The following is a 144,179-nucleotide window of genomic DNA, read 5'->3' on the forward strand; positions in this document are numbered from 1 at the left end:
TCAGATCGTGTATTGAATAGAAAAATTACAGAAAATAAACGATGTGGGCCAAGTTTTAAGAATTTTTCGAGAAATTCTTCTGCAGTGACTTCAACGTCATGATGCGTGTGCACCAACGCCAGACCGATCAAGCTATCTTGAAGCAAGTTTGTCCTCAGCCACGTTTTCATGCAACGAAGTGTCGAAAGAGACCGTTCAGAGCTCGCATTCGTCATAGAAAGTGTGAAGAATATGTGAAGAAAACTATGAATTATGGGATATAGGTCTACATCACAGTATCTCAATGTTACCAATGCAGTAGTCGGTAACTTGTTGTTTTCTGACTTTTGCTTCTACCCCCAATGGCACTGCCAGTGATCAAGTTCACCTTTGAGCTACAATTGTCGCATGACGTTGTCATTATCAAAAAGCCTTTGCATTTATCTATCAAGCAGTCATTTTCCATTTCTTTGGTTTTCAAAGTACATTTTGCTTTGAGTGGAAGCAGCAAACTCAGTTGAAATCTATCCAATTTTTCTCTAGAAAAGCGCGCTTTCAAACCTTCGCCGATTGCATCCAACAGAGGAATTTACACTGAAACCTGTACTATTTTACGCAAGTTCTCACGCAAAAATTTTCGCGTTTTATCTGTGGGCCACAGATTCTTGGTTTTTCATCGCGATCTTTCAGTTCTGCCTTCTTGGAATAAAGGAATCGAAAATGTTCCTCAGTTTTTGCCTTCGACTTCGGAATGTTACAAGTAGCGTATCTACCATATTTGAAGCCTTTGCCAGATCGACCGATTCATTCTACAGAATCACGCTGAGTGAATGACTTAGAGATTTAGAGGTTTTGCACTGCGATCTATGCCATATAGTGCCCTCTCCTATATCACATGTGGTCACAGAGATTGTGTACTCTGAAAAAATCCAAAAGTAAGCTATATAATGTTGCTTACTTTAAATCTGGATAAAAATTTGAAGTATTTGGTCAAAATTTCTATATTTTCAATTCATTGTGTCTTCCAAACGTAGCTTAAGCTGGAAATGTGTTCTCAAATTTCCAAAAAAAATACTCATAATGTTTACATTAAGAATAAGCTTGATAGCTGACGCTTCTGCTACTTAACCGTAAATAAAATATATTGGAAGTGCTCGCCCTTTTCTGCACACTGATTGGAAAGGGTAGCGAAAATATTCTAAGTGTTAGTCAGTATTCCACTCCAGGCAAATTTCAAAGGCGGGAACTTTTTTGGGTAATTCAAAGAAATGGTTTGAGCCATATGTAAACATTCTTTTTGCATTTTAATATGTAACTGTAGTAAGATAATTTGGAACTTTCAACGGCAGCCTTAATTGTGTTGGAAAGGTGATCCATTTCAAGATTCCCTACTTTTTTAAAGAAAAAACACAGAAACTTTAAATTTAAGAAGGAATTCGAAAGAACATTTTTTGGCATTTATTTTTGAAGATTATCTCTTTCAAATGCGGCTACGTCTCAGGTGATCCATCCGTTGAGTCCAACTTAGCTGATCACAAATGTGTCATTTTATTGATCACAGTATTGCATAATTTTGACATTGATAGCAATACGCACATCTGCTGAATTTGGATTAAGAAAAAGTAAAATTAAAAATGTTTTGCGGTATAAATCTCCTGTGATCCGCTTCACCACGTTACTTGATGCCAAACAAATACCAGAAGATTTTTCCTGATAGCTGAAATTCATAACTACAGCATAGTTCTTCGAAGAAATATTGTGTGAGTTTATTTTTCCCGCCAAGCCAACATGTTATTCTTAGATAATAGGAAAAAATGTGTAATTTTTCTGATCTAAGGTGTAATTTGTGTCATAAAGGATTTCTTTCTTGTCATTAGCAAGAGTCGGTTCAAGTTCGGAGCTTTAAAGCACTACACTCAGTACTTCAATATCTCTCCTTTATCCTTTGTTTTAGGATGATCTAATACACTTTTTCCTAATTTATGTAATGAGTCCCAGGCTAAAAAGGCTTCTGGGTAACGAAACAACTGCTGAGATTGCCGAAGCACTAAAGGAGAAATGCAAGTCGCTAACAACGTTACGCAATGAAATTTCCGAAAGGGCTGAAAGTCGGGTTAGGGTGAGTTGGCGTGCCTTAAAGGCATGCAGGAACACAAATATGATGTGGTAACACTTCCTCTACTTTCGTCTAGCGTTATCTAGAAGGTCATAGGATGGATGAAGTATCAAAAGTTTCTCTTAAACTTTTGAAAAAGTGTTAAGGCCCTGCATGATGTAAGCTTCAGCTCGTATTAAACTGAACATCCATCTGGCATAACAAGTACCAGTAGGTACATGTAATAGTCAGTCAGTTAACCTAACCTATGTAAAGTCTGTCTGAGTTATTTCGATTTGCTTGTTCAGTTATAATATAAGTCCCACCTGAATCTGGAGTATATAGGAATGAAACGACTTCCTTCGTAGTTCACACTTTTCTGTCTGCATTTTCGTTTTTGAAATATGTAAACCAGTTGCCAAGAGTAAAAATTAATAGAAAATGCTTCCGTTGAACTTCACACACCTACAAACGATTTTGTGTCGGTGAAAGTGAATAAACTGGCTATTTAGAACAACTGGTGTGCTTCTAAGTATGTGTGTGTCTATTATAAGACAATGCTTTCGTAGAAAGATTAACATACGACTCCACACCTCCTAAACATTAAATTAGCTACCTGCACATGCCTCTAACTATTCAATGCAACTGATTTATAAAGAGCAGACACGTGTGTATGTATGTATGTATTGGTGTGCATGCATAACTAGCAGTAAGTAAATAGTTAGGTGTTAACTTTATCAAATCCTTGGCACTCGATAATACATGCTAATACCCTAATTAAAAGCTATGGCACCTACTAAGAGATTACCGTTAAGCGGTGTAAAGTGGATGGGATGTGAAGAAAGTGAGAATTTCCGGCAAGCAATATCTCTATGAGTAATGAATTATTCAATTTAATTAAATGTGAGCACAGTTGTTAAGACCAACAACAGGCTACCTATATATAGGCGAGCGAGCACACATTGACACTACTAAGTCTATATATAGAAGTATGTGTGTCTGTGCATTGCCAGTGATGCACAACTTTAAGTCATAAAGGCGAAAGTTCGTAAAGGATAATAGGCTAATAACTAACCTCACTTTCGCCATACTTATGCGCGCATAACCAAAGAAAGGAATGGGAGTATTTCAAATTCCGTTGCATAGCTACAGGCGCTGAGAACTAAGTAGGCATAGCAAAGCTTTGCTTCGGTTCGTGTGTTTGTTTTTGTTTATGCTTTGTTAGTGGCATATAAGATAATTAGGAATTTAATTATTTACACGCGCTTACATGTATGTGAGTGTATGGGTACGTGTGTGGAGTGAAGCAAATGGGTTATGCCAACGAAGCCTTGCCGGCTTCATTTCATTATGGCTTGTGGTAATGCTACAGAAGGAAATTTCATAACAGCTTTGGCGAAACGGCTAAACTGCGATACACAAGCACATACAATGAATTAAACACACACATACATATACATACATATAAGCTCATACAATATTTTACTTACATATTTGTGTGTGTGTGAGGGCTTATACTCATACAAATGTGGCATGCAAATACTAACAAAAGGATGTCATCATTTGTATTTATTGCTAATGATGAGTACATGCATATACACATATATATATATATATATACATATACATACATACACTCATTTCTTGTACCTTGACATTGTCGAGCTGTGCGCCATAATAATTGCCAGCCAGCTGAGTTAGTCAGTCATTCCGCAAAGCCAATGCTCATAATTCTTCATAAAAGCTGACGACTTGCGGTTATTAAACGCTTCGAGGGTTGCCCAATAAAATGCTTGAGCCACTTTATGCGAGTGCGTGCAATGACAAAGCCTACTTACAGGCGCTTTGATGCGGTTTAGTGGGTGGTGAGCTTTGAAAATGTCGATAACTAGTCGAGCGAATGCTGTGCTGGTTCTTATACATACAGTATATATACATACGTAGTCTTATATATATTTATCTACTCTCTCATATAAGCACAAGATAATAGTGTCAGATTATCAGCTAGTTTATTGCATTGCTTTCCCTGAAGTACTTTTTTGAATAGTGTATTCAATTGTATGACGCTTCTCGGAATCGCTTCCACTGCAGTAAAATAATTTATTGCTTTATTCATTACTTGTATAAGTTGCATATTTATTTTTATGTGAATTGCTTGTATGGACTCAGATGCGGCATTTGTTTGTGGAAAATATCAACAATAGATTTGGAGAGTGTCTACCCTTAAGCTTCTTGCTACAAATATATATGTGTGACGTTGTTTCGTAGAATCTATTTATCTTTTCTCAATTAGAGAACCTTTGAACACAAGTCATCAACCTTTTCTTGGGTCTCACGTTCAAAATTTGTTTATGTTAAAATTAGCAGCATAGGATTTTTACCATGTATAATTTTTCAATATCACTAGACTTTTCAATACAATTTTCTAACAATTCTCCCTCTAGCATAAGCATGCTTTATCTGAGGATTTTAGAGATCATAGTTCAATAAGCTAATAATCATGAATGAAAAAATTTACTGAAAGAAAACTCTTAACTTATTTACCTGTATAATGAAGGTTAGCCCACTTTAATAACTTTTCCACAAGAATAGCAAGAAAAAATATCAAAGTATTTATAATTGGTTAATATGTATACAGTGAGACAAAAAGTAACCGCAAATTGTAAATAAAACTCAAAATTTTTAATTGTTTATCAATATCTATCAATCTATTATCAATGCCAATGTATTTTCCAGTCCTTGAAATGCCTTCAGCTCTTCAGCGAATTGTTTTATCCCTTGGATCGACTGAAAATGCGCTCCACGGATCCACAATTTCAGTTTGGTGTAAAAGAAAAATCACACGGGTCCAAATCTGGTGGTTAATCTGGTGGTTCTTTGCATTTTTGGCTTTAAATTCCGTCAAAACTGTGCCTTGATGCGATGGAGCATTAGCACCGTGTAAAACCCATGAATTGTTCTTCTACAGCCGGAATTGTTTTTGATGAATGTTCTCACGGAAACGAATTAATACGGCTAAACTTCTTATTGTCTCTCCGAAACAAATCCATGAAGCACCAAACTACGAGTATCGAAAAAAGCAATGAGCATCACCTAGAGTTTTGAGTGGTTTTGGTGTGGTTTTTTTTGTTTCGACTCGTTTTTTTACCCTCCATTCCTATGATTGTTGACTTGTTTGCATGTCAAACTCATAAATCTATGTCTCATCGGCAGTTGTATTGCTCTCCATTCATGTGGGATCGGAATTCGTACGATTATGACCATGTCCAAGACCTATTTAGGGTAGCCTTTTTGAAAAACATTCAGCTTTATCGGAACGAGTCAAGTAAGAACGCGTTTCATACCCAAATATTCACCAAAATCATTCGAATGTGCTCGTGAGAGATGTCGAACTCTCTTGCCATCTTCCTAACACTTGCCTGACGAGTTTTCAAGTACCATATCCTTCACTTTTTTCATATTTTTATCACTTGCAGAGTTCGAAAGTCGTCCAGCGTCTTCAACGATCTGCCGACCGTCTTTGAAAGCTTCATGGTTGTGATAAAACTGAATACCTGTAAGCCTTTTCCAATATTCGCAAAGATTCCTTACGCAGAATTAGTTGGAAATATAAAATTTTAGTCAAATTCTTTGTTCGATGTTTTTATTTATTGTAAAACGCTCTACTGAGGTGTACTGATTTAAGCAGCTTAATCTTTATTTTTTTTCAGTGATGGCCGATGAACTTAATTGAAACGTTTTTCGGGGCATAAATACTCTCCAAGGTTTACCGTTGAGGTATAATATACCAAAAATGTAAAAATACAATGACCATGTGATTTGAAAGTATTTAACCAAGTGAGTTGGGTATTGTGCTAGTTTAATATTTGAAAGCCATGATTTGGAGACCTCAAGTTTCCAACAGATCAAATAAGTAGGCTTTACATTGGAAATAATCCCTCAATAACCTAGACGAACCTTCTCGAATCTGTTTCAAACTAGTGAATGTATTAATTATCAGCACTGTCCGTAGTTTTAATGTTTCACTCACTACCAAAAACTAAACAAAACATTAACTCCTGCTACATGGAATCTATAACACCTTTAACAAATAGAAAAATTTCTTATCTGAACTTTGACTGATGAATTTGTATGGCATTTATGTATATATAAGATATGGTATAGTCACGCGATCTGAACAATATCTTCGAAGATTGCATCATTGCCTTGACAAGGCCTCCATCACTTTGTTCCGATGGTTAATTTTGTATAGCAGCTTTATGCTATAGTGGTCCGATATCGGCAGATCCGACAATTGAGCAGCAGGAGAAAAGGACGTCTGCAAAATTCCAGATCGAGATCTTAAAAAAACACATATATTTTTTAGCGTCTCCGACATTTGCTTCTGATGACATTGATTTTAATATGCTGTGGTTTCGACCAGACGAAAGAAATTAAAATCTGCTATAAAAATTACCTGGACGCCTAATGTTAAAACTGCATAGCAGATTTGATTTCTCTATACTGTCTGTGTGAAGTGTTGGAAAAGAAAACTGTCCGTCTTCCTTTTTCGAATATTGACTTCAAGGCAAGCATTCTTTCCGTGACCATCGTTATAAAGCCCATGATGCTGAGAAAAGTTAAGGAAAGTCATTACACCAAAACAGGTGTTGATATGAGATTTTTCAATATAGAAGCGATATTTGAAGACAACTAAAATGCAAATTTGAAGGAAGCAAAAGTTAAGAATTGCTACGCTGTCAGTTTTAGTAGCTGAGAGATGTTACATTTTGCAATTACAATAACAACAATAAATGCACATACACATGTTTTTATTTATTCAACTCCTTCACTTCATTCAATTGCGTCCTTCTTCTAACATTTGACTTTCTGCCGCATGCAAATTAGTTGTTTTGTTGCCCTTGGCAATACATGCAAATTATATCGATATCTTCTTTTGGACTTCAAATAAATATTAAACGCATACGATTACATAACATCTGTCACTTTTCACAGAGCCTGGCTGGGCCAGTTACCTTTAAATGATGGCATTTGGATAAAATGATACCTTTCTATATAGTGTAACCTCTCATTTACTCTTTTATAGTTTATATATGCATTTACATGAATAATTAAAAATAAAATTTGCTCGAATTAGTTCAGACCACATATTGTATTAATTTTTTTATAAACTCATAATTTGAAAAATAGTTAAGAGAGAAGAATATTTAATATAGTATTTACCCATCATCCCTGATCTTTGAACTTTGAATTTTATTCGACATTCAGTAAATTTCCCTTTCGCTTACTTACCTAAGACGCTGGAATAAAACTCATAGAACTCATAGCTCGAAAAAAACTTCACATGGCATTCAAATATAAAATAATGCAGGAGAATTGCAATTGTAACAGTAAAAAAATGTACTGAAAATGATGCAGTAGTGAGTTAAATTTTAAAAAATTACCTCTCTGCTCAAAATATTTATTAAGATAGTGTATGGTAATATTTTAGCTACTCATTACAGTTGCTAATTTTCATCGTTGCTGTAGTTCCACAATATAACTATTTAGCTCACTAAAGTGTGATACGTACCCAGCTAAGTTGATGTACAAAATAAATAATAACTTCCGCTGAGCACTCTGTGCTTCCTACTTTAATGTGCCCGAAGCGGCGCCTAAATGCATGCCTCAAGTGAGTCTTATATATGAAATAGGCAATATTCGCTCTGGCTCTCACTGCTACTGCGGCTTTTGTTGAATTGCCTAGCACTGATGGTTGCTTTACACTTGTTGTTGTTGCTTTTATTACGCTTGTGGCTAAAGTGACTGCGACCCAAAGCTGTTGGCGAACGGGTTATGGTTGGTTGCATGGTTGGCTTGATGGTTTATTGTCGCTGCTGCCGTTGCTGGCAGCACAAACTTTATCTGCACATGCTTATAAATTTGTATGTGTGTTTCACTTGTTGTTCTTGTTGCTGCTGCTACTGGTGTTTGTTGCTGCCACAAGCACTTATTGCTGCTTTTGCTGTTGTTGCTAGCTGTTTTTTCGGCGTTTTTGGAAAATGTGAAAACGAAATTCATGCAAATCTCGCTGGTGTGGCCAGCAGTTTTTTCACTTCACACTGCCACACCGCAAACATTTTTTGCGCTCCCCTGCGCCGCGCCTCCAACAAACTCATTTTTGACAACCCATTTTCGCGTTGCTTTCAATTTCGTTGAGCAAGCGAATGAAGCCGTGGATTTATATATGTTCGTTTGTGTATGTGTGAATGATTGCGCGCGCCAAGTGAAGTTTGCTTTGATGAGTCGGCTGTTGCCTTGACTGCAGTGATTATTATTAATTTCAATTCTTTGCATATGCAAATTTTTCAGCAGCCGAAGCGAAAAGTTGGGCGAAATTTATGCAGAATTCCCATGGCATTTTTTACTTTTACATTTTTATTTAAAGTTGTGAATTGATTTTTGATTAATTAAAAGTTTTTTTCCATTATCAGTATAGAAATACATTTTTGAATGGTTTAAATTCCGAAGCTGTTTTGCGATTTGTGATTTATATTGCCCAAAAAGTCGACTTGGAAATGAGCTGCCTGGTCTCTAAATATTGAGATTGACATCATCTATTATTCAGGTGTAAAATGGCTTGTAAAGTATTTCGTTTTAAACCTAAAATTTTAGGTGAAATATTGAGTAATTAACTGTTCCCAACGGAAGTCTTTTCTTCTCTTAAAATAACATGCTAGCTGGGACTTCGATACAGTATTGTGTTTGGCCAAGAATTGGAGAAAAAACCTTTACTCCATTTTTTTAAACAAAAATCGCCAAGCTCATAAAACACGTGTAACACTAGCGGCTTCTATAAGCAAAGTAAGCGATGAATACAGTTGGAAATGGTGTACTTTAGGGGCATGTAACACATACATAGTGAAATACATGTTTTTTGGCAAAATTCGTTTTTTTTTATTCAAAATTCAACATTTACCCTTTAAGGGCGATACACTGATTATAGCGACCCTCCATTGATGGCACTTTTGTAGTACGATTTGTTTTTAGCTTCAAGATAGGCCTCAGTTTCGGCGGTCACCTCTTTATTCGATGAAAATTTCTTCCCAGCAAGCATTCTCTTCAGATCTGAGAACATAAAATAGTCTAGGGGCCAGATCTGGAGGATACGGTGGAAACGGAAGCCCTTCGAAGCCACATTTATGGATTTTCGCTATAGTTTTTACTGACTTTGGAGACGGTACATCGTCTTGGTGAAACAACACTTTCTTTTTCTTTAAATGCGGCCGTTTTTCGGCAATTTCGTCCTTCAAATGGCCCAATAGCGCCATACAATAGTCACTGTTTTGTCTTTGCTCTTTCAAAGTAATCAATAAAAATTATCTCAAGTGCATCCTAAAATTCTGACACCATAAACTTGCCAGCCGACTAGTTTTTCCATGAATTTAGAGCGGGTTCATCGTTTACTGTCTACTCGCATAACTGTCCATTGCACTTCGGAGTGAAATTATAGAGGCATGTTTCATCCATTCTTAAATATCGACGCAAAAACTCGAGTTTATTATGCTTGAACATCTCCAAACTCAAACAGAGCTTTCTCATACCAAAATATTTCTAAATTATATAATGTACACATTCAGTTGATATCTTTAGAGTGCCTGCTATCGCGAACAATTTCACTTTACGGTCATCGAAAATTATTTAGTAGACTTTTTTGATTTTTTCGTCGGCAACAACCTCGCTACGTTCACCGCCTTCAATGCTCATTTTACCAAATCTAAACTTAGCATACCAATCCTTGATGGTTGATTTTCTTGTGGCAGTGTTCGGAAACTCCTCATCAAGCCGAATTTTTGCTTTAAATGTAAAATATTTTATAAGAAATTCCTTTTTACCATTTTTTTCGCAATAACAAACGTTGCTTCTCTCAAAATGGTGTAATTCACAAGTTTATAATTATTCAGTAAGCAAATTGATACACGCGCCTTTTGAAGCTTATGCAGAGCTAACTAAAAATTATATGAATTTGATTCTAGTAGCGCAATCTATGTATATATCAGTTCGGGGACTTTTCCATTGAACTCTTATGTTCTTACGTTTTCAATAAATTAAACACTTTCTGATTTATTTTTGAGTTTCTGTGGTCGTATTTTAGATATTCAACATCTTTTTTTGAACAACAGGACAGTAGAATTATTTTATTTTTAGTTAGGCGCTTCTCTTTCATTCAATTTGCATGTATTAAACCTTTTGCATAGTTAAACCGAGTGTCCTATGCAAGTATTATAAAAGTTTGTTCTGAGGGTGTGTGTGCGTGTGGATGAGAGGGAGCACATTGTCGTTTCTAAAGCTGAATTTATATTTTTATTGCAGTTGATAACTTTCTCATGTTCGTTAAATAGCATTGTTTCATTAAAAAGACGGAAAAATTTTATTTTTAGAACCTTTAAGAAATACAAAAAATCTTAAGTTTGTTTGCGCACGCTTTCACTATAATATTTGGAAAATCAAAACCTATATAAACTTTGCGGCAATTATTGTTACTTATGAACTATTTCAAGTATCAATGAATTTGCTTGAAGGGATAAGAAGACTTCCAAAAGACTTTCTGTTTTTTATATGTAGATTTTCAATTCTTATTCTTATTATTCTTATTGACATTGCATAGGGATGTATTAGAAGAAATATGAACGTTTGATTCGATCGACCCTCAAACCACTCCAACCCGTCGTTTCATCTGAATGAAGTGTAGGTTGCTTATCATTCTAAATGCGGCAAGTTTGCTTGTTTACATACCCATTGAGACAGAAATGGCGGTCATCGCTGAAAACAATTTGCCCATCGAGCGAAGCCATGTCACTTGGGAAGGTCGAGCGGCTTTAGTTTTTGCACAAGCTGTATTTTGTATACTCTTAATTTAAGATCTCGACGTAAGACGTCAATCCGAGCTGCTGCGAACGGCACCGAATCAACTCTCCACAGTTTTCGAGTACACTCCAGCTACGGCTGCTACATTTTCTTCATTGCTAGCCGAACTTGGTCCATTCGGTCGAATATTAACCAATAATGAATGCTTAACATGGGTGATGGTGTTGCGAATAGAATGCTCAATAGACCAATTATGTTGACCACAAGTTGAGAAAAACGCCCGATACAGATTCTTTATAGAACAAAAATAACATGACAGCTTGACAAGAAGACAAAAAAAAGCTATTGGAAAAAGGATATCTACTTGGATCACCCGTTATATATATATATTACTTTTCGTCAGACTATTATAGAACTGAAAAACTAATCGTGTGATTTTAAGTACCACCCTAATGTGCGCACATCTGTACTATAATTTTTTCTACCGCTAAAAAACGTCTAGCTGATTAAAATTGTTGACACACCAACACGAACACACTAAAAATCACAATAAACTTTTGCAAACAATAAACATCACCGCCTCCAACAACAACAATGCTCTACATTTCCACCTCCACAACAACCAAAGCATTGACAACTGTTAACGACGTTTATTTCTGCTGTTTGAAATGTCAACTTCTGACTGTTACCAGCGGATATGATGCCGAGTTGAAAGCCCAGTATTGGTGGGTGAGGGTGGACTAATGGTGTGCACAAGCTTTAGGGGGATGTCGCTGATTAAGGGTTGCATATATGCGGCGCAAACATTGTAAATGGCAACTGTTACCTGCAAAGGCTTAGAAAAAAATCAGCGATGACAATAATAACAACAATGACGCTGACAATGAAAGCAGCGACGCAGCAGCAGTCACGTGGCAATAAAAAATACCATAAATAACAAAACAAATGACAGCTTCAGCAGAAAAAAAACAAGAGAAGAAAGAAATTCTGAAGAAAAGAAAGGGAATGGTATAAAATTTAAAACGCAGAAATGTAAAAAGTTATAAGAAAAGAAAAGAAATTCGCACAGCAAGAACTTTCTCAAAGAAAACATTGAAGAATGAGAAACAAAAGAAATGCAAAAGTGAAAACTCACAGCGGGTTCTTGATAAATAAAGGCAGCAGAAGAAGCTGAGTAAGGTTTGGCAATATAAGTTACCTCCGGCGCTCATTAAACGCGTGTAAAATTTGCGAGAATCCTTCCAAGTGAGCTTTTTGTTTGACAGCTTTTTTCATTAGCAGCAAAAATGTCCGTTACATTTTTTGAGTGTGGGAGTGTTGGTGGCGGATTTTTAATTAAAAAATCTGGATTTCGTCATAAAATTATAGTCCTTCGCAGTCACAACAATAAAATAAAATTTAAGGTATTGGCGGGATGAAAATTTCATATTATGGTTTCTTTGCTGATTTTTCAGATTTTCAATTAAGCTTAGAATTTTCTTACCATTGATTGTTTGATAATCCAGAAACTGGTATAAAATCTTAACGTTTTTTAATGAAAAAGTTTTACATGCAAGCATTTGATTTTGATCGCTCAGTTTGTATAGCAGCTACATATATGCTATAGTGAATCGATCTGAATAATATCTTCGAAGATTGCACCCGATCCAAAGCCACGGTGCCTAATTCCTTTGAGATATCCCGTTGAAGGAAAAAGCTTTCTATACAAGAACTTTATTCCGATGGTTCAGTTTGTATTACAGTTATATGCCATAGTGGTCTTATATGTTTGGACAAAAAAGGAGTTTCTTGAAGGTGTGAAATTTCAGAGCGATATCTCAAAAACTGTGGGACTAGTTCGCGTATATATAGAAGAACAGACGGAGCCAGGATTTGGCAACATGAGCTACTTTATTTCGGGTGGAGTACCGAAAGCTTCCGTTATATGCCCCCTTCTGTGGAGCATAATGTTTGAATGTGTACTAAGGAGGCACCAACAAAAAGCCGCTAATTAATTGCATACGCAGACGATCTCATTGTGGTAGCATTGTCCAAACACCTAGATGACTTCCGAAGCGAATGCAATGAATGCATAAACGGTCCGCGTCAATGGTACTTCTCAATGAGTTTAGAACTGGCGGAGCAAAAAACAGAGTCTTGCTCATAAGTACTAGAAAAGTGAAGGAAAGCATATCTCACCATAGGAGAGTGTGAGGTTCATTCACAGCTACACCTGAAGGCCCAACCTAAAGGATCACCCTGAATACACTGCAGGTAAAGTGAATAAAGTCTTAAACGCATTAATAAGAATAATGACAAATAAAGGCTGCGTGCGTTCAAGCCAGCGATTTTACTTTCCGAACAAACAATGCTGCAGTAGTGATAGCTAGTATGATGTCCATTGACATCTAGGGTGGCGAATACGTGCGGATATACAAGTGTTACCAGAGTCGTCTATAGGACCCAAAAGAGAAAAGAGAGTCAAAACCTTAACAATTTGGTAGCAAACCTCACGGAAAGAACGGTGAACCCACAGACTAATACCGGATATTCATTCGTGGATAGACAGACGATATGAAGACCTGGAGTTCCACCTAACCCTTGCATCTCGAATTTAATCCGAATTATCCGACGTGTTCAGAGGGCTTTGAAGACTCTGAGCATGTATTCTTTTATTGCCTTTGCTTTCAAAAATGACAAAACTGAGACAAACATATAGAGAAAATTAGATGTCCGTCAGTCCGTGCAATAGAGAAGAATTGAATGTCTTATTATTCCCAAGAAATAATACTTAATCAGGTGGTTTTGTGGGAGAGTCTGGAGTTGGGATTTGGCTAGGTTTAGCGGATTGAAGTTTCGCACTCCGGCTTTTGATGTTTCCCCTTACTTAAAAAATAAAGGTATATGGCTAAATCGCCTCAGCTTTATGCGCTGATTATTTATATACATATATGTCTTCAGGGAATAAAGCAGAGCTGAATAATGTTGTAAAAGCTTATTCAATTTACCATATTCATTATACCATAAATCTCAAACATCTTCTATTACTCTGATGACTGGTTTAAGAGCAGGTTTGACACTTATTTCTCTACGTCATTCTGTATCTCAAAGAAGTTAGTGGAGAAGTGGCGAAACAAACACCATTCGGGAAAATACGAATCAACATTGGAGATGTTGATAATGATGTCAGTATCTTTGCTGTACTAGTCATCTAATTATCTCTAATATTAAGACCACGAGACGTTTCGAATGTTTTATTTAAGTGTTTACTGTCAATGCGCGGAATTGATTTTGAAAATATAAGAAACCGTCGGAGACAATATAATCTTCGTCTTATTCTTCTTTACTGGCGTAACCACCGCTTATGTGGTTATAGCCGAGTTAACGACAGCGCTCCAGTCGTTTCTTCTATTCGCTATCAAGGTGAGTATATTTACTCAAGTCCGTCTGTCTGACCGTAGGTTTGTATATACGCAAATAGTCCCTTAATTTTTGAACTATTGATATACAACTTTTTACACTTTCTTTTCTCTCCAAAAACTGCTCATTTGTCGGAAGTGCCGATATGTATTTCACAAGGTATCGTCACAGACTTCCGGATAAATTATTATCTCAGTCCACGCTACAATATCTGAAGAAATTGCTTAAATCGGACCACAACAGCATATATGTAACTGTCATATAAACTGACCGATTAAAACCATGATAAAATCCTGTATATATATTTATTATAAATTTTTTTAATCCATAAAGGGTATTATAGTTTCTGTGCAGCCTAAGTTAACGGTTTGCTAGTTTAAAAATATTTAAGACCATAAAATCTGTATAAACTTCACATCTGCTTAATCTAAAAACAAAAATATATAAATAAACAGCGAAAAAAATTGTACATACATAAAGTTGATTGTAAAACTGTTAACACCATCAATATAGAACGAACAACAACATCACTAGCAATTCAACACAGTCAATTGCGCCCCTCCAGCGACGCTGCGTGCATCCGCTTCACGTAGCAACGCTTATTGTCTCATCTGAGCAATAAACGGAAGTCGACGGAAGCACGTCGTAACTATATTGAATGCCACGCTGGCTGACTAGCTGCTTACCGCGGACATTAAAAACGTGTGTGTATGCAGTGCAATTCCATGCATAACGGTTATTCCACAAACAGTCTGCAAATTCTGAGCATACCCTGGTGGGCCACGCAATTTATCTGCTGCAAGTGTAATTTCATTTTCCATGTAAATGCAAAATAAAAAGAGAAACGAAAAGAAAACTAAACAATACCTCGTTGCGTTGGCGCATTTCATTTTTAGGAAGTGTAAATTGTTTTAATACAGCCAACGTTTTTTATTTAACGCCTTGTGACGCCATCTTGTGCGCCATATTGTATGCTACAGCACTGCCAGCACACTCAGTCAGTGGCTGTAACGGCAATCCAGCGATGAACTGTTGTGGCGGTGATAATCAACGAGCAACAACAACGTGTTTGACACGTGTTCGAAACGTTAAAATCTCTACTTTTACGAGTTGCACAATTGTTACGAGCACGACTGACACAGGAGGTGAATGCGCCAGGTCACAGTTGTGTGTGGCGGCGGCGAAAATGGTTATGAACGTGAGCAAATACGCTTCTGTAGATGCAGATGATATGTACGAGTCTGTATATTTGAATATTTGGGACGTAAAATAGTTGTTCTGCCTTGTGGTCGCTAGTGTTGCTGAAGTTCTTCCTAGTTTGTAGTTGTCGTATTAGTTAAAGCAAATAATGGGTATTTCAATAAGTGTAGAAGTGCAGACGCTGAACACAATTTTCGACGGGTTTCAAGCATAAATCGGCGGATACTGCTGCAATTTCACGTTTGATATTGGTACGAGGTTCATCAATCGTCGCTGGCTTGTTGGCATAGAACGTATACTTGATGTCCTTGATGTCCTACAAGAAATAGTCTAATGGCGTCAAATCCGACGGAGAGGCGGCCAATTGACTGGGTCATTTCGTGAAACAACACGATCACCAAACTTGGTTTTTAATAAATCAATTGTGACATTCGCTGTGTGGCTTGTGGCGCCCTCCTGTTGGAACCACATATTGTCCATGTCCGATTCGGACCAAAAATATTCGGTTATCATTGAGCAGAGGCGATTACCATTCACAGTAACGTGCCGATCTTCATCATCACGGAAGAAGTACGGCCCAATGACGCCGCCGGCCCATAAATCTTCCCAAACTGTAATGTTTTCGGGATTAAATGGTGACTCATGGAGTACATGCGGATTGCTGCCTGACCAATAACGCATATTTTGCTTATTGGCAAAGCCATTAAGTCGGAATGAGCCTCATCGATGAAGATGACTTTTTGATGAAAGTCCGGATCATTTTCAAGTTTTTGCGCTGCCCATTTCACGAAAAAACGACGATTCTGGTGTTCAAACTGCTTCAGTTCTTGCGTAAATTTGATCTTGTTAGGATATAGGCCAATATCCTTTCGCTTGAGAACGATGTGTGAGAGACTGATTTATGTTTTCCTCAATTGATGCGCCAGCGGCAGCAATATTTTGTACTTTGCCTGCGGATTCCAATTTTTCCACTAGACGCTCAATTGTTGATCTGACAGGATAATTATGATTTTTAATATATAAAAAACGCGGTTGAATAATAATTAACCATTCAAAATAAAATATAAATAAAAATAATACCAGTGCAAAAAAAAAAAAAAATAATACAAAACGATATTAATAAAATATACGTTTGTACCGACATATAAACTCTTATTTATTTAAAAGAGTATACAAATTATTACACTGTATCGCTTCGGTTAGATACTACAAAGTAGTTTACACTAAGAAAAATTAAATTTATTTTGACAAATATAAATATTTTTATAATATAACAAAAATGGTTAATAACGAACAAAATCAAAATTCACCTACAGGAGCTACACGCTCAAAACAGGTTGTTAAATATATTTCACAACGTGACAGTTTATTACGATACTGCACTAGATTTGCCGCTTCACCGATTCACGAAAACTCTGAATCGTTATTAGAAGTAAAAGGCCAAAATCTTACAAATTTTTGGACTCGCTTCCAAACGGCTCATGACGCCATTGTAGATTCTGACGATTCAGATCTACCACAAAATTTTAAAGTATCTGCTACCGCAATATACGAAAAATGCTTGGACCAATACGAAGAAACAAAAGCTATGATCTCCGATCAATTAAAGCTCATTAAAGCAATTGCACCTACTCCCCACAGTAGAGTTGAGCTGCCACAAAAAGACAATCAAGAGGCAAGTTCAGGCATCCAACTCGAGGTGCCTGCATGTGAAACAGAAACCTTTTACGGAGGTTATGAAGAATGGCCGTCCTTCCGGGACATGTTCACAGCCGTTTACATCAACCATCCAGAACTATCAAAAGCACAAAAACTGTATCATCTCCGATACAAGACAGGAGGTCAAGCAGGCGTCATTGTAAAACAGTTCGCTCTTAATGACGATAATTTCAATTTGGCTTGGGAAGCTCTAAAAGCTAGATATGAAAACGAAAGAATACTGGTCGATAAGCAAGTAACGACACTATTAAACTTGCCTAAAATCAAGAAAGAAACAAGTGAAGAATTTGTAACACTACAATCCACTGTTTCTAATTGTTTGTCGATTCTGTCGACACAAAATATTCCCACAGACAGCTGGGACCCCATTCTGGTAAACATTTGCACCGCCACATTACCAGAAAAGTCGTTACTTCTATGGGAGCAATCGCTCTTATTACGGAAAAAGTGTCCAACGTGGCAACAAATGAAAGATTTTCTCACCACCCAATATGAAATTGCGGAAAGGTTAGAAGAAAAAAGAATCAAAACTAACAACACACACGACCAAAATGGAAGCTTAAATAGACCCCTAGCTAGAAGCAAAAACAAATCAAACAGAATCTTTTACAAACCACTAACGTTCACATCCGAACAAAGAATACAAACGTCATGCGAACTATGTAAAAGAGGGCATAAACTTATATCTTGCGAGAAGTTTAAAAGTTAACGAACGAAATAATTTTGTCAGGTCAAAAAGACTTTGCACAAATTGCCTGTCACATGCGCATACATTTACAAACTGCAAAAGCAAATTTAAATGCTTATATTGTCATAAGACACCATACAATGCTTCATTATAGCACATATCCCCTATCACACCAAAAAAGGGGGCATACAAAAAAAACCACGGGTTTAATTGCAAAAGCAAATCCCGAAATCCAAAACTGTGAAATTTGCCAAGAGACACCATGTTGCTCAAAGGCACAAAAAGTTCAAACGCTGCACAGCGAAATACAAAGTGGACTAGTTACAGAACTAGTTACCACCATGCCAACTAAAGTTGAGTATAATAGAAACAGATACCTTAATTCACAATTAAGGAAATTTCGAATGTTAAGGAAACTTCCCCCTATAACAAATAAAACTCCAGAAGGTCAGTATTGTGAAGACTTCTCTAAAGCCACAACTACTCGATCAAATAATGGCCGGTACGTCGTACGACAACCAATAGAGCCACAATTTTCCAATACCCCACATAAAGGTAGAAAAAGCAATGTTCGTAACCTTTCGACCCCGCAGGATGGCTTTCGCCAATAATGATACAAAAATCCTGCTTAAAAAATCATAAGTTATGTGGCGCGCTACTAAACGAAAATTAGTGCATTCGCACTTAAATATAAAATATAACAAAATTGTCTCGAAAAGTCGAAAAATTGACACATTTTATACAATATTGCCCCATAGAGGCTTAAATTTTCAAAAATAAATAAAATATAAAAAGGAAGTTAAAGGATCATCATACTGCCAATGCGATACAGTGACGCACCTACACTTACAAAAGGCAAAGGTCGTTCTTATCGCATCTATCTAAGCGCTCCTCATATGGGTGGGTAACGGGAATCAGCTATACAAAGGCATCAACTTAATTATGAAGAATTCTCTACTTCCCGAATCGAGGCCGTTCTCCATTCACGGCCACTCTCCCGCGAGACCCCTATTATTCTACAGCTCAAACCTCAAAGCTAAGATGCATGCACTCTGGCCATTTCTGAGTCAGACGTGGCTGCGCTATATTTCACAATAATAAAGAAATGCAAACTATTGCCGATAAACGGCAAATATAATAACTAGTAGTTACAAACTCATAAATCCTTAAAAATATATTTTATTACTGTATGCATATAAAAGCAAATATGGTACATACCATACCAAATGCTATGTTTAAAACCAACATTTATAGCGTGTGTTCTGCGCCCTCGGCTACTCTACCAGCAGTACGCCGAAATACGAGTACATGCAATAGCACAAACTCGTAATACTAGGCAAAATATTCGCCTAGGGGGCCCAGGATGTTTAAATGAGTTAAGCATCCACCCACTATACCCGGGAAAAACTGGGCCATCCTAATAAGACAGCATAGTTCACCACAGCTGAGAACACGACAACAAAACTCACCAAGCCTATGCACAAACAAACTTATCAAAAAGGATGGTCAAAAGGGAAAGCGGACACATTCGTCTCATACAATTCGCACGTCAACTTTTTCGCTTATACACTGCGCCGCGATAACACCCCACGCTGCTCTACGCTTATACAATTCAACGATCCTGTGCGCGTTAATTCGAGCCGTCAGCAATCCAGATCGCTACATCGCATCTTCGATACATCAGCAACCACCGGGACACATCCGCATAACGATCGTCTCTCGCTGCTTCATATGGACAGCGTCCCGTTGATTATCTAGTGTTTTTATTCACACATACATATGTATGTATTATAAATTTTTATTATAAATATGTTTAATGGTAAAAGGAGATGTGCAATACTAAATCAATTAAAATCATTTAAAATATAATCTAAAGAAAACTTATTATTTGTTGATTGGAGGTGAGTGATTTAGTGAAAATACATTTAAACAATGATGACCATAATTTCTGTTAAAGTTGAGGCCTCTGACTCCGAAATTCGGTAGTAAATTTTAATAATTTTGACTTGTTCCTGAATCGTATGTCTTTCCTTGATAAAATGGCAAACCTGACTGAAAAGAAATGTGAAGAGAGCGGGAAAATGGCAAATATGGCGTCATTTGCTGTCCCTATCGGTCTACTTTTGTAGGGTGCCTGTTGAAAAACCTGTTACAATTTATCTTTAGCCTCAAGCTAAGCCTCAAAGTTCACGGGATGACTGTCGCTTGTCGCAATAATTCGGTTTTATTAAGAGTGAACAGCTTCAAACACTCCTCAGAACCATCAATTCGTTGTTGCCTTTGATGAATTGCGAGCTTTGCACAGAGCTTTCGCACAATCATATATGCATTCACAATATATTCAATGCATAGTTCGAATAATGTCCGCCGTCAAGCCTCAGCTTCAACAATAATTTATTTTTCTCACCAGGAACAATGCTTTATTAACACACGAAATTCCTTTTAATCTATTTTTTAAACTAACATAAGTTGCTTCACCCAAATTGCTATTTTCATATACTAATAGTTCGACAGCTGTCAATTTTCTATACGTATCTTTTGAAGGTTAGGGATGACTAGAAATTATACGGATTTAATACCAGCATAGATGGCACTATGCGTCAGCATACGAACTTTTCAACCCACGTGTTATTATAATAGAATTATTCTGGACCATCAGGAGAAACTTATTCCAATCCAAATTATTATGACTTCTGGCCAAAGAATGTTTGTTTCCGCAACTATTTTGATAACATTGTTCCTTGAGTTGCATTTTTTTTTAATTACGAACCATGATGATCCAGGTTGTTGTCACTAAGTGATATCAGCTTTAAGGCTAGTTTACTGACAAACGGTACTCAATATTTTAAGTGTAGGAAATTATTAAATCTGTAATCTGGGTGCTGCTCTTTCTTAAAAACGACTAAAGTCTCTAATATCGTATACTGGAATGTTATTTTTCAACATTCCACAGCTTGACGATTGGTTTGACATTTTATTTCTAATTAACCCTTAAATTTTTTATGTACGTGTAAATAGGTGCTGCATCTTTATAAAATTTTTTTAAGAGAAATTTTGCGTGTAATTTTGTTAACAGGCAACTTTCGAGAAGTCTACACATCAACTCTAACTTAACAATGTGTTATTCAACATTTGTCCTTTATTTATAGTCTTCTTCTTATGGCAAAAGCTTAAAGACCCGTGCACACAAAATAAGTTGCAGGTAAATATTCAATTGTTGCCTACGTTTTTGAACTTCAGTAGTCAGCTTTCAATTTAGACATTCTTCTCCCCCTCTTCGTATCCTGCTTTTCTTCGTGAAACTTTGCTCCCAACTCTACATCGCCACTAACTAACTCCTCAGTAATTAAAATATTTCCACTTCTTATTTATTTGTTTGCTGTTTAATTTTGCAGAAGCACAGTTCGTCTAAGCGCACACAGTTCCAGTTTGTTAACTGTATGCTGTAGGAAAGGACTCGCAGTTTGTTTGTTTGCTCGACCGTCGCCAAAGAATTTCACTTTGATTCACTCTGGCTACTAATTAGCTAAATTAATTACTAACGCTCCAGCAGTGTGTCTAAATATTTACTTTAATATACTACATTTCTTCTTACTTATATATAATTCTCTTTACAGCAGTATTTATAGAAGCGAGAGGAAGCTTTTGAAACTAATGCCAACACTGGTGACTACAGCACGTGGGATTTTGAATGTCTGAGAGGTGAGTTTAGAATTAAGGATACTATATTATACTCGTATATTATATCATATGTATATTAATAAAATGAAAGAAAAATGAAGTTTACAAAACAAAATCCTCATTCGTACCAAACCTTCGTCTATGGAGTTCCTAGTCGGCTGGCATGTCTGCCAATTAAACAATGACCTCTTAGCAGTCCTACTAGAGTTCTTAATTAATTAGTTTTGGTATCTCTGGCTATCTGTATCTATATTCCTTGTTCTAAGCACACTCTTTGTCAAAACAAATAGCCTCACCCTACCCATTCTGCTTTGGAAAAGAAAGCAATATTGAGGACCGAGTTTAAGTTCAATTCTATAGAATTTCGAAAATCCGTGGTTTTGGATAGAAACGCGAACTTACTGAGTATCTTAGAATGCCCCTTAATACAGGCAATTAATAGAAGAGCTGACTTCGATTGCAGTTGCTTACAAAACAAGCCTGTGGAAGTAAATGTAAAATGACGTTGGTCGACAAATTTTTAAAGAAGACAGTTATAAATAATGTATAGATTACCGCTTGCTTGGTTCTGCTTAGAGGTATGATTCGAACCGAAGTTCTCCAACCAGTTCTAGGAGTTAAATAATTTATTTGTATTTGTTTTTTCGAACATACGCGCTGACTAATTCGGATTCATCCCTTGAAGCCGGAGTACTTAATTTACAAAAATCGGTTATAATTAAGTCATTATATAACTTTGACGCTTTGAAATGCGAAATATAGGAATCAACCATAGTACTAACTATTTACTAAGACTTTGGTTACCACTTCCTTATTGTCTATATTAAGAACGCCAGCCAATTTCACATTTAAAAATAATTGCCCATGTTTCTTTTGCTGCACTTATTGCGAGTGCTCCACTTTCCACTGGCAAACACGATCACTCTGCGATCGTCTGCAAGCAACGACATTAATCATTGCGCTAAACAACACGAACGATCCTTTAGCCACGTTAATTGTGTCAAATGACCTCGAGCAGTCGCTGAAAAAAGCGACAGCGATTACTTAAAATAGGCGCGTTCAATGAGGAACACGCCAAGAGAGAGAGAGCCAAAGGCCAAAAGTAAGCGGAGGTGTAGCGGCGGCGCAACTTGTTTGCTTGTTGATGACAAACCAGTCAAAAGAGCGTTTGTGAGAGCGGGCCACATTGGCTGAGAGCACGCGTGTGCGCATGCACTCAACTCTCTCTTAAAATTAAATTTAACTAGCTTGTGGTCAGTTAAAAGTTTGGCTACAACAAATATTTATAATATTTCTTATTGATGCTCTTTTATTCACCATTAGTGCCATTAATGGTAGGCGCACCTGTTGAGCGCAATGGCTAGCTGTGGTGAACATGTATTTGTTACACATTTGGTGCAACAAGTGTGGTGTGTTGCGCTGGTGGTACTGATCGTGCGCGCACGAGCGCGTTTTGTTTACAAACCAATTTTCTTCATTTCATGTTGTTAAGTGTTGTTGTAGTTTACACCGATCAAGCTGCTTCAACTACACCTGGGTGCGCGTGCGCTTGCAGGCGTGCTTGTTGCTACTGTTGCTGCTACTCCTCTCCTGTACAACTAACTTTCTTTTGCATTTCACCACTAACAAATTATGCTGCGCGATCGTTTCGTGTTTACCTGCTGACTCCTCGCTTTGGTGGTGGTTTTAATGTTGGTGCTGCTGATGCGCCAGCACAGCTAGGCGTATCACAGTGATTCTACCTCACGTTTAGTTTACAACGAAACTTCGACGCGTTAAGACAAGTGAATCAAGCGACCGGTTTTTTGATTACTTTCTGTAAGTGCTTTATTTCGTGTTTGTGCGCATGCGCCTAGAGCACACTTCTTGTTATTTTTGCATAGTTTGTTGATGGATTACTTATAGTGCAAATACTTAATATAGCGTCGCGATTTCTAAGCGGATTTGTTGCGTGCAAATGCGGAGCACGTAATTAGAACGCGCGATCGCGTCGCTTGCCGTGTATCACAATAATTGGCATTGACAATAATTGCTTGCATGCAGGCGGACGCATGAATAGCAGTCTATTCGGGGCGCGTTGCCGTGTTCGATTTGCAATTTAGTGCGATTAACTGCGCGCGTGCAATTGGGTGAATGTGAGATTACAAGATTTGTGCTGATTTTGTAGAAATTTTACTAAAAATAGGCGTGCCGCATATAAAGCGCTTAACCTGCTGTAATCTTTTAGAAGCTTTGTGCTGCGCAGCCGTAGCACAGCTTCGACGTTAAGTGCATGCAAAAAGTGGGCGGCGTGTTATCGTATTGATCGCCGCTTACTTGCTAGTACTCAAACCAACCACAAAAAAATAGAATATCGTGTACTCTTAAATATATTCCAACCATAAAATCGTGTTTGAGTTTTGTCAACTACCAAAAAATGTCGCATGCGCTGCAGGCGTTCAAGTTGAAAACGGCCGCGCAACCAAATTTGCCGCTACCCAAAGCGTTGGGGCGCCGCACCCATTTGCTTGCAACAAAAAATTGGTGGAAATTATGTTTTGTGTACGGTCATGATCCGTCGAAACTTTACCGTGAAATCACTTACAACACAGAGTCGCCAAAAGCGGCGGACAATAAAACAGATAATATAACAATGAATGCCAGTGAGAATACCGCTACGGCGTGTAATACGGAGGCTGCTGATTCATTGCGCGCCGCGACAATGTCACCAGTGGAAAGCGGCAGCGCATCGCAAAGCTCACAGAATGATGCTGCAAAATTATTTCCACGCAATATGCCGAGCGTAAGGCGCAGCCGCAGGCGCGTAGCTGCCAAAACAGTAGCAAGCGATGAGACAGCGGATAACTCAGAGTTGCCAATGATTGCTATGCAAACGGCAGAGAAGAAAAAAATATCGAAGAGCGCTGTTTTGCATCGCGTCGATAGTAGCTGCCACAAATCGAGTCTCTCAAGGGTCACCAAGTTGACGCCGCGCAAACTAAAGGCGCCAAATGGTGGGCAAAGGCGGCAACATTGTCGGCGCACGCCATTTAGTGAGAATAATGCAACGCTGATTAATGGTAAGCGTGAGGTTAGTGTACACAGCAAAGAACGTAGAACTAAGTACAGAGCGCACGCGCAAACCAATGACAGCGACAAGCCGCTTGATGCTGAAAACGTTACGTACCGCGAAGCGCCCAGCGTAAATAAGGCGCCAACACAGCATGCAAGCACTGCACGTTGCCACAAACATAGCAAGCAAGCGCTTTACGCTGAGAAAGAGCAACAAAAATATGAGCAATTAACAGGTATGCAAGCGGAAGAAACGACGCGCCAGCAACTGCAGCAGCGTGAAATTGCAGAAACGCTCCAACAACCAGCGCACACACACCAACATTACAATAAACCACTAAAATTGTCACTACTGCCGCAGAAATTGTCTGCCGCAAGCGCGTTGTCATGCGCGGTCACCCAAACTGTCGATGTTCAATACGCGCAAAACCGATTGGCCGCAATCAGCGCATTGCCATCACCCTCTGCCGCCTCACAGACTCACTCTCATCAATCGAGTCTCATTAGCTACGATTTGAGTCGTTCCACAAGTCGCCTAAGCTGCTTTGAGTCAATACCGAATGCGGTTAATGCCATAACAACAACAGCAGCAGCAACAACGGTTGAAAAGTCTCTAGCAAGTCAATCACATACCAACGCTGGCAAACTTAGTCACAAGCCGCATCACCAACATATGGATGACACATTTCTGTCATCGGGCATATCGTGTGGCGACGCTGAGACGCAATCAGAAGCGAGTTGTAGTTCGCCATCGCTGCTGCAACTACAACTTGTCTGCAGCGGTAGCAATAATGTAGCCCAACTGCATGCGGCTGATATTGGCGCGCATATGGAGGACGTCGAGGATGCTTTAATTGAGGCAGAGGTGGCACAGCTTACGGCCAATTTGCGGCGTGACGAAGAGGCGGCCGAGCGACGCCTGTCACGACGCGTCGAGGCCACAGCAAAAATGTTGCAGACCCAAAATGCTGTCTGTTCAAGTGGGAGAGAAGCGGCGTCAGTCGTGGCAGCAAAGAAAGTCGCCGTCATCACCAATGCCAAAACAATGTCAACAACTATGACAACAAACGCAACGTCAACAACAACAAGCGCGGCAACAGCAGTCTTACCACAATCACTAAATGTTGCTGATCTACGCAATTTGAAAGTTTGCCGCAATCGTAATGCCGTGTGGATGCTTTCGTGCGCCAACAACAACAATAGCTGCATAGCGCCCATACCGGATGACGCGCAGCTAAGCGATATTGAAGAGCAGCTTGCACGCTTGCCATCCAGCGATGAAGTGGATATGACGAGTGGCGTGTCGTCGATGCTTGAAGAGTCAGCAAACACAGTAGCAAGTAGCACAGCAGAAAGTGCAGCAACAGCACTGACAGCAAAAACAACAACTACAAGCTCGTGTGTGCAGCAGCAGCTGTAAGTGGACTTCAGTCAATAAAAATATGTGTAATTTATTGGTATTTTTTGTATGAGCATAGAAAGCTGTCAAGAATTCTTTGTTATTTATTTTTGTTCTCACACAATGACCCCTATGACTTTAGCTTTCATTTTCAGCAAATAATCTAAAATTATATCACAGTCATTAGCATTTCAATAGTTCCGCCGCGCTCAGCTGCTAAACTGCCGATTAGTCTGTAAACAGACTTTTATTGTCAGCTTTAATGGCTTGATTGGGCTTCTATTCTTTACAGATGAACACATGCTCAACAGTGGCTTAGTTTGCTTTTAGTGTTGAAGGGATTTAAGTAGGAAAATTTCTTTTTCTTATGTAGAAAGTGATTGGAAGAGCTTGAAGGAATAATACAAGTTTTTTTACTCTAACTTTTCTTCAAGCAATTTTCGTAAAAATTATTGAGATTAGATTGACATATGTTAAGTTCGTTTTCTGATTTCGCATGTTAAAATGATAACGCAAGCTATATCTCATGGAGCTCATGGAACTTCTTTATGTTACTTTAGTGTGTATTAGATTATGTTTATGTGTTTGTGATAAGTTTTAGTATAAATTCTACAACGCACATATTTTTTCAATTAGTTAGTTGCATTAAACAATATTAGAAGAAATATGTTCAAAATTATTTTCCTAAATAACTACCTTCTTATATACAGTTTTTCGTTTAGGGTTAAATTTATCGGTCTCGAAATAAATTAATGTTTTTAACTTTGAAGTCGAACAACATTTTGTAGCTGCTTTCAATACGCCAAGAGGTAGAAAAGTACGGAACGGTAGTATGGTATAGTATAGGTAGTATAGTAGTATAGACTGCCAGCGCGGAGGGAGCGGGATCCAGGCTTTAGTTCTGATAAATAGTAATAAAAGAAATACTTACGATTTTATATTCACTTGTCATTTTATGATTTAAGATTTTATGTTTTATTTCGACAGTAACTTATGGGGTTACATAGGTTTACGGGTTTCAAAAAATCGATTTTCTATTGTCTTAATAAATTCTACAACACCTCTAAAATATTGTCCTACATTTTCAAGTTTCGGAGATACAGCGTTGAGAACTTGTGCGCTTGAGGTTAGCGATGTAGGCTAAGTGCGCCGTCCTTAAACACGTTTTTCTCGAAATTGTGTTTTTGAAGTCGCATGGCAGGATTTCTCGAGAACTACTCAACCGATATTCATGAAATTTTGCACAGATCTTTGAGATACATTTTTTAAAGACTTGAACGAAGGATCTTTTTTCAATTACAACTGTTTGAAAAAAAAGTTTCGCAAAAAAATTTTTTTTTCAATATTATTTTTTACCCTAGAAAAAAAAATGTAACCCCTTATGCTTTGAGCCAATCAAACCAATAGTTGCCTAATATCAGTACAGAACTTGTTAGTAATCAAGAAAGTGGTGATACCTTTTTGATGAGGAACTCGTTTACTCAATTGTATGGAATTCCATTTACTATTTTGTTTATTTTTTTCTTTTGGTTTCACATGTAAACTTTTTGATAAGAAAGCAGCGCCCAAATCTTGTGAGTATTAATTGGCGAATCGATGAAAGCTTTTGTATCGATAATATTACTATTGTTAATATCAATTAAAGCTACCATTAGTAATATTATTACTACCAGAATTTATTGTTTCTTCAACAGAATAGAACAAAGAACGGACCAAACTGAAAATCAACCTCTCGCAGTCTCAAATTAAATGAATTTGGAATGAATCGAAGTGCCAATATATTTGCATATATTCCATACAGTTCTGTACTGTGTTCACTGAAAAAAATGCAAATTTGAAGCAAGAATAATTAAAATGCGCTGTACCCTTAACTTGTATTGTATTGATGTTTTGAGATTAAAAGCTTTCTGAACTGCAACAATTTTTTTTTTTTTTAAATATTGTTGGAGATAATTTCTATTTAAATATAATAGTAGATGTTGTTGAATATTTTTGAATTTCTTCGAATTTTTTGAAAATATTGTTTTGATCGAACTTCTATAAAAATGATAAATGTTGTTGAATTTATCGCAATTGCCTTTTTACGCCCGTCAAGTCTATGACTCTGTTACTCTATAAACGTAAACAAACGATTAACTATGTCTACATATTTTACAGCGGCAACGCAATGGAGTTAGCAGCTTATTCTTCTTCGATTTCAAAAGAATCATTATCGGTTTCTTTAGAGTGATTGTACAAATATGCACTTAACTTATTCAGTCTGATCATTGTGTAATACTTAGTCATTTGTTAAGTTGGCCTTAGGATTTTGGACGAAAGTCGTAAGTTTATTGTTCCAAACTGTTTTAAAATGTCTAGTCTTGCATCGAACTCGAAATTAATCTAAATAAACTTGAAATGCTCAATTCTAAACTTAAAAAGCATATTACTATATTGAACTATCTATTATTTATTAAAAATCAACTCTCAAAAAGCCATAACTCAAGAAGTGATTTCTAAATTCTCATAAGAAAGTGTTCTTCTACTTTCTTTTCATAAGAAAGTGTTCTTCTACTTGGCAAAATAAAGTTTGCTGAACATTTATAGAGTGATTCTAAAATCAAAAATATTTCGAACTAATTGCAATGGCTATAGTAGAGGTACCACTTTTTCAATTAATTTTGTTATCAAAAAATCACTTCACTCGAAATCCATGCATCTATACGATCCCGACCGAAGCATGGTAAACCATCAAACCCGATGGAACAAGCTACCTGAGTGCAGAACTGCAAAAGTCATGTGCACGTTAGAGTCGGTAGGTCAAAAGTACAAAATATTCCTATTGGCACTCGATAGAGACTGTAGGAAAATGATGGAAATACTAAGTGGTCGCTGTCTGGTGGCGACAAACGCCCGCAGGATGGTGCTGACTAAACGAGAAGACTGCAGGAAATGTGTAGAGTAGGGCACCTGAGAAACAATGGAGCATTTCTTTTGCACTTGTCCCATATGCTGTGAGCATAAGAAATAAGTGGATAATATTAAAATAAGTTGAGAATTTAAAAAAAAATACCATAGATTTTTGTATCCAAACTGTCACTCAGAAGTAATTTTATAATAAACTTTTATTTCCTTCTTTCTTACTTGTTTGAAGAGCGCTGAATCTCAAATATGTTTCTAGAAAAACCAATTTGTTTACGTGTTTCCAAAAACTTCTAAAATATTAAATATTCAAATTTTGAACTAATTGCAGCTAGCAGCTACAAGCGCCATTTAAGTCACAGGAGTCTGTCCACAAATTTACATACTCTACATATATTTATGTTTGCTATATATAGAAGCTTTTGAAAATCATCATCTGCTAATTACCATATAAATATTAAGCTCATTAAGAAGCTATGCAAAATTAATAAAAAAAATGAAAATATTTTCTCAAAAATTAAAATTCGTAAAAAGTCAAATATGAATTTATACTGTGTGTGTGTGTTTTCTAGCACATATACACATGCACATTACATACCACAGAGAATTAATGAGCTGCGTTTACATTATTTCGCGCTTCCACTAATTAATTTATTCAAAAGCCATTAGCGATAAACGAAACTCCATCTTCTTCTTAATCACACTTTATGCTGTTTCTGCGCTTTAATATTTATTTACCTGCGCATTTTTCTGTTAAGCGTTTCCCCTGTGCCATATGGTGTAGAGCGTCGCCGCGCATACGACAATGTGTCAGAAGCAATTTTGTAGTAGTCAATTGATGAGGCGCACCAATCTGGCATTTGGTTAGTTGTTTTACCAAAAATTGCTTGGCTTATGGACATTTGAGGCGCCCAGCGGCGGAGCAGCGCGCCAATCAATCGATGAACTGCCGAAAAAGCCGGCAAGGCAACATTGAAAAGGCGTTGCAAATTGCGAATTATTAATAGCGGTGTCACTTAAGCGTATAAAAGTATGCATATACATACACATGCACACATAGCCATACATATATACACACATATATTTATGCAAAGTAATTTTTGGTAATTCTCGAAATTGCATTCGCATTATTTAGTTGTCAAAAGAGTTATAAGCGGCGATGCATTCTTCAGCAGCCGGCAGTCTGACACACTTTCATTGCTGTTGTTTTGACTTTTTTTGGTTATGACATGATGCATACGCTGATTGCATGTAATAAAGACATAAAAGCACAAATAACAGCTGCTGACAAAAAGCCATTTTTTATGAGCGTTTAATGACTGGGCCGCGTACTTTTCGAATTTATCGTTTGTTTTGAAGACGCAGACGCACGTGCGAAGAGCTGGAAAAAATTATGTATGTGTATACATTTACATTATATGTAGATATATGTATGTGCACAAATAGTATGTATCTATTTCTTAGGCATAAAACATATGGGTTTTAAATTGTGTAATATTTTCCTGATTCGTAATATATTTAACCGATAAATGAAAGTCAAGTAGTTGCCACCCAACTGAAAACATGCAAATACATTAATTTAATTTTCGTCGAAATAATAAATCAATTAAACAAAACTGAAAGGCTTTGAATACTTATATACAAATATTTACAAAAGGAGTTGCCACCTGTAAAAAAATTTTTCAGTAAAAAATGCTGCTAAAATAAAAAATATCAATATAGACATCAACTGAAAAGTTGTAAGAAAGCTTTCGTTATTTTGAATAAATATTTTGGAGATGGTTGCCACCTATTTGCAATTTTTAATTTAATAAAATTTATTAAATAAATTATAACAATATTGACAAGAAACAAGGATTTTATCGACGAAATTTTGAGAAGACTGCCAACTGTTTCAAAAATTTAATTTAAGCTATTTGGAAAAATTTAGTAAACTTGACTGAACTCACAACCAGTGAATATTAAAAATTTTAAATTTACAATAAAAAATTTAAAATGCATAATCGCCACACAAACTTTTTACGTTCTAAACAAACAGCGAAGCGCACATGAAATGTCGAATGAAGATCAAACTTCACTAAAACTTTAAAAAAATATTTTAACTACGTTTCAGATGGACCATCCATTGAGTTCAATTTTTGATTAGTCGTTTGAGCATTTTGATTGGTAACTGCAAATGACACGAGTGATGTATTGCTCCAAGGACTGGATCGAGGCGGAATTGTCCGCATAGACCTTAGGCTTTGCATATCCCAACAGGAAAAAATCTAACGATGTGATATCACACGATCTTTATGGCCAATCGACATGAAATTATCTACTCACCGAAAGGTTCTCTCAATAAATCCATTGATGGATTCGATGTGTTTGAAGTGGCGCCCTCTTGTTGAAACCAAATGTCCCGAGATTAAGAGTCGATTATCTTGGTGCGATAATGGTCGCCTTTGACGCTTACGTTTTCAACGGCATCATTTTTGAAGAAACATGGACAGATGATTCCACCGGCCCACCAACCACAACAAACCGTTTCTTTTCCATATACTCATTGAGCCAGAAATAGGCCTCAACGCTGAACAAAACTTTGTTCGAAAACGTTGTTGGAATTTTTCAAAACCCATAAAACGAAGTGGTGTCACTTGAGAAGGTCCAGCGGGTTCAGTTTTTGCACAAACTGTATTTGGTACGCTTTCAATATAAAATATTGACGCGAAGTCATTCCATACGTCAGTCCGAATTGCTGCGAACGGCGCCAAATCGACTCTCCACGGTCTTCGTGTATAATCTCAGCTACGGCTGTTAAATTTTCTTCACTGCGTGCTCTACATCATCTATTCGGTCGAATATTATCTAATAATGAATGCTGAATCTCAAGATGAAGGATGGTGTTGCGAATAGTACGCTCCATACCATAAGTAGAGAAATTTTCGTATCAAAGTTGAACGATTTGTGAACATTATTTAGGCGGTCTGGTCTTCTAATGATGAAATGCCCAACATTACTGAGCAGAAATAACATGATAGCTTGAAACGACTCACGCATTATCTGTAAAAAATACCTCTACTTGGATCACCCGTTATTATATTTATTTAAATATTTCAACAAAATTACCAAAATGAAGGCAAAGAGCATTAAAATTAGTTGCTTAGAACTAAAATAGAGTTGCCACTCAATGAAATTATTCTTATAGCAGCTTCAGTCTCTTAATATAGAGAAAGTGGCATGTAAAGAACCAGTTTTGCTATATTGATTTAAAATATTAAATTCGGTTATGTATTAAATATATTCAAAAGAAAACATATTTACAAAAGCTTCTCAAATATATCCATAAAAGATTAAATATTGTCGATACAACCAAAAAGTTTATTTTAAACCAACAATTACTCAAAAAAAGTCTCCCCCAATATCTGCACCCATCAAGTGTCTGTATGTAAAGTAACATAATTTTAAGCCGTACTAAAAAAACACGATTTTCAAAAAAAATATATTTCGACTTATTTCCGAAGCAGCAATCTTCGAAAAAGCAGCACATAAATACACAGCCAATAATAACTGCTGCCAAACATATTAATTTTCCTCCATTTATAATTACATTTACATTTTTTTCGTTCCCCATCAGCGCAGTGTCAACCAACTGAATTCCAGAAATTCGCCTGCGGTCGCGCTGACCTGTATCGATATGTGTCCAGGCATACACGTGAGCGCGCACCACACATCCCCGCCACATACCCCCTTATCTGCACAGCGACATGCGAAACCGTTCGTGTGTTGGGGTATAGAATTGATGTGCCGCCAAGAGGGCATGCGAATATTGCCACTCATAAATTCCATATGTCGTTTTAATAACCACACATTTATGTGCATGTTGCAAGCCGGCAGCGTGCGGCATTTGCAGCCGCATTGTGGCAACATCAACACGCCCATTCAGTTAAGTCAGAAAAATTAAGATCCTCATACACAGACGGGCAAAATGGAAGCAAAGATGAAAACCGACACGAAGACGCACAGACTCACCGCACATACGGCGTCTCCCGCTAAGTTCATCCGATGAATGGTTCGCTGATGGCGCTGCGATATATCTCACTTGGCAGCTGACTGCCAAGGCATGTACAAATGTACACCGAAGCAGTGCAGAGCAACAATAACAACACCTTATAAGTATATTCTGGTCCACCGTTTGTTGCGACCATATTGGGAGGCCCCAGCGACATTGACTAACCGCCCAGCAGCCACACGCACACACAAAGGCACACATGCACCCAGGTGCCCATCCAAACCCGCATATCGGGCTCGTAAATCGCACCTTTCGATGTTGCTTAGCTCGTGCATCTTCGCATATCAGCACGAGATAGGCAGCTCAACACTTTTATCGCTTCATTTGCATGCTTTTGTGCGCCACCAGCCCAGCCTCCGCAGCTGCGCGCCTCCACTGGTTGTGGCGACTTTAAATTGCTTTGTATTATGCATAAAAAGCTTGTGGACGAGCGCAGCGAAGGCGGTGTGCTCACGCGCAAATCTTTTGTTTGCGTGCATTGCGGCAATTTCCTCACGCACACAACTTCAGCTCGTATCAGTTTTATGTCCAAGCCACGCATTCACCGGCTACCATCTTCCATCTATGAAAGCTAAGTAGCTGGTTATAAATCTGATTTATGAGGTGAATGTTTGAGTTATAAAGTGTTAGTGTGGTGTTGCTATTGTTGTTGTCGGCCGTCAATTTGCAATTCTTAAGAATTTCGCAATGGTTTCGGGTATCGTATTCAAATGTCATATGTGTATATATGTACATATATGGCAGAACGTGGCAATTGCTACTTTTACTTTTTATATGACACGAAGTTTCAAGTTTTATAGACGGATTATGCGCGTTGCGCTATTGATATGGTTTGCCATAAAAACTTCAAAAATGTCAGCAGCTAAAATGTTTTGAAGCTCATATTAGAATAATAATCAGTTAGAATTTTTTAGCATTAGTGTTTCTACTTGCTATCAGTTTCGAAATTTCGAATTTTTCCGATTCGCCATGATTTTGCTATAATAATATCCAAAGTGTCTGTTAGTTGCCATAACAGAGCTCAAAAACCTTAATGTCAATTAGCACTTAATTCCAATGGAGAGTAATTAAATACTTCCTATGCAACGCTGTTTATTTGTTACCGACATTAAAAAGCAAAAATTACATTAAAAAAATTTCGGAACTTTCTCTAAAAAAGATTATCTTGCAATATCAGTTTGTACATAGCATGAATACTTTCCGAAAGAAGAACAATTTTGGACGACCTTCACGAGACTCGTCTTGTAGTGATCTGCAGGCCACGATTGAATTCACCATGCCATCTATAAACACTGGGCTTTGAAGCAGCTTTATCAACAAAAATTTAAATAAGTTAGTCAATGCACTGTTGTTGAGTTAATCCACGTCGAAAGTTGTTAAAATATTAATAATTTTTGGCCGAGATGAATATTTAAAGTTACTGTAGACAATAAAAATAGTGCTCCTAAGTCAAAACGTTCTGAGTTTGGCTAACATCAAAAATATCAAATTTTAGGATAAAGTTGTGAGTTGCTAGATTGCAGCACTAGGACTGCCAAATCCCGAAATATATCCGTAAAAGGCAAACGTACGTAATATTTCAGAATTTCATTTACTTCAATCAACAAAAAATGTATTTAAAAGTCCTGGTACGTGGAGTCTTTATGTGGTGAAAGGCTCTAGAAAAGACCACTCTAGCAAAGAAACTGGAGAGCGTTTAACTGGCGGGGTTCATCAGCATGCCATGCCAAAGATGCCATCAGACTCAAAGAGTCTAGGTTCCTAACAGAACACAAGTGTGAACACTCGGAAATCCTCACTCACTTTGACTTCATACCGAATCACGGAGTCGCTAAACCGAACTCTGGCGGCTGCTTCTTTACCTATATACCGGCGAGGGAGTTGTGGGTGAGAAGAAGCCGTTGGGGGAGAGGGTCAGTGAGCTTCTTCAGGGATGGGTCAAAGCTGGGGAGGAAGGTTAGTGGAAGGGTCCACTCTCAGGAGCTCTCTATCAACTCCAGTTTCAGACTTCCTGACTTTTGCAGTGTCTTCCAGGCCGAGAGTGCAGCCATTAAGGTAGCAGTAGATTTACTACTCCAGAGTACAGCCTCTTTCAGAGAAGTGACCATGCACTCAGATAGCAGAGACGCGAGTTCAAGGCTAGTAGAACTCATTAACTGTGCGTTCAGGGCTGGTCGAAGAGTGCCTAACTTCGCTATCAATGTATGGGTGCTGGGCCAGAGCGGAATTGCAAAAAATTGTAAAGTTGAGCTGGCTAGGAAAGGCACGCTAAAACCGCTATCGGTAGAATGGAAGCGGATTGGTGCTCCGGTATCCTCTTGTGTTCTACTACTGGTCTGCGGGGAGGACCACCATTTGCCCATCGCAAAAGCTGTCTGCCCCAAGATCGTTCGCAAGAGATCTAATGATCTCTTTGCTTTCAGTATGGCTAGCCTATCCCTAGGGTTTGAGCCTGGGAATCTTACTAGACGCCAACTGCAGTAGCTGTATGAAAGAATATGAAGGAAAAGCAACTCTGCACTTCCTTCTTGTCTGTCCCGCATTTCGTCAAGACTTAAGCAGATGGGGGCGCCAACCGAGCTAGCGGGAGTGGAAATTAAACGCCTGTGCAAATTTGTATTGGGTACTAAGCGGTTTGCAAATTGCACTACACTACTTTAAATAAAATTTCGAAATTATTATTCCTATCTTTCCTTATCTCAAAAGCTTATTCCACTTTTCTTAATATTTTATTGCTTACAGAATGGGTAAATATCTCCAGCCCTTTGCACGGTAATTTAATACTCGAAATTCCTGCAAATTGATTGTGCGCATTAAATTGACATTCGCGGTCGGGCGATCGCCGCTGTCACCGTTTACTTGCTTATATTTTAAAAATGCCAGTGAAGCAAGTAAATGTGGTACTAGTGTAAATATGAGCGCATACACAATAGAGTCTTCCTCACTTACCGCAACAGCAAATACATATGTATTAATTGAAGAAACGTATTGGAGCTCAATAATCATACAAAAAAATAATAAATACATAAAAAGGGAAAGGTAAAAACTGTGGCTTCAAGTCCATAGACCTTCACATTGAATTCCTTTTCATAGGTTTGTGCAAAAGGTGAATGTATGCATATGTTCATATATATAATTACTTATTTACATATGTATGTGCGTGCGCACAATGTGTGGCGAACAAAGGCCAAAGCCACTTTCGAACTTGGCCACAAAGAACATGACGATTGGTGGCAGTCGTTAGGCTGAGCGCTTAACAAAGCGCGAATCATACATATACATATGTACACTTTGGGAGTGCGCTAAGCTTAGCTTGGGTTAATATACATATATATTAATCTATATCTATATACATACGTATGTATACCTGTATGTGTAAATCACTGCATGAGCGCTGGTGTGAGCGCCTTAATGGCTTTTCAATCGGCATTTATGCGAAAAAAAGTATTCTGCAAACAACAACAAATTAAGTGGAGATAAATATACAAACGTATGTGTTCCTGTTTACTTATTGATACTTAAATTTCAATTTTCCGCCTCTGTCAGCGGCCAGGCGTGAGAAGGTCAGACAAATAAGCGTCCAGGCAGCCAGCTATCCAACTGTAATAGTAGTACAAATACATACATACATCACCTAAAATGAAAAACAACGTATCATAAAAAAAGTCGAAAATCGCTATATAATATAATAACCAATACAAAACCAAAATATCGAGTGTATGATAGTCATTATATAACCAAAACTAAAATTTGGTTTTAATATGAGTGGTTTCTATTATGAAGGTTTTCCTTCGCCCGTAAACTTATGAAAAGTGATGTTACGTTATTTTATATTTTAGGTGATGATAAACATATAAGAATATATGCTTAAATAGGTATATGTATAGCACTCAACAGACTTACCATGACGCTTTTGAGCGCATATATCGATAAGTTCTGTAATTATAAAAGTAAATTTGCATATATCTACATAACTATGTGTAACATATATGTATGTATGTTTATATACGTATATATGTATATGTATTTATACTAAAAAATTCCATTATTATCTCTCGAGGAATTTGCGGCGGCCTTTTTACATATATATGCCGACGCCGCCGAACACTCTACTCCTGCACAATTTTATCCTCCATTAAATGAATATAGATATATAAATGAATATACGTACGTACCCTCATTTAGCCGATTTCAAAGTTGGCATGTAAAATGGAAAAATGTAATTAAAGTCGACATTAAGCAGCGAATCACGGGTGGTCGCTTTGCTAATAAAAATGAAAATTGTGGCGAGCAAAAGTTGTGAGCAGCACCAAATCGGCCTAACCAGCATAAGCAACGTGTATGGTACAAGTGGAGCAGGGATGAAAGCAAAGTCGACTACAAAGTGTAGCGCTAAATTAGTGTTTTCTTGCTTTTTTAGAAAAAACATATGGATGTTGCGACTTCGAAGAGTAACATAAGCTCCGATCAGCCTACTTACGTCGAGTATTTGCTACATCATATTGCCGTATGATGCCCGTACTTATGTATTTAATTAAAAAGAAATTCATTTTAGTTGATTTTAATTGAAAGCAGCGCTGACAGCAGAGAGTAGTGATTGCTTTTCAATTTCTTTTTTCTAATGGTCAATTTAATCTTTTTTATCGTATCGGTTTTTGAACTCCTAAAGTATTCAATTTATGATAAATTAATTGAGCTACTCTGAATGAATATTTAAATCACTGCGAAGATTTCATTTTACTAAAGTTAAAAATAAATATTGATGGAAGAGTGATTAAAAGTATTTAAGAAAGTTGAAAGCATTTTTCACCGCCGGATTTTATTAAAATTGATAAAACTTTTACCGAAACGTTTCAATTGATGAAACAAATTTATGGCAATGATTGCCTATCTCGAGCAGAGTGCACGAGTGGTTTTAACATTTTCAAAGTGGCCGTGAGGACATAAATCACGATCAACATGTGGGCCAATCATAATACGTGATCACCGGAAATTCCGAAACTGGGGGCGAATTCATCAAAAATCAGCCGAGATCATCATTTAAATTCATGGAAATGGAATTGAACATCTCCAAAACATCGATATATTGCATTTAGATCGAACATTTGGGCTTACGAAAGTTATGTGCACGGTTTGTTCCGCACAAATTGACTGACGACCAAAACTTGCTCAGAATCCAACATTCGAAGGACATCATTAAAGAGGTTAATTGTCCAAAAATCACATTTTAACCATTAACCACTCCCCGTATTCACCTGATATGGCACCGTGTGATTTCTTCCTTTTCGTAAAAATGCATTTGCCTACGAAAGGAAAGCGTTATGCAAACGTAGAGGCAATTCAAAAGGGTGGCACCGGCATACTGGTGGCCATACTGGCCAACGAGCTAAAACATACGTTCGACATGCTTTTGGAACGTGCAAAGCTGTTTTGAAGCAAAAGGAGACTATTTTGAATAAAATAAACAGATTTTGCCGAAAAAACCATTTGTTCTATTTTTTTTTTAAGTTCTTTTTACTTTGGAACGCACCTTGTATACCTGTATTGCCCTCATGAATAGGTAAAAAAATCTCTTTGTTTAAAATACCCATAGAAAAAATATTTCTAAAATGCAACTAAAATCGTTGAAAATAAATAATGATGCTCGCTTTTTACTAATTTATGAACTGCTAAGTCAGCACATTGCATTAATCAACAAAAAGTAATTCTTAGCTTAAAACCAATCTCATAAATATTGTGGTCAGTTAAAATAGCGAATTACCAGGCTAATTGAACCAAAATAAATTCCATCCATTTATCATTCTTTCCTCATGCCATTACTCATCAAATAATTATGGTTGTTCCCAAGTATCTGCCTCGGTTTAGATTGACATCTTCGCACAATTTCTCAATTTTTCAATTATTGTATTAAATTATGATTTCATTGCTGCAATTCCAGAGTAATTCGAACAATTCGCTGGACTTAAGTGGAGGGCATTAAGAAGGAAAGTAATACCAAAACAAAAATTTTGAAATCGTTTTAAAAAAAGTGATCTGAAAAGTGGGAAGGAAAAAACAGCAAATATAAAATGATTACGCGGTCAAAGATCATGTGAAAGGAAAAAATAATTGCGGCATATTGATAAAATACTATTATGTATGCTGTCCAGATATTTTGGAATTTCGGCTTGTTTTTAATAATTTAGTTAATAATAGTAATCTAGTTCTCACAATTTGTTGTTAAGTTATGGTCTGGAGAAAATTTTGAGTTTAAAACATTTTTTGTTTCATTAAATTTCTCTGCTAGATGTCCGAATGACAGAAAACATATTATTGTGATAGAGAAGTTCATTGGCTTAAGTGTATTAAGTGGAGTATTTTAGGAAAATATGTATAGAAGAATCATACAAAGGAGTTAAAACTATTTTTCATTTATTATAATCTATGATCTTGGTTAGTTAAAGAGGCGAGAACTAACTTAGTCTTAAATACTGTACCCATCCATTTACTTTTTAAAAATAATTTATCTGCATCCGTAGGTACTCTGCAATCAAATCAGCTTCTTCTTCTTCTTAATTGGCGTAGACACCGCTTACGCGATTATAGCCGAGTTAACAACAGCGCGCCAGTCGTTTCTTCTTTTCGCTACGTAGCGCCAATTGGATATTCCAAGCGAAGCCAGGTCCTTCTCCACTTGGTCCTTCCAACGAAGTGGAGGTCTTCCTCTTCCTCTGCTTCCCCCAGCGGGTACTGCGTCAAATACTTTCAGAGCTGGAGTGTTTTCGTCCATCCGGACAACATGACCTAGCCAGCGTAGCCGCTGTCTTTTAACAGCTCATCGTTCCATCGAATGCGGTATTCGCCGTGGCCGACGCGCAAAGGACCATACATCTTTCGCAGAACTTTTCTCTCGAAAACTCGCAACGTCGACTCATCAGTTGTTAACATCGTCCAAGCCTCTGCACCATATAGCAGGACGGGAATTATGAGTGACTTATAGAGTTTGGTTTTTGTTTGTTGAGAGGGGACTTTGCTTCTCAATTTCCTACTCAGTCCGAAGTAGCACCTGTTGGCAAGAGTTATCCAGCGTTGGATTTCTAGCCTGACATTGTTGGTGGTGTTTACGCTGGTTCCAAGATAGACTAAATTATCTACAACTTCAAAGTTATGACTGTCAACAGTGACGTAAGAGCCAAGTCGCGAGTGCGACGATTGTTTGTTTGATGACAGGAGATATTTCGTCTTGCCCTCGTTCACTGCCAGACTCATTTGTTTTGCTTCCTTGTCCAGTCTGGAGAAAGCAGAACTAACGGCGCGGGTGTTAAGGCCGATGATATCAATATCATCGGCATACGCCAGCAGCTGTACACTCTTATAGAAGATGGTACCTTCTCTATTTAGTTCTGCGGCTCGAACTATTTTCTCCAGAAGCAGGTTGAAAAAGTCGCACGATAGGGAATCGCCTTGTCTGAAACCTCGTTTGGTATCGAACGGCTCGGAGAGGTCCTTCCCGATTCTGACGGAGCTTTTGGTGTTGCTCAACGCCAGCTCACACAGCCGTATAAGTTTTGCGGGGATACCAAATTCAGACATCGCGGCATAAAGGCAGCTCCTTTTCGTGCAGTCGAAAGCAGCTTTGAAATCGACGAAGAGGTGGTGTGTGTCGATTCTCCTTTCACGGGTCTTTTCCAAGATTTGGCGCATGGTGAATATCTGGTCGGTTGTTGATTTTCCAGGTCTGAAGCCACACTGATAAGGTCCAATCAGTTTGTTGACGGTGGGCTTTAATCTTTCACACAATACGCTCGATAGAACCTTGTATGCGATGTTGAGGAGGCTAATCCCACGGTAGTTGGCGCAGATTGTGGGGTCTCCTTTTTTATAGATTGGGCATAGCACACTTAAATTCCAATCGTTGGGCATGCTTTCGTCCGACCATATTTTACAAAGAAGCTGATGCATGCTCCTTATCAGTTCTTCGCCGCCGTGTTTGAATAGCTCGGCCGGCAATCCGTCGGCCCCTGCCGCTTTGTTGTTCTTCAGGCGGGCAATTGCTATTCGAACTTCTTCATGGTCGGGTAATGGAACGTCTGCTCCATCGTCATCGATTGGGAAATCGGGTTCTCCTTCTTCTGGTGTTGTGCGTTCACTGCCATTCAGCAGGCTGAAGAAGTGTTCCCTCCATAATTTAACTATGCTCTGGGCATCAGCGACTAGATCACCTTTGGGGGTTCTACAAGAGTAAAATCAGCTAGTTGCACTATATTTAACAACTAGTTCGTATGAAGCTAATGCCTAACCAAGTCAACCACTGCCTTTACTCAAGCAAAACCTGCTTTTTCTCTTTGAGCTGATATCCTAAAAAAGTTTATTGGCAGATTTTGATCAAAAATATGGCACTTTCTTACTAGTTTAAACAGAAACATAATTGCCAAGCTCATTTCATGTTTTTAGAATGGTTCTAATTTCGTTTCTGTTCAAAATCTCCATGGTTTGATTTAAGTAAATACTGCTTGAATTACTTTGCAGTTTGGTGTTACTTTGCTCTCTTTCTTAACATTCCAAAATTTTTAATAAGCCAGAGACTTTTCTGACTAGTTCAATTTAAGTCAGAAAATTCTAATAATAAACTGATTGTTTCTCTTACAGCTTTTTCATTGCTGGGTACATATGTGTGTACTTGCACATATTTATATGCTTCATTGGTCTCGCCCGTCAACAGACTTTCGTGCCAAACCAATTTTGATCGCCTTCAAAGAAGGGCAACTAAAAGAAACCAAAATTGGAGCTTGTGATTAGTTATGCACGCAAAAGCAAGCCGCAAATCAAATTTACGAAAATTCAAACTTTTTGAAATGATTTTGAGTTAATTGAATTTGCTCGTTTTATTTCGTAGCTAATTAGCAAATAATTGAGTTTCCAAAAGAGTAAAAAACAGATAGGAAGCATATGTGATAAAGAAGCATATAATCGTGTTCTACTATGCATACTTACTTACTGGTATATACTACTATGAGCAAAAAATAGTAAGAATTTCTTCTCCTCGGCCTCTTTTTATGAATAGCTTCCTTGGTGAGAGATTCGGATAATCGAAGAAAACTGCCAACGTAACCTTGATTTTTGATCTGATTTGACATAGTTTTTCGGCTTCGCCTCACATTCGACCGATTCATCATCTGTTCCTGGGTCGTAAGCATAGACCCAATATTCATCGCCAGTTATAACAGTTTCATAACATCCTGCTAGTCGAATAGCATTGTTTCACACACGTTAACACAATGCGGTTTTTCGAAAAAATTTAGTGGTTTTGGAACTAATCGACGAGTTAGGTCCAAATGATATTTCAAAATGGTTGTCCTGCCGATATTCCAATGATACCAAAAAGATCTCCGACTATTAATTGTCGATTCTTAAGCACCAATGCCTTCATTTTATTGATGTGTTGATCATTAGTTGATGTTGATGACCATCCTGGACGTTGTTCGTCGTCAACGCGTTCTCTAATGCTCATCCGGCTCCCATGTGATGCCAGTAAGTTGTGAGCTGTCATAAGGCCAGCAACCGTTTTATAGTCTCTGTTTGCCCGTTTGAGTAAAATACATGCGGGGTTTTCTTCGGTGCTCTTGCACGTGTCCTCAAGACATTCCATCTCATTCTGATCACTCCCTTTCACAAACTTTAATTCTTATCGTTTTTAGTGACCTCCGTATTTCCTGTACTGGTTTGGTATCCAGTCGAACGATACTTTTGGAAATCTTACCAGCTATTAGGTTTTTCGAAATTCGCTTGTGGCCCGGAACTGCTTTCCGAAAGTCGCTACACATCGACGTATCCACCTTCCTGACCCCAAAGACCTCTGTATAGAAGATAATCCAGTATTCAAGAATTTAAAAAAAAACAATTACATTTTCAAATAAAATTTCATATACATTTTTTTATTTGGTCAAATACCCAGCCGATGGTTGTACAGTATTCTGGAAGCTTGTAGTATTAAAATATAATAATAAAGATCGGTTCACCTGAAAATTAATTATAATAATTATTATTTATGACTTTTTTCATAAAATCAACATTTCTACAGAATTTTGCGGTGGCATGCAACACTTTACCTACCTATATATTATATAACATGTGGTATATAAGTATGTATATACATATTGGTATATGTTTCTATATATATACATATGTATATATAGAAACTAAAATTCCATTCCATATAATTTCATAATATGCCGCACTTGTGGTTTACTCTGTTGCGCTAGTATACAACCAGTGCGCCGCAAAGATGCATGCTACATTTAACACAGTGCATATGGCAAGTTATGCCCGCCTGCTCAATTTCGTAATCGCACATACAACCGGCAGCGACCTACAATGCCAGCAAGTGCGGCCGTACTCACGTACTTTCGTGGTCGTTCTCTGAACTCCAAAAGTCAAGGAGCGTGTAATGGAAATTGAAAATGAGGAGCAATGTAGCGGAGGCGGCCAAATTGATGGCGTTGCATGTAGGTGAAGTTGCATGCGCAAGTAGCAGTTGCAAGGCAGCCATGCCACACTATGTTGAATTATGCTTTGCTTATTTTTAGTGACTTCCAAATTGGCTGGTTACAACTTGGATTGAGTGTGGCACGGGAAATGACTCAATGCGAGGAGATGAGTGGAAAATAAGTTTTCTTCTTACTATTTTAGGATTTGTAAGGTCTTGGCAACATATTTTTATAGATATGTATATGTGTACATTAGGGTGATTGAAAAAATTTTTTTTTTGTTTTTTTTCAATTGGTACTCGCAAAAATAGGTTCCTAGACACCTCTAAGAAAGCCTCTTCAAATATGAGTTTTTAATTGTAACGGGAAGGTCCTCCGCCTAACGGTTTTCTATTTTTTCTTATTATCAGATAGAAAAATTTATATCTCGCTTCCAACTACTTGAAAAAATATCTTGTTAATTAGGTTTTGTAGGAAATTGAATGCTCTAAAATATGGTCTCTTATGATTTTTTCGTAAACCCAACCGTTTAAAAGATATTAACGGTTGAAATTTGACTATTTTTGGAAAAATTCTTTATTTCTTATTAATTTTATAACTCAATGAATGATAAAACACATAGTTTTGTAGGAAATTTACTGCTCTATAAAAATGGTCTACTATGATTTTTCGATTAAGTTAAGCGTTTACGAGATATTCATCGTCAAACATCAATGCATATTAAGGTGGATCAAAAAAAAAAAATTTTTTTTTTCGTTTGATACTCTGAAAAATAGGTTCCTAGACACCTCTAAGAATACCTCTCCAAAAATCTATTCATAATAATTTTTTTTTTATTGAGTTATAAAATTAATAAGAAATAAAAAAATTTCTCAAAAATAATCAAACTTTAACTGTTAATATCTTTTAAACGGTTGGGTTTACGAAAAAATCATAAGAGACCATATTTTAGAGCATTCAATTTCCTACAAAACTTAATTAACAAGATATTTTTTCAAGTAGTTGGAAGCGAGATATAAATTTTTCTATCTGATAATAAGAAAAAATAGAAAACCGTTAGGCGGAGGACCTTCCCGTTACAATTAAAAACTCATATTTGGAGAGGCTTTCTTAGAGGTGTCTAGGAACCTATTTTTGCGAGTACCAATTGAAAAAAAAAAAAAAAATTTTTGAATCACCCTAGTGTACATGCATGTGTATAAGTATGCCCGCGTGTGTTTGTGCGTCTGCGTGCATCCGTCGATTTGATTGTAAACTATAATTGGTTACGCCTTGAGATTATAAAGAGTTCTCATTGTTCCTTTATTGCGGCAAGTGGCCAAGGCTTTGTTGGAGTCTGAAAAGCGATGGCGTGTTGTTTAGTGATGGCGTCAATAGCGTCAGTGGTCGAAGTCAAGCACATAAGCTGCCCACTAAGCCACTTTCATGAAACTCATGTTGCTTGTATATGTCATAAATCAAAGGGCCTCATGTGGTTATAAAAATTACGTTTTTTCATTCACCGATTTTTTACTTTTCACATCAAAGTAATGCTCGTTTAAGCCAAGCTACAAGCCGCCGCGTCAAGCTTCATTATCTCAATTATTTCATGGAGAAAAATACGTTTTGATAGCCATCAGCTGATATTCTTTGCAAATGCCAAGCTTAGCGCTGGAAGTGTGTGGGTTCGTGTTGAAGTAAAGCAGAAAATATAAAATTAAAAATAAAAATTTCATAGCGCCAAAAATCTTTTCAATTATCAAATAAAAATCACAATTATCCGAGTAACTGCGCAGCACTCAATTCCCTGACGCGCCGCTGTCTTCTTTCGGAAACCCAATAATAAAAGAAACATAGAATTCTTTTGTCTAATAGTCTGTTGCCTTTTTTAGCCATTTTTGGCAGTTTGGCCGCCTTGAAAGTAACTGTCGCGGTTAGGCTTTAAATGAATTGTCATTGCTTTAAATGGCCTGTCAAAATAACAAACAACATGTTTACAAGCAATGAAAGCAATATTGAAGATTGTTTATTCGAGAAATACATACATAAAGACACCTGCTTTTTTTGCTCGCCTGGGAGAGTAATATTGAAAATTGAGCTCTGGCCAACACATTTGTTCAATCTCATAAATGAGAACTTCATACAAATTCGCAAGCTATTAACTCACCTGTTATCTATGAGGTCCATATTCATTCTTACTTTTATACTTTACTGCAATGACAGTTTCTACTGAATTAGAAAATACTTAATCTAATAAGGAAAGTCCGTTTGATGCGACTATATAATTCCGTCCCATCGTTGGTCAGGCAGAGATAAAATTATGATTCCAGAATGTGAAGTAACTAAAAAGTTTAGATTTCTGGAAATGCTTTAATGGAAACTAAAAAGAACTTTGACTTAAGTTCTCCAGAAAGTTTTTCCTCTGATAACTTGTTGTAAGTTCATTGCAGTTCACCCTTTGTTAAGATAAATCATTACGATAACTTCCATGATGTCATAAACTATTTATTTCCATATAAAAATGTAAAATCGGCAAAACGCCCTTAACCTGCCAGAAATCGTAATAGATGTTTTATACCTCTTACCGCTATCACACTTGGATGTCTAGACATATGAGATCTGAGAGGTTCTTGCCTTCACCTGGCACAAGCAGGACAACTGTGGAGGAAGTATTGAGATGATTATATTTCTCACGTTCACCCAAACAGTTGATGCATTGATATCCCGTAATCTGTTTATCTCACTGCAAGAATCCTGATTGGACAGTGTCCAGTTAGAACTCCTCAAATTATGGAAATGTCGACTTCATACGATTTACCCTAAACTAGAATACTGCAAGGCTGCTGGTAGTTGGTAGTTGGCCTACCCTTGCTGAGCTAGCCTGAGGTCCAACCGTTCAGTAATAAATCACAATAAGCCAACAGAGCTCTTAGCAGTTCCCATTCCGCAGTTATTGAGCCTAAAGTAACTGTCCTAGCAAGCTCATTAGCCCTACAGTTTCCAGCACTACCGCTGTGCCCACGCACCCAAACCAGTGTAACCATAAAATAACTCTATGGTAGAGATAAAGAGTGTCGATAACCCTCCACTTGTCTTGAGCTCTACTCCATAGTGGATAATCACCACTCTGAAAAAAGCTACGCTACCTAGCAGTAGGGCGACTGTCCTAACTTTATGACAGCCACCTTCGCTTGGAAGACGCTGCAGTGGTCAAGTAGCCTGAAACTGGAGCTGATGGAAAGTTCTCGGCAGTGTACTCCTCCATCCACCTTCCCCACATGTTAAGCCATCAGTAAAAGACGTCCCCGCTTATCTCCTCTAGCGAGTGATTCCATCCCAAGCCGCCTCGAATGTATGTAAGCAAAGAAACGACTGCTAGAGCTGGGCTCGGCGATATAGTAGTCCAAAGAGGATGCCAGAGTGCCCAGGCTCGCTGTCTTAATACTTAATACTTTATATGTAGTTTGAATTGATTTTTCATACAGTAACAATTTATAAAGATCTTTTACTTCTCCAAATATGTAAACTCAAACACTACACAGTTTGTTCCAAATTTCCATTATTTTAATCGGAAATGAACCACATCACGATTCGAAATTTCGTTAAAATATTTATTCGAAGCTTTGTAATCAATAAACTCGGACACAAATCTGATAAACTGGTAATGTCCCAGTAGTATATCCTCTGTACCTCAGAATGCTGCTGAGAATAAATTAAACTGAGTTTCGATCGGTCTCTCTTATTGGCTTGAATTACCTAACTTTGGGCATGGCAACAAGTACTTATATATTATATTCACTTCACTAGATAAATAAAGATTGATTACTCCCGCTGAGACACCTAAATATACCTAGTATTAAAGTCAAGAGTTCGTTGCTTGCATAGTATTATGGGGGTCGCTGAAAGGGCTACAAGTGAATTTTCTAAGTTTCCACTACTTCATGGTATTAGAGACATTTATCTAATCAAATTGATCGAAATAAACATGTATATATGTATTAAATATGCTTATGTACATTTTTCGTCGACTTTTTTGGTAATAAATGAACTGCAATATACACCAGGTACTGCTGAAACAGCGGTTGATATGTCTTACAATTTATATGACAAAGCCGGTGAGTTGAAAAACTACCTTTACTTTTTTGTTTGGAGAAGAGTGGTAAAAGCATGTGAAAATGGTAAGAGATCGATAATCTACAAATCATTGCATGCAAGTGGTGCATTAAGTCAAAAAATTATTTGAGTCAATCACAGAAACGAACGAAAAAAGTCAACACACAATAAAATGCAAATCGAACTGGCTAAACCCATTTGATAATGCTTATATTGCTTGCATATACCTTTCTACATACCCACATAATATATTATATACATTACATATATCATATGTAAGCTATGCTTTATGTATGTAATATAGTTATATACGCATATCAAATACTTTACATCGAAGAGTTCAATGAAAGCCAAAACGAGGTAAACGAAACAAATGCGAACACTTTGGCAAGCGGAAAAGACGTAAGATTCAGATAGTGAAAAAGAAATGTTGGAAAATGCCGGAAGAAAGTGTCAAGAAAAATGTGTGTACGCGAGCTATAAGTACTCGTACAATATTTGCTTTTCCAATTTGCTGGAGCTTGTGATGTATGTATAGTATGTTCACTTACATAACTCTATACATATGAGGAAATACAGACAAATTGGTGCTAACTACCAAGCAGGTTTTTTCACATATCCTATTTTTTTAAGTACATATACAAGTAAACATATGTAACACATACTTAATACAAATGTACATATTTAATACATATGTATATATTTAATACAGCCTATAGCAGTTGTAAGATGATACTGTCACGGCGTCGCGCATGCGTTTAGCGCCGCATGGCATTAACACTTTCACAATGCGAGAATATTTATGAGGTGACAGTGAGGTGACAAAGTTATAAAGTCAGAACGACTGTGTAGTGCGTGCCTAAGAAGATGCTTTAGCTTCATGCCATGGGCGATAATTATGTTTGTTTACAAGTTTATCTGTCTTCTTTGTTATTGTCGCTGACTTCTTGGCTAAAATGTGTTTATGGCAGCTGTTCCAATTTTTAAAAGCATTTTATTGACATCGGCTTTTTACACTTTCGCGGGAATTTGCATATTTCTGTGGGAAAGTTGTGTGAATCTGCACATATATCATAATGCTTTTAATGTTTTTTTAATATATTATGGACTGATTAATGAACTTTAGACTCTAAAAAAAATAAAATAATTAAATAGAATAGAATAAAATAAAATTAAATAAGAAAATTAAAATAAAATTAAATATTTCTTTTTTGTCAAAACCTTAAGGTATTTTATTAAATTTCACAATGATTTGAAAATAATAATAGTTCTGTTTTTTCCTTAGCGAGCAGAATATTGTGTAAGTCAAGCCATGTTTTGGTACGTATCATAACCTGTTTCAGCTGTTTTAGGGCTTCTTCTGTGTCTCGAGACGTTATTGCTTCTGTGATGTCTTCCGCGTCGCCAATCGAATGAGATTCGTCTGGCATTTCAAGTTTTATTATTTCATCATAACTAACGAACTCTTGTGCTGCTGTTGACGTAACCATTATTTCTCGTGATCCCTAATTAATCTGGTACAGTATTTTTCGGTAATTAAAATAGCTCAGCATTGAGATAATGGCGGAATCCAAGCTTTTTTCTTGAAAGTCTATAATTTTCAAAAAATTCGTTTCAAACGTCTCAATTCCCTAGAACTATTCATTTGTATTTTTGGAATCTACTCAGTGCGATTACTACACTTTCATTGCTCCTAAAGTTAACTCTGCCAGAGACAGAGTCCGGCAGCTTCATTGATTGCGATTTCAAGTCTGGGTTTAAGCAGCCTTTTATAAAGCTTTCTCGCTGTGTCGGGCTTGCGCTTAATAGGCGGTATGCTGATGTCAAGCAAGGATCTCCTTTTCTCTTGTTTATTAGGAAAAGTCGTTGTTTCTACTTCCCGTGAAATAATTGAAGCTCTGAATCTCCTTAAAGTTCATTACATTAGTCGAAGAGAATCAGAGCGGACACCCTAAGTAAAATAAAAAGATGTGATAAAACTGGCTGAGAAAAAAACAGAAAAAACGTCCAAGGCCATTCGAATTTAAGTATACCAAAGTACATATGATTCAACTACGGACTACTTAATCTTCGATTTTGAGTAATAATAATGAAATTATATAATAACTTACTTAGCGGTCTAACTAACTCACTTCATTTTATGAAATATTTACATGGTGTTATCATAGTAATTTTGGACATTGGGAAAGGCAGACGCAATAAAAGAAAATTTCCCGAAAAAAATTGTAGTAATTAGCTATAAACATACATACAAAGCAACCATCATTAAGTGCGTACATAACGTGCGTGTGAGTTTTGCAGACCTCCTAACCTCATTACGCAACTTACGCTGTAACCGTGAAAATCGTTTAATTATCTGAAACTGAAAACTAAGCCGAGACATGGAAGAAAGCTCTAACACTAACGCAAATGGAATGAAGCTGCTGGTGGCGCATTTACACCGTCCAACATTAGCTGAGCACCGATGCCACGCCGGCTGAAGAGAAAAATTCCCACAGCAAATAAGAAAAACAGAAAAACAAGTAAATAAATTCATTCCGACACATTAAACGTTAACACATTTTTATGCTATAATTTCAGCTTATTGCTCATTACTCATCACTGAGCTATAATTTTACCGGCGCAAAAACAAAAAATGTTAAAATAAAAGCAACAAAGTTGTTGTAATAAGTGTAAAATGTGGCATTACATTAAGCGATTTTCCAATGATTAAAAAAGCAAAAACAACAAATAGCGGCATTAGCGGTAATAACTTAATTCAATTATAGTCATTAAATAAATCAGCGCAGTAATGAACGTCAATGAAATGAATAAAACACGCGGGAGAATAATGAAGGTGCGAAAAAATTTAATGACAGCCATTTTATTTGCCGCAGTGAGACGCAAAATAAAAAATTGCAATAAAATTTAATACAAAAGTTTTGAAAAAGCAAGAAAAAATTGAAAAAAAACGTTAACTTCGTTTGCACCAAAGCAATAATACTCTTCACAGGTGCGATTCTTTTAGCATAAAATACTATAAAGTCAGTTTGTATGACAGCTATATAAAAGGCGATCCTACTACTACTCTACTTTTTTAGAGAAAAAACACAGAATCTTCGAATTTAATGAAGAATGATTATAATCATTCGAAGGAACATTCTTTCACATTTATTTTTTCAATATTATCTCTTTCTAATGCTGGCCGCGGTCTTAGATGGTCCCTTTCTTGAATCCATTTTCGATGACTTGTTCGGGAAACTTTAAAATTACACGAAAGATGGTTTGCTCCAATGTTAGAGTCGAAGTGGGTTAGTCCGCACAAACCTTAGACTTTACATATCCCCATATAAAAAAGTCTTACGGTGTGGTATCACACGATCTTGGAGGCCAATCGACCGGCTCATAACATGCAATTATCTGCTCACGATGTGTGGGAAGTGGCACCTTCTTGTTGAAACCAAATGTCCGGAGATCAAGAGCTTCAATTTCAGTCATCAAATAGTCGGTTATCACAGCGCGAGCACGGTCGCCATCGACAGTTACGTCATCACCGACATCATGTTTGAAGAAATACTGACCGATGATTCCACCGGCTTACAAACCGTAGTTTTTTCGATATGAAATGGCAGCTCTTGAATCTCTTCATTCCAAATGAGGCGATTTTGCTTGATAACATACCCATTGAGCCAGAAATGGACCTCATTTCTGAACAAAATTTGGCTTGAAATCGTTGGATCTTCTTCGAACTTTTCAAGAAGACATAGAGCGAGGCCTTGTCGCTTGGAAAGGTCGAGCTGCTGCAGTTTTTGTACAAGCTGTATTTTTTACGCTTTCAATTTAAGACCTCGACGTAAAAGTGCGGCAAGTTGTTCCATACGTCAGTCCGAGTTGCTGCGAACGGCGCCGAATCGACTCTGGATGGTCTTCGTGTAAATTCTCAGCTATGACTGCTATATTTTCTTCCTGCTTGCTAGACGAGATCTATTCGGTCAAATATTATCCAAGAATGAATGTTGGGTCTCAGGATGGGTGATGTTGTTGCGATTGGAATAATCAGTAGGCCGATTATGTTAACCATAAGTTGAGCGAAGCGCGCAAAACACATTCTTTACAGAACGTACGTACATTCTTTACAGAAGTAATAAAATTGAACGTATTGTAAACCTTGTTCTGGCTTAAGTCTTTCCATGATGCAATGCCAAACAATACTGAACGAAAATAACATGACAGTTTGACACGAATTGAATCGAATTGAATTGAAAAAAGTTCTTTTACTGGGATTACCATATGTTTAGTGGTTCGATCTGAAAAATTCTTCGCATATTACTTCATTGCATTTGACAATGATCTGTGACAAATCTTGTAAATATATCTTGGCAAATCAAAGTTTTCCTTACAACAGTAAGTAATTGATCATTCAGTTCGTATGTCAGCTATATGTCATAGTGGTCCGTTATCGGTGGTTTCATCAAATGAGCAGCTCCTTGAGGGGTAAAAGACATACGCAAAATTTCAGATCGATATCTTCAAACTGAGGTACTAGTTCGCTTACATAAAAACATAGAACATGGCTTAATCAACTCACCTGATGACGCTGATCTTTAATATATCAGGGTATAAAAAATTCGCGTAAAATTTAAAGTTAAATCTTTTTTCTAAAAAAAACAAAAGTTTCATTAAATGCCACAAAGAATTAAAAAAAATTAACATAAAGCACAAAAAGAACAGTGGGAAATTATTTCAGAAGAAAATTAAAGAAACATAGCATTCACAATGAAGCGCCGTACGCTGGCAACACTGGTGTCACACAGTTAAAAGAATAAAAGTCAGCGTGGCATGACGCCCAGTGGTCATTCGAGCTGTAGAACAAGAACAAGATTTGTGGAATATTGCAGCCAAGAGTCCAAAAAGACAAACTACCGAAGAATACACATTCTCACACATATATATGCATACATACATACATACACATTTGCATTGAAACCACCAGCCAGGGAAGACAAGTGTTGCACAGGAGTAGGTACCATAGCATGTTTAACGCCACTTGTTAGCCGCAAATGCAGACAAACACACAAGCAAACAAAGCATACAAATATGTATATATGTATGTATATATGTGTAAATATATATTTCTCTGTATGCGATACCCCGCACACCTGTTGGAACGTGGGAATATTTTGTTTGCTCATCATTTTGTGTGTATTGAACTGATGGCCCACACCAACGGTGGTGTTGGTTTTGTTAGAGTAGCCACTGTGACGTCTGCAGCAAAACGCTAAGCGGTCTTTTTTGTGTACATTTGTGCTCAGGGGAACTCATATTTTGGGTTTACACTTACAAATGTATACTTTTACCACAGGTATGTATGTATGCACTTTAGTAATGTATATTTATGTACCATAATATGTATATGATTTAATCGGCACTTGCCTGCCAACTGAACTACCCTGTCAACGTGCGTTTTCAATGTCACACGTACTTCCTTGTATCGTTTAATAAATAGGGGCACTTCCTTATTTTTTATTTGCTACAATTAAGCTAATTCCTGTGAGAAAAATATTTTATAATTCCATTCCTTTGTTCACTTCTTTGGAAAGGATGTTTCGTTGTGTTCCGCATCGTTGCTTTCAGTTTTAAAATGATTATGCCGAATTTGGAACAATTTCATAATATTAAAAATATGAAAGATAAAAAGATATTTCGTTTTGAGCAACGGAAGTAGCTGACCTCCTTTTCGGATTCCTCCTTTTCTTAACTTCAATGTAGTAGCGATGATTTGCACAAATTTCGTGAATACTAAAGGAAAGAACTCTTTATTTATGCCTATACCAGTAATTGATATTCTTAAAAACAAAATTACGCTCAGTGTTACAAGTCAAGTTCACTTTTTATTTCAACAAATTGTTTGTATAGAACGCATGATACCAGAGTACCTACCATATAGTAGCATTCAGAACTCTGTGCTCCTTTTTCTTTTTGTGTTACTGTATAAAAATCCAACCGAGTTAGTACTAATGAGAAGCACTAACTTAAAAAGCAATCTACGCTATAATTATTCCATATGATCTCTCCAACGGAGAGGCCTTTCTCTTCCCTTGCTTGAATTGAAAACTTTCAAAGTTGGAGTGTTTTCATCCATTCGGACGACATGACCTAGCCAGCGTAGCCGGCGTCTCTTGATTTCCTGAATTACGTCGTATATACAACTCATCGTTCCATCGAATGCGATACACGTAGTTGCCGAACGCGAAGACTGTTTGTTTTATGAAAGGTGATATTTCGTCTTGTCTTCATTCATAACCAGACCGATACGCTTCGCTTCCTTAATCAGTCTGGAGGAAGCAGAAATAACGGCGCGGGTCAGCAGCCGTACATTCTTATAAAAGATTTGCCTCTTTGTTTAGTTGTGCAGCTCGAAATATTCTCTAGCAGTAGATTGAAAAAGTGGCATGACAGAGAGTCGTCTTGTCTGAAACTTCGTTTAGTATCGAACGGCTCGGAGAGGTCCTTCCGATCCTGACAGAGCTTTTGATTTTGCTTAACGTCAATTAAGGCAGACTCTTAGGTTTTGTGGCAATAACAAATTCAAACATAGCGGTATAGAATCAGTTCCTTTTCATGCTATCGAAGGCGGCTTTAAAATCGACGAAGAGGTGGTGTGTGCCGATCTTCATTTCACGGATCTTTTCCAAGATTTGTCGCATGGTAAATATCTGGTTAAACTTATCCCACGGTAGTTGGCGCAGATTGGGAGCTCCTTTTTTGTTTGCAGAGCACACTTAAATTCCAATCGTTGGGCATGCTTTCGTCCAACCATATTTTACAAAGAAGCTGATGCATGCTCCTTATCAATTCTTCGTAGCCGTGTTTGAATAGCTCGGCCGGGAATCCATCGGCTCCTGCCGCTTTGTTGTTCTTCAGACTGATGCCTAGTCCTAGTCCCCTGAAATCTATCCCAATTTTGCTTAGCTTAAGAAAAGTTACAAATGAAAGCGTTATAGAGTAAAGGAAGTAATAAATATCCTCCAAAATATGGAAATTTATATCCGTTGCGCGCAAGTACTTGTATTTATGTTATCAATGCTTGACTGAATTCTAGTGCAGAAGTGGTGGATACTTAAAAAAGTCTAGCTGTCGTTGATTCAACGCAATGTAATCTGATTAATATTAAATTTGTATATACCAGTACTCACTATATATGCGAGTATACTTATTGTATACTGATATTATCAAAAAATTACTGCAATATATATCAAAAACTATACTATATACATTTGTCTATACCATTTCCCTTAAAGTTGTAAGAATTTCTGCTAAGCAATTATAACTCAGCCAAGTATGACCGCACAAGAAGTATGACTAACGAATGCAGGAATACCGAACCGGCCAAGCGGTACTCCTTGTAGTCATATACATAAGTATGTATGTATACACTATGCATACCCATAAACAATGCGGCAACATGTACCCCTGTTCCTGCTTTTGTGGCCACTTTTGTGCTACAGCCATTCCCCAGGTAAAATAAGGTTAAGATTGGAATTTAAAAGCGCATAAAAAAGTCGAACTAATTTGAAGAAATATATGTCTATGCTATATGTAAATGTTGTTGCATGCAATTCACTTGTTGCTTTGTTTAGTACAGTGCAGTATTGCGCATATTAAAACCAATACCGGATGTGCAACACAAATCTGTTTTAGGTTCTTCCTTTTAACTTATTTTTATGGCATGTTAATATTTTTACAAGAAGGCAACAATGCAAATATGTTCTTTCGTATGAAGGTGGGTAACGAAGTTGGTTTGGAAGCTCATAAGATAGAAGATACATATGTAAATGGTGTAAAGAAAGTATGATAGTTTAGTTAATACTCATGTTGTTGTATCTCCAAAGAATGTACAACCATTTTATGTCATTCTTTTTATAAAGAACAACGCCTTATAGCTGAGAGAGGCTATGAAAAAACTGATACGATTGAGGCATGAGTATTACAAGGCTATACCGAGCTTACAAACAATGGTTAGAAATTTGAGTGATATAGTTTTCCCCTAAAGTCTATTCTATTTGCTGCCAAAGGCAAAAATACAAATACATAATTCAAATACCTTGAACCTTTGACCTTAAGCTGAAAAAGTTTTATTAATATTAAAGTGAAGACTCTCTATTAATTTCAATTATGCTTGCAATTATAGTGTCCGATAACAATTTCGCTAGAAGTCTCCAGGTGAGATCTTTCGGAATTTTCACCACCAAGAAGCAATGGTACGCATGATCCCTGCAAATGATGGAATTATGTACTTTGGATTTATAACTTACAGTTTTTAAAACATGTTTCTCTAGTCTTTTCGAATGTGTAAATCAGCCACGTTTTTAAAACAAACGTTATTTTCGGATGGGTCAAAGCTTAGGTGGAAGGTGGGTTGAGCTCTCTATCAACTCCAGATTCAGACTTCCTGACTATTGCAGTGTCTTCCAGGCCGAGATTGCAACCATTAAGGAAGCAGTGGATTTACAGCCTGGGAGTGCAGCCTCGTTCAGAGAAGTGACCATCCACTCAGATAGCAGAGTTGCGATACTAGCCTTGAACTCATTAACATCGCTAGCCAAAGAGTGCCTAACCTTGCTAACAATAGCATCAAGTGTTATTGTGAAAAAACTGGTAGGAATGTCCGGCCACAGCGATTCGCAAAAAACTGTAAAGCTGATGAGCTAGCAAGGAAATGCATCCTAGAATCGCTATTGGCGGAATGGAAGGGTCGGTGATCCCGTATTCTCTTGTGTTCTGCTACTAGATAGCTGGGCTTCGCAAAAGCTTGGCCAGCGCTGAGTCACCATCGGTACAAGCGCTGTCGCAAAAGCCTTTTGTCTCAAGATCGATCTAGTGATCTCTCTAATTATTTCTATGGCTTCACAAAGGACTACATATATTAGTCCACGTGTAATCTTTGATCAGCCATCTAACCTTGCCTTATTATATCTGTATCATTTTATTGAAAAATGCAGGAGTGTTTCTTTAGCTATAGAGGAGTTTCACAGCAATATTATTTATCTCGAATTTATAAGACAAGATCTATTCAACAAAACTGAGAAATTTTATAAGGGTTAAGTTTTCGCATGGCAAAAGTTATGTCCAGCAAAGAATCTCGTGACAATCAACTAGTACAAACGTTACGACGTTGGATTTTCAACTCTTATTTATTATTATTATTCAATAATCTCAAGACTCACGATTCGCTATTTTGTAAATTTACGATGTACTCTCTTTAGCTTTTTCCTCAAAAGATACTTTCAGGATTTATCGATAAGTTATCGAGTGGTATGTTGGGTTTCGAATTTGTACAGTATATTTTTGTATTATATTTCAGAAAAGAAGTTTTTTTCTAATACGATATATTCAAGTCCGTGTCTTCAGCCTTGTACACCTGTTCATTTAGTTGCTCTTCCGTATACTTGTACAAGCATTGGGGATTTATTACCACTTTAATGGCTTGCAAAAAGAACAGAGGTTTCTCATTTCATACTCAATTAAAATTGCTCAAATATTTTACTCGGAGCCAAAAGTACCAGTTAAAGGCATGTTAGCCTCACATATAAGTAATTAAGTATACAAACACACATGTGCACCGAAAAATCGGATTGCACACATTTATATGAATTTACAACGCTTCGGCTGTAAGCCGCATGCCTTCAAATCAGTGCAGCGCCAGCTGCAACAACTGCGCCGCGCCTTCTAAGCTGCAGCTTAAGCCCAGCGCGGCATTTCTTCCACTTTTTAAGCATTACAACCATTTAACAACTAACTGTTGTGGCAATTAACATGCAGCTGTGAGCTAACCATGCCACAAGCAGGCGACCAGGTGGCAAGATGAACATTGTTGCCTTTGTTGCACCGCGATGGCCGCGCTCGTCTACCCAAAGCGCTCATTAACGCTCTTAAATACCGCATGACTTAGTGGTCAACTGTCAAAATAATGCTAAATGCACAATAAAAGGTGAAATGCTGTTGTGTAACGAAACTCTATGCAGTTGCATAGGTGACTGTGTCATAGAAATGTGAGATAACGAATTGTGGCAAATGAAGCCATCAAAAGTGATAACTAGCGACGGAGATTGAAGAAAGAAGAAGCATAAAGAAACAGCAAATTATAAAAACAACTTGCTACACATGCAGTCATTAGAAGTAGTTGAACAGCTTTCCTTTATATTATTTATTTCTTGCAACGTCGCATTCGTATAGTGTGTGCCTGTGTATTTGCGTTGGTGTGGCTTAAAGGAGCAGCTAAGGCAGCGGTAAACTACATTACCTTGTCTTACCGTTGTCGCCAGTGGCTCCTTGCAGTACTTTGCGTGCATTGGGTGAGCGCAAAATCTTGCCAAACTGGTACACATTTGCTTGCCACAACACGCCTTTGATGCGTTTTCCATCAACTATGCAACAGACAACAACAACAACATTTGCATAAACTCATCATAATTATTCATCTGCTGCGATAGTTAGGTGTGCACGCTGTTCGTATTTATCAAAATGTCATTCGGGTCTACAGTCGAGAGCGAAATTTTGTTGCAAAATCGTGTTAAGCATGTTTTTATTTATTATTTAATATAGTTTTACGTAAGGAACTTCAATGTGTACTTAATAATTCCCTTTGACCTACAGGTTTCCAAATTTCATACCGGTCCTCATTTGTTCCCATTTTTATAGCAATCTTGGTATTGACCAGTATCCAAATCACACTGAGAAATTAAATTTTTAAACAGTAGCCCTTGATAGCTCGCTTCTTTTAATAATTGAACTCACATTTCTGTCAGAAATTATCTCTCATTAAATCAGTAGTTCCCACAGATGTGTGACATCCATGCATTTCTTTAAAAACCTTGGTTGAAACAGTACCCAACCAATACTGAAAAATATTTTTCGTCCGCGGCAAATAGACCTCGAGTTTCTGTCAAAAAATGCCTCTCCTTGAACAGTTCCGGGAGTGCTTGAAAACTGTGAGAGGTTTATATAGGCTATGCCGCCACAGAAAGGTTAGTTTAGTTAGTTCGTATGCAATTAGTGAAACTGGTTTCTCCTTTGAAACTGATTCTTCACCCCACTCGGGGTATAAATATGGATCTACAACATAGTTATAGGAAGTTTACTCTCTGAGTTTAAAAATTACCACAGAAACACGCCACACAACTATTGTCAGCTACTCTCAGTATGCTCATCCTAAGCATTCGTGGATGGAATATGAGCTAAGAATAGTATGCACACTAACAGATAAAGTCTTTTCCCATATAGACCCACCAGAACTTTTAAGTGTAAAATTGAAAGTCTGATTAATGGCCTTACATAGATGCAATAGGATTGTTTCAGAAATGCTAACAGCTGTTAGCTATCAGGAAGATGAAGAATACGAAAATTGACAAGTTACTCTCACAATGTTCGAAATAATGAAAGAGAAACAGAAAACTAACAGAAATTAGAAACAAAATGTCAAACTGTTGTTTTTACCTAATAATCACTAGATTAGATAAATTTATTACTGTGGTTACCTGCTTCGTTGGGTATCATTAGGGTAAAAGCGTAATATCTCCATTTTTTTATACAAAATGACGGCGTTTGCCAAATTGCACCTTACATTTATGTGCGTAGTCGAGTTGTTATATTTCTGCTGGTTTATCAATAGTAAATATCTATCTATATTTTTCACTTTGCTAAAAACTCTACTAATGAAGAGCTGATGCTGACATTTAATTACATTTTCACTCACAAATTCTTCAATTTAATCTTCGGAATCGTAATAATCGTAACAATATCGCAAATCATTTAATTAGCTTTATCAACCTCAATCCAATCTGCGCTTACAATGTGTGTCGCCAGTTTTACATGCCTTCTCTTTTGGCTGTAGAAATTTATTGCCCAACAACTTGCTGCAAGGTGTGTGAAGTGGCAACAATTTTTTGCATTTCCCACTTGCAATCAGGGAGACTGCAAATGGCAAACCTGTAAAATACTCGTATTTGTTGTCACTTTGGGATCTGGTTCTGCGGTGAAATGCACTTAGAAGCACCGTTAGATGTTGCACAGCAGATGTACAGCCAACAATAACTGGTCCTCTAGAGTTTCGCATGGGCTTTTCAACAATTTGTGGTTTATTTTGTCGGAGAGACCCAGCAGGAAAAGTTATGTTAAATAACAACAGGTATTTCTGTTTTATTTGTTACAGAATACCTACTTAAGATACTAAATGTATACAATATATAAGGAATTTTTAGCGAGGAATTTTGTTAAGAAAATAAGGTGACGAATAAGGTGATGAATAAGCCAAGGACCCTTTAGTGTTCTTGATTCAAGCTAAGCTTTGCAGCTACTATTTCCTACAGGGCATTTTTACGTTTCTCAATTATCGTTACCTCTGTACCGCGTGTCGCATTCTCTGTTGCATTCACACCACAGTCCAATTGAAGTGTACATAAATAAGTTATGAATCTGAGAATTCTCAGCCAGTTGATGTTGTTAATTCTGATGCTGACCTCTGGTTAAGAAGTTACTTTAGTTGCAAGTAAAAATTTATACTCCTAGCTGGAGACTAAAAGCAGCTATACTATTAGGATAAATTAGAGTTGGTATTAAAAATTATCCAATTGTAAGTCTGGAGACCTCAGTATTGCGTAAATTTTTCTAAAAATAATTTTATTTATTTTTATTTGATAGGTGATTCATTTCGAAAAATTTTGCTATCCCTTGATACCGTGGTTGATCTTGTCCAGTTTGTATGGAAGCTATAGGCTATAGTAGTGCAAACTGAATAATTTCTTCAAATATATAACATCATTGCCTTAAACAATAATGCATGCCAAATTTGTCGAATATACTTCGTCAAATGAAAAAGATTTCCATACAAGATCCGCCATCCGCCAAATGAGTTGCTTGCAAGAACGTATGCAAAATTTCGTATGGATATCTCTAAAACTGTGGAACTAATTTGCCTATAAATAGAACAATATGGCTAAATTAGCTCGGGTAATTCATGCTGAAGATTTGCCGAAGTTTCTTTTTGTGTGTTACAAACTTCGTGACAAAATTAAGTTCCCCTTTTCAGGGTACATCAATTATTACTATAGATGAAAACAGATATTGATTGAAGGACTAGTCAAAATTTTGATTGTTGACAAATTGGCAGCTTGGCGACTAAAGCACCAATGGTGTGCAATGAACTAACTCGTAAATCCTGGGGCTGCAAGCCAAGGATCGTAAGATCGTTACTCACCATGATCGTGCGACCGATAATCACGTATGGGGCGATGGCCGGAGCTTCAAAGGCATGGCAGAGGATGGCATGGAGTGTAGTGAACGGTTGAATAGTCGAGCGGAACGTAATCAAGAGCACCTCATCTGGGTAACCGGCCACAAAGGTACAGCGGGAAATGAGCTGATTGATGAGCTCGCCCGCTCCGCAGCATCCACTAACATGGCAGGACCTTTCATCGCGGTGGGTCCTCATACCATAAGAGAGCTGCTTCGCAAAGAAAAAGGAAAAGGCAGAGAGAGGTACTGGCAACAACTCCAGGGCATGCGCCATGCCAAGTTGCTAATGGAGCGTTTTAACATCAGCAGGTAAAAATATGTAATCAAGTTTTCCAGGGACAAACTCAGACTACTGGTCTCACTCTACACTGGCCACTGCAAGTTGGAGAAGCACATACACAACATGGGTCTAGTTTCTTGCGTAAATTGCCGGTTCTGGTCGCGGTGGATTCCTCGACTATCAATCAATGAAATGCCGGCTTCCCGAAACAAAGTAATTGTTTGTAAAAAAAATTTACAACTGAGAGTGACGTTGAAAAGAGATTTTACCAAATCATATCATGTGAAATTTTCAAATTGATACCACTAACCTCAAAAATTCTTGCAAAAACGCTCATATCTTCGAAACGATTTACCGGTAAAACTTAAAATTAACGGAAAGCATTCTCAAATATATATGTAAAATCGAAATATATTCCAAAAAATCGGTTTTTGATGATCGTCATATTCTGAATCCATTTTGACATGAGATCACAAATGGTTTTTAAATTTGTCTTTATCATCACAAGTTTAATTAAAAACTTAATTACTTCTTTCACAATTTCACACCAAACGATAATTTGTTTTATATTCACAAATTCTGTCAATAAATTGTATTTTCAAAATCGATTTCTCTCCCGACGAACTTCATGACGTTTCGCTTTCTTGCGACTACGACAACTTTCGATTTTTAAATGCTTGCATGTATGTTACTGCCAGCATTTTACAAAAAATAACTAAAAAAGGAAAATTACGTTTTCATAACGTACCGTCTGGCGAAGTTCATTTATCAAAAGTTTGCTGCATTTTGCTGACAGCTCTGAAGTTTACTGAAATGAAAAATTGTCATTATGTCATATACCCTCGGTTGCTTGTTTGTGTTTGGCATTTCTCTCCCGGTAATTTGCTAGTGATATATTATTATACACGAGGCTTTCACATTCCCAAGATGATTTACGGTCTCATCGTCTTAAAATTATGAAAACTTTGTAAGCTTTGCTGTTGGAGTGTATTATGAAATTTTGGTGAAAATGGTTTTAAAATAAATCTAAAATTAATTTGAGTGAATGAAATGCTTTGGCGTAAAAAGAAACGAAAATGAAAACACATTATAAAAAAAGTGTGGTATGCATAAGCAAATATAAACTAGTAAAAATGTTAACTTTGGCTGCAACGAAATTATAACATGTTTTTCAGTAAGAGCGCAAAAAACATAAAGTTTTAAATAACACAAAAACGGGTTAGAATATCAAGGAACTCTTTTATTCCTGTAAAAGTATATTCGGTGCCATTATGTATGGAACTGGGTTTCTTTTGCATGGCCTCGCTTGCAGAAGTCCAGACACTGAATTTTCGACGGTTTTCAAGTATAAATCGGTCGATCGATATTCGTACGAAGTTCATCTATCGGCGCTATCTTGTTGGCCTAGATCCTAGACTTGGCGTAGCTCCACAGGAAATAGTCTAACGGCGTCAAATCGAATGACCGAGGCGCCCAATTGACTGGGCCATTTCGTGAGATAACAAGTTTATCTTGTAAAGATGTAGGCCAAGATCTTTTCGTAAAATTCGCCACAACGACGTCACAGATATACCCATCGCTTGAGAATGACGTGTGAGAGACTGATTTGGGTCATCCTCAATTTATCCGCTTGCACCAGCAATATTCTCGACTCTACGGGCACTTCTTTGTCTCCCTGGTAAACATTTGGTACTGTGAATGTGGATTCAAAGTTTTTCACTAGACGCTCAATTGTTGATCTGAAGGAAAGATTATGTTGACCATAAATTGCCACTGGCCACTGACTCCGGATTTCGGTAATAAATTGCAATAATTTCGACTCGTTGTTGGATCGTATGTCTTTCCATGATGAAATGGCAAACCTTACTGAAAAGAAATGTTAAAAGAGCGGGAAAAAATGATGTCGTTTGCTGTCCCTATCGGTCTACTTTTGTAGCGTCCCTTTGAAAAGACTCATTATTTTATTGGGTATACGACGTTTATTTCTGGAGGTTATAAGCTTCGTGGAAAATTTAATAAACCCATTTTAAAAAGATTCTGCAATGATTAGGATGATTTGGTTGAATACATTTCTTTAATTTTTTAATCGATTGTGTTTTTAATGGAGTCTTTTAGTATGTAATCCAAAAATTATTTCCTTATCACTTCGCGTTCTTTCTGTAATGCAATTCAAGCTGAAAAGTAAGAGATGCTGTCCAAGTGCTTTGAATACCTTTAGGAGAGCTAGTAGACTTCATAGGTCTCGTAATTCCAAATTCCGAGAGTAAAGGAAATAGCACGAAATTAAAAACCCGCAATCAAATGGCATATCTAAGTACTTTAAATATAACTTATGTTCCCATTACATAGTAATCTCACACCACACAATGCACTTTAATTACAATTAAAATTACAAGTTAAGCACATGTTCACTTGTTCCGGGCCGTTGAACTTTAATGCAATAGGTTGCTGCTTTTATCCGCAGATTTGTAAGAGTAATTTGAACCCGAGCCATAAACCCACACAAACCCATTTATATTATATCACTGCACTTCTGATAACTTGCAGTCGGATTTCAACTGAATTGTACATTCAAATCGTCACATAAAATACACAAAAGTTGTAAACTGCAAGTAATATAATGCAGCAATGTTGCACGCTCGTGTAAACCTTATAAGCGAGCGAGTGTTTTCGCGCACTCGTTTATATTTCAGAATTATGCACATAAATCTCGGTGTTGGCATTCCCATTTCCCAAAGCCTTCAGTCAGCCAACCGCAATCCCTGTTTAGCTGAGTGTTCTGCGCTTTGTCTTCTTTCTTCTACTCATTTCTACAATGCTACCCACACATGCACTCATAGCATCGAAGCGTCGCTGTGGGCTTGTAATTGCCGCTGTATAGAATTAAGATCTTAATCTGTGGTATTTCCGACTAGCCTCTTCGAACGACTAAGAATTTCACGATTTACCACGACAAGTGCTCGCGGTCTGTGCCGCTTTCGGTCGTGTGACACTGAAATGTCAAAAGTACTGAAGGCAGATAATAGCAGGTTAAGGTATAATGATTTTATTATGGAGTGTTGATTATTACACAAATTTATTTTTATGTTCAGCATCAGCTACCTACACATCGGTAATCATTTTAATCATTTGTGTTTGGTTGATTTGTTTTAAGTTTCTACGCCATTGTTTGTTGCCCTAAAGCATATTAAAGCTCCATAAAGTACTATCCATAAGAGGTTAATTGCATAATACTTGGTTTTTATCTCTAGTTCTACTTTAATATTCATGACTTCTTTCATTACATGTGAAGATCTATTAAATTAAATCTCAATCTTAAACTTGTAGAAATTTTTATAATACTACAGCAATCTGAACGAGTACATTCTGTGTTCTCCATTTGGTATTTCCAACGGAGAGGAGGTCTTCCTTTTCCTCTGCTTCCCCCGGCGAGAATTGCGTCGAATACTCTCTGAGCTAAAGTGTTTTCATCCATTTGGACGACATGACTTAACCAGCATAGCCTCTGCCACTTAATTCGCTGAACTATATCAATGTCCTCGTATTTCATACAGCTCATCGTTCCATTGAATGCGATATTTATCTCGAAAACTTGTAAAGTCTACTCATCAGATGTTCTCATCGTCCATGCCTCTGCAATATATAGCAGGACAGGGATGATAAGTGACTTAGAGAATATGGTTCTTGTTCGCAGAGAGAGGACGTTACTTCCCAATTGCCTACTTAGTACGAAGTAGCACCTGTTGGCAAGAGTCATTCTGGTCATCGGCCTTCGCCGCTTTGTTGTTTTTCAGACGAGTAATTGCTATTCGAAATTCTTCTAGATCGTCTGCTCAATCGTGATTGATTGGGGAATCGGGTTCATCATGTCTTGGTGTTATGGTTTCGCTACCATTCTATAATTTCAGTTCGCTCTAGCCATCGGTTACTAGATCACCTCTGTGGATTGTATAAGAGTAAGCCACAGTCTTGAAAACTACTGCTACTCGCCGCATTTTCTTGTAGAATTTTCTAGCATGACCTCTGTCGGCCAGCTTGTCAAGCCCTTCTTACTCGCGCATTTCGGTGTTTCTATTTTTTGTCTGCAATTGCGTCCAGCTAACGTCTTCAACTCTTGGTATCTATCCCATCCAGCACGTGTGGTGGTCGGTTGCAACGTTGCGAGGTAGGCAGTCTGTTTTCTCTCCACTGCGATACGGCATTCCGACACCTGTGGTTATTTTGTCTTTTCCAAATACCAATGGTTTCGTTTGCAGCTGTACGTAAGGAGCTTGAACTGCCGTCCCACAGTTTCCTTATACCGAGTTGCTCTGTGTGAACAGAAGTTCAAGTCGAGGCGGTGAGTATATTCGCCGCAACAAGATAATGGTCCGAGTCAATCTTATGACCTCGATTCGTAGGCACGTCTAAAACGCAGGAGACGTGTATTCCATCTATCAGAACAGGATCGATCTGGTTGGTGGCTTTACCATCCGAAGACAGCCAGGTAGCTTGATGAATTTTCCTATGCTGGAATCTAGTACTGCAGATAACTATATTTCGGGCCTTAGCGAATTCGATCCGCCTCAAGCCATTTGGGGATGTTTCATCACGGAGGCTGACCTCGGTGTTAAAGTCGCCAAGCACGATTTTGACATCGTGGCGGGGGCAGCTCTTATAGGTGCGCTGCAAGCGCTCATAGAAGACATCTTTTGTCACAACGTACCCTAGCTGCTTCAAAAATATTTTGATAACTTAATATACTTAATTATATTATAACATCTGACCAGTTCAATCTAGAATGCTTACTAGTTTTGACAAAAGATTCTAAAACTAAGAAAGTGTATAATTTCACCAATAAAATAACTCAGAAAACTTTCTAAAACGTTTCCAATGTCATTCGAAAAAGCCTGAAGTTCTTTTAAATAATAAGTAAAACTAAAGTCCCAGCGACTACTCAACACATGAGCTATACATTTCTCTCTTCTCTCTCAAACTATCTCATTCAGAATCATCCTAGAGTTTTTCAGAGCTGTACGGCTTTTACTGACTTGTCTTGGACTATTTTACTGCTTTTTTCTGATACAATTTTTCAGTAAATTGTCTCTCTACATATTACAATATTTAATAAGGAGAATGTAAACAGATACCTGGGATAATTCAAAATCTTTACCATAGTAAGAAAATCCATAACATTTTCGAGCGAATAGTTCTATAGAACTGATTAGGTTAATTGTCATTGCTCGTACTTTCCATAAAGCATCTAGAAGAGACGAGCCGCGGCCATGTCATCAAAAAGAACATTTGCCTATATTTTTAATTATTCTCAATTACAGTATTTCTATTTGGTATATGTTAAATGTGTATTTAATGAATATATACAAACTTAAAGTTCAAATGAACTCCGCTGTTTGCAAAATACTTTGAGACCTTTCAATAGTTAATAGAAAAATTATATGTCTTTTTATACACAAGAACTCAAAAGTTTCAACACCTTTATTTGATTGCCCTTTCTAACAGCTCGCCAACTGAGGTGTTGCAACCTTGTGATTCGGCCAACAAAATACTCAGTCAATTTGTTTGTAAGCAAAAAGTAAAAAAAAATAAAAAAGAATCAATAAAATCAGCAAAAGGCACATTACGAAATCTCAGTAGACAAGTTAATTGCGCCAGTAATTGGCGAATCAATCGATGTGGCAATTACCCTTACAATCGGCTGAGGCTTATTTTGCAGTGATTGCAGGCCAAAAGTTTCTGACTACAAGTACGAGTGGCCGTACGTGATATCCGAGTGCCGTTGACGGCGGAAAATTGCGGGCGGTTTCAGTGAGTATTACAAAATGAAGAAAAAAGTTAGAAGTAAAACTTTACTGATCTGCCGAACGCATATTGATCAAGCGATCCCATTTTGTTGTTTGTAAGTGGATCGCGCGATCACTTGCTGATCCTCAGTGCGCTAGTTAAGCTCGGTTGCTTAATCGCTTTCAATTGTAGCGCTTGCTGCATTGCTGTTGTGCTGTATGTATGTATATTAATCGACGTTTTGTTCAGTTGCTTTGGTGAAGGCCCTGCAATTTAGCCTAATTGTGGGATACATTCAATTGCTGAGCATTTATTGGATTTTGCTTTGATTTCTCCGTTCCGTTTTACTCTTTTTGAGATAATTGTGAATGATTTGGCAGCTGTGGATTCACCTAGCAGCTACAATGATTCATTGAGAATTGCAATATGTGCGTGCTACTGACTTCCGGTATTTAAAATTTGTAGTTTGAGAAAAAAGTAATGTTTTATAGGAAGCTAAAGTTTTTGGAGAGTAGTGGGCGCAGCTGGGCTGATAAAATTAAATACTCCATTAAATCTTTTCAGAGATATTCATAAGAATTATAATTATAAAATTTTGTATAGACAAGTGATGTTAGAACATGTCGTATTTTAAGATGAATTATACAAATTTACGTCTGATAGGCTATAAGTCCTTGCATATAATTATTTTTGTATTTTTATGACTTTTTTTTATGACAAGACTGGCTGAGAAAAAGGTTTACAATATTTTTTCGATATGTAAATAAGTCCTTACTGAATAGTTGAGGTTGGAATTAGCATAGGCACGGCCTTATGTCTATGCACTTCGCTTCCGCTACTGTCCACTTTATCAACAGATTAGTGTCTTTGTGAGTCACATTTGCGGATTGGATCAACATTCTTACTGACGTCAACTGTTCACTATCGTCCTCTCTCTGTCAACGCTATAATTGTGTTATTTCCAGAACCTATGATATGTGTTTTCTCGACACTCCAAATACCGTTCATATACGTAAGATTTTCATTAATGCGAATATTCGATCTTCACACAATGGTTACTAAATCATTTTCATATTGAATAGATCCTTTCAAGATAGAGCCAGAGATCTACAGACCAGATCTGAGGATAAAAGGTTGAAAAATGATCTGCAATATTATCATCTTAGATCCTCACCATCCCTTCAATACCTCTCACCAATTTATTTTCAAAATCAAAGCATTTGTCAGTCAAAACGATATTTTCCAATATTCTAAAGCAAATTTCCATTCCAGTGGTATAATTATTTGATGCTTGATTTACTGGATATGGATCTAGGTCACAGGATATAATTAACAAAATATCTGCGAGCCGATTTCGGTATTTTGTATAAGTATAAACAACTCTGACCAATTACATATCCAAGGTCTCCTTAGCATGGTTTTTTGGCAGGTAAAAATTGCTGTGCCGGATTATTATCGGTACTTTGTTATTTCTAGCTGATGGGTACACTACCATACAGAAGTGAGGAGACAGCCTAAAACCCACTTATTCGCCGACTAGAGCAACTTTTAGAGGAATACCCGCCAAAGTGCTCGGCTGTTCTGCTTCTGCCCGCCCGTTTCGGAAAATCTCAGCTGATAGTTAACGTTTTCTACGAGTTATTTCACCGTGAACAAAGTCTAAGCAAAGATTTTCGAGAAAAAGCCTGCGCTTATATGTTTTTGACGTTTTCTAGTTTGGGTGGATTTCTGCCCATTAAATGCAGATATTTAGCGCCGAGACCTCCACAATATTCGAGAAAAAAGCTACGGGACAACGATTAGTTTGTCTCCTTGACGTACATATATGTTTCCATTACTTGTACAATTGTGTCTACTCCAGATTTTGTAGAATTATAAAAATCGACTATTTCCGGCAACTTCTTGGGATGTTTTTCTATGTTTTTCTTATGATGCAATTGCATCTTTTATACTTTTCAGGAATGAATTGAACAATGGTGACTTGTCAATATCAGATATTTATTCAGTAAAAGTAATGCCTACAAATTAAAAGTAATACCAAATCTCGAGTTCTAAAAAACTTATCTGTCGTTATATTCCGTCCTTCATACCCGCTTACTAGATCCAACACTACCCGTTGGCTTTGGTTTCGCTGCGGCTTTGAAGCTGCTGAAAACTTTATCGAATATATTTGAAAATTTGGGCGCACATCCGCAGCTACTCATACTTTTATCTCGAATTTACTTGTCTTACTTGGCATATAACTTAAGAATGGGTTTTTCGCAAAATCTTTTTATTTTATTCAAAATAGTCTCCTTCTGCTTCAATACAGTTTTTTGCACGGTCCAAAAGCATGTCGAACGATTGTTTTAGCTCGTTGGCCGGTATGGCCGCCAGTATGCCGGTGCAAGCCTTTTGAATGGCCTCTACGTCTGCATAACGCTTTCCTTTCATGGGCAAATACATTTTTCTAAAAACGAAGAAATCGCACGGTGCCATGTCAAGAGAATACGGGGAGTGGTTAAAGGTCCAAATGTGATTTTGGTCAAATAATCGGTCACCAGCGTCCTTCGAATGTTGGATTCTGGGCAATTTTTGGTCGTCAGTCAAGTTGTGCAGAACAAACCGTGCACACACCTTTCGTAAACCCAAATGTTCGATCAGAATGCGATAAATCGATGTTTTGGAGATGTTCAATTCCATTTTTATGAATTTCAATGATGAATTCGGCTGATTTTTGATGAATTCACTAACAGTTTCGATGGAATTTCCGATTATCACGGATTTTAATAGGCCCACTTGTTCATCGTCATTTATGTCCTCACGACCACTTTGAAAACGTTAAAACCACTCGTGCACTCTGCTCGGGATAGGCAATCGTCGCCATAAACTTTTTTCATCAATTGAAACGTTTCGGTAAAAGTTTTACGAATTCTAAAACAAAATTTAATGTTGGCTCTTTGTTCCAAGCTAATTTTCGCACCCATAACACAAACATACTGACTCTTAAAACCGCTATAACTTCACTTCCAATCAATGAAATGTCATGAAATTCTTACTGGACAATCGTTAGATTCTAATGCACCAGTCGACATAAAGATGGCGCCACCTGGGGGCGTTAGATTCAAGAAGTCTTGTTTACTTCGGAAATCCTCTTGTATTATATTTGATATTCGTTGAACTGCATATACTTTAAGCCCGGTGTGTCGCCGAATTATATTTTCTATTATGGCTCTAGTGCTATTGGTTTTACTCAGTTCTGTTGACCACTCAATGGCCATGTCCTTTGAAAAGTACAGAGGAATGTTACTTAAAGTACATCAGCTTCAGCAATACTTTCTTATTCATCACTAATGATGTAAAATTCGCCATCTGGCAATTGTTTCAAAATATTCACATCTCACACAATCAAAATACTCACCTAAGCTCGGTTTCGTTGCATTTTGCAAAATATCTACAATGCCAGTCTTTTTACACCAAAATTAATTGACGAAAATGACGTGAAACTTCCACTGACGCTTTAAACACCTGATGGTGATTGAATGATCTTATGTTGTTAAGATGTTAGTTTTGCTTTTGCAATATTTTTATAAGATGATAGGGGTATTATAGCTTTGGTGCATCCGAATGCAATGTTTTTATACTCTCGCAACAAAGGTGCTAAGGAGAGTACTATAGTTTTGTTCACATAACGGTTGTTTGTAAGTCCTAAAACTAAAAGAGTCAGATATAGGGTTATATATACCAAGAGGATGGAGTCATGTGTAGAAGTTCACGCATGTGAGGAAAGTTCTCTGATCGCCATTCACTTGGGAATGGCCAGAAACGATTCTTTTACACATGGCTCAAGCAGCTCACTACTTCCGGTCTTTGACCAAGTATCTTCTGGGTAGCCTAAGAACATCCGTTTGAAGGCGAGCTAAAGTGAGAAGGCGAAATATCCCCTACATAGGGTTGTGCGCTGGGTTTGGGACCCGCCACGTAAAAAAACACCCCCAATGAACAGTAACAACCAGCCTCGGATGAGAGACCCCCCTTTTGATGACGACCACGGCAAACGAAATAAGGACTACGATTTAAGGGAATGCACCTGGAATGTCCGGTCCCTTAATTGGGAAGGGGCCGCTGCCCAGCTCGTTGATGTCCTCGTGAAAATAAAGGCTGACATCACCGCCGTCCAAGAAATGCGATGGACGGGACAAGGACAAAGACGAGTAGGTCCTTGTGGCATTTACTACAGTGGCCATATAAAGGAGCGCAAGTTTGGTGTGGGATTCATGGTGGGAGAGAGACTTCGTCGCCGAGTACTATCATTCACTCCGGTGAATGAACGTCTAGCCACAATCCGCATCAAAGCGAGGTTCTTCAACATATCGCTGATTTGCGCCCACGCCCCGACGGAAGAGAAGGACGATGTGACCAAAGATGCCTTTTATGAGTGCTTGGAGCGCACTTATGAAGGCTGCCCCCGCCACGATGTCAAAATCGCCCTTGGCGACTTTAACGCCAGGGTGGGCAAAAAAGGTATCTTTCGCACTACGGTCGGTAAATTCAGCCTGCACGACGAAACATCCCCAAATTGGTTGAGGCTGATTGACTTCGCCGGGGCCCGAAATATGGTTATCTGTAGCACTAGATTCCAGCATAAAAAGATTCATCAAGCTACCTGGCTGTCTCCGGATCGAAAAACTACCAACCAGATCGATAATGTTGTGATAGACGGAAGACACGTCACCAGTGTTTTAGATGTGCGCGCGCTTCGAGGTCCTAACATCGACTCGGACCACTATCTTGTTGCAGCTAAGATTCGCACCCGCCTCTGTGCAGCAAAAAACGCACGCCAACAAACACAAGGAAGGTTCGACGTCGAGAAGCTGCAATCACAACAGACAGCCGAACGATTCTCTACTCGGCTTGCACTCCTGCTCTCTGAGAGCACTCGTCAACAACTCGGTATAAGGGAACTGTGGGACGGCATTTCAAACTTCTTACGTACAGCTGCAACCGAAACCATTGGTTTTCGGAAAGTGCAAAAGAGCAGCTGGTATGACGACGAGTGTCGTCTCGCAGCGGAGAGAAAACAGGCTGCCTACCTCGCAATGTTACGATCGACCACAACACGTGTGGGATGGGATAGATACCGAGAGTTGAAGAGGGAAGCGAGACGCATTTGTAGACAGAAAAAGAAGCAGGCCGAAATGCGTGAGTACGAAGAGCTTTATAAGCTGGCCGACAGGGGTAATGCTCGAAAATTCTACGAAAAAATGCGGCGGCTTACAGAAGGTTTCAAGACCGGAGCATACTCTTGTAGAACCCCCAAAGGTGATTTAGTCACCGATGCCCAGAGCATACTTAGATTATGGAGGGAACACTTCTCCAGCCTGCTGAATGGCAGTGAATGTACAACACCAGAAGAAGGCGAACCTGATTCCCCAATCGATGACGATGGAGCAGACGTTCCATTACCCGACCATGAAGAAGTTCGAATAGCAATTGCCCGCCTGAAAAACAACAAAGCGGCAGGGGCCGACGGATTGCCGGCCGAGCTATTCAAACACGGCGGCGAAGAACTGATAAGGAGCATGCATCAGCTTCTTTGTAAAATATGGTCGGACGAAAGCATGCCCAACGATTGGAATTTAAGTGTGCTATGCCCAATCCATAAAAAAGGAGACCCCACAATCTGCGCCAACTACCGTGGGATTAGCCTCCTCAACATCGCATTTAAGGTTCTATCGAGCGTATTGTGTGAAAGATTAAAGCCCACCGTCAACAAGCTGATTGGACCTTATCAGTGTGGCTTTAGACCTGGAAAATCAACAACTGACCATATATTCACCATGCGCCAAATCTTGGAAAAGACCCGTGAAAGAAGAATCGACACACCACCTCTACCGTCGATTTCAAAGCTGCTTTCGACAGCACGAAAAGGAGCTGCCTTTATGCCACGATGTCTGAATTTGGTATCCCCGCAAAACTAATAAGGCTGTGTAAACTGACGTTGAGTAACACGAAAAGCTCCGTCAGAATCGGGAAGGACCTCTCCGAACCGTTCGATACCAAACGAGGTTTCAGACAAGGTGATTCCCTATCGTGCGATTTCTGCAACCTCCTTCTGGAGAAAATAGTTCGAGCTGCAGAACTAAATAGAGAAGGTACCATCTTTTATAAGAGTGTACAGTTGCTGGCGTATGCCGATGATATTGATATCATCGGTCTTAACACCCGCGCCGTTAGTTCTGCTTTCTCCAGACTGGACAAGGAAGCAAAGCAAATGGGTCTGGCAGTGAACGAGGGCAAGACGAAATATCTCCTGTCATCAAACAAACAGTCGTCGCGCCCGCGACTTGGCTCTCACGTCACTGTTGACAGTCATAACTTTGAAGTTGTAGATAATTTAGTCTATCTTGGAACCAGCGTAAACACCACCAACAATGTCAGCCTAGAAATCCAACGCAGGATAACTCTTGCCAACAGGTGCTACTTCGGACTGAGTAGGAAATTGAGAAGCAAAGTCCCCTCTCGACAAACAAAAACCAAACTCTATAAGTCACTCATAATTCCCGTCCTGCTATATGGTGCAGAGGCTTGGACGATGTCAACAACTGATGAGTCGACGTTGCGAGTTTTCGAGAGAAAAGTTCTGCGAAAGATTTATGGTCCTTTGCGCGTTGGCCACGGCGAATATCGCATTGGATGGAACGATGAGCTGTACGAGATATACGACGACATTGACATAGTTCAGCGAATTAAAAGACAGCGGCTACGCTGGCTAGGTCATGTTGTCCGAATGGACGAAAACACTCCAGCTCTGAAAGTATTCGACGCTGTACCCGCCGGGGAAGCAGAGGAAGAGAAAGATCTCCACTCCGTTGGAGACACTCCGTTGGAAGGACCAGGTGGAGAAGGATCTGGCTACGCTTGGAATATCCAATTGGCGCCACGTAGCGAAAATAAGAAACGACTCTCGCGCTGTTGTTAACTCGGCTATAATCGCGTAAGCGGTGTCTACTCCAATTAAGAAGAAGAAGATCAGGGCGACGAGTAGAGTCGAAATCCGGATGTCTGTCTGTCCGTCCGTCTGTCCGTCCGTCCGTGCAAGCTGTAACTTGAGTAAAAATTGAGATATCATGATAGGACCAGGTGGAGAAGGTTCTGGCTACGCTTGGAATATCCAATTGGCGCCACGTAGCGAAAAGAAGAAACGACTGGCGCGCTGTTGTTAACTCGGCTATAATCGCGTAAGCGGTGTCTACGCCAATTAAGAAGAAGAAGATCAAGGTGAAGAGTAGAGTTGAAATCCGGATGTCTGTCTGTCCGTCCGTCCGTCCGTCCGTGCAAGCTGTAGCTTGAGTAAAAATTGAGATATCATGATGAAACTTGGTACACGTATTTCTTGGCTCCATAAGAAGGTTAAGTTCTAAGATGGGCAATATCGGCCCACTGCCACGCCCACAAAATGGCGAAACCGAAAACCTGTAAAGTGTCGCAACTAAGCCATAAATAAAGATATTAAAGTGAAATTTGGCACAAAGGATCGCATTAGGGAGGGGCATATTTAGACGTAATTTTTTTGGAAAATATCTCAGGAACTGCTTCACCGATTTCAATGAAATTCGGTATATAATATTTTCTTAACATCCTGATGATATGTACGAAATATGGGTGAAATCGGTTCACAACCACGCCTTCTCCCAATATAACGCTATTTTCAATTCCATCTGATGCCTTCTCTGTATAATATATACATTAGGAACCAATGATGATAGCGGAATAAAACTTTACACAAATACGGTATTTGAAAAATATGTAAATGACGGATAATGAAATCTCGATTATCACTTTACCATGCGAGAGTATAAAATGTTCGGTGACACCCGAACTTAGCCCTTCCTTACTTGTTTCTTCTTTTATTAGAGTTCCAAGCTCAAATGCTTAAAGAAAGAAGTTAAGCCATTGCATGTAAGTACAGGATTTCACAGTAGTTTCCAAAACATATTTTATTTAATTTTTCGAAATCAATCATGCAAATGAATTTCCTGGAACGCCTGCAAAAATTAAAGTCAGCAATGAATGCATTACATGAACAACAACAGATAATGCCTCATCAAACGAAAAGCCTGTAACTTGCCACATTGAACCCATTTAATCTTATCTAATGTGGCAACAAGCACAGAAATTCATCAAAATCGTACACACAAACATGTACATGTATATTGAAAGTTTGAACAATCACGAGTTATATTCACAAATGCATGAACATGCCACAAATAATCTATTAACAGTTGGCTTTCCTGAAAAAAATAAAATGCTGCTAGCGGTACTACAAGAAAAGTAGCTGCAAATGCGAGACTGCATAAATTAAAGCGCAAAGAGATAAGCAACAAGCAGCGCAACAAAACTGGAGTAGAAGTTAAGCGGCTTACCGCTTAAAAACGCGCTAAATGGCGGCTTTAAAGGCAGCGCCACGGCGTATGAGCAACCACTGCGCTTGCACTCACTGACAGCTTGAAAAGCTTAAGCGCTGTTGCTTTTGTTTTATGCCTGCGATTCGTTGCACTCGATGCAAGAATTATTGCACGCTTATACTTTTCAACTTTTCAATGCTTTATTTTCGTTTTGGCGTTCTTAGCTGTCATTACGGCGCAACTAAGGCAACTCAATGCTATTTTATGCTAATAAAAACGATGAGCAAGGCGCGCATACGCATATGTAACATTGTTGCTGCTGTTTCTGTGCGCTTATACATATGTATGTGTATGCATGTGTGTGGGCTTTTATCTTTGCTATTTGAGTTGCTTTGCGTTCGGTTGGGTTGGGTTGGGTCGAACACGCCGGCGCGCCTGCTATGTTGCACGTCTGTTAATAATTATATACACTTCGTAGTCGTTTAGTTGTGCGCATATTTCCACACACTCGTTTTCCGGTTCTTCGTGCATAATGTAAATAGACATGTATGGCTATGAGCGATGTTTGTGGCGGCGGCTTATCAGTTATAACGGTGCAAGGTTACTAAATCACAAGGCTTGCCGGTTTGACCTGACTGACAACTGCTTGTCTGCCTAGCCGACTGTCATTCCGCGCTGCATTTCTCACATCAGCCTCCTGCCTTTAAGACATGCGTGCCAACTATTGCCACATGTTGCAAGCGTTTGTAGCGTCTCACCACATCTATTCGTGCCGCTTCTTTGTTGCGCCTCCCTTCATTGCATTGCAGCGTTCTGGCTTTCAGCTGCTGCATATATAGTACTTGCCTTTGTTGCTGTTGAATGCTAGGCATCTTCTGGTTGCATCTGCATCTCTTTGCAATGCGTTGCTTTGGTTTGCATGAAATTCGCATTGTGGTTGTTAGTGCTCGCTAAGTTAGTTAGTGATAAGTCTTGTTGCTTTGCGTTATATCAATTTTGATGCACCATTGAAGCGTTTAAATTCGCACAGCAACTCTTGCAACGCGCGTTATAATGCACGCACTGTTGCTTTTCCACTTAAATTTATGGCTGCACGCATTCACGTGTGTGCCAGTGTGCGTGTGTAACAAACTAAATGCATTAACTATGTTTTTTCCATAAACATTACAACACTTAATGACTTCTGACGAACAATTTAGCTGAGAGGTTAATGCTTCGGAGGTTTGATGGCTAGCAGCAGGTGGCTAAGGATCAGCACAGTAATGTTACACAGATTAAGTCTCATCTAAAAACATATCAGAGTGTTGGCAAACCGTAAGTTTTTGCTTCACAACAGCAACACGCAGAGTTTCTCTTAATATTGACAACGCCTTTTGAGCCAAAGATTTTTGATACTTTTCAAACTTCTGTGTGAAATTCGACAGATCAGGTTGCTTAAATTGGAACACAAACTGTAGTCCAGGCCCGTCCAACATAATTTTGTGAAGGGCCAGGTTTAGCATTTTCATAACCGTAACGGGCCAAAAAAAAATAAAATGACCTTCAGTTTTGGTATATTTATTTATTTATAATAAGCAACATCACATAAATCTTAATATATTATTATTAATGTAACTATGGCCTTAGCATATAAAGATATTCTTATTCTTAAAATCTAATTAATGAGATGTCTGAAATTTTTTCTGTTTGCACAGCGCATCTATGTGAGCTGGAGTTTTAGAAGTGGCTATGCGCAAAATGCCTTTAAGGCTATCTAATAAAGATGATCTGGTTTTTGATTTGTTAAATTTCATGCGAGAAAACAGCTGCTCGCAAACATATGTACTACCAAATAAAGAAATATGTTGAATAGCCAGCTTAGTAAGGTTTGGGTATTGACTGGGTGTAATATACTTTTTGTAAAATTCAATTAAGTTTGGAAGACAATTATTATATGCTGTTTTTAGATGAGAGCTGCTTTGCAATTCTATTAACTCCAGCTGTAAACTCTGCGCAGCGCCTTCAATTTCAACATCAAATGGATTTTAAAACACTTTCATGCAGGGAGTTTGTGATTTGAAGTCTGCGAATCTGTCGTCAAACTCGTTCCTTAATCTTTGTAACATCAACACGTACTTGTCAAAATCCAAAGTATCTTGCTTTCTTGTAGATAAGGTCTCCCAATGAATCAACTGCTTTTGTTCCAGCTGCTTTTCCAACAATAAAAGCTTTTTTGTGAAAGCTAGAACGTGTTCGTATAACTGTGTGCATAGTTGGTCTTTCCCTTGTAGTTTTAAGTTAAGATCAGAAAGATATTTAGTTATATCAACCAGGAAAGCCAGATCAGCCAACCACTCCTCATCAGTAAGGAAAGTAATTTCTTGGTCTTTGTTGCCAAGAAAAATCTTTAAGTCATCCAGCAGAGAATAGAATCGTTTTAGTGTGGCTGCTCTGCTGAGCCAGCGAACGCGACTGAAGTATACAATGTCTTCGTGATCTGAACCGACATCAGCCAGAAAAGCCTGGAACTGTCTGTGGTTAAGCCCGCTTGCGCGTATAAAATTAACTGTCAGCACTACTTTATCCATCACGTGTTTCAGGCCTATACAACTGGGATGCCCAAAGACTATAAGAGATGGCGGGCCGGATGGTGGCCCGGGGGCCGTATGTTGGACAGGCCTGCTGTAGTCAAATTTGTATTTTTCGACGGCCAATTCTCTGCTGCTGTGAATCCGAGAACATTGCTTTTAAGACACTGTGGGTGCTTTGCCTTTAGCAGAATCTTGATGAAAGATCCAATGTTTTGCATCAAAGAGAGTACTGTTTAACGTTGTTACCACGCCTACTGAAACATTCTGCTGGTGCACTTTTTTTTGGGTTTAATATCGTTTTCACAGCAGTAAAGCAGTTTAACATCTTTACCGGGTACTTTCCACCAAATCAGTACAGCAGCTGGCTGGTGACCATGTTGTATCTGTGGCAATCACAAATGCAACTCTGTGCAACTCTGTATGAATTATGCAATCAAATACGGCAACTTCGCTTCGAGATCTCTGCGAACGCGTTCGCGAACAGTTTTGCTGAATTGGTTCGAACCATGCAAGGACAACCACTTCTTTTTCTGTCATCGAACGTAAATGCATAATATTGTTGTATTATCAAACGTAAACTTCAACGTCATGGATTCACATGAAAATGTGATCTAGTCTAGCTCAAGAAAAGCTCAAACATCCAGAAGCACAACAGCTTGTCAGGTCAGTGACGGTCAATATGTTCCAATGTGATATGAGAGTGTTTTGTAAGAGAAAACCATGCTTTCAGAAATATTCTAAGAAAAAATTCAAATCGTGGGAAGACCCAGCAACATCTATCTTGTCGGGTAGTTGATGGGTTTACATTACTATATTTGACCATAGCAAAAACTATTACTGATACATAGGAAGTAAAGGGTGTTCCACTTCAAGGTTCCCTATTTGGCATTTATTTTTTGAAGATTATCTCATTCAATTGTTGTCCATATCGACGTCTCAGATCCTTTGAGTCCAATTTTCGATGACTCCTTCAACCATTTCGACTGGTAACTGGCAATGATGAGCGTGATGTTTTACTCCAAAGCCTGAATCGAAGTAGGATTGTCCGCATAGACTTTAGACTTTTCATATCCCTACAGAAAAAAGTCTAACGCTATGATATCACACGATTACGTGATGTTATCCGCATTTCTTGATAGAATAGCGAAGTGTTCGATGACTTCCGTTTGAACAAAGTCAAGAGCCAATCTATCATCGAATAATCTGTCAACAAATTCTCTGCACTGGCCGTGCCGATGATATTTACTATATCTTTACTTTACATAACTTCTAAATAGTCGACAGTTTCTGATACTAGATATGTAACAGCTTTATCAATTGAAATTTAATTAAGTAAACAAATTAGATTTGCGATCCATACACTTCAGATCGAACATATAACCTAATCAATCAAATTTTGTGAATTAATTTCCATACTCGAAAGCAAAAACAACTAAGGAATTGAAAAGTTTTCGCACCTCAGTAATCAAATTTGCAACAAATTATGCGGAAACTGCAACCGCAAATGGCTAACCGCAGCGAAAATTGAAAACAAAAATTCCATTTCAATTGCAATCAGCGAGCATTCGCCGGCACAGTTGGCCGAAATGCAAAAAATACAAAAAACACGAAAAGCCAAATCCAATTTGCACTTTGTTGCAAGCCGCGTGCGGTTGCTACAGAACAGAAAAACTAATATGCAAAGTGACTTTTGAAAATATATGTGAAATAAACAAATTTATGTATATACATATATGTGTCAATAAATGTCTGTGTGTTGCAGCAAAAGTGCATTTTGTGCAAATTAAGCGCGCTGTTTGACAATTAAATGCATTAATTTGACAGTCAGCTGTTCAAGTGTTGCCTAAGTGAAGTTGACACTCACATAAAGAGCTTATGCATAAATATATATTTGTATACTTATGTGATTCTGTAAATGTTTGTATGCGCTGTGCTTATTATATTTGCAGCCTTTTGCCGATTTTCGCCAGCGTTGCGCATTTTGTTATAAACACATGACAGATTAGTGACATGACCCAGTTAACGGTACGCCAACGCTTCGCAGTCTCGATAAACAGTTGTGAATTTGTGTTTGCTTTGCAAGTTTTTATGCTTGCTTAGCTGCGGGATTACGCGCCGATAAGTCGGCTAGACAAGTCGAGATTAGAAAGTATTATATTTGCATGCTCTTGGCGTATTCGTAAAAATAAATGCGAAAAAAGCGCCATATTATTAGCAAAAACAACATTTTGAAGTGAGTTGTAGAAGAGACTTGTTGCGAATTGAGAACAGTTTCACTTGTCGGAATTTAAGCATATTCAATGAAACAAGTTTGGACACGCCAATAGGTCTTAATCCAGTGGGCGATTAAAACAGTTGTGTAAATACACGCATACATACATACGTATGAAGAAATACGCGTAAAAATACGAAGAGTCAGATATAATGAGAGCATGTTTGTAGGTCAAGTTCATGTGACTTGAAGTTCTTTGACAAACAATTTTTGAAAGTTTTTTTTAATGAAATAAGTACATACATAATTAGATCTGAGCAATTTCTAAAGAGATTACATCATACAAAAATATATTTAATATAGTTTAGGGGCGATGTGAAGTTTCAAAGCATTTATTATTAAAAATTTAATATTCTCTACTATTATTAGACTTTTAGTAGGCAACGCATCATGTGATATGGTTAATGTCAGCTGATTTACCGGTCCTATAGGAATAGAGGTAAATGAGAAGGCAGACGAGCAGACTCGGGGGCAGCTAGAGACACAATTCCCGTAAGCTGCCCTAGGCCATTCAGCTTTTTAAAAGTTTGTTTGAAGCAATCGTCTTGGAGCACAACCAACAGAAGGCGTACCACCAAGTTACTTTGCGGTAGTAGTGATAGTGGACAGACCAAAAAGCTTCTAATTCTAAGCAAATTAGAGCTTAGCAACATTGTATGGGTCATCACGAAGCACCTACCCTTAAGCTTCCACCTTCAGAAAATGGAAAAAGTGAATTCGATAGAAAGCAGGGCAAGTGTGGAGGATGATGAGAATGCCCAGTCTTTCGCTGGATGAGACGGCTAGTAAGGCTTCAATTGGGTACCACGAGGTATAGTCATATGACTGTGACCCTTTGAGTTAAATTTGAGTTAGTATCAAACAAAAGTTTTCTTAGCTGTCCGTACATTTCCGAATAGAGAAAATTAATTTCGTAATTCAAAATACATTATTAAATAAGGAAATGTCTATTACAAAAGCAATAAATGCAATGAAGATAGGCTTGTGTACGTTTTCAAGAACTTCACCTCTCAATTGGAGACTCCAAGTGGAGCCAGATCCTTCTCCACCAGGTCTTTCCAACGAAGTGGAGGTGTATCTCTCCCTCTGCCGCTGTCTCTTAATTCGCTGAACTATATCAATGTCGTCGTGTTCGCCGTTACCAGTGCGCAAAGAACCATAAATTTTCCGTAGAACCTTTCTCTCGAAAACTCGTAACGCCGATTCTTCAGATGTTGTCATCGTCCATGCCTCTATACCATACGCCAGGACGGAGCTGATGAGTGACTTGTAGAATTTGGTCTTTGTATCGTCGAGGGAGGACTTTACTTCTCAATTGCCTACTCAGTCCGAATTAGCATCTCTTGTCAAGAGCTTTTCTGCTTTGGATTTCGAGACTGACGTTGTTGTTGGTGTTAATGGTGGTTCCAAGGTAGACGAAATTATCTACCACTTCGATGTTATAACTGTCAACAGTGACATGACAGCCAAGTCGCGAGTACGATGACTGGCGTAGAGGCACGATAGAACATCAGTATTTCATTCACCAAGGTCGATAAGACCTTATATGCGATATTAATGAGGCCTATCCCACGGTATTTGGCGTGCCTCTTTGTTAGGTTTGGGTAAAACTTTTGTCCGACCATTTTCTACAAATAATCTGATTCATGTCCCTTAACAGTTCTTCGCCACCATTTTTAAATAGCTCGCCCGCTAATTCTTCAGCCCTGCTTTGTTTGTTGTTATTAGGACGGAAATTGCTATTCGAATTTCTTCATGGAATGACGGCTCCATCGCCGGGTTTACCATCTCTAGATGTTATGCACTGCCATTCAGCAGAATGGAGAGGTGTTCCCTCAATAATTTTAGTATGCTCTAGGATCGTATACTGGATCACCTCTAGCGGTTTTACAAGAATATGCTCCGGTCCTGAAACGTTTTCTTAGTCGCTGCATCTTTTTGTAGAATTTTTGAGCATTACTCCTGTCGACCAGTTTGTCAAGCTCTTCGTACCGACGCATTTCGGCCTAATTTTATTTTCTCTGCCAATTCGTCGTCTCGCTAAGTTCTTCAACTCTTGGTAGGTATCCCGTCCCACAAATGTTCTGGCCGATGGTACCATACCTTACGTTTTCTATAAATAACTATATTTTATTTTCCCAAAACAATTCAAAGCTCAAGATAAGATAAGATTCTGCCATAATATAAGATGTTCACATAATTTGAAGGTTATTCACGGGTTTTTCTTAAATTCTCTTAAAGCACTCTCAGATAGTTTTGACTTAAAGTTTGTGGATATAATGCGTTTAAATTAAACAAAAATATGTTAAAGCTCATATCTCATGAAAATCCTCTCTTTCGTATACACATTCTTACGAGCAATTCACTTTCACGAAAATATGATTTTACGCCCAAACGTTTCAAACAATTGCCATTATCGATTATAGATATACGTATAGTTATATATATGTATGTATATACAACATAAGTAAATATGTACGCATTTGACGCATATCATTCTCAAATGCCATACATTTTCGAAAGCGAATGTCAGCCAAATCCAATCGGAGATTTGATGATTCAAAGCGAACAGCGGAGAATTGATGATTGGCATGAAATTATGAAATTGATGATGGGGAAAACGAAAGAAATGAATGAATGACATGCGTTTTGAAGTAGAAATGATATGTTTACAAACCATACGGCGAAGCGATAAAAAAGCGAAAATAATGAGCAGCGCGCGCATGCGTAAAATGGCTTGCGCTTGGCTCTAATTTACATACATACATACATAATTTACAGTGATTAACTAATTTTAATAATAACCAAATTTTATTAGGTGTGGCTGTGACAGTTATGTGAGTATATACATACATACATATGGTATATAGAAATATATGTACTATACGGGAATTTATGAACAATAATGTACATAAGTCAAGTTGTTGTAATAATAATTATGAACAACTTAATGATTATCAGCTTACAATTTCGAAATTCGAATTCGAAGACTTCTCTGCGATATAAAAAAATTATATTTGATAGCCGCCAAGCCTCATTAAGCTGTTCAAATATTGACAGCTATTTAAGTGATTAATTTTATGCGACCATTAATTACACACCAAACTAGACACGGGCTTATGTATGCGTGATTACACACACAGACACGCAATTGTAACTTTTACATTCGGTAGCCGAAGGCGTAGCGCGAAAAGTCAAAAGAAGGCTTGGCGATTCTGATTCGATGGCCTGAAAAGACGCTGTGTAGAAAGCTTTTAATTGCTTTCTATTTGTTTTCACTGCTAATTTGCAACGATATAAAATGATTCTCTTCATATACGTATCACATTTGCTTTTCCTAACGCCCATTCATCAAATCAACGAGTCCGGCCACTCGCCCAAGGTAAGCGAAGCGTGAGTAAATAATCATAAAACACTGAGATAGTAATTACAAATTTATTTTTGAATGAGCCATGTTGCAGAACGAAGAAAAATTGCGCATAAATAAAACCAAAAACAACAACAATGAAGAAAATTATAAATAAAGTATCTGCAACATACCATAGAGAGAAAGTTCCCAAGGCGCATGAACAGAACCATATATGCAGAATGAAATTGGTTAGCGAAAATAAACAACACAAACAGCAAAAAGTAGAAACAACAACAATTATCTTAAACAGCAACAGGAACATATACAAAAATGCGGCAGCAACAACAAAAAAGACAACAACAACAACAAGAAAAAACGGATAACAACAACAAGCATCCGAGACAGCAGCAACACATACAAGAAAAATCCGTCAACAACAACAATATTCCGTCAACAACAACATATACAAGAAGAATCCGACAACAACAACAAGAAATCGGACAGCAACAACCACAATAAAAAATCTGACAACAACAACTACATAAATCTGAAAACAACAACAGAAAGTCTAGTCGAACACCAGCAGCAGCAGCAGCGATAAGATTGACAACAACAACATGTTAGTTAGCAACTAAAGACGACTTGACCAGTTCTAGCCATTGCTGCAATATCATACACATGCGCAACAGTGCCACTTGCTTCACTGCGCAATTGCGCATGTTTTGTGGCGCGTCGCTGACCAAATACAAATTAACCAAAGGCACGCAAGCGCAGCATAAAAGCCCGAGTATACCATGTGTACGCAAGGTGTTGCTTAGTTATGCCCCAGCTGCGTTTTATGCTCAGCTGCATTTACATACTCATATCAGCCTGCATGCATGTGTGCGTGTGTATGTGTATGCGTGCATTGCAGCCTCATAATCAAAACGCTATCAAATAAATTTGAAAACAGCATTCTCAACAAGTATGAATTTGCTGAGCATTGTTTGTTGCATGCAACATTTGGACGCCAGTTCGTGCCACTAATGCGTTTACTAGTTTCTGCTTATGACTAAAAATGGAAAATGGAAAATGTAGTGCGAAAAATTACAACAACAAAATGAACAAAGCCGAGAGTCATATAAAATATAAATGCTTTGCATTACTTTCCTGGCAAATGTGGAAAATTGTAATTTCGCTGCGATTGAAAGTCGAAAGTATGCGCGCCAGGCATTTACACAAATTGCATTTCGCAGGCATTTCTATACGAGCAGAGAAAAATTGGCAGTCGCATATGGTGGATACCAATGGAATTCCATTCCTCCTATTCCATTCCATTCTATTCCTTTTTTAGGAGATATATTTATGGTACTTATGATTGTTGTAGTAGAAAAGCTTTGATACATATGGAGTGAAAAATATTGCTAATTGAAAAGGAAATGATTCGTTTATAAAAGGGAACCTTTTCTTTAGGCGAAAAAATTCATATCTGATACACTCATTGGAAATCTGAGAAAAAGTCGTAAACACTAGGCCGACTAGTATTTTTTATAATGAAATACTTTTCTTCGTATATAAACTTTTTTTGAGCGTTGAAATTTTTAAAATTCCTAACTGCAAATCATTTCATGTTGAGTCGAAATAAAAAATACGTGTCCAATATTTTTTTTCGTCAAAGTACACAAAAAAAATTGCATGTAATGACCCATATAGTATTAATATCGTTTTCCTGCTGGTATGCATTATCTCTTATACTGAGTTAAACTTGCTGCCTTCATTGCTGCAGGCAATAGACAAGAGACCAAAGATAGGGGCAGTGATATACCGAATCAATGGCGGTTATAACTGAAAAAATCGGCAAAATATAAAAAAAAGATCCCGAAAATTGTAAATAAAACCCAAAATATTAAACATTCATTAATATTTATTTAAAGTCGTCCCCAACAGACGTAATGCACTTACGGCAACGACTTTTCCAGTCTTCGAAACACTTTTCATAAGCACTTTTTAGGATGGCCTTCAACTCCTCCAGTGATTTTTGTTTTATCTCTTCGATCAACTGAAAATGGGTTCCATTCCGATGATTGTTGACTTGTTTGCATGCCAAACTCATAAATCCATGTCTTGTCGGCAGTAATAAAGCTCTCCATGAGTACGGTACTCTTTTTGAAAAATATTCAGCTTTACCGGAACGAATCGAGCAAAACGCATTTCATACCTATAATATCCACCAAAATCAGTCAAACGGGCTCGTAAGAGATGTTGATCTCTCGTGGCATCTCTCTAACACTTGCCTGATGATTTTCAAGCACCATATTCTTCACTTTGTTTTAATATTTTTAACAGTTGAAGAGATCGAAGATCATCCAGAACATGGCACGTCTTCAAAGATCTCTCGACCTTCTTGAAGGCTTTGTACCACCGTAGGCTTGTGTTTTTGATAAAAACTAAATCATCGTACTCCTTTTCCAACATTCAAAATGATTCCGTAAACGAAATTTGGTTAGAAATACAAAATTGGAGACAAATTCTTTTTTCAATATTTCTATCCATTGTAAAAATCGCAACTAAGGTGTATCGACTTAAGCAGCTGCTGGCGATTCCCACAGAATATTGTGTATTTTGAATAGTACCAAGAATAATAAAGGGTCTGTTTTAGACATGTGGCATTCAAGAAGAAATAATATCTGTATAATTTAATAGGATGGCCAACAGTTTAGCTTAGCTTTGGTTTGGCATTATGTTCTAAAAGTGATTGCGGGTAAGTAACGAATAAATAACTGTCGAAAGATACAATTTTCAACCACTATAAATCAAGTAAAAGATGTCAAAAAAACTACTCCGAAGAAAGCATTATGTGTCACTATTCTATACCCAATTTGGAAGGTTTATAAAAATTATTAATTTCTTGGAGATATTATTTTAATTAATCATTTAATTAAAATGTACATAAATTCGACCAAGGGATAGGTCGAGCTGGACCCAGTAAAACCTTCCCCAAGTACTTTGAAATATTCTCTTAGTTATAATCTAGACGTTGATCTTCAATTACGAATACGAGAAAACTCAAACTGACTAAAAACAGCTAAAGGATTACATGTAATCTTTTCCGTATCTAATTTATGCTGATAACACTGTGGAACTTTTTTGGGATCATTGTCTGGGGGGTGAGAAATTCCAAGTCAGGGTGATGGTACTAGGTCAGTATAGTAAAACCCTCAAAGGGTTTGGCGTTCGTATGAGTCAGTTTTTTTTATGAACTTTTAAATTTTTTCCTTATCTTGATGTTTTTTCGCTTAGTTGTAACATTTTGGCAAAAACGTAGTTTAACATAACTCGCGAACCGCTATTATCTATTTTTCCAATCCATTAGACGGTTGTAGCAGCTTTTACACACTATATTTGGTACCCAATTTTCGTTCACTATAACATAAGAAAAAATTTAAAAGGTCATAAAAAAAAACTGACACATACGAACGCCAAACGCTTGTGGGTTTTACTATACTGACCTAGTACCATCACCCTGACTTGAAATTTCTCACCCCCAGATTAGCTATTGTACTGTGTAATCTGAACAATAATCGAATGAAGGTCATTCCGCCAAGGCTTGTCAACTCGGCACCGTCTCTCGAAATTACTTCAGAAATCTTTTCTGTCGCGTCAACAAGAACAGCTAACAAAATAACTGCATCATTAATGGATTCATATAAAGTACAGAGTCATATAAGTCATATAAATCCAGTTCGTTTTATTTGTTATCTACTTTCTTGGTAGCTAAACTAAAACATTTCACTGATATTTATACTTAAATTAAAAAAAATTAATATTCCAAAACCTTACATTTGTACCTAATTTGACAATAAATACATCCAGTTTGCTGAACTTATCTCAAAACAATCTTTACACTCGTTTTCTTTACAGTACACCCAAAACGTGGGAACCTCAACCCCTCCAGCAGTCCTGCTACACCTCGTTAGCCCATCAGCAATTGCTACTCGAAGTCACCATGCAACAGCCAACCAACTACTACACACAAACCGAAAGTGAACTGTTGCAGTTGGAAGCAACCGGTGGACGCTTACCCGAATACGAGCAACTGCAACCAGAAACAACAACATCCCAAACACAAAATGTAGCCTCGTCTCCGACACAACAACAACAACAGTCCGTTGTACTTCCAATAACGGCACTCAACAATTTGGATCGTGCCACGCCCGCCTCTTCCACAGCCGCCACACCCACACCGACCACTGTCAGCAATTTAGAGGCATCATCGAGCAGCACAAGTAACGGCGGTGGCAGCAGCAACAGCACGACGCCGCAACATTTTGTAGCGCCACTACAACGACGCTGCCAAGCGCCGCCACCATCATTGCCACTCAGTTCGATTTCATCGCCTCTGCGCGCGGCCAACTACAAGACGGCCGCCTACCATCAGCACCAGCATCATCAGCAGCAGCTGGAATTTCAGCGAAACTCGCAGTCGGACGATGATAGCGGTTGTGCGCTGGAAGAGTATACGTGGGTGCCGCCGGGCCTGCGGCCGGATCAGGTGAGTGAATAGGCCAATGTGCATAAGTCCCTAGTGTATACTATACATATGTTAAGATCTCAAAAGAAATTAAATGTTGAACTGGAATTTGTATACTTTAACTGGGTGCCTCCTAACAGGGTTTAAAAATTTATCTTAAAAGCAGTCCATCAACCTCGATGACGAGCTCAAAGGCGCTCTTATTATCACCTTTTTGGACATTCGATCATTTGAACAATTTATGAAAATACTTCTTACTTGTTTCAAAAATGCTGAATCAACATTTCGCTTTGAAGATTATTATAACAGTAAAAATCAAATTTGATGCCGATATCATAATATAAGGATAAACGAACTCAGATATACTATCCGCAATAACTGATCTTCGGACCTCAGTAGATTAGTAATCAAAGACTTATAACCTTAACGACGAATGCTTTATATAAGTAAGCAGGTCAATTGAGAATTCCCCGGCCCGACGCATAGATCGCCTGGCCAACCATCAAGGATTGATATGCCAAGTTTAAACGTGATGAAATTAGTACAGAAGACGTTGAGCACAGTGGACGACTAAAAGAGCTTGTAACCGACAAAAACATCAAAAAAGCCCACAAAGTAATTTTAATTCACGAATATGTGAGTATGGTAAGTTCTGTGTTCTGTCGCCCGAGCTGACAACGACGAGTTGATGATTCGGAGTAGTGTTTGTACGGAATCTATTGTGAACAGTTCCAGTCAAAAGCTGGATCAGAACCCTTTTGACCTCTAGTCGGATAAGAGCAGAATGGAACGAAGCTAAAATGACAAAGGAAGTCTAAAGAAGTACTCCGCAAGGTGGAGTTCTATCTGCGCTTCTATGTACATTAGTGGTGAATAAGCTGCTAAGTAATTTGGAAGGCAAGGCCTATGCATATGCAGACGACATTTCAAAGTAATAGAAAAAGTTGGCTGGAGTAAAGGTATGTTAGCTACGTGCAACACTCTAAATATCTTTACGGATGGCTCGAAAATGAACGATGGAGTTGGTGCGGCAATATACTGTCCAGAGTTAGGCATAAGGCAACCTTTTAAGTTGCCGGACCACTGCAGTATATTTCAGGCTGAGATCTTTCCTATTGCGAAAGCCGCGGAGCTGGCCTATAATGCACCTGCAGGCAACTCCAGAGTCAACATCTTCGTAGACAGCCAAGCAGTAATAAAGGCAGTACACAAAATTGATGTTGGCACTTGACAGAAGAGACTGTAGGAACCAGATAGGAATACTAACTGATGTCTGGTGGCAACACCCGCCCGAAGGAACGGACTTAGCACCAGGGAAATAATGAATCATCTGTTTCATTTTCATTGTCCCGCATTGGCAAGACTACGGTGTAAGTATCTAGGGTCCCCACGATATGATACACTGGGGGAGGTATCGATAGTGAAGCTGCAGAGTTTGTTAAAATTCGCGATAAGCTCAGGCATCTTAAAAGATGAGTACTCCTTTTGGACCTAGCAACTGAACTCCATCTGGTATCGCAAAGGACGAAAACTGGTCTATGAGTGTCTTATTGGTTAGCCAAATTAATCTAACCTAACCTAACCTCTTGGGTCGGTATATGAGTATAGGACGTAGACATCACATCTAAATTGGTTCATATCTGGTTTGAGTTAAAAAGATCCATGTTTCTTTGAGCTAAGATGTCTAAGCTGTCAGACTAATATATGGTATAAACTAAGTATTTTCTAGTATTCGAAGCAATGAGATGGCAAAACGTCCTGTAAATGTTTCAAATACTAAATGTTTCTCTCGTCTTATTCAAATATGGAGCCTCGAATGTAAGCTTCCAATACTTGTATGTATATATACTGACTACTGAGACTACTGCATGTCCACTGACCAACATTTGGCAAGCGAGTCATGTAAACGCAATCATTCGGTCAAACGGTGAGAGCCAACGGATAAGGACATAAAATCTTGATAAAGCAATGACGCCAGCAACAATTACTTACTTTTTCCGCCGCAACTTTTCAAATTTTCATTTTCTATTTTTAATTTAATTTTCTTGTTTGTTTTGAGTAGGCAGCGTTCTACCGAAAGTGGCGCGTTTTCACTTTTTTATTGTCTCGCTTCGATTGCAACAAAATGGCACACACGCTTCGGGTTCGCCATGCGGCATGCCACAAAGTCGCTTAATGCCGGCGTAACAGCATGTTTTTCGTTTTTTTTTTGTATTTTTTCGAGCATAAAAAATGATAATAAAATTTTTTACCACTTTTGCTTTCGTTTCGCCGCTTTTCATGAAATTTTGCTCCAACAACTCATACGCCGCAGCGTTTTATCTTCAACGCCTCTTGCCGGCTTGAACATTTTACTCTTACTTTAACCATTAAAAAGATTAAAAAGTTGCAAGTTGCAACTACCAGATGCATGCTTAGTGTTGTTGCAGACACACATGCAGTATTTTGTTGGGTGTTGCAAGCTTAAATGTTTTTGGGCAACGTGTAACAATTCATGTTCATTAGACGCCACAACAAAAGTGGCCGTAAAATGTTGCAGCAACGGTTCGCGTTGAAATTCAGCAATACTTCAATAAATACAATTTCGTTGCTTTTAAGTCAGCATAGCTTGCGTGCTTACAAATATATTTACAAGCACTGCGCGCTTTTAAGGAGATTTTCGAACGTTTTGCCTCGTAATTGCGCGGCATTTCCAAGATTGTAATCGCAGATTTTTGATCGAAATTGCCGGTAATTAATTGTGCGATTTTGTTAATCGCATGTTCGATGCCGGCGTTTTCGAAATCTCAAATTATTCCATTGCTGGCATAACATCTCTGTCACAGTTGTTTTTTCCGTCTCAGCCAAACCCGCTAAATAATTGCTTTTCATTTGAAATGAAAGATATTTGGAGTTGATTAATGTAATTAGTATTAAATCGTATATGTTCCCATATAAGTATTTGTATGTATTGGTTAATCGCCAAATAAGTTTATTGCTGGAATTTAGCTATCTTGGAGATAATTACTTACTTCTTACGGCTAAACGAATTGAAAATCAAGTGATGTGTGGAAAAATGTTGAACTCATATCTCAATTTGATGGCTTAATTCAATTTCTTTACTTAGTTACTAATTGCACCTCAATTAAAAGCGTTTAAGTGGTCATTTAATTGCAATCTCTTATAAAACATTTAAGAAATTTAATGATTTTGAGGAATAATTTTAATAAACTCATTACTAATTTGGATTATTAAAGCGCTTTATTTGGTTTGGTTTGTTAATCAGATAAATACATTATTAACTTTGGCTGCTTCAAACAATAGTAATACCTTTAACGGGTGCATTTATTATAGCATAAAAGGGTATACAAAATATTATATTGATTTTGAATGGTCAGTTTTTATGACAGCTTAATTGCCGAAGTTGAGGCCCATTTTTAAGCAAAGGACAAGTCGTATTATAAAAATGGTATCGAAAAGTTGACCACCACTGCCGTAGACAAAAATCCCGCTTATCAAAAGAAAAACTCTTTCATACAAAGACTTGATTCCGATCATTCACTTTGTATATCAGCTATATGCTTTAATGATCTGAAATTGACGGAATCAACCAATGATCAGCTTCTAGGGAAAAACACGTGTACAAAATTTTAGATCGATATCTCAAAAGATGAGGGACTACGGAGATACAGACGGACATGGCTAACTCAATCACGCTGATCATTTATAATGTATATACTTTAAATAAAGTCTTTGACGTTTCCGTTTTTGCTGTTCTTCTTCTGATATTAATATCATCGGCATACGACAGCAGTTGTACACTCTTATAGAAGATGGTACCTTCTCTGTTTAGTTCTGCAGCTCGAATTATTTTCTCCAGCAGCAGGTTGAAGAAGTCGCACGATAGGGAGTCGCCTTGTCTGAAACCTCGTTTGGTATCGAACGGCTCGGAGAGGTCCTCGCCGAGCTTTTGGCATAACTCAACGTCAGTTTACACCGTCGTATTAGTTTTGCAGGGCTATGGTGTTATTTTGCATTTTGGTGTTACAAACTTAATATATCCTGTGCAGGAAACAAATATGTGGTGTGCTTAGACCTGATCCCAATTCATAATTACATCAATATAAAATATTTTCTTTATCTTAATGATTAGTTATAAAACCTAGGGCCTAACGTCCTATAATAATATACATTAGTATAATGGGAAGTGTAAAAAGCGTTTAAGATTTAAGTCGGATTTCCCAGTTGGTAATAAAAATTGGTACCAGGATTCAAGGGATACCAAGTAACTTCATTCGGTATCTTACGACGCCGGTGATTGCATGCACATTGTTGCCAGAATTTTAAGAAAGAAAATATTGAACCCTTTTCATAAAAATCGAGCAGTTTGAAACATGATATTTCGACATAGTAGGGCCTTGTGGGCGCCTCGCCTTTCTTTGGATAGTCGACTTCCAACAAACAATAAGATAAATAATTAAAGCAAGCAAATGGACTTGCACTAGTGTCGTCTAGTTCGCGGTGGATCTCTCGAAACTAGCGGGGTCATAGTCATACATCCATTGTTGGTTGACATTGAGACGAAGAATTTTTTTTTTAAACCGAGAACCTTGTTGTTGTTTTCTTGTTGATGTTAAGTTTATTTGGGAAACTTTGAAATAGATCACCGAGAAGTCCAGAAAGTGGTAGCCTACTCTTTCCCTGCCAATAGGTCAAACTTCGTCATATTTGGAGCATGTTCGCCGAGTGAAGTGTGTCTGTCTGTGGTAGATACATGCTTCGTCGACGGTTACGAAATACTGCAGGAACTTCTCGACGTTGGAACACATTAAAACATCATAATCGAGTCGCTGTATACCATACAGTATCCTCATCCACCGTTTCTTGATTTCACTTTGCGATTTCCTTTCAAAAATCAAGAATGGAATCACCGACCGTGGCAAAAGCTTTGTACTTTTTCTTAAATCGTTGGGCACGTTCGCGAATACACGCGCTCAAAAAAAACTACAACTCGGATTCGGCTAAAATTTTAACGGTTGCCGTCTACGGAAATGTACGACATAGTATGTGTGTGTGATCTATTCTTACAGTTGGGGCTAAGCAACCGGAACGGAGCCGAATTTTTATCCGGCCAAGGATTGTCAACTCGGCTCCATTCCTCGAAATTACAGTACGGTACAACAACAACAACATTCTTACTTTATCAGCCTAATAGCGATCTATAAGGATCTAGTGAGAGATTTTTTTGGCAGCGAAGTGAACTCATAAATTTATGTTTGTCGAATTATAGCCGAGTTCTTTCATTGTAAAAGTACCATTCTGTGGATCTGGGGATAAAATATTAATTTCCAGGATGTTTTTTGACTATCTGTGTCTGTAAACAGTGGAAGATTCTTCTCCTTTGTGCATTTCATAGGCAAATCTAAATAAAAGAAGAAATTCCGTCAAATACCATAAAAAGTTATAAACAGTGTCTCATTTTAAATATTTTAAAGATTTTTTATACAATTATCATTACAATTTCTATAATACATACATATGTACATACTTAAAATAAAACCTCAGTCATCATTTTGAGCTAGTAAAACCATTACTCAGCATGACTTTTACGATTTTAACGCGCTTACGCGTAACTCCGCACCTGTTCCAAGCAATGACGGAAATATCGCGCGCACAACACTCAACTGCAGACAGACACATACACAACTGTGCATTCCACCATTAGTTCAGCTAAACGCAGTTGAGCGGAGCAACCAAGCGATTGACGTTGTCCACTCCATTTAATTTCATTCGGAGCGTGATTCGAGTGACATTTTCCGACTGCGGACAACGAAGCAATTAATAACATTTTCGGTGCGTTGTTTTTGTCTATTTTGTGGTACATTTGACTTCTAACTTGCGGAAAACTCACTACTTTTTGCCACAAATATTTCCCATGTTTTAGCATTGGACCCGCACACAAGACGAGGTGCTGCGGGGGATTGGACTGGTTGCAAAACTACAAATTTTGCCACGCTTTCGAAAATGCTGTGTGGCAGCGCTGACTCACACACGCACATACTGGATGCTTGGACAGATAAGAGTCTCGCATGTTGTACGGCGGCACTGGCCTGTGGACTGGGTGTAGAAAGATAGATGACATATGAAAAGCTGGCGGGCGCCTGCGGTGCAACACGCAGCGGTGCCACGCTCGTTGTTGTTGGTATGCGAGTGGCATGCATGTGGTGCGCTGACACTTTGAACCAAATAGATAGCTGCAAAATATATTGGTGTTGTTAGCCGATTGAGTTTTCGGTGGAAATTGACCAAAACAAGAGTTAATTGCAGAGACGCACCGGCGGTGGCGGCGGTGAATTGGCTTAGTTGGCCGCCGAGTGAAAGTGTTGTGACTGCTGCGTGCACAATTTGATTAATTTCGCTGTTGTTTAGACGTTGTTGCTGCTGTTGTTCAGCTGCTGCTACCACATTTCAGCAGGCGACGAGTGAGTGCGAACGAGTAGGAAATGATTCGTTACAAATTGAGGAAGTTTTCGTTTTACGGTGTTGGTTCAAGTGAAAAATGTCATGCTATAAATATTGCCATGCTTCATAGTTGATTAAATTAATTGTAGTGAATTTATATGGGGGTTAAACGATATTTTGATTTTAAACCGTGTTTCCGGTGGGAGAAAGCAAAGCTTTGAAAGATTTGGTGGAGAGAAGAGTTTTCATGTTGGACTGGGTAAATATAGTAAGCAGTTGGAAAGTAAGGAAGGACGGTGAAATGCTTTGTACTGAACTGTTTCATATGAAAAATTGTTTCGTATAAACTAAACCTATCCTATCAGGCTAACAGCTCCAAATTTATCCTGAATTAATAAATCAAATATTCACATACCAAATTAACATTGATTTCTATAAAAAAAGTAATAGAAGTAAATATTAATTTGATATAAATAGTCTTCTCTTAAAATATCATAAGCCCATTCTTCAATTTGCAATAAGTTTCTAACGGTTCTCTCCTGCCAATCAGCTGATAACACGTTCCCCGAAGCACATATGCAAGTTTTATTTTTATTGAAGCATATGGAATTCCAAATCTTCTGCTTAAAATAGCTCATAGATGACTTATAGGTGACTTTTATGTATATTTAGTTGACCAGTTTCTGTTTGCAGCCTCTACTCTACGCTTTCTCGGTATAAACTTCAATCCTTTTGGCATTTGTCTTAGATCATTGGACTTTTGAATCTAAGTGAGAGCTGATTTGAAACTCTTTTCCACTAGCAGCACTGGCAGTTACAAGTACAACGACGAGATTTTAGTCGTTAGCGGGAAACCCGAACGACTCGCAAGTGGAATGTAGGAAGACTGCAGATATAAAAAAAGAGACTGTGCTCATCTCAACTGTCGCTATGACACTAAAAACCAAATTTTTTTTAAATACAATATTTTCTGTGAATTTCTCAATTATATTCTAGGTTGAAGCTTAGTCTGTAAATATCCAGTACTAAAAAAAATGATTCGTAGCTTTTCAGAATACTTCGTAGGCATTTAGATGATATGCCACCTCTACGATATATTAATATTTAATATATCCAACTGCTTCAAGTTTCCTTAAATTTTGATGGAGTGAAGAGCCTTTAAACTGATGTACTTGAGCAATAGCCCAGCTGATGTAGATGGGGGTGTTTTTGGGGTCGGGCAACATACTACGGTCAGTATCGTAGAAGCCGAAGTAAGCGGCATGGTAGATGATGATACCTTGAAGGAAACACCGAAGCCACGATAAAAACCAGCAAAAATGGCACTCTTGCAAGTTCTAGCCAAGCAGTTACCATGCCCAGTAATACCGGGTGGTCCCTTACTGACATCAGCAGCCAAACGGGTACGGGCAAAGTCCAAGGGGTAGAAGCATCACCATCGGAGACCAAGATACCCGCGTAATAACGCTTGTCAACATCACACAAGAAAACCTATTTGTACACATCATTGAAGGCGAAGTTCAAAGCCTGAGTTGGGAAGTATCTGATAACATTGACCAAGTTACCACACCAGTATGACATAAAACCTTGTATTGCCTATCAGGGCTGATTTGTTTTGAGATGCAAGAACAGTCTTTGAGGCGGCAGCAGAGATACTACCCGCAGCGAAATCCTTGACGAATGCAAAGGGATCACAGCCCTTCCTCGCCCATTATACTTTTTGTTTTGTACACTTCTTACAAAAGAGATACAGTAAAAAGTTCTTTTGAAGAAAATCAGATCTTCCCACTCGGCGCTGACAAGTCGAGTGCTCGACCTTGTGCGGCTACACTTGAAATTTAAGAAGACGCATTCATATGAGTCCAATTTACTTCTGGCCATGAAGTGCAGATTGTCTTCACATTATCAACTATTCATTCTTCATTGTTAAAGTTGCACAGTTTTGTATCTAGGGATTTAGATAATTAGAACTCAATTGGTCGTTAGGTAACTCGATATTGATGCTAACTTTCCATTATCCATATACTTCTGATTTTGTGTACGCTAACTAGCCTGTGGAGGAAAAATTTTGGCTCAATCTATTTGGACTAAATATACAAAACGTCTTAGTCTGATTTTATGCAGAATTCGTCGTCAACAAATGTTATTAAGAATAAATATGGAATATTTACGGTAAGGAATATACTATTTTATGCTTTGAAAAAGAGGTTTTGAACTATGCCAGCTGGTTTTTCATTTCGCAAACTTTTTTTCTTTATAACCGAAGCTTCAAATAATATTGAAGGGTTTTCTCGTTAATCATCGTAGAATAAAATTTCTAGATTATTCATCTGTTTCAAGAAAAACAGATTTTCTACACATGCAAATCTTAAAGTTGAGGCCACTGACTCCGAATTTCGGTAGTAAATTTAAATAATTTCGACTCGTTTTTGGATCGTATATCTTTCCATGATGAAATGACCTTATTGGAGAGAAATGTTAAAAGAGCGGGAAAATATATTTTGTAGCGTTCCTATTGAAAACTCGTTAAAATAAATCAGATAGACATTTCAATTATTTATAAAAATCACATCGGCAGGCTTAGTAATGAATATGCGCACAAAAACCCCTTGAAATAATTAATATTTCATTATTTTCACCATTAAAAATATAATATAACAATTTTCAACTTATATATTTTTACTAAATCTGTTCACTCTTTAAAAAAATAATCTCTATGATATTTGTTTTACATTACAGGTTCGTTTCTACTTCTCCCAACTACCCGACGATAAGGTGCCCTATGTAAACAGTGCCGGCGAAAAGTATCGCGTCAAGCAGTTACTGCATCAATTGCCGCCGCAAGACAATGAGGTAAGTACCACATTAAGCGCTACCAAGTAGCTCCCACACTAACCGTAAAATAGACTGAAAAGACATCGGAAATGAAGAAAACAAGCAAATTGGCTTTGTAATAAAAGTAGAAAAACACAAAAAAGTAACTGAAAATGGCTGAGGCGGCCGCCAACAATAGCAATCCAGAATCGCAGACAATAAAACGAAAACGACCAAGAGAGGAGCGGGAAAGAAACTATTTAAAAAACACGGCAGTAGTTAAAACGCATTGTGCAAATGTGAAAATGAAACCTTTCAAAAGTTTTTCCTTTTTACTTGTACTCGTAAGATTAAAAAACTTTGACATTGTACTTCTTGCCTTGGCTGCGACTTGTGACTTCGCCTTCGCCTTCAACTTCAACTTGAACGTCATTGTCGCGTCAGTTGAGGACGTGCAAGTGTATTTTTAATTAAAATTTACTACAATTTTCCTTTACTCATACTCACTTGTATATCCCTCGCTCTCATTGCTTTCTCCTTTTCTTTCCTTTCTCATAGGTGCGCTACTGCCACTCGCTGAGCGATGAGGAGCGCAAGGAGCTGCGCATATTTTCGGCACAAAGGAAGCGTGAAGCCTTGGGACGTGGTGCCGTACGGTTACTCTCCGACGAGCGTCCATGCAAGGGGGTGAGTAGTTATTTTAAGGCGTTTACATATAAAATAATATGTCGACAATTTTTTTAGTTGAATTTAATGAGCGGTGAAGAGGATTTGTTGAAGTTTTAATTAATATGTTCAGGGAACTAATTGCTTTTTGGAAAATATTTGTTGCAAATACTATCGAGTATCATTTTGAGTAAAAAAAATGCTTAATAATTAATTCTTTTGTCTTGCTTATATACTAAGAGTAGTTGAACATTAAAATAATACTAAAATAATCAAACACCGTGTAACAGTTACTAGTGAATTCTTCAATGATCTTACTGAGAAAATATCTTTGATTTCTAGATCTCGCTCAAAATATCTTATGATTTATCACTGTAAATGGTCGGAGTCATTTCGAAAATAATCCTACTTCAATTTTTTTGACCATGTCTTGAACCTTTATGATAAAAACAGAAAAATCGCATAACGATCTCCACTATTTGTTAATTGAAATTACCAAAACTATTAGAATTATTTCTAAAAATTCAACGTAAAAGTGACAAAAACTACGCTAAACATAATGTCGAATAGACATGTTGGAGTTCTTGGTATAGTGGCGAAATTATTCCCCAAATTATTTTTAGGAATGCAGACAAGTTGCCCGTAAACATTCCGGTCCATTCGTGTTACGTAGACCTGACTTTCGTGGGAAAGGGTAGAACATATTATACGTTGTGCCGTGCGGTCTAGAACATACTGAACTTGATGTCGGAACTTAATTCAGAAAATAGTTCTGACATCAAAAACCTTATCTTGATATTTTTCGTAGCCGATAATGGCTAAAAAGATCTCATTACACTTTCTTACGTCTTAAATTACAAGCATCTAATTGAGACCTTGTAGAGGCTACTTTTGAGAGGAAAAGTTGATTTGTTGCCTGTTGAGAGACTTTGCCCATGTCTAGTCAAGATGTTATGTATTAGAACCGAGTTAGTTGACCAAAGCTTACAGTCAGTTAACAAACCTAAAGCTGTGTGTTCGTATCCTTCCAAAACCATAATAATAAATATAAACAAAAGTTCCGCAGTTTTCTAGATTTCGATGATTTTTATTTGATTGTAGGTACTTGTATATCCTTTAACATAACGTCTGAAAAGTTCCGTATATAAAAACTTCGTACTAAATTTAATATTATTGTCGGTTATTTGATATCCGAGATGTGGTTGGGTTTTCCAAATGCTGACAAATGTTCAGTTTATTCAAGGAATGGCATCCTGAAGTGAAAACGGCAAATCGGTTTATAATGCGAGTGAAGAGGTGACCTGTGCTCTCGTTAACTCTACGCTGGAACGCGGCTGATAATACCATATTAAATACAAAAATGTCTGGCTTCAATCTCGGTATCAAACTCATTAGTCTAGAAACTTTGAATATAATAAAAGAGAACATAGCTCATAGTAGCTTGAAGCTCATTGGAAACGAAATATAAAATAACAAATCTTAAAGAAAAAAAGGGTTTAGAAAAGTAAGAGGAGAGACAACGTTGAATTTTTAATGTGTTACATGGGTTTACGGGTTCCAAAAAGATTTTTTTTCACTACTGTAAGAAGTTATCCTGCCCATACAGGCACATTTTTTTTCCGAGGGGTCACAGGAAATGGCGACGCAATAACCGAGTCTAAAATATTTTTTCTGTTTTTAACAATAAAAAATTCTAATAAAATATTTAATTTTTTATATGAGAAAAAAATTGTTGAAAAAATTACGTTTTTTACCCGTGCACACCCGTGTAACTCCTTAAGGGTTAAAAATGGTTTAGAGGTAACCAAAATATCTGTAATACATTGTATATAGACTATTTTCACATAACCTCAAAATCTATGTGAAAAATTTATATAACTAAGTTTTTATGTTTTCTATTTCTAATTTCAATAAAAATTGTTTTATTTCGCGAAATTTGGTGTAAACTTACCTTCGTATGTCCCAAACGCCCTGGTCTACATAGATGTTTTTAAAAATACCCCAGACTTGACAGTGAAATTACCTTACAGAGGATTTAGCAATTAAAAGAATAGGATACCACTTTCAAATAAAATCCAATATTTTAGGTTTCAATTTATAAATTAAGTACTTTCCAAATCTGCTGGAGTGCTCATTTCATTGGACAACTTTCCAGAGAATTCAATTTGATGTTTGCAAGAAGATTTTCACACTTTGAAAACTCTTAAGGAAGTTTCAACTTTATATATTTTTTATATCGTTACTTCTTTCCTTAAACCAATTTTTCCAAATTTTGATCAAGAGATAAAGAAAAACTTCACAACTAACTTTAAACTCTTTTTCAGCCTAGTTTGAAATGGCATTTCCATAAACATATTTTCAAATTAACAATAAAAAACAAGTAGTTTTTGCTCAAAAATACAAACACTCACACATACAAAGGTAAATTGTAACTGAAACTGACATGAAATGATAGTAAGACAATGAGTACTAGATTGAAGTAAGACGAAAATTTCGAACATAAAAACGGCAAGATAAGCGCCAATAAAGATGCAGCGGAAGTAAACTAAAACTGTAGATAGGCGAGCTATTTTTGTGTGCGACTGTAGTTGCAAAATGAACAGAGAATGTCAGCAAAAGTGACTGAAAATTATATAGAAAAAAATCGCATAAAAACAATAACAAAAAGTTGAGAAACAATAAGCGTGACAGTAACTAAAGCGTTAAAAGTACTTTCCAGCGAAAAACAAGAGTGAAATTAAAATAAAATTTGTTATTATTTTAAGACAGCAAAAGCGAGCAGCAAAAGTTAGCCAAACAGTTAGCCAAACAGTTAGCGCAGTTACCTCAGAGTTGCTTTGCTTTGGGTGTGCAACACAGCCGGCTAGGCAGCAAAAGTGAAAGGGGCAGTAAAGACCGAGACACCAGCCACCAGCCACGAACCGCCAGTCGCCAAAAGAAGGCGCAACTAACGAAGTAGTGTCAAGTGGCAGATACTAAGTTTTCCAAATTTTTTTGTTTGAATTTTTCTGTGATTTCCTGCTTTTATTTCAATCTTTTGTTTGCACTTTATGCGATTTCTTGCGAAAATTTGCATCATTATTGGCTGCAGACAGCTGCGACGGCCGAAAAGTAGACGAAACATGCAGCGGCGAGACTGGCAGACAGCCACTTTGACACTTGGACACGCCACGACTAGACGTTGGAGCGTGCGCACGCTCAAGTGCAGCATGGACCAACTTTTAGTTGCCGATTATTTGTGTGTCACCCCGCGCCCTTTTGAAACCTATCGCTTAAATAGCAGCTCATAGTAAATACGTTGCTGCCGAAGCGCGCATGCATTTGTGGAGTGGGTGTGGCATAAGTGTGCCTCTTATAAACTTTTCACAATTTGATTTTTTTAAAGTCAAAAGAAAATCATTGTTGTTATTTGTTTTGGTATACAAAAAAGTTTATGCAAAAGTGCATATTTTTATGTGTGCAAATAATATATATGCACTTTGCAAATTTGAAGGAAACTTTTGTATCGTGCATCCGACAAATTCATATGCTATGGCAACCCACGTCCATTGCAGCCTTTATGATCGTTATAAAGTATATTGCTTGCAATTTGCTGGCGAAATCCGCAACTGCCGGGTGATGAAACTATAAACAACTGAAGTGAATTGCAGATTACGAGTGTGGATACTTTTTAGTTCCTTTTTTATGTTCAAGCTTACTTAAATTGTCCACAGTGGGAAAATTATGTTCATTGATTGAGTTTACGACTGCTTTCATTTCTAGTTATGCAATAAAGATATGAGTCAAGCTTTAGATAGTGAAATTTGATTAACAAAAGTTTCTGCAGCCTTTTCAAAGGTAAAAATAATATTTGCCGGAATAGAAGAGAACGCTACTAAAAAAGAAGAAATGTTAATTTCAGTTGCAACGCTTCAAAAATGCAAAATATTCCTCACATGAACTTACATTTTATTCCTCAGTTCATATGGCAGCTATATGCCATAGTGAGTCGATCTGAACAGAGCGTTGATTTAACATACATACCTCTTGAGAAAATAAATTAGAGGCATGATCTTGAGGGTCATTTGACTGGACCATTTCTTCTTGAAGATAATCCATGAGATTTCATGAAAAATCGGGAAAAGGAGTCGATCAACAACGAGTTCTAGGCTTTGACAAGAACAGCCACATAGCGTTTCATGAGAGCAAGACATTTTAGCATGGATGCCTTTTTATTACAAGGCCCAGCAAAAACAATACCTGTATTGATGAAAGGTAGAGCGAAATTGCAGCGCTTAAGTGGATGTGCTGCAATAATCTGGCTTCGCATTTTCTATTTATGCATAGTGCAGATCTTACACAAGAAAATGCATTTTTTTATTTGGGGATCAAGTCGGGGTATGTACAATTTTTGGTGAACCATAGGTTTGCGATGAATAAGGTGGCGAATGGACACCTCTCTGATATAATTATAGGGTGGTGTTCCGTATATGTTAGTCTTGAATTAGCGATCCGACCATTCGCAAGCAATTTGCAAGCAGACCTTTCACATCTAGAAATGAGTTTAGAACTAAGAGTGAGCTCTTGTTATCAATCGGCTTCGCTTCTCTTAGTAATGATACGTTTATGACGTGGCTGTAGTAGTTCATTTAGGTTGATGCGATAAGAGCGACCTTGGCTTTTTGTAAGTCTTGGTGCGTCAATGTATCGCATTGGGAGTAAGTTGCTCCTTTAACTTTAAATCGATCTATGAACTTGAGCATATAGGTGACTACTCGAAGGGTTTGGGAAACGATGAAGATCGTTCAAGGATGTCAATGTCTTCCAGTGGTTTGTGAAAAGTGTCGATGTTTCGACTTTGTGAAGCAATTATGGCCGATTGTGGCCAAGAATCGGAAGATTTTGGTAACCATCGGGGGGCCACTCCACCAGACAGTGGTGGCCAGATGCAGAGGTTTCACCAACTGCCATGGAAATGTGATAAGAAGGGAACATTTCAGCTCCGAAATACAATATCTATTTTTATTAACTATAATAAATATAAGAAGCGAAGATTCCTTAGATACAGATAAAAGATCGAAGCCATCAGGCTATTCAATAATATATGCATATGTATATATTTTAGAAGGTCTCCCATGAAACTCCATATTAATATTATTAAGCATTCGGGGCACTCATCATGTTGAGACTTCATTATGTCCAGGTTTTGGCGCATAAAACGTTTATCGCTCCTTTTCCCATTATTTGAAGGAAAAGCAGACAATTTTGTTTGGGGTTCGAGGTAACCTCAGATTGCTATAATATATCTGATAACAATTAAATGTAAAGTCATTATAAATTTAAAGAGCTAGTTCCATGATTTGATGCACTTAAAATTTCGCTTATTTCATGGAACATTGCTCACACACAGGTCACTAAAAATAATAAAGTGCTACACTACTCAGCGACGTTTAATAGGAAAAAATGTGAAATATTTCGGAGCATCATTCCATAAATACAAAATCCATAAAGTAAATTTATGAAAATAATCAATGAAGCACACGCACAGTAAATGCGACGAAGAGCAACGAAGTGTGATGAAAAGAAAATCTACAGAGAGCACAACCCGCTGACAATATCCTACCTCACACTTAGTACTGACGACAGCGCCTCCGTTCTCATGCCACTTACCAGGCGAGCCAGCAATGAAGATGATAATAAAGTAGCAACTGGAAAAGGATGTGGCAGGAATATGACAGGCGAAAAGTGGTCGAAGACTGGGCGAGTGAATGATGCGTAAAAGGAATGGCGCTGGATTTAAGCCAGTGCGAAAGTGCGCTCAAGTGTGTAAGCGAGAAAAAGGTAAATTAAAAGCGAAGCAGAATAGCGAAGCAGTGAAACGGAAGTGACGACAAATGCTGAAAGCACGAGAGCAATGGCTGAATGCGCAGACAGGCAACACTAAATGACATACGAAAATACTCGTTAACACGCGCCGATGTAACTAACTGTGCTCGAGTTGAAGACACAACCATGGTAGATGGGGCTGTGAAGAAAATGGAAATGCCAGAAAAATTAAAAACAAAATGCGCAGTTTGTTGCCAACTCGATTTGAGGTAATGCCAAAAAGTTTATGTACCGAAAAGGGCACGATAACGAGAGTCATTAATAATTGCAAAGCTTCCGGTGTTCGGCCGTTGGACGACACACATATGTCTATATACTATATATATAACTACGAAGGACGTAAGCGCACAAAAATAAGTCACAAAGTTCGGCTGAGGCCAAATTGCGCTCAACGGAAAATGAAATGTTAGTTAACTTTCAGGCGTAAATTACACATACACAAGCATTCTATAATAAGTGTGTAAAATTATTTTCGGCTCCGCCTTTGTGTCAGACATTAGGTGCAGACGCAGACATACATAATGGCCAAGGCGACAATTTGTCAATACTCTAATTGAAGCAGCAACTCACAGCATACTTTTAGGCGACTAAGCAAAGGTTGTGCTATTTATACGGCTATTGTGATGCTCGTAAAGAGTGTCATGAACCCAACGTGACTTTACTCATGTACTTACATACATGCACACACACTAAACAGTTTTATATAAATATGTTTAGGTGACTAGCTGGGAGTTGAAGAAAATTAAATGCAGATTGCTGACAGCGACAATGAAATGGGCGGCAAAATAAGGCGAGTCAGATTAATTGGATTGATAAAAGTAAATGACTAAATGCCGGAGATTAAGTAACTGAACATATTTGTGTGGACAATACTCGCTGCAAATATAGTTAAGAGCGAAGTTTAGTGAAAGAGATATGCTTGTGTGAGTGCGTGTGCGGCGTAGAACGAGTGTGGTGATAAATGATACTTAAAGATTGTGCAAAATATTTCAGCTTTACGCAAAGCGTAATTTCTCCTTTCTAAATTAAGATCCCAGCAGAATATTAGCTTTTTAAATAGTCTGAAGGGTAATAAAAGCAATTAACTTCTGGAAGCATTTCAAGCATTTCTCTCGTAGGATTATATAGGGAGCACTATCTTAGAGAATAAAGTTAAGTAGAGTACATTTATTTCTAAGAAATAATTAATATTTTTTATTATTTTCTATAGACAAATTCAGTTTTTGGATTAAAAAAAAAAATGTAGAAATTCGGTATGCTTCATTCAAATAAGAAGTAATGGAGGAATAGATAGTGCCCATATTTTTAAGTTTGTAAACTATAACTAATAATGATGTTTGCAATGAGCTCATTTTCGAAACTCAAAATAATGCATTTCGATTTTGGAAGATAACTTCGAAAAACGGAAAATATTTTTTTCTTTTGACTCAACCTCCAGAAAAAAACAAAAAAAGTCCTTATTGCTACTCCAACGGCGGCTCTTGAACTCTATTGAAAAATCCCCGGTTTATTATAGTACAACACGCAATTCTATATAGTTGCCTTCAAGGTTGATACACTGATTACAGCGACCCTCACATTTTTCGATACCACTTTTGTAGAACGACTTGTCCTTTGCTTCAAAATAAGACTCAGTTTCGGCGATAACCTCTTCATTCGAAAAAAATTTCTTCCCAGCAAGCATTCTCACTGAGATCTGAGAACAGGAAATAGGCGCTGAGGGCTAGATCTGAAGGATACGGTGGATGCAGAAGCAATTCGAAGCCCAATTCATAGATTTTTGCAATAGTTTTCGCTAACTTGTAACACGGTGCATTGTCTTGGTGAAACCACACTGTCTTTTTCTCAAATGCGACCTTAGGAAGTCTAGAGTAACTAAAACTTGTATAACTAATATCTTATTTCTCGTTATCCGTCGCATGTGAATGCAGCTCATATCCTGAACATTGTTTTACTTGTTTATATTTAGTTTATATGGAATGCTCTCATAGCCACAGTCCGACGTCTAATTTTAAGAATATTTTCTAAATATCCTAAAATATATAGAATTGACACTAAAACAGTTGACTTTAATTTCTGACCTCTAATGTAATATCTGACTTTAAAGAGATTAGTACTGAATATTTCGGAATGTAAAACGAGTAATCTGCATTCAAAAGCTACGAAAGTATGGCTAAGAAGTCTTTATACTAATTTATCAGGAGTTTCAAGAGCGGAACGCAACTCCATTTAAAAAGTTCTCTCAGTAGGTATCATTTCATATTATGCGCCTTGACTGAACTTTTCAGATAGCTACCAGATATCAATTCGGATGTTTTATTGTAGGGTATTTCCTCATATACAAAAAGCTCTTACTTAACTAAAAAGACTATTTGGTAATGATTCCTTCCAATATTACTAGCTTTTATCCTCTGATATTATAGTATATGTTAAAAACAAAAACTTTACACTATCCTCTTCTTCTTCTTCACTGGCGTATAAGCGACTATAGCCGAGTTAAAAACAGCGCGCCAGTCGTTCCTTCTTTTCGCTACGTGGCGCCAATTGGATATACCTAGCGAAGCCAGGTCCTTCTCCACTTGATCCTCCCAACGGAGTGGAGGTCTTCCTCTGCCTCTGCTTCCCCCGGCGGGTACTGCGTCGAATACTTTCAGAGCTGGAGTGTTTTCGTCCAGCCGGACAACATGACCTAGCCAGCGTAGCCGCTGTCTATGTTAATGTCGTCGTGTATCTCTAAAGCTAATCATTCCATCGAATACACTATTCGCCGTGGCCGACGCGCAAAGGACCATAAATCTTTCACAGAACTTTTCTCTCGAAAACTCGCAACGTCGACTGATCAGTTGTTGTCATCGTCCAAGCCTCTGCACCATATAGCAGGACGGGAATTATGAGCGACTTACAGAGTTTGGTTTTTGTTCGTCGAGAGAGGACTTTGCTTCTCAATTGCCTACTCAGTCCGTAGTAGCACCTGATGGCAACAGTTATTCTGCGTTGGATTTCTAGGCTGACATTGTTGGTGGTGTGTACGCTGGTTCCAAGATAGACGAAATTATCTACAACTTCAAAGTTATGACTGTCCAGAGTGACGTGCAACAAGACGCGAGTGCGACGATTGTTTGTTTTGCTTCCTTGTCCAGTCTGGAGAAAGCAGAACTAACGGCGCGGGTGTTGAGGCCGATGATATGAATATTATTGTACTTGCTCGATTAAGTTCTGCAGCTCGAATTAATTTCTCCAGCAGCAGATTGAAGCAAATTGAAGAAGTCGCACGATAGGGAGTCGCCTTGTCTGAAACCTCGTTTGGTATCGAACGGCTCGGAGAGGTCCTTTCCGATCCTGATGGAGATTTTGGTGTTGCTTAACGTCAGTTTACACAGCCGTATTAGTTTTGCGGGGATACCAAATTCAGACATCGGCTCATAAAGGCAGCTCCTTTTCGTGCTGTCGAAAGCAGCTTCGAAATCGACGAAGAGGTGGTGTGTGTCGATTCTCCTTTCACGGGTCTTTTCCAAGATTTGGCGGATGGTGAATATCTGGTTGGTTGCTGATTTGCCAGGTCTAAAGCCTCACTGATAAGGTCCAATCAGTTTGTTGACGGTGAGCTTTAATCTTTCACACAATTCGCTCGATAGAACCTTATATGCGATGTTGAGGACACTTATCCCACGGTAGTTGGCGCAGATTGTGAGGTCTCCCTTTTTGTGGATTGGGCAGAGCATTACTGCTGTTCGAACTTCTTCATGGCCAGGCAATGGAACGTCTGCTTCATCGTAATCGATTGGGGAATCGGGTTCGCCTTCTTCTTGCGTTGTACGTTTATTGCCATTCAGCAGGCTGGAGAAGTGTTCCCCCCATAATTTAAGTATGCTCTGGGCATCAGTTACTAGATCACCTCCTTGGGTTCTAGCAAAAGAGTATGCTCCGGTCTTGAAACCTTTTGTTTGTCGCCGCATTTTTTCGTAGAATTTTCAAGCATTATCCTTGTCGGTCAGCTTGTCAAGCTCCATGAGTGCAAGCCGAGTAAAAAATCGTTCAGCTGTCTGTTGTGATTGCAGCTTATCGATGTCGAGCCTTCCTTGTGTTTGTTGCAACAAGATAGTGGCTTGAATCGATATTAGGACCTCGGAGCGTACGCACGATAACCATATTTCGGGCCCCGGCGAAGTCAATCAGCCTCAACCCATTTTGGGATGTTTATTCGTGGAGGCTGAATTTACCTACTGTTGTTCCAAAGATACATTCCTTGCCCTTCTTGGTGTTAAAATCGCCAAGCACGATTTTGATATCGCGGTAGGGGAAGCTCTCATAGGTGCGGTCCAAGCGCTCATAGATGGCATCTTTGTCACATCGTACTTCTCTTCCGTCGGGGCGTGGGCGTAAATCAGCGATATGTTGAAGAACCTCGCTTTGATGCGGATTGTGGCTAGACGTTCATTCACCGGAGTGAATGATAGTACTCGGCGACGGAGTTTCTCTCTCACCACGAATCCCACACCAAACTTGCGCTCCTTTATATGGCCACTGTAGTAAATGCCACAAGGACCTATTCGTCTCAGTCGTTGTCCCGTCCATCGCATTTGTTGGTCGGCGGTGATGTCAGCCTTTATTTGAACGAGGACGTCAACCAGCTGGGCAGCTGCACCTTCCCAATTAAGGGACCGGATTTTCCATATTGGTCGTCACCAAAAGGGGGGTCTCTCATCCGAGGCTGATTGTTAATTTTAATTGGGGTGTTTTTTAACGTGGCGGGTCCCAAACCCAGCGCACAACCCTATGTAGGGGATGTTTCGCCTTCTCACTTTTGCTCGCCTTTAAACGGATGCTCTTAGGCTACCCAGAGGATATTTGGTCAAAGACCGGAAGTCGTGAGCTGCTTGAACCATATGTAAAAAAATCGTTTCTGCCCACTCTCATGTGAATGGCGACCAGAGAACTTTCCTCGTGATCTTCTATACATGAGTCTATCCTCCTGTTCCTTCGAGCCTACTACTAGTTGTATTTTAGTGCTTGATTTTTTTTTATGTATTTAGAATTTTGATGGCCTTGCCAAGTACCATTTTGATACCAATTCTGGAGGGCATGGTTATTTCCTTAAACTTACTGTTGCAGGCACCGTGTATGGCATATGTAAATCGTTTAAAGTCTACTAAAATTACTCACTCTCCTTAATAATCTGGCAATGGGTAGGACTATTAAAGGCTTCCTTTAACATACATCCTTCGAAACTAGTATACTAGGGTATACTTGCCGGAAGTTTACGGTGAAAAATAATATAACGATATCACAAATTCGAAAAGCAAAGTAAGTCTACGACACTATGATGAGAAGTTTATATGGGCATTTCCCATAAGCGAAAATATTTTTTTCGGTATTTTGAGGTGAGCCAAGTTTTTAAACAATCTTGATGTTCTCGCCAAAAACCAAACTAAAAAGTAACCTTTCTAGATATCATTGAATAAAACGGAGTATGGTATAGATCGGAAAAAAGCTTAAAGGATTACCCTCCTAATTTCATACGTATAATTAGGTAAAATGTATTTTACTTTCCGGATTTGGCAACTACTGCTTAATTAAAAGTTGCCCAAGCGAATATTAGAATTATTTATGTCTGTAAATAATACAAAACAAGTAAGGAAGGGCTAAGTTCGGGTGTCACCGAACATTTTATACTCTCGCATGATAAAGTGATAATCGAGATACTGTTATTAGCAACTTTTTTGCGAGAGTATAAAAACGATGCCCTCTGAATTATATGAAAATGTCTGAGAGATTTACCGATATTTTCGGTGAAAAATTAGGTTATGTTAGGTTAGGCACTGAGTCTAAGTTAAAGTCCGATCACGACAATTTTTCCACAAGGGTTACCTCAGCTCAAATACCATATTTGTGTAAAGTTTTATTCCGCTATCATCATTGGTTCCTAATGTATATATTATACAGAGAAGGCATCAGATGGAATTCAAAATAGCGTTATATTGGAAGAATGCGTAGTTGTGAACCGATTTCACCCATATTTCTTACATGTCATCAGGATGTTAAGAAAATATTATATACCGAATTTCATTGAAATCGGTCGAGTAGTTCCTGAGATATGGTTTTTGGTTCATAAGTGGGCGACGCCACGCAGCTTTCTTCTGCCATTTCTTTTGTAAAATTTAGTGTTTCTGACGTGTTTTGTTAGTCGGTTAAGGCACTTTTAGTGATTTTCAACATAACCTTTGTATGGGAGGTAGGCGTGGTTATTATCCGATTTCTTCCATTTTTAAACTGTATATGGAAATGCCTGAAGGAAACGACTCTGTAGAGTTTGGTTGACATAGCTATAGTAAATTCCCAGATATGTATAAAAAACTTAGTAGGGGACGGGGCCATGCCCACTTTTCCAAAAAAATTACGTCTAAATATGCCCCTTCCTAATGCGATCCTTTGTGCCAAATTTCACTTTAATATCTTTATTTATGGCTGAGTTATGACACTTTATAGGTTTTCGGTTTTCGTCATTTTGTGGGCGTGGCAGTGGGCCGATTTTGCCCATCTTCGAACTTAACCTTCTTATGAAGCCAAGAAATACATGTACCAAGTTTCATCATGATATGTATCTCAATTTTTACTCAAGTTACAGCTTGCACGGACGGACGGACAGACAGACATCCGGATTTCAACTCTACTCGTCACCCTGATCACTTTGGTGTACATAACCCTATATCTGACTCTTTTAGTTTTAGGACTTACAAACAACCGTTATGTGAACAAAACTATAATACTCTCTTTGGCAACTTTGTTGCGAGAGTATAAAAATAGATTAAAGAAGACATTTCCGTATATATTTAACAACATTTGAGAAAGAAACTATCTATATACATATGTATATATAATACTGTATATATATACAAAAACAGTATTATATATAAAAACCTTCGCCATTTGGGCATTCCAATGATTAAGGTGAAACTACATCATTGCAACTATCTCAGCGAAAAACACAAAATAACTATTTTAACTGCTAAACGCAGCTAATCGTCTCTCTGTAACTACTTACGCTCTTACCACAAGGAAGCACTCACAGAATCCTTTCTCTAAAAAGTACAGCAAATGAGCATAAAAGGTAAGGAAAATTACCCACAGGAAGAAACTTAGCTTATCTGTAGCTGCAGTAGTAACCCAGTAAACTCCTTACTACACTACAAGAATATCCGCTGAAGAAATCTAACAACGCAATTGTTTCATGCCACCCAAAGAACTTGCCGCCGCCAGTGCTGCTAGAAGAGTCATTGGAGGCGTGCTTAATGGCTTGCAAAAGTGAATGTTGGATATTTTGTAAAAACACGCGCGCTTAATAGCCTGGAAAGTTAAGCGGCATCAAGAAAATGGCTGCTTGCGGCCATGCGCCTTCAAGTATGCAATGCAATTGCCAAAGAAGAGGTAATTTGCGCTTGAGCTTACAACGCTTTGCGGTACCAAAGAGATGCCAGCACTAAAAACGGTAGTATTCTCGGTGATTGCATTGCCCCAGCCGCAGCCACAAAGAAGCTAATGAAGCAATTTGAAAGGCAAACTTGGCAGGAAATTGCAGTGTTGAGTGCTTGGATTAATTTGTGGCATGCAACAACTCTACAGATACAACACTCGTGGAGTATAGCAGAAGCTATACGAATTAAGCAGAGGCGACAATTAGCCATGTGCTTGAGGGAAAGGAAAGGCGAGCATTGCATAGAATTAAGGTAGCACCTAAAAGGCAGCTTAAGGCACACACATATACAAGAAAGTATTTCTAATTTAAGTTTCGCATAAAAGTCAGGCGTTTAATTTATATAGTGCCGCCGCAAGTGATAGTGTCGCGAAAAGCACTGCCATAAAAGTTTGTTGTGATTTGCGGTTGCTTAAATGCATTAGTATGTGTGTATGTAAGCAGCACGGGCTAACTTTGTATAAGGCAACACAGCTGTCGCGTTGATTTTATTGCCGCTCGCAGGCGTTAGGACGAAAAGGCTCTCGATTTAATTACTCTGCATGTTTAAACTTAAATGCGTTCAGCAATTAAATGTTGCGGATTCCGCTATGTGCGTTTGTGTGGTCTCCTTCTGTCGCTGAGCTGTAAAATTTAACCGCTATGAATGTAATACAACATCTTTATTGCTCTTCGGAAAGTGTTGGGTTGAAAAATATTTCTCATTTACAATTTATATGATCACAAATTTAAAAATGATTTTTGCTCTTTAAAAATCTTTACTTCAATGTTGATTGTTTTTCCTCTTTGCCGGTCTAATTACTATTTAATCACATAGATACTGTATGTGGTCCATGAGGGAAATAGAATACATAAGCGTCTTCGCATATACTGTGGGCTAAAAATCGTAAGACTTTTTAATTAAAATATCGCTCATGACTCTCAGTGGCATCTGTGCCAAATGTCACATCAAAATAATTATTAGTATTTAGCATACACTTATTTTTCTAAAGTACATAAAGTGAATTTGGCGATTTTTACTAAATTTGATGTGTGGAATCAAATTTCTGGGACCAAAACCTTTAAAAAACCTTTGTCGCGAGCACGTATTTTTGATTGGTACAAAATATTCGAAGAGGGTTCAGAACGCGTTGACACCGAACCACGTCCAGGATGGCCATCAGCATCAACTGATGATCAATACGTCAATGAAATGAAGGAATTTGTGCATGAGAATCGACGATTAGCAGTCAAAGATCTTACAAAGATCGTTGGAATATCCAAATGATAAGTGAGAACTACTTTGAAATATCAATTGGGTCTAAGAAAAGTGAAAGCACGATTGGTTCCAAAAGTCTGTGAAATAATGCTTTCCGATTACTAGGATGTCATGGAACGTGTTAGGTTTCCCACAGGTTGGAGACGCGGGCCTTCGAATGTGGAGAATGGGACACTCGGTAGTTTATATTTCTGGTATATATAGTACATAAGCATATACATAAGTTTTATGCAATCCAAAAAAAATTTGTTGCTTTTTAAAAATGTTATTTTATTTATGATTCTTTCTGACTCTCCTGGAAATGTTACACCGACCGTCTCTGATTTTTTTCTGTGCACTACTCATTTCCAGAAGGGTATTACTAAACGCAAAAAATTTGTTTCATTGCATTTTCTAATTTGCTGTTTACAATCGCAGTATTATGAAAACCCTCTGCTACTGTTTCTTCTCCTTCCTTATAGTGTGGTCGTAAAAATTCCCAAAGGAACACTTTCGCTCATTGCCCCTAAGCAATTTAAGTCATTTCCATTTCCATCCCTCAGCGGGAGCCACAATTTCGCCATTCAACTATGTAGTTCAATGCCGCGCCCGAAGAACGGCCATACCACAGTCCACTTGTTGTTGTTTTGTGGACTTGTATTCTCAAATATAACTGCAATTATTTGGCTTGTTGTTGCTGTTGTTACTGTTTTTGTATATTTTTGCTGTTTTGTTTGCTTTGCTTTACAACATCTTTGGGCATTTCGTTTATAACTTTTTGTTTTGGCATTTTATTGCCTACCGCTAGGCGTAAACGTTTTATGCGATGGCTATTTAACATTTATTGTTATTTAAATATAAAAATATTTAAGATTCTCATCAGTTAATGTTTTCCACATCTACGCTAAGCGTGTCTGCAACGAAGCCTCGCAACAACAAGTAGAATTCCTTTTAACTACTTTTATATCACTTTTCCATTAGGAGGGGTGTACGCTATATGTACATACATATGAATGTGTGTTTATATCCCCTCACTGCTTATTATTAATAGCTGTGTGCCAGTTTTATTTGCCTGCCGCAGTAAAAATAAAATCGTCGTTGAATATTGCTATTTGTTTTCAAAAAGTATCTTTACCCTATATACACATACATATGTATGTATACATAAATATATATACAATTTTTTTTTGTATTTCCTTTTACATATATGTGTTTGTACTTCTATACATAAACAAATTTTTAACCTTTAATTTTTTCTCTCCTCACTTCCCTTGCAGTGCGATGAGCCATTATCCGCCGGTGACATTGTGGTCTTTGCGCAACGTGTCGGCTCGCAGATTTGCTGGCATCCTGGTTGCTTCGTCTGTTGTGTTTGCAAGGAATTACTTGTGGATTTGATTTATTTTCATCGTGATGGCAATCTCTATTGCGGCAGACATCACGCCGAGACGCAGAAGCCGCGCTGCTCCGCCTGCGATGAGGTATGTACACAATTATTTGTCTGTAAACTGTAAGTATGTATAAAAAGTAGCGTTTTGTTTACTTTCGTCTGCGCAACTTACATTTTTTGGCCCTTGGGTCTCAACCTCTTATGCATATTGCATTAGGATTTGTTGGATTTGGTTTATTTAAGTTGTATTTTCTACTGGTTTACATTATAGGCTTATTAGAGTAAGTCCGTTTTCCTCGCATTCGGATCATTAGAAGCAATCTGTATTGACATTTAGATGTTTATCAACATAGAGCGTTTTTTTAGATATTATACATGGTTGATACCAAACATCTTTTCTCATAATATGTATATTATGCCCGGTTCTCTTAAAATTCAAAACAAATACTAAACATTTTCACAGAGTCTAACAAGAAATGGAAAGTCTAGAAGAGTTCGGTATATCTGAACACACCTACAGTGCATTCAAGACTAGTTATGGAAAACTTAATCTTAAACGGTTCCGTTCTCATCGGACGTTCTACTATTGTTTAGCTGAGCAGTGCAAAAGCGACCGGGCTACCATCAGTTCTGGCGCTATCCCAAGATATATTTGTCCCATAGTGGATCGCAAGTGGTCAATTGACCTCTATTATACTCTCAGCAAAATTAGTCTCTGCCTAGTTGTGGGGATTCTCACTGGTCATTGCCCTATGGACGTTCAGGCTGTAAGATTGAGACGCTAACCGGAGGTCAGGTGTCTATTTTGTTGTTTGGAAGAAGACTAACTTCCTGATTGATCGACGTTTCCGAGATGAAAGCTTCAGCTCTTGAGAGCTCGCATTTTCAGCTATGTCACTTAACTGGGCGGACTAGAAATTTAACGCCTAAGCGAAGTTACTGATAACCGATTCAATAAAGTCTATTCCTTAGATTCAATAAGGTTCAGTCCTTAGATACAAGTTTTATGACTATGTCATTGGTGCATTGGTATTTCGCCACTTTTTGCCAAAAACCCGAGTCCTATCTTTCCACAACTACCGCATTCACCTGATTTGGCTCCGTGCGACTCCGTGCGAGGAGATAAAAGAATGAGTAGAAAAATGTTTTGAAAATTACTATTCCAACTGTTATGACGACCGGAAAAAGCGGTGGCAAAAGTGGTTTTTATCGGATGGGGATTGCTTTGAATAAAGAATTTACATTTTATAAACAAAGTCACCTTACCTTTTGATCTCAGTAGTATTGTACATATATTCATTTATTATACGCTTTTTGGTAATCAACGTACTTATGCCCCTAATTGTTTCCCACATTTCAGATAATCTTTTCGGATGAATGCACCGAAGCCGAGGGCCGTACTTGGCATATGAAACATTTCGCCTGCTTCGAGTGCGAGCATCAGCTGGGCGGTCAGCGTTACATCATGCGTGACGGCAAACCCTATTGTCTCAACTGTTTTGACACCATGTTCGCTGAGTATTGTGACTATTGTGGCGAAGTGATCGGCGTCGATCAGGGACAGATGAGTCATGACGGTCAGCATTGGCACGCCACGGATCAGTGCTTCTCGTGTTGCACTTGTCGCTGTTCGCTCTTGGGTAGACCATTTCTGCCGCGACGTGGCACAATTTACTGTTCGATTGCTTGCAGCAAAGGCGAGCCGCCTACACCATCGGACACAAGTTCGGGACCACAACTGCGTCCGACACATCGGGCTAGCACAACAAGTCAAATAGCGCGTTCACCCCGACCGGGTGCGCGACATAAGGTCAGCGGTGGTGGTGGCGGGGCAGGCGGTAGTAACGGCAAGAGTGCTGGCAGCGCGGGAGATTTGCTGGAACGGCAGGCGCGTCAGCGAATGGAGGTTGGCATTGATCGTTTAATGATTGTAGGTAAGCTGGCTGCGGGTTGTGATGCCATTATGCCGCCGCTGCCAGGTGTGCCACGCCCTGCACATCCTCCGCCTATAGACCTCACTGAACTCGGTATTAGTTTGGATAATATCTGTGCAGGCGACAAATCGATATTTGGCGATCCCAGCAATCTTACATCCTCGTTGCCTGACATGCTGATGTCGAAAGGCGAGGACTCACACAGTTATCAAAGCATTGATAAGATCAATATTAATTCACCAAGCGCCTCCGAGTTAACGCAAAGCACGCAAGAGATCACCAATGAACTGGAGCTGGAAAATGATGACGAGAACTGTGAACTGCCGCATAATAACTACGAAATATTGTTAAACGCGAAGCGAACGCGCAACAAATCCGATATTGATGATGACGACCACGACGATGACGAAGATGATGACCCGGACCACAGTGACGCTGATGAAAATATACGTGCCCACTTGAAGGAGGTACGCTTCCATAGCGTACATGACACCATGTCGCGTTCGAAGAGCTACACGGACAGCACGAATGCGCGACGACGACGTAAGAAACGCAACCAATCGCGCAGCTCCTCTGAAATGCAAATTAACCAAGCCAATCTAAGACTGCACAATGCACAAACGAATGCAACGGGAATGCACAACAATATCGATAACTGCGACGCGGCAAGCGTGTGTTCCACCTGCTCATCCAGCTCCTCCAGCGATATGGACGACTACTTGTATCGTATACCCGCGCGTAGACACTACGGTGGCGTGCGTGTATCTTACGTCCCGAACGATGCAATCGCTTACGAGCGCAAACGAAAACAAGCGGCAAGCGAGCAGCATTTGGGTAGCGGCGGCTCATTGATTGGCGGCACAACAGCTTCGATGACCGCATCGACAAGCGGCGCAACGAGTGGCGGCGATACGAAGAACTGCATTATTTCATGACAGCCTCCGATATTGCCGCCGCCACCGCTTAGTCTTGGCAGCTACTATATATTGGATACGATCTTGGAGGAGCAACGTTTGGTGGTGGATGAGAAGCCAGCGGGTTGTTTGAAGCGTGTTTGGCGTATGCTAACCACCGGTGGCAAGGGTAAGAAAGCGCCAGTAGAAATGCAGTGCGTGTGAAGTGCAAGTTGAGCAAATATATTTATTAAGAAAATATTGATGAAAAATTATATGTATTGTTCGGAGAAAAAGCGTGTTAAGGAAGTCAAATATTTTGAGGTTGTATTGAGAGATATTCGAAAGAGAATTAAAAATAACATATAATGCAAAAGTAATTTTAAGAAATTATATAGAAGACCGTGAGCTAATTTAAGTGAATGTTGTATCTTCCGGTTTCGGCGCTCTATTCGCATCCAGAAAAATAGTTTTTTTGACTGAATGTCCTCCACGAATATTTGTAAACTTGACCATCAATGGCATCACAATCATAACGGTTGTTTGAAATTATATTGCAAGAGCATTTGTTCTGTATATAAAAAGCACTGAAGAACTTCCATATCGTAGTTGTAGCTGTAAAGCAACAAAGGTTGAAACTTAAATATATAAAAAATTAAAAAATATCAAAAACGAAACTGAACTAAAAGAGACACATATTTAACGAAACTTTGTACAAAACATACACACATGAATATCGATTTACACAGTTTTTTGAATAAGCGCGTAGCAAGTAAGTATTTTATTGATTACCCACTACAACTATTACAAACTTGCACAAAATGTATATAATAACTATGTAAATATATAAATATACCCATATACTAAATATATATATAAATGTTTCATTGAACGCTAATTAACTAAGTGCAAAGAGGCCAGACATTTTAACGATTACAAAGGAATTATTGCCAGACGTTTGAAATCAAACAAATTATAGAGATTTTTGACTCAAGCGCTTTTGAAAATATAAAGATTTTATAGCTAGGTTTGAATAAATTTGATTTAATTTTTATGCATTATGTCTAAAAAGGACCCAAAAATTGTTAATAAAACCCAAAATGTCTAATTATTCATTAATATTTATTTTTTCGTCTTCAAAATAATCTCCACCAGATGTTATGTATACATTTATATCAACGATTTTCCCAGTCGTCGAAACATTTTTCATAAGCACTTTTTGGGATGGCCTCCAGCTTCTTCTTTCACAATTTTGCTTTATCTCTTCGATCGACTGAAAACTGGTTCCACGAAGCGGAAATTTCAGTTTGGGGAACAAGAAAAAATCCTACGGAGCCATATCTGATAAATATGGTTGGATAGATGGTATTCATTGCGTTTTTATACTCTCGCAACAAAGTTGCTAAGGAGAGTATTATAGTTTTGTTCACATAACGGTTGTTTGTAAGTCCTAAAACTAAAAGAGTCAGATATAGGGTTATATATACCAATGTGATCAGGGTGACGAGTAGAGTTGAAATCCGGATGTCTGTCTGTCCGTCCGTCCGTCTGTCCGTCCGTGCAAGCTGTAACTTGAGTAAAAATTGAGATATCATGATGAAACTTGGTAAACGTATTTCTTGGCTTGGCTTGGCTAAAGATATTAAAGTGAAATTTGGCACAAAGGATCGCATTAGGGAGAAGCATATTTGGACGTAATTTTTTTGGAAAAGTGGGCGTGGCCCCGCCCCCTACTAAGTTTTTTGTACATATCTCGGAAACTACTATAGCTATGTCAGCCAAACTCTTTAGAGTCGTTTCCTTCAGGCATTTCCATATACAGTTCAAAAATGGAAGAAATCGGATAATAACCTCGCCCACCTCCCATACAAAGGTTATGTTGAAAATCACTAAAAGTGCGTTAACCGACTAACAAAAAACGTCAGAAACACTAAATTTTACGGAAGAAATGGCAGAAGGAAGCTGCACCCAGGCTTTTTTTAAAAATTGAAAATGGGCGTGGCGCAGCCCACTTATGGACCAAGAACCATATCTCGGGAACTACTATACCGATTTCAATGAAATTCGGTACGTAATATTTTCTTAACACCCTGATGACATGTACGAAATATGGGTTTTGAAATACGCAGAATTCCGAAGTATTGCACACCTTAAAACCTGGTATTTTCTTCAGTCTTCCTACTTAACACCACACACAAAGAAATTTCTAATTGAAAAATAAAAGCAATTTTAGAAAATTAATCCGTAATTGTTTTCCATTTACCATGCAATTAAGTGACTAATTATTACCCATTTGGTAATTAGTTGGCCATAGAATATTGTTTAAATCATACAACACTGTGTTAAACGAAAGATGAAAAGACGATAAAATGAGCATACTAAAAATAAACAATGATAATGAAACTAACAGAAACAAAATTTTTTTGATGTCGAATATTCGAAAAGATTTGAGCGTTGTTTAGTTAAGTTGAAGATCAAATGTGATGAGTAAATCAACATCCTAATTGCCTCAGCTGGTTGACCGACAGTTTATTGCTTACAATGCTACCGATCCGTTTTCTACAATGATTGTGGTCTTCATAATTTCTGTTCAAAATCTTGGCAACTTTAATTGATTGCTTAAGGGTGAACTAAGGCCCATAAAATTATAAATTCCATGCAATTGTAAAGTCGAAGACGTCAACGGCTCTGACATACACCATTTTTATTTTATTTTATAAAAGAATGTTTGAAGCGATAATGTAAAACTTGAAAGCTAAATTTAAATGCCATAAAATCGCTACAGATAATAACTGTTATCGATATTAGTATAACCATTAACTTTATCATCTGAGTATGGAAAATTCGAAGTTGATGAAAGAGATGCTCCGCTTTCAAGTATATTTGTTGCACTACTTAAGAATCCAAAGAACTATATGTATATATCCATATATACTAGATATATACCTATGTATATATATTTTCTATAACTCCGGTTAGAGTGAGGCGACAAACTATATTTTTGGTTTCTGTAATCGAGTATCATTAAAAAGGTTGGTGAATTGTTCAGGTTTGCTAGTTTGTTGGTGGAACTGTTACGTGAATATAAATGGTATACATTGTCCTACAAACCTGCCTTTTAATGCACTGTCTGTCATATTTAAATATACTTTTAAGAGAAACAGATGAGGAAATTTTTAACTTCGATGCTCACTTTCGAGCTTGCTGTTTTGGGAGGCTCTACCCATAGCTAAGGTATCATCGGCATCGCTGTCAGACCCTTACAAAGTCCTCTCATTGCGAAAAGTTAACGATTCTTGATGAGGTCTAGAGAACTGTACAAACGCAATATATCAACGATCTATTTGAATCCAATTACTAAATATTATATTATAAGCTAGCTGACCCCGCAGCCGTTGTCCTGCGTGAAATTATGTGTTTTGAAATGAAAAGAAAGTTAAATTTATCATTTAATTTTTTTTCAATGTAACGCAGCTTGATAAACATCGGTTTCTGTCCCGATGTACAGAAAAGATGGTTTTCCAACTCGTGAGCGCGCCACGTATGTATATCTGACCGTATGAAAAACATAGCATTTCAATATTTATGCCACATACTATGCGACTATCCTTGTGTCCTGTTTATTGTCATTTCTAATGCAATTTTCACTGGAAATGGAATACGTTTGAACTGAAATGGCAAATCGTTAGAACTCAAAGAAATTCTTAGAATCAAGCATTCTGCCCCTTGTATTTGACGCAAATGATGCGGTGGCATACCAAGCCTGTCCAAAGAATTTAGAAATTCCACTGGATAATTCACGGCGTCGCCTTCATTGTCAAGATGATCGATCGATTTCGATCGATTCGCAAGTCTCCCGGAATTTGACTTAGAATCTTCCAGTTTAAGTCAACAACATAGGTGTTTTTGGCAACTAACATTGCGCGTGCACTTAAGGAATCGTAGTTACGATAATTTGGCCAATGTCCGAACTTTCGTGATGAGTTCATCTTTCGTGAGTTGATAAAGGGAAGATGGAATTGATATCAAACCACCGGAAGTATCAACCGGAATTGTACCATTTCCAATTTTTAGCGAAGACGATGTAAATTCACTATTCTAAATTGAATGCTGACTATTCTGCCAGTGTCGTCTGGTGAGCGACGCCGATAGAATGGATATCCATCACGTCTAGTTGTGCTTGGTGCATTTATTGTCAGACATACAAACCGAAGTGGGATTTTGGGGTCCGCAAGGCCCATGAACCATATTGGTTTTCATCACTTCGAATAATACTGAATCTTTCTCTGCATCAGGGATTTCAGCAGAAATGATTTCATCAATTTGATCTGGTGTAACCACCATCCGCCATCCAAAAAGGAATGTGTGCGTGCGGCAAACCTCTCTTTTGCCACTCAACAGAGTACATCTAGCATCTAACAGCACCACATATATGTACGTTGCTTCAAGATAAAGTCCATCAAAGATCGTAACTGCTGTTTGAAAAGTCGTGCTGTGACATCGTGACGATCGCTAGGTCATTGACCGCGATCCATAATTCCGCACGAATGTCACCGCATCCTGGGAGTACTTCTTGCCTTGCATTGCCTTGGGCTGCCATACGTTGATGGCAAAAAGAACGCCGACCGATGTTAGGGCGACCTCTTTGCAATTGATCACTTTGTGTGAAACAGACGTACAGTTTTCACTGAATAATTTTCAATAATTTTTCTTTTGAATAGACGGAATAAAAAAGCAAGCGACAGAAATTGAACGATTCAAATAATTTACAAATCAAAATATTGAAAAATAAAACAAACTAAAATTGAAAATAATTTGTATGGAAAAAGTTACTTTTTGGAATTAACCGATTTTCCGACTTTTCCTCATGAAAAGATAAGGTATTTTTGTTCTATGCCTTCCCCGATTCACAACGAGCAACCTCTGAATATTCATCAAGATTGGTGCAGCCGTTCTCTTAGCGTTACTAACAAACAAACATTCATTCGTTTGTATGGGAAAAAGGGCTGTTTTTAATTATTCGAATTTTTCTCTCCGTAAAAACCATCCTTGAACCTCAACGATCATTTAAAAAAAAATTGGTCCATGCGTTGTTGAGTTATGCGCTTAGCAACACATTTTACCCTTCATTTTTATATACATATAAGAAGATTATTGTATGTATGTATGTACATATGTATAAGAATTGCTTTCAAAATTTGTCGGAAACGATAAACGTTAATATTTCCTTTATATATGGTGCATATATTTCAGTAGCTTGTTACAAGAATTTTAGAAAGTAGTGAAATGATGGGACGTTGAGGTTTTGTAAAACTGATTATAAATAGTTCTAATATAGTCAATGGTAAACCTCCGAATATATTCTCGGTAAAAACAGACCTCCGCAGGAAAAATATCTTACTCTTTCGGAGTTTATTTAAGTTTTGTAAGTCTCTCTGTAAAGAAGTTCGTATACCAGTAACGATCATTTTACTCTCGCGAGAGGAAGCCCGTGACTATTCTCGTATTATTTAACTCTATCGAAACACATCCATACGTACTCTAGAAAATACTTATTTCAGCCACGAAACAAAGATTAGATTGACTTTTTGTCATCGAAGAGTCATCATATTAAATATGAGATCTCTAATTTGAAAAAGTATTTGAATTAGAAGTAATAAATATGTGTTTGATTTCAAACAGATAATGCAAAATACAATATCCACATTTAAATTATAAATACAAAAGCCAGAGAAAACGCTTGAAAGCAAAACAGTAACGAATGACAGCAACGAATGGCGAAATTCTTCCATGGAAACACTATAAAAACAGGTCTATGATAAACAAAAAAAGCCTTCCATCATGCCAAGTGTTCAAATGTTGATATTTGCGACAGAGAATGGCTAATGTAAGGTTTCACAAAAGTAAAAAACAAAACCAAAAACAAATTGATTGGAAATACATAATAGAGCTGTTAACAAAGAAGCACAGAAAGTGAAAAGACAACAAACACAACGCACAAAATACACTTCCAAAATAGAACAATAAATAAAATATGATGCAAAGAAGAGAGAAAATAAATCTCAGAAACACATATAACCATACACATGTAAATATTTAAATGGCTTATATATGTATATGAAAGTACATACATATGTACATATGTAATTTATTATTGTTTTGATTGGGCGTGAATGCAAAGAAGTATACTTGTACATAGTACTTATAATTACAAGAAGCCAATGAAGTATTTGGCTCAAGCGCGAAATCGGAGGGCAAGTGGTATACTGTTATTATTTATATTTAATTAGAAATATATTCAACTATTGTTTTTGCTGGTATTTTATTTTAATTTTTTAATTTTTAAATTTCTTTTATTATTTTCAATTTGATCATATTGTATTTAATTTTTTTTTTTTTCAATTTGGTTTGAGTAAATTCTATTTTGTTTAATTAATTTTTATTTTTTCGTATAATTTAATTTAATCTGATTTAATTTAATTAATTTTTTTTTTTTTATTAATTAATTTTAATTTCATTTAATTTCTTAATAATTTATTTTAATTTATTATGTTATATTATATTTTATATATTTTTACCTCTCTTTTACACTTTATTTAATTAAAATTTTTAATTTTTTACATTTCAATATTCGTAATAATTTTTCACACCGATCACTTTCTAGAAACTAACAATCAAAACTGAAACTGTTTAAGTTTATTTTCTCGCACCCACTTTCGCTTGAATTTGCATTTAAATTCTTTATTTGGTAACATCGACATCATCATATAAATTTATTGATGAAAAAATTTTATTGTAAAAGTGTTTATGTCTAACAAAAATCCATTGTTTTCAAGCAAAATATTTGCAAATCTGTAAAGCGTTATAACAAATACAAAAAACTTTTGAAATGTAAAGCAAATAAAAACAAAACAAAAGCCAATCTTAAAATTGGGAACAAAACATTTGATGTAATTTCTTTCTCTTCATGCTTTCAACTTTTGAAGAAAGTGAAATTTTTGCACAAATAATAATTTATAAAGTCGACAACAATAAATCAATTATTTCGTAACGGGTTTACTAACAAAGAAAAAATTATTTTAAATATGTAGACTATTGATTTAGCACTCTGTAAACATGAATACAAAATTCGCCTTTTTATTCTGTTATTTTCGGTTTAATTTATTCTTCAGAATTCATTTTTAATTCCTTTAAACAATTTCGTTTTCCCAACACAAAGGCAATGAAATTGACGAAAGTGAATACCCATAGCAGTGAGTCGTAGCAGAGAATGTTAATATACCACAAGAGAATGTAAAAAAATCTTCATTAACACTATGTCACCTGCGGCATGCCGAATGTTGAATTAACAGCCACATACATAGTAGTGACTATCGGAACAAGAAACGTGCACTGCAATGTTAAAATAATATATATGTATATGTAAAAGAATAATATAAACTGTAAATCTGTGAAATGAATATAAGTTTAGAAAGTAAGTTATACTTGTATTAGCCAGGTTATACATACATTTATAGTATCATTAAGTATATCATTATTGAACGCTATGTAAAGCAAGTGAAACTGAAATAAACTATTGTATTTAACAAAAACCAAAATTTATGCTGGCGTTTTATTGCTTTTGATGAAAATATTCTAAACAAAAAGAAGTGGTATTTGTAAACGCGAGTAATATGAATTAGAGAATAATTATGTTGAGCATCACCGATCCAACATTTTTGTTCTGATTCTGGGTTGGTCTAATTTATCATAAACCTCAGAGTTGTATCTATATTTCTACTGACTCACAAATGTGTATTTTATACACTCACAAACCATTCATCTTTGCGTTATGTAGCTTTAACTGCTAATCCACAGAGACAGGCATCCATATAATTCTACTCTTTATATGGCCACTATAGTAAATGCCATAAGGACCTACTCATCTAAGTCCTTGTCCGCCCATTGCACTTCTTGGACGGCGGTGATGTCACGACCACGAGAGACCGGACAGTCCCAAACTCAACGCAAGACCCTGTGGAGTCATGTTACGCCTTCTCACTTAAGCTCGCCTTCTAACAGATGTTTTTCGCCATCCAGAGAATACTTGGTCTAAGGCCAGAAGCCGTGAGCTGCTTGAGCCATATGTTAAAGAATCGTTTGTGGTTACTACCAATTGAATAGCGCTCAGAGAACTTTCCTCTCTTGCGTGAATTTCTACACATGGCTCTATCCTCCAATAAATTTTACGGCCCACGACACCAAGTAATGTGAGATAAAGTGTCATCTTATTGGAACCAAAAGCCGTTCCCACGTTTGGGGTTCTTTCATTGAACTTGCGCAGCGCTTGATGGTTGTTCGACTTCAATTCTTACACGAGTTGGATTTTGTACGAACGCAAACTAAGATGGCTCAGCAAAATCTTCCATAAAGCAGATATACTGATTCTGTCCTTCTTCGATTCTTTGCTCTACAGCTGCAAAAGCGTCTTCTTTGTCTTCGTTTGTGCATTATACACAAGATTAAACTTGGCGCGAAGCCGATCTATGGTTACTCGGAATTTTTAACATGAAATTCCATACTTTCTTTTCTTTTACTATACTTGTATTACTATCAAAAAGCTACCTTTATATTTTATCTGATAGTCTTCTCAATTAATCAACAATCCTGGGTAGACTGGTAACTGGCAAACGACACACTTGATATTTTGCTCCAAGGCCTGAAGCAATCGTCTGTATAGACTTTTGACTTTACAAATTATCTGCTCTCCGAAGTGTTGTCTCCATACATCCATTAACTGATGTGATGTGGTGGTCTTGTTGAATTCAATTGCCGCTGCTATCACGAGCTTCGATTTCGGGCATCAAATATTCCGTTATCACGGGGCGATAATGGTCGCCATTGACGGTAACGTATTAGGTCTACAACTTTGCTTCCGCCGTTTTTTTTTTGTAAATTAAAGGCTTTATTGTATAAAAACGGTCCAAAAGTGTTTTCCCTTATTCCCTCAAAAAGCAATGCTTAATTAACACACGAAATGCTTTATGATCCATTTTTTGTAAACTAACACAAGTTGCTTTACAAAAATTCTATATTTTTTTAATACCTAATAGAAATCATATACGATGGTAGTAGTAGAGTAATAGTATTATCTATATATGTGTCAGCCTCAGTAAAGCGTGGACGGGTCCTCAGCCGCACTTTTCTTGGAATTAAAAAAGAAAAGCAAAATTTCCCCCAAATGTCGAGAATTCGGCTCAAAAAGTGACATTTTCAGTTGAGAATAAGTTTGGGATGCAAACAGATCTCTACAAATATTTTGTTGGGTTAATGTTGACACAAATGTCCAAAATCGAGATAAAACGATTTAATCGATTTAATCAACCAGTTCTTGACCCTAGAAGCCCTAGGAAGGAAAGTTGTAAATAATATTTTGAAAAAATATGGACCAATGATTTCACCGGCCCACAAAACACACCAAACCGTTTTTTGTTTTTCTGGATGAAATGGCAGCTTTTGAATCTCTTTAGTTTGCTCTTCGTCCTAAATACGTGTACACTCTCGGCTATGGCTGCTATGTTTTCTTCACTGCCTGGTTTATTCGATCGAATATTATCCAATAATAAATGCTGGGTCTTAAAATGGACGATGTGTTGTGAATAGTGCGCTCAGTAGGCCGATTGTGTTGACCATAAGTTGAGCGAAGTGCGCGGAAGATATTCTTTACAGAACATGAATTTTCGTAATAAAGTTGAACGATTTGTAAGTGTTCTGCAGTCATAAGTTTTTGCATGAAGAAATGCCAAACAATACTGAACAAAACGAACATGACAGGTTGACACGACTCACGTGTAATCTATCGAAAGGAGTATTGCTGGCAAAACTGATATTTGCCGTTATTAGAATTGCCTTGAGGAGGTTCTTCTCTTGTTTCGCATAAAATGACACTTGTAGATATATGCAGTACTTACATTCAATTAGACAGACACTTGAAATGTAGATATTTTGTAAAAACAGCTGTTTTCACAGAAAAGCACACACGTAATTACAAAAGCATTTGTCGTCATTAATCAAACTAATTGATACAAGTTGCAGGCAAATATTACATTTGAAATTTTCACATAACATTAATTAACTAAAATACACAAAACAACTGAAGAAAACAGAATCAAAAAGAATATAATTGCAAAGGCAACAATAGTAATAACAAGATTCAGCAATAAAAAGTAGAAATTAACATTTACATCATAATTGTGTGGTCGAGCCTAGGCAGACGTCACACAAACAGCAGCCTATTATATTCTCTAGCGAATGAGCGGATTTAATGAAGATAGAAAGAAACAACATGTAACAAACAGAGCTTAGCAATTATTTGACGAAATGATCATTTATCTAAATAAAGGAAAGTAAATGAAAGTAAAAAAAATTGATTGTTGCTTGTGAACTATGAATTCAGAGAGCCTATCACACTCCATAACGCTCTGATGACATAAATTATGTAATTATTTTTTAAGGTGTGCAGAAAATATGACCCAATCGCATTTGACCAGGATTGGTCCACTTTATTTGAACGCATAAACCTGATCGATTCATTTTTTTTTTCCTGGAGGAGTTAATCCTTGGCTTGTCCAGCAAGCACGCAAACGTTGCACGCATGGAATATGGGGCACACTTGCCGACCTTTAGAATTTAAAATTATTGACATAAGTACTCTATTAGTACTGCCACTAATAAGCCACTGTTTCTTGACGACGTTTTGAAGGTTGCACAGATAAAACTGTTTATACTGGTGAATCTTATCAGAAGCACGACTAAACGCCATCAGGGTTGCTTGTGCCTTCCGAACTGTATCACATGAGGTGGCTGGAGTTATATAACGCCCCATGCCTCCAGACATATTGATCATAGTAATTAAGCGAGTATTCGATAAAACAAAAAGCACTGGCACTTGCTTAACGAAACAGCGAGGAAGTAGGAAAGACATACATAGGAGCCTAAACGAATGGCAGAAATGGCCGTCGCACAGACTTATTAGAAGAGTACAAGCATGTGTAGAACGGAAACATGGGGAAACTGATTTTACATTATCCAATTGAAGGTAGTCTGGGACAGAGTGAGAGCATGGTGCAGCTATAGCTATGCAAGAGTTAAGGAGCAAAGAGTGGTTACGTATCAAAAACAGAAGGATTAACCGGAATTGGGGCGAAAATGCGTGAATTGCCGAATGGCTAAGCTCGGTCTCACGATGTATTGCCTAACGGCAGTCCCGTGGGCGGAATACAAGCAATGACGACGGAGTTCAGGGTTTAGTAGTACCGCAATTCTAGTTTGAGCGTGGTCTCAAAGGAGATGTATCTTTATATAATTTTCATATATGGTATGTAATAAAAATCTATGAAAATTCCATACAGCCTTACTTAAAAAGCCGAATATCTCGAGAAGTATTAATGATCGCGATTTTGACCTTGGACCTTTTTTTTTTTAGGGTATTTCCAAAGAAATTTCATGATGGGATTGAAAAAAATTAATAGTTAAAAAAACACACACTCTTATATATATATATTAGAAGTATATATGCTTATATACACTTCTTCTTTACATTTAACTTTCACTCGCTGTGCCAGTGCGGTTTTCTGTTTTTATGGCGAACTCATGCAGCGCCATTAAATCACTTCAGCCACTCTCTCACACACACACATAAATCAATGGAATTTCTAAACAGACCCACATACGTTCCAACGCTTATCCACCTGCTTTTCTGTTTCCGCGGCACTTTCATACTTTTCCTGTGCCAGCATTTGCTTCCTCTTCCTCCCCTCTGGTTCTGGCGGACGGCGCATTTTGGCTTTAGTGTTGATCACTGCTTGTTCTTCCTTCTACTTGCATTTTTACGAGTTTTTAAGTAGTCGTAAAACGTAGCACTTGATGCGATATTAAACGACGTTTACATTAATGTTGTATCACTAAATTTGTACATTTGTATGTGATTTATGGCGGTGTGGTGGATTTGGTGGTGCGAGTGCCAGACATTCAAGTCAAGTTGACGAATGATAAAAATGAAATGGCTTTCGCTGAAATTCGCTATTGATAAGGTACACCTTGCCAAGGCTAATAAATATCGCTGGAGCTATTAACGAGTTAGAGGTGTGGAAAGGTCGATAAACCCGATTTTTATATTGATGCAATCAAAGTGTAGTCAAGGCGGGGAAGGGTCCGAAAATCTTCGATTATGTTAATAATATGCGAGAGGGGATAATGATTAAGGCTGTAAATACTGGAATTACGATAATGGTCAGTAATAAAAATAATTTATGTACATGGGTACTTACACTAAGCTTAAAGATATATACTTGGGATGTAGGCGTATAGGAACATACTTTAAAGGTAAAATCGTTGCAAGTTTGCTGCAGAAAGGACTTGAATTCAGCATTTTACAGAGGAGATAACCTTCCAAAAGGTTTAAATTTGAACTGTAAAGTTTCATAGACCAGGAAATATGAAGAATGAAAAATGATAATAAAATTGCATTAAAATCTACTTAAAACAGGAGTCAACTTACAAGCCAATTTTCAATCGCGTTGTTATTGTTACGCATTTCATCATGGAAAGACTTACTCTTGAACAACTTATGGTCAACATAAACGGCCTGAGCATACTTTTCGCAACAGCATCACCCATTTTGCGATCCAGCACGCAGAAAAGAAAATATAGATTCGGCATCATTCGCAGCAAATCGGACTGACGTATGGAGTGACTTACAGCATTTTACGTGTAGAATTTAAATTCAAAGCGTACAAGATACAGTTTGTGCAAGTACTGAAGCCGTTCGACCTTCCCAAGCGACATAAGTGGCTCCCCTCTATGGCCTTTTGAAAAGTTCCATGAAGATCCGACGTTTTGGACCTATATAGAGAAAAAATGCAATATTGATTCAAGTTCTGTCATTTCATCCAGAAAAAACAACGGTCCGGTTCGGTTTGTGAGCCGTTGGAATCATCGTTCCATATTTCTTCAAAAATGATACCGGTGAGAAGGAAACCGCCAAAGGTGACCGTTATCGCGCCATGATAACTGGCTATTTTATGCCTGAAATTGAAGCCCGTGATCTCGGCGACATTTGGTTTCAACACGACGGCCCCACTTCCATCACTCAATGAATTTATTGAGAAAACCTCTCGCACAATTCCGCTTCGATTCAGCTCCTGGAGCAAAAAATCACGCGTGTCATTCGTCAGTTACAAGTCGAAATACTCGAACGAGTCATCGAAAATTAAACTTAACGGATGAACCATCTGAGACGTAGCCGCGGCCAACGTTTGAAGGATGTAATCTTCAAAAAATAAATGGGGAAAATGTTTTCTCGAGGAACATAAAAAATGGATAACCTTTTAAATCTCTCAGATTGACCGATATGTTAGATAAAAAGTCATCTTAGCACTGGCGTACACATATTCGATATCTCGGGGACTTAAATAGTTTTTGGTTTTAGGCTATAAGGGGGCCTACTTTAAACGCTGATACATCCTGATACATTCATTGGGGCTTGATTTGTTTGCTGAAAAGTGAAAGGATCAGATGCAATTTAAAATTGGGTTATATAGGAAGTAGGCGTGGTTGTAATCAGATTTCGTTTGTTTTTGCTCTAGAACATATGCACAAGGTAACAGTTTACACCAAATTTGGTCTATATCGGTCGAGTAGATTCTCAGATAAAGCCTTCCCCCAAAGTGTGAGTCATTCCAAGCCCATCGTCCATTTTTGACTCCGGTCGCAATACAGTCCTCTTGTACTATTTCTGTTGTAAAGTTGAATGCTTCTGGAGTATTTGTTTTATTGATTTATCGCGCTTTTAGCAGTTTTTAACGGAACCGTTATATGGTGAGTGGCGGGGTTAGTACCCGATTTTATCCTTTGGGGTGCTAAGGTGATTTGATCCCTACTACTGAGATCCCCTGTACCATATTAAATTTCCATATCTTAATTTAGTGCTTCGTTATGACACTTGATAAATTTTCGTTTAATGCCGTTTTTTGGAAGTTGCTTGTCTACGCACATAAGCCCAAATGGTTGGCGCCTTTAAAGAGAATATTTGACGTACGACTCCGATTGCTGCAGAAAGTGGTAGAAAATTTAACCTGTTGGTTTGTATTTATTCGATCCAGTCGCGGCGGCCACTTGCCCGATATTACTCTTAAAACAAAATTTCCAGCCCTGATCTTTAAAATAAAGCTTAACTATATGCGCTTTATTTCATCTTGAAAACCGCATCCCTAAGAATATCTATGAAGTTTGGAAGATATTTTTATTGAAGTCCCCTCTTTGGGTCTGAAAAGTGGAAGATATAATTTATAATGTTATAAGCTTTTTTAAAAAGTTACGAATGCCTACTAAAAACCAAGTATACCCACGCCAAGATTAATGCTTAATTCTGCGAATAGTTCAGATTCTCCTAAATAAAGTACTATAATATTTTCAGTAAGAAATTCAAAGCACGCTATGATTAGCAATTGCCATAGATTACATACATACACCTTGACGCAAGTTAGCTCATCGCATGCCACACGTGCCACTGTATACCTGTAGGTGCTAACGCCCTTCCAACCAGCCCAACATTAAACAAGTATAAATATGTATTCGTCTATGTAAGTTTGTAGTACGCAAACACACACTCAGCACTCGTGTAGTTAAATGTCAGCTCTTGTTAGGAGCAAAAGCGAGCATGTTTCGTGAATTTATTGAAAGAAATTGTCCACATGTCCATAAATTCACTCAACACCACAAGATGTACAAGCTAATGTGCTAATAAACTAACACAAGTGCACACGAGCATACACATGCATGCGTGTATGTTATGTAAGCTGCTATAAAGATGCACATAAACGCTCGCCTAAAAGCACACTAAATTCTCGATAAATTCACACAATTGAGGCCAACAGCACCGGCCGGACATGTCAATGAGCCACGCTAAATATTTTATTAGCCAACATGCAGCAGAAACAACAACAACAGCACGAATGAAATGAAAAAAGACGAAAAAATGTGAAAATATGGCACGAAAGTTCTGCACTGCGGTTGAGATTGTGCTAAACTTTACCCGGAAGAGGCCAAAAGTGAAAAAATAGGGAGGCCAAAGCAACAGCGCAAGCAAGACAAGACAAGGCAGGTTAAAGTGTGCATGTGTGTATGTGGGTTAGTGGCTGCCACAGACGTGGGTTAAATATATGTGGCCAATGATGTCGGTCATAACAATAAGAATGATGAGACCCTCAGGGATTTAGCTGTGCGGCAAAGATTGATGCGGTCTTCTGTGTGGGTAAGTGCAAGAAACAAGCTAAGAGGGAAGTGGCAACTATGTTGGGAGAGTATGGAAGTGTGTTGTATTTAAGAGTAAATTCTGTGACTGAAGGCAGTGTGTTAGTAATTTAAGGAGGAAGACGTTGTCCCGTAGACAGCCTCCGATTGATGAAGTAGGCCAGCGCACTTCCGCATCGTCTTCAATATTTGCTTAGTAGCGCTGCTGCTAAGGAGTTTTCCGTGCGATTTTTCTTCGCTTGCCCTTCGCTGCGGCAATTGATGTGCGCGAGCAGGCTAGCTCCTGCTTTGCTTCATTCGCCACTTGTACGTGACTGTCTGTCGATTTGATAGCGAAGTCATTCACCAGAAATTGGCTGACTTATTTGCACTCCCCTGTTGCTTTCATACCCTGCTGTCCCCACATTTGATTTGATTATATTCTAGTAAAACATATGTTTTCAATTTAGTTTGTGGGGCCAATAATTGAAGAAGCGCTTGATGGAATTACCGGCGGCGAAAACGATATTTAATGGGAAAGTGTGTAAGATTAAACACTGAGTTGACTTTATCCTTTAAAGGTAGCCGTTAATATTTATGAATTATTGTTTCCTGTTTTTTTGTTGCTATTTTTTTAATACCTATTGACTTCTACACTTTGCGGCGTATCTTGAGGTTTGCAGAGAGCATTGATAGCGAATTTCATCAGCAAAAAAAATGTAACCCTTAAGTAAGCTCTAATAATAAGCTTTAGTATAATAATCTATGGTTACTAATTTTATAACAGGAAAAAGAGTGTTTAAGACAAAGCTGTTTTTTAATAAATCAGCTGATTTACAAATCTTTTCTGTGCACTTGAAAATTAACAAAATATTGACAATTTATGAAGGGTTTAATCATTAAAAAAAATTGTATTTTTCACTGTCAACCTTGATGAAATATAAAGCTTCAAAACGCACCGCTTTTTACCACCTGTGCGGTGAAAAAATAATGTAAACAGAAAACTGACTTCTACTTGAGATTAATACAGGTACCTTCTGTGTTCAAAATGAGCAGTGCCTAAAGAAGCTGAAACCTTATATAGGTAAAGACATTGAAAGTTTTTGGTCAATCAAAAACAACAGAAGTGAAGTATGTTCTAATTTTAGCGCTGTCAAGAAGCTTAAAGATCTTAATATTTTATCAAGAAAATTTCTTTTTTTGTACGACGATAAAAAATCTTGATAAATTGTCAATATTGATGAATTAACAAGATGTTGAATTTGTCAAGTGAACATAGGGGTGTTAGTTATCCTTTAGTAGCAGCTCTAATCAGAAATTTATAAAATAGTCAAAATCTCGATGAAATTATCAACTGGATCGTAACTCTTACGCAAAAGTATATATTTAATCATGGTAAAAAAGAATTTCATATGTTAATCAAACAAATACCAGAAATTTGAACTAGTACCGGCTGTTTCATATTGCTTAAAATGTTATTTTGAAAGCTAGAAAATTTGAGAGATATTCATAGCGACATACTAATATTTAACTTGTGTCCAAGCCAATGTATGAAATAAGAGGCAGAGTATGTCGTAAATCTAAAAACCGTGATTGTGTATCAGAAAGATAACAAGTGATTGTCGACAAGTTAATACAGCCTTAGAATATTATATTATAGAATGGAACTATATTATTATTCGGTCAACAGTAACCCCTACAGAATTTTCAAAAATAATAGAGGCCTATAATTTAAAACTCGAACAACGGCTACCGGTCAATAGAACGGATCGGCATATAAGAAATTACTTTATGCTAACCCAATTCGACGCTTGTCAGGTACCTTTGAAACATTACTACTCGCCAAAGTTCTGCAATTTGATGGCTTCGACTTTTTGTGAGCTAGCGTGGTGGCTGGACTGACGACTTATTTCCTTCACTGGCCTTTTTAGACAGATCGCGCTCTTTGCTCAAATTCAATTGCGGTCGCTAAGGTGAATGTCGATTTCGATGGTTATAAGATAAGAAAGATAGATTTTTTCGAAAATATCTAAGAACTGCTTCAACTTTAGGATTCTATGGGAGACTTGTGTAGAGCTGTGAAATGCCTAATTTTTACAATTTCTTTTGTAAGTAAAGAAAACGAAAGGGAAGTTATAAAAAATATACAGTGTTTTGGAAAAAAATAATAATATGAATAAATTGAGCCATCGTCGTCCAATTAAAAAATGAAACTTAACGAAAACGAGTATAAAGTTTCACAACCTGGAACTGACGCTCGCAAAAGCTTCGACAATACTTCGGATTGTTTGCTATTCTACCAATCGAATAATGTTTTTATGCCCTAAGGTTTGCTAGCAAAAAAATATACTATATTACTTATACATATTAACTACTAATTGGTCTTTTGAAAAAACTTTTTTTTTGAAAATAAGTAAGGCATCAGGATATTTACATAGTACTTTTTACATAATAAATTATTTTGTATAATATTCTGTTTCATATGGTATTTTATATGATTATATAAATAAGGTTAAGAGGACATACGATTTTTTTTTCGAACCAAACTGAAATTTTTCAAAGTTTTGAGATTTCAAGCCGTTTGCTAGTTATCTTACAATTATAAACAACAATATACAATATACATATATACAATATATGTTAATGGATAAATTAAAAGTGAAGCAAGTCTACACAAGCAATTCGTTGCCTACATGCATACATACAATCATTTTACGTTTTTATATCACAGGTGAAGGTAAATTTAACAACATTAGAGCGTTCTATTTTCAAACACAAACTCAGAAAGCTAATAAATATCACTCAATCAAAATAAATCTGATGTAAGTGGCAAAGAATTATTTTTAGAAACAGCGCAACATGTTATACATATAAGAATATAAATTTATTTATTATAAAACTTCGCAATTTGTGTGCATTTCTTTACATATTTTTTTCTGAAAATAAATATGAACAGACGATATACAGTATACATGTGTATGTACATCTACACTATATTGCAGAAGGCTCTGTGTTAGAAAAGTTCATTTAGGTACTACAAACCAAGCATGCGTGTATGTATGTATATTTGCGTGCCCAATGACAGCACCTAATTATATGCTATATTTTTAACTGTCTGCGCGTGACGTTGGAACTTTCACTTGATTGAAAGCCACTTTTGTTAGCGACAGCGAAGACAATGGCACAGCTGCTTGTTGTGTACGAAAAGCTCGTAAATATTTTCAATGACAGACTGTTGACATATTCGCACACAACTTAACCGCAACACAGACGAGAATGTCTCTGGTAAACAAGTATATAGGTATGTACACAAAAAAATTTACTTCGTGAGGGTCTCTGAAGCAGCTTACCGTAGGGTTTACATATGTATGTATGTATGAACATATATTTAAATGAAGAATCACATGCATACATACTTACATATATAGTATATGTATATATTTATGAGCATATCACTCTAAATTTCCCTGCTGTTTGTTATGCAAATGTGGTCGCACCTACTCTCACTTTCTCCTACAATTGTAATCCTGGCACGTACTACGCGAACACATACAAAATCACATCGTTGGCTGCCGCCTTTGCAATAGTGTCTTCTTGAAAATAATTTTTGGTCCCTCTTTCATCAGTATTCTTCACGCTCGTTGATCTACAGTATTCATTTGCACAATTCCCTCGGCATTATTTGACGGATTTCCGTTGTAATATAAAATTTGCATTGCTCTTGTTAGCCGCTGCTTTTGCAGAGTTTTTTCTTCTAGAGTTATGCAAAGTTCTGCAGGAGGGCGTATGTGCTCTTCTCTTCATTATATTCTTAAAGCAGATGCCCACATGTATAAATATTAGGTTGTCAAAAAAGTCCTGCGGTACTTTCGCTAGTTGGCGCTGAAAGCGCGTAGTTCTAGTTTTATTCGTCGCATCGGGTCATGCTATACCTTTTTGGAAAGCTCATTTCACGCGCTAACACGTGTTTGATTGATTGTCGTTTCTTTTGGAGCAAAATAAAGAGAAAATACGGCATATTTTACAGTACTACTACGATAAAGGCAAAAATGCATCTCAAGCCGCCAATAAAATTTGTGCAGTTTATGGACCCGATACAGTTTCCATTTCCACCGCACAACGATGGTTTCAACGTTCTCGTTCTGGTGTAGAGGTGGTCGAAGATGCGCCACGCTCCGAAGGCCTGTCGTCGAAAATTGCGATAAAACCGCTGAATTGGTCGAAAGAGACCGGCATAGTAGGAGCCGTAACATCGGTCAAGAGCTGGGCATGAGTCATCAAAAATTCATTTCAATTTCAATAAAAAAACGAGTAAGGAAGGGCTAAGTTCGGGTGTCACCGAACATTTTATACTCTCGCATGATAAAGTGATAATAATTTACATATTTTTTTTTATTTTGCTGTAAAATTAATTAGATTATATCAATTTGTGTACTTTGAGTATTGAATTGTATTTTCATTTCCTAATGTATATATTCTACAGAGAAGGCATCAGATGGAATTCAAAATAGCGTTATATTGGAAGAAGGCGTGGTTATGAACCGATTTCACCCATATTTCGTGCACGTCATCAGGGTGTTAAGAAAATGTTATGTACCGAATTTCATTGAAATCGGATGAGTAGTTCCTGAAATTTGGTTTTTGGTCCATAAGTGGGCGACGCCATGCCCATTTTCAATTTTTAAAAAAAAGCCTGGGTGCAGCTTCCTTCTGCCATTTCTTCCGTAATATTTAGTGTTTCTGACGTTTTTTGTTAGTCAGTTAACGCACTTTTAGTGGTTTTCAACATAACCTTTGTATGGGATGTGGGCGTGCTTATTATCCGATTTCTTCCATTTTTGAACTGTATATGGAAATGCCTGAAGGAAACGACTCTATAGAGTTTGGTTGACATAGCTATAGTAGTTTCCGAGATATGTACAAAAAACATAGTAGGGGGCGGGGCCACGCCTACTTTTCCAAAAAAATGACGTCCGAATATGCCCCTCCCTAATGCGATCCTTTGTGCCAAATTTCACTTTAATATCTTTATTTATGGCTTAGTTATGACACTTTATAGGTTTTCGGTTTTCGCCATTTTGTGGGCGTGGCAGTATGCCGTTTTTGCCCATCTTCGAACTTAACCCTCTTATGGAGCCGAGAAATACGTGTACCAAGTTTCATCATGATATCTCAATTTTTACTCAAGTTACAGCTTGCACGGACGGACGGACGGACAGACGGACGGATTTCAGCTCTACTCGTCACTCTGATCACTTTGGTATATATAACCCTATATCTGACTCTTTTAGTTTTAGGACTTACAAACAACCGTTATGTGAACAAAACTATAATACTCTCCTTAGCAACTTTGTTGCGAGAGTATAAAAAATTCAATAAAAATACCGCAAGACTTTTTTGACAGCCCATTACATAATATATGGTAACATGCGTAATAACCAAGAAGTTAAATTTTTATACCAAAAATTTACTTAGTCCTGCCATAAGTTCTGATACAAGTTGAGATCGTTTATAAAAGTAAAACTATAATACATTTTTTAATAAAATTAATTTTATTTTAATAATGCTTATATTAAATGAAGAATCTACAAAGTTTTATTCGAAATGGTCACCTTTTGCCCTCACACAACCCCTGAAATGATTCGACCATTGATCCATAACAGCATGGTACTTGACGACGCTGCTCGACACAAAGTTTTCCAAATCCCTATGGAATATCCGGCAAACCACGTTTTTCAACTCTGATTATAAAGTTTAGTCCAATGTATTCAAAGCTGGACTTCCAATTGGCCAATTATCTGCAATTATCAATCAGAAAGCTGCCACTGGGTGTTTCTCGTCTTGTGCGGAGCAGAATCTTGCTGGAAAATATCTGCTCTTCGGTGCAGAGGTTATTGATTAACTGCTTTACCACGCCTTCTAAAATAATCTTCTGGTACACTTTTGCCCCAGTTTTAGCTACCTTTTCACAAAAGTCAAGAGACTTTTCACCAAACCAAACAACATTATTGCTTGTTAATAAAGTTCGAAAAATTAAGTTGAGGCTACAAGATTGATCGTGACAATAAGGGTAAGGAATAAAGCCACTTTGACAGCTAAGAGCGCTGATCTTTTGTGATCTTTAAAGCTCCTAAGTGTAGTATGTAGCAAAATAACATATAAATGCCAAAAATTTTTAGTAAAGGAAAGGCTCAGTGTCTAGATATTTCCTCATCGCTGCATAGTAATTTAATTGATCTCCTACGCTTTACTTTGGACCATTAGGACCAGGGATAAAGAGATGTCCAACTTATTCCAGTGTGGGAGCGCCTCAAAACTAGCGTATTCTATAACATTTTCCATTATAGATAGATCGGGCAAAACAATAATTTTTGGGCATTTAAATTAATATCCCCAACATTTTGTACCATTAAAAATTATGATATAGAGGTCGTTTAATATATGGAGAAACTATTCAAATCTTTGTAAGGTATGTTAAAACAACTAGCTATTGACTTTCCAATACTCAATAAAGAATTTAAGTTTGTTAGCTCTCAATCAATAAATGTTTTTAATAATTTTCCATTGAAAATAATACTATGATGCTTTATATTACAAAACGTTTCATCAAAGACATTTTAATTTCATTAATTTATTTAATTTTCATTGTCTCACATTTTTATTAGGGGTCTTGAACGATGTAACAAATCCTTTTGTTTACATATTTGTTTGGTAAGATTCCAATCTGGACTTCCCTCGTTTCCAATTGCTTAACGTCAAAGCTTCCTGAACTCGATCAGCTATCAAAGTTCAGGAGGTTTTGACGTTTAGCAATTGCTCTCTCACTTACAATGAGAGATGAGTTGGACATCTCTTTATCTCTGATTAGGACGTTTGCAGTCCGACAGATGCTGGTTGTTGGCCAACGCTAACTGAGTTTGCGCAATCGATAAGTGCAGGGATAAAATGTAAGAAGATCTTGGAGCACCAACTTGGTTGCTCTTTTCTGCGAGCTCATCAGTGGTGCAGATTCCAGCAATTTCGCTACGATCCATAAATAAGTCGGATGACTTGATATAATTTACAATGTTGTCTGATACTCTTTGACTAGCCATAGGTCAGTGTGCTTAACGTCTTTTTGACAGAGGCTGGCAGGGCTCAACAAATCGATGACTTAAGTGCTTGTTTCAGTCGAGATATGACAGCTTGCATTGTTGTGAATAGTGATTAATCTGCGGCGGTTAGTTTGATTGATTTCTGGAAAAACAAATGAATGCGTGTCACCCAGAATTCACTGGTATGCGGTGTTCATGTAGTGTGTGTCCAAAACTTCCAAAAAACTGGCAAACCATTTGCTTGGAAGTCCTTCTTGTACGAAAAGCTTTTGCTGAATTCGACTCATCTTGAAACACCCATACAGTCCACTGCTGTTTACTTTCGGGCTCAAACGCGTAAATCCACAATTCATCACCTGTTAGGATGTCATAGACGTGGTATGCTTACAGTATTTTATTAACATTTCTCTCGGCCAATCGACACGAGCCATTTTTTGAGCGATTGACAAATTTTGTGGGATCCAGAGTGAACAATTTTTTTGACTAGTCCCACTAGTGCCCATAGTTGTCTCAATTTCACGATAGGTCACATGACGATCTTGAGATATCAGTTTGCGCACAGCATCAGTAGTTTCCGGAAGATCAACTGATTTTTGGACGACCTTCACAAAAAAATTTTGGAGTGATTTACGACCTTGATTGAATTCCTCTTACCATCGACAAACACTGGTCCTTCAAAGAGTTTCATCGCCCAAAATTGAATTAAATTTATCCAAGCACTCTTTATGAGTTAATACAAGTCTAAAGTTGTGAAAAAACGAGCGAAAATTGTCACGATTTTACTTATTTTTTTGGCTGATATGAATATTTTAAGTAACTGTTAACAACACAAAGAGTGCTACGATGTCAAAACGTTTCGAGTATGTATAACATTAAAAATGTCAAACTTTAAGATATATTAGTAAATTGCCAAATTGCAACACTAGGGTTTCAACATCTGAAAATATATAAAGCAATGTAGGTAGCGTTGCTCTTTCGCAACCTGCTCCATATTCTGTTTTGAAAATCGCAATTCCTTTCCTAGGAAACTTTACTTTTAATATTGTTACGAAGTGTAAAATATTTCATTCGTGATGACAATAAGACGGTATGAAACATTTTCCCTGTCAAAATATATGTTCATCACTTTGGCGAGTAGAATACCTTACGACAGTCCAAGCAAGAATGAAAAGCAAAGAAAAATTTTCAAAATACAGTAACAAAATTCTTAATACTTTTAGCTATAGTATTTCTACTTATACACATACATATATTTGCATTCTTCCGCAAGTACAAATTCAGTCAAAATTCTTAAGGACCTATATCCTTTTGTTGTCACTCGGGAGAAAAGCAGAAGCACTTACATACATAATCGTCTACACACATATGTGAAATATGATTTATACTTCTTGTGAAATATTTTCATTCTTACAACATCTGCGCGTAACAGTACAATAAAAGCAAATTAATAATGTTGAAGACAGTGAAATAAGAGTGATGATTCGTGAAGCGTGTGTGCTTCATGCTTCAAAAATTCTAATTGTAATATAAAACAAAAATTATTTTCATGATTTGTCTCATCCGCGAAAGCAATTTAGAATTCTTGCCGATAAAGAAGAGAGAAGCTTTCATATGAAAGCTCTTTGTATGTTTTTAGGGATATTTACATGTGAACGAAATAAATGATTTTTCTTAGCAGAAAGTAAGACGTATTATTTAGCACGATATTTCATTATTTTGGGGAAATTTTTGCTGATGTATATTTGCAAGAAAGTGATGACAGCAAATGTCATTCTCAGCTGCAATATACATATATATGCTATGTATATGTAGTGGAATAATTTGTAGCACTAATGTACCGCTTAAGAACATCAACCTTTTTTCTCTAGATAAGCTATTAGTCTTTCTTCAATCTATTAGTTCTAAGAAATCTGAATAACGTCCATAATAGATTATGGTCAGCGGAAGGAATGTTGTCCAACAAATAGTTGCCATCTGCGTTAGTGGTAAATTACCAACAATACTGACAATGACAAACAATATCTATTTACATATGTATGTATAACGCCTGTAGATATAGCCGGTAGGTCAATTGCTGCAAAGGTTGTTACTAGACTAAAAGAAACTGGATACTTGAACTTAGAATATACATATAAGTTACTTCTGCATGGAAGAAAGCTTTTTTCACGGATACATTGGTGCATGGTAGAAGATTGTCATCAACATATGTTTGCGCTACAGCTTATTGCGAGCTTTGGCCTGCTGCAGATTTGACTTCCAAACATCTTTTGCGATTCCAATTTTGTATGTCAAGCTTCTTTAAGCCTACCTCGAACTTGGAGTTCGACAATCCATCTTAGTTTGCCCCTTTCTTTATCTTTAGTGATGAATACTGTGGCCCTTATAATTTTTATTTGCGTTTTCTACTTTTCCATTCTCATTATATGTATAATCGAGCTATTTTATTTAGAAACTGACTTCTAAATACTATTTCTTCCTCAGTGGTGATCAGAAAATGGGAAAGTATTAATAAATTCTCTGCAAGACTCCATGAGACCACATTTTACTGAGAAACTTTACGATCACATTTTAAGTTGAAGAACTATGGTTAGTACGAGTAATATAGCTTTAGACTAAATAATCAAAAAAAATGTTAAAACACTCGAATATTTGATAAAAAATTAATAATATAAATTCAAGTATTTATAAAACAGTAATCGGATTATATAAATTTTAACAAAACTCAATATTTTGCTTCTTTATTTTCTAATCATAGACCCCAAAACCTTTTACCTCTGCATCACCAATACCGTTTAGTTTCCAAGACGTCATTACGCCGTACTCTCCCTTTGGTATTGGCGCACGGATTAGATCGGCATTTTTAATAGCCATATTTCGCAGAAAAATGTAGTCCTGTAGGAAGAAGATAAAGATTAATCAATTTTGAGCAAGATTTACTTAGACACCCGACAACACTAAGTAATATCAGTACAAATGCATTGATTGTATGAAGCTCAGAAAATATTTCTTCAGCAGCATTATGATAATACTCACTTGGAATGGACAGCTGTGATTCACATTGCTAAATTTTTTTATATATTCGAACAAGAATCTTATAACGGGATTTCTTCGCTTAACAAAGAAATCACAAACGTCCACGTTGTTGAATTTATAAAGCACACGATTGAGACCCTTCGAGAATTGTACTATCGAAAGGTTAAGCTGAAAGATTAAAACAAGAAATCCTATAAATGTAGAAATATACTTCCAGTTTGAACTTCCTAGCGCTTACATATACACTCCTAATTGGCTGCAATAATTTCTGTTGTAATGTTATGGTACTCAGCGATTTATTTACTCTTTCGATGAGACACTTCTCGTAGATCATCATTGGGTATTTGCTGGTGCAGACTATTTTGGTTAAAGTCACTTTCGAGTGCACCTATTTGAAGTAAAATATTCTACATAATTTGCTACTTAAAATACGGGAATATTTTAATAAATTTCAGCTTACGTTCACAGGAATAATACTCAAAAGCAGCAGCAATTCCAGTTGATGCATTTCAACGCCGAGCACACGAAATATTGTCGAAGTTTGAATGGATTTTTTAATTTTGCAGACGCATATAACGACATGATATTGGATATATAAAGTTCATTCTCCCGCAAGTAGTTAAATGTAATTATACATTATCAGATCATTTGCGTTAATTATTTAATTTGCTTCGAATTGCATGTACATATACCCCTTACCTGCAATACTATATATAGAAAACCATTTCTTATACCCCTAAATCTATGTTAAGTTTGCCTTTTAAGACTGATCTCCGAGAGAAAATTACAGTCGAATAATTTGATGCCCGTTGTTGGTCGTGCTTAAAGTTTCGAAAGATAGACATAACATTTCTCTTATCAACAAAATTCATTGGATTCATCACAAGCCTATTTTGGCGATTGACTTCGACTTTGGAAAAGTTCGCTTTGATGGTGAAACATTGAAAAGGAAGGTGCTGAGGTTAGTCTTACTCTTCTCCTGCCAGACAAGCACGGCAATCAGCATCCAACATCGACTTTAATTAAAAAAAATGAGGAAACATCCACTCATTCTCCGTCATTTTCATACGAGAAAATTCCGTAGAAGGTATGTATGTAATAAAAAAGCTTTGAAAATTCCATACAGCCTTTCTTAAAAAACTGAATATCTCGAGAAGTATTAATGATATCGATTTTGACCCTTGACCTTTTTTGTAGCAAATAAAATTTCCTACAAGTTTGTGATACAAAAAAATGGGAGTTTCCTGGAAAAATCAGGCTTAGAGCCCCGTACTACCTCACCGGTGTGAGTTTCGACTTTGTCGCAATTTTGTAGCGTGTTCAGTTCTGAAGAATATGTGTCTAAAGTCAAAGCGATGCCATAAAATACCTCTGATTTGTAGGAATTTAAAGATACAAAATCACGATTGTCGGGTATTTTCTATGGAAAATAGTTCTTAATGTTAATATTAAGCGCTACAATTTTCAGGGAATTTTTTTTAGGGTATTTCCAAGGACATTTCGTGACGAGCCTGAAAAAAAATTAATAGTTAAAAAACAAAACACCCTAATGTATATAGTATCTTCTTTGTCACTACAATCGTAGGTCGGTCTGGACCGAGAATACAAAACTCCGTCGGATGCATCTATCCTTTTCAAGATCACACCAGTTGTACATCCCAAGTGCAGCCGAGTCGGTATGCCCTCGGTCCTTCCATTGAATGCGTGGTCGCTCTTACTTCCCTTGTCCATCCATAGGTCTTAAGTAGAAGGATCTTTTCGACCGGAGTATCATCTTCCATGCGAAGGACACGGCCTAAACAGCGCATTCAATGGTGTTTTATGCGCTTAACTACGGTATATCCGTGTTGCCGTTCGTTCATACAGTTCGTGGATCCATCTTTCTTGATATTCATCGCTCACGCAGATGGCTCCAAAACAAAGGCAAATTCTTTCGAATGGTAAAAGTGCTTTATCATCTCGGTTCATCATCATACATGCTTCTACGCTGTTTAATAGGATAGTATTTTGTCTTGTCCTCGTTCATCACAAGACCAACTCCTTTCGCTTTTTTCCTAGGTTGTATTATGCTGCGCTGACAAC

The 144,179-nt window shown here is 37.6% G+C and overlaps 1 protein-coding gene and 1 pseudogene across 2 annotated transcripts; one reads left to right on the forward strand and one right to left on the reverse strand.

Annotated features, from left to right (window-relative positions):
• The first annotated feature begins 24,024 nt into the window (after nucleotides 1-24,024).
• Nucleotides 24,025-117,587, forward strand: LOC120772332 (protein espinas). Of its 2 annotated transcripts, XM_040100875.1 has the most exons (7): nucleotides 24,241-26,059; nucleotides 34,367-34,385; nucleotides 87,380-88,010; nucleotides 97,170-97,283; nucleotides 97,803-97,931; nucleotides 113,761-113,964; nucleotides 115,234-117,587. In XM_040100875.1, the coding sequence occupies exons 1-7, from the start codon at nucleotides 24,241-24,243 to the stop codon at nucleotides 116,740-116,742; spliced, it is 4,425 nt and encodes a 1,474-aa protein (XP_039956809.1). In that variant the 3' UTR covers nucleotides 116,743-117,587. The 2 variants fall into 2 exon arrangements, with proteins under 2 accessions (XP_039956808.1, XP_039956809.1); XM_040100874.1 differs by lacking the exon at nucleotides 34,367-34,385 and having other exon boundaries at nucleotides 24,025-26,075.
• Nucleotides 95,528-96,452, reverse strand: LOC120772973 (annotated as a pseudogene).
• Nucleotides 117,588-144,179: the final 26,592 nt, after the last annotated feature.

This window comes from Bactrocera tryoni, chromosome 3 (genome assembly GCF_016617805.1).
Source record: "Bactrocera tryoni isolate S06 chromosome 3, CSIRO_BtryS06_freeze2, whole genome shotgun sequence".
In the NCBI taxonomy this organism is placed as follows: domain Eukaryota; kingdom Metazoa; phylum Arthropoda; class Insecta; order Diptera; family Tephritidae; genus Bactrocera; species Bactrocera tryoni.

Excerpts from the sequence above, each read along its gene's own strand:
- LOC120772332 (XM_040100874.1), top strand. The coding sequence starts at position 24,025 with ATGTCGCATGCGCTGCAGGCGTTCAAGTTGAAAACGGCCGCGCAACCA. Across the intron at positions 26,076-87,379 it reads TCGTGTGTGCAGCAGCAGCT|TACACCCAAAACGTGGGAAC; the intron begins GTAAGTGGACTT and ends TTTTCTTTACAG. Across the intron at positions 88,011-97,169 it reads CGGGCCTGCGGCCGGATCAG|GTTCGTTTCTACTTCTCCCA; the intron begins GTGAGTGAATAG and ends TTTACATTACAG.